Here is a 141,370-nt window from a genome sequence, read left to right on the forward strand (position 1 = left end):
AATGCATATTTTGCAGCCTAATGGAAGGATAAGAATCAGCTCCTCCTCTTCCCCACAACACACAATTTTTAGGCTCTGTCTTTAAGAATTCATTGAAAAAAGCTGACCTTATATTTTAAAATATTCTTTTCAGCATCCCCACATTCATGTCTCAAAAGCAGAAATAAGACAAACATTCTCTTTTCCACTAAAAGAAATTTCTGATCAACTAAAATCAGAAGAAATCAAAGAAATACAACATACCTTAATATTCCCATTTTATTTTCTATAAAAACTAAACTGTTTCATATATATTAACATTAATTTGCTGACATCACCAAAATAAGTCATGAAAGATCTCTAAATTCCTATCCAAAGAGTATTATCATCCTTAACTTATAATAAATTCATTGATCCCTTTCTTTCCTAATATACAAGGGCCAGCCTAAGTAACCACACATTGTGGAGAAACCATTTGAGTTAGAACTTGAAACCGGTCCTGGAGTACTTGGTCACAGAAATGAAAGATTGGCTGACCCAAAGTAATTTCAACTCCAACTCCCTGGATAAATGATTTGAGCAAGCCACTTTCCTTCTAGAATCTCATCTTACTCACCAATAAATGAGAAAACATTAAACTTCCAACTTCGCAGGGCTGTTGTGAGGCCTGACTGAGATAATACAAAGAAAGCAACTTTGCCGCTACTGCCCACAGCTGCAAATCTCCTGCTCTCACACACGTGGTGCCAGGCTGCTAACTCAGCTTGTTTGTGGGAAGCTGCAACTGTACCTACAACTACTCCACCTCCTCTCCTCCAGTATCTCTGTCTCCTGAGCCAGGTGTGTATGTTTAGATCCTTGACAAAAGTCCTGGGCTCCCACAAAATGCCCACATCATCAAAGACAGAGACAACAAGAACCAACACAGGTTTCGACACTGTCCTGTGGGCTCTAACTCGTACTTATGGGGTCCAGCAGTCTTTGCTCTCTGCAACTTTCCACCTCTCTTTCGTTTCTGACTGCCCCATGAACTTCAAGCTCCGGCATCAAACAGACACTGGGATCATAGCCTTATAGGGATGATCATTTAACCTGTTCCCATGCTGCATAAGGCCAAATCCCTTTGTATACATCTGGAATGGTTCTGCTTCTCTGGCTGGACGTTGACTGACACACCCTACACTCATTCTAAACTCACACATGCTCCCCACCTTCCTCAAGAACTCCTTAGATCTTTGAGTTTTTCCTCTTTGACAGCAACTTCATCAAAGGCCATAAACCTCAGATTTTTCATGGGTTTGAAAGAAGCCCCTCCACGTAGATTGGAATCATTTCAGGAGGTAATTTGCCAGTGTATATTAAAACTCTTCCAAAATGAGTATATCTGCTGCCTCAGCCTACTCTACTCTTAAGATTTGAAATAAAAGACCTTGGATGTATGCAAAAGATTATGTCAGTTTATAATGGCAAAATATTGAAAAATGTTAATCAAAGGGCTTATTAAATTATATTTTAGGGGATCCCTGGGTGGCTCAGCGGTTTGGCGCCTGCCTTTGGCCCCGGGCGCGATCCTGGAATCCCGGGATCGAGTCCCACGTCGGGCTCCCTGAATGGAGCCCGCTTCTCCCTCCTCCTGTGTCTATCATGAATAAATAAATAAATAAATCTTTTAAAAAATAAAATAAATTATATTTTAGCCATATGGTAATAATTATGCATCCATTAGAAGAGGTAAGGGAACAAACTGGGGCATTTGGGTGGCTCAGTTGGTTAGCATTTGACTCTTGGTTTTGGCTCAGGTCATGATCTCCAGGTTGTATGATCGAGCCCTGAGTAAGGCTCTGCACTCAGCAGAGTCTGCTTCAGATTTTCTCTCCCTCTCTGCTCCTCCCCGACTCTCACTCGCACTGTCTCTTACACACACTTGAATGCACATTCTCTCTCAAATAAAATCTTTTAAAAAGAGAGATAGATGGATAAAGGAACAAATAAATTGCAAGGAGCAGGTATTTTACAGAACAAACATATATAGCCTTAAAAATATGAAAAATGCTAACCTCACTAAGATTTAAAGAAATACAAAGAAGGATTACAAGATACTATTTTATACCCATTGGTTTGGCAAAATTTAGAAGCTTGGCAAAATCACCTGTTAGAGATAATATGACTCAATAGCTCGTAGAGTATAAACTGGTACAACCACTTTGGAAAATTGTTTGCCATTTTTCTTTCTGGCAAAGTTGAACATTCACATACCTCCCAACTCAGTAATCTCATTACTGACTGTATATCCCAAAGAAATGTCTGCACTTGATGCTTGTGTATGGGAGATATATGTAAGATCACTGGCAATGTCTGCAATAGCAAAAAACTAACAATAACTCTGGTGGCCACCAACAGGTAAATAGGTGAGTGAACCGTGCTATATCCGCACAATGCAACATGTGACTGCAGACAAAATTAACTGCTGCTAGACATAACAGGAGTAAATATTAGAAACATAATGTCGAGGGAAAAACAAGTGAGCGACTACATAACATTTGTACAGTACACTAAAAAAGTAAAGACAATCAACACAGTACTTAAGCAGACATAGATTAGAGCTAAAATCCTATTTTCACTTGAAAAGGTGGGCCTCAGGGTGACAAGTAACTAAGTGATGTTACATGTAATATTTTGTATATATCTTTTTTTAATTACCAAAGACATTTAATTACAAAAGTCAAGTGAAGTCAATTTTGAGGATAATAGAGGAAGACTGGTTGGAGTATTGCACACTGAAGAGTTAACTCTGTTGGCAACATAAAATACTGAAAGAAGGACAATTTAGGACTACTTTTTGTTTCTACAAAAAGAGATTTTAATCTCTTCTAACCCTATTTCTACATACTTCAAAAGCTCTGTTTCTCAAAAAAAAAGTCCTTACAAGGCAATTGATGCCATGTAAGTTACTTCCTGCCAAGTCTCTGAGTAATGTTTCTGAGCAGCTGAATAGCATCATAGTATAGTGGTAATGAGCTCATATTCCAGAGTTCAACTGCCTGCCTCCAAAGCTGCCATACCAATTGCTAGCTGTGTGACCTCAGGCAAGTGACTTGGTCTCACTTTTGTAATCTTTACAATGAAGATGATAATGAGAGCCCTGCCATATTTCACTGATGTGAGAATTAAATTATTTAATTTGCAGTAGAATGCTTGACACTGGATATTCAGTAGCAAAATTTTCTGGCAATATAGTACACTAAGGACATTCAACAACACTTCTGAAAAAAAAAACACTAAAAAATACACCACATAAAATATTTTAAATTAAAAAATGCATCCTAAATTTGCAAGAAAATAAAGATTGCTTATATCCTGATTTTGGTTTCTAGTACCCTTCCCTACAAAAAGAAACCAGGGCTCCCTGGAGAAAGAGCTAATTCCAGAGGTAGGATAGGAAAAATACAAACAGGAGCCTGGGACCATTTTGGTAGTGCTTAAAAACAAGGAAACTTTCAAAGACAAATGGATTAATAACAAAAGGACCCAGGACTCAGTCAAAGGAGATCTAAGTGGCCTAATGGTGATAATACAAGCTTCAGAAAGAATAATGATTATAATTGAATGACATACATTGAATATATTAAAAAATTCATTATATTGGAAAAAATATATAGCTGAAGGAGTTTTGTCCCCATCAAAAAGAAGCTATTAAGCCAAATTCTTATTTTGAAAATTAGTAAAGGGAAAGAAGTATTTATCTTGTCTTTCTAGTGTAAAATATATTTCAAGAGAGCCAAATGGCTGTATTATACAGATTACTAACAAATATAGAAGGAATAATAGGATTAATTTAAACCCTTCATTTCACAGCTCTTAATGAAATTATTGATCTGTTTGGTTTTTTTAACAAATGAATGGATTGTTGATTGGTGAAGGCTAAAAGAATTAGGTGAATGGTTGATGAGAACTGGACATTCATCTGGTACTAAAGGAGCACATGGATTCTTCTTGGTCACAAGCTGAGGAATTTTCACTGTTCATCCAAGAGATCAGGATGCCATCCCCCAGTGTTTCCTGATGATATGTAGACAAAGTGCACAACACCTCTCACACAGGGAAGCCACAAAATGTCCACTTCACATCTTTAATTTGAAATAAATTCCAGACCTAAACCTAAAATTAGAAAACTTCCATAAAACATTGGAGAACACTTTTGGAGGAAGACAAAAGCCACAAACTACTTTTAAAAATATTAAACTGGACCTCATAAAAATTTAAAATGTATGCTCTTCAGAGGACATCATTAAAAGAAAAGAAGTCACATGGAGAAAATATTCACAATACACTTATATGACAAACGACTTGTATCCAGAATATCTAAAGAATTCTTAAAAGTCAGTAACAAAAAAATACCGAATTTTTTAAATAGGCAAAAGATTTGAACTGAGCCTTCATAAGAAGAAGATACACAAATGATCAATAAGCACCAATGAAAAAATGCTCAATGTCACTGCAAATTAAAACCACAATTAGAGGGATCCCTGGGTGGCTCAGCAGTTAATGCCTGCCTTTGACCCAGGGTGTGATCCTGGAGTCCTGGGATTGAGTCCCTTGTCGGGCTCTCTGCATGGAACCTGCTGCTCCCTCTGCCCATGTCTCTGCCTGCGTGTGTGTGTGTGTGTGTGTGTGTGTGTGTCTCATGAATAAATAAATAAAATCTTTTAAAAACCAGGCACACAATTAGATACTATTGCATACCCACTAATGGCTAAACTAAAGACTGGCAATATTAAGTGTTAGGGAGGATGTGGAGCAACTGGACCTCTTAAACACTGCAGGTGAGAATGTAAGACATGACTAATTTGGAACATTAGTCCAAACATTAGCCATTCATTTTGGCAGTTTTTTTAGAAAGTTAGACACATACTCACCCTATTTTCCAGTAACCCTATTCCTAGGTATTTACCCAAAATAAATGATTTGTTCACATAAATATAGGTACATAAATATTCATAGAAGCTTTATTTTTACTAGCTAAAGGCTAAAACAAACCAAGTATCTGTCAAAAGATAAATGGTATAGGAGAGGAAGCGTACTATTGCTCTATCATCTTAGATTCAGGGACTGGGGCCTGCAAATTAAACTGAAAAAAAAAGGCAGATTAACAGGAGGGGAAAAACAATTTATTCACATGTGTTATGTATATACACACAGGAAAACTCGGTGATAAGTCAAAGAGGTAGTCAGAATTTGAGGCTTATATACCACTTTAACAAAGGTCATAAATTGCAGAGAAGTGGCAAGACAAAGAAAATAGGGATTAGGCTTCTAGGGTTGATAAATTGTGAGAAGGTAAACATGTGGGGAAATAATAGAAGATGAAGATTATTTTAGTAAGATTTGTTATGCAGACCCATGTTGGTATTTCCCGTCTTCAGTGATAAGGGTTGTTTTCCCCTCTTGGTACAGGAGAGGGCAGGGGAACACCTTTACTAAGGGTAATTTTGCCCTGCTTTTAGGCAGATGCAGGGGAGGCAAAAGTTCTTTCTGCACCTGCTATTTCCCAGTTTCTGTTTCTCAATTGTATCAAAATAATTTTCATGCCAAAATGCCATATTTTGAGGTAGCATGTTCTGAACCCCTTCAATGTATAAACAAATTGTAGTGAATCTTTACAGTGGCATACTACTCATCGGTAAAAAGAAACAAACTCCTGAAACATACAACATGGCTGGATCTCAGACGAGTATGTTCTATTTGACTTCACTTATATGAAGTCTAGAAAGGAAAATATCATTTATAATGACAGAAGACAGACCATTGGATTCTCAGATCCAGGGATGGAGAACACTGACTGGAAGGAAAACCTTTTGGGAGGTAATGGAAATGTTTTATATCTTAATTGTGGTGTTGGTTACACAGATGTATGCATTAGTCAAAAGTCCCCAAACTATATGCTGTAAAATGACTGTATTTTATGTAAACTATTCCTCATAAAGTGGATATAAATTTTTAAAATATTAGCAGGGATGCCTGGGTGGCTCAGCGGTTGAACATCTGCCTTTGGCTCAGGGCATGATCCTGGCATCTGGGATCGAGTCCCCCATCCCTTGCAGGAAGCCTGCTTCTCCCTCTGCCTGTGTCTCTGCCTTTCTCTCTCTCTTTCTCTCTCTCTCTCCCTCCCTCCCCCAATGCCTCTCATGAATAAATAATAAAATCTTTAAAAAATAAAAATAAAATTAAAATATTAGCAAAGAGAATCCAGCACTACAAAAAAATGAAACAAACTCATCCCCCACCAAAAAAGAAAAAAGAAAAACCTCTCATGACCAAATTAGTTTTATTCTGTAAATAAAAATTAGTTTAGTATTAGATGAACAATTATAGAAAGATCACAAAATAAAATTTATCAAGGATTCATTACTTTGGAAATCTATGACCAAAAGGATAAAATGGATAAGGTTTGAAAAAGTGGATCCATAAAAAACCTGCAGGAAGTTTAGGTGCTGCCATTTAATTGCTAATGTAATTTGCTCTACAATTCAAAAAGCATTGCTGAACCTAGTAAACTCCAGATCTGACCTGCAAAGAGACATAATTTATAAATCCTGACCTCAAGGACACAAAAAAGTCTGTTGCTGGAGTTTTAAACATAGGCATTTAAGAAACAAAGTATGATTTAAACATTCATTTTAAATGCAAACCAACATGTGATTAAAAATAAATGGGTGATGTCTTTAATTCACTGACAAATATTTATTGAGCGCAAGTCATCATGACTGGACATGAGATACAATAATGAGCCAGACTTGGGAGACTCTTTTTTTTTTTTAATGAAATCATGTCCTGTTCTAGAGATTTATTTTGTCATACAGGAGAGGTAAAATTGTCTCCTCACTTATGCTTTATTCTCTATACTTTGTGTTTGTCATTCAAGAATTATATTATTGAATAGGTTTCCCAATGCACGGGTCTTATGAAAAATTCAACAGCTTATTAAGGACTGGGAATTTTCACAGCAAAACTAAGAAATATCATATTTCTGGTTTAGGGTATAAAATTAATTATTAATAAAAACTCAAAAAAATAAAAAAATAAAATAAAAAATAAAAACTCATAAAATTGTTTTTTCAAGAGAACCATGGCAAGGGGAAAAGAAAGATTGATTTTGCAACAAAAAGAGGGGCGGGGCAGGGGCAGGGAAGGCTGGCTAAATACAAGTCAGCATCTCATACCAGGGCATGACTTAAATTGAAGAAAGTTGCTAGCTCTGGTGTCATGAATAACCACATTATTAATCTGCTCCAGTGTTTGTCCTAACCTCAGAATCAGTGCCTTCATCTCCCTCACCACCACCATGTCCAAAGGGTCCAGTTTGGCTAAGTCTCCTCCTGAGCATCAGCTACCTCTGGGCGCTCCTCATCTCCAACTACTCTGGTTAAGCCTTCATCCTCTCTTGCCTAGACTGTGGCTGCTGGTCCACCTGCCTCCAGTCTCTTGTCTTCACTCCATTCTGCCTCCAGGATGATATTTTAAAACACAATCTGCTTATGTTACTTCCCTGCCTGTTTGAATGGCTCAATGTTTCTTTTTTTTTTTTTTTTTTTTTTTTAATTTTTATTTATTTATGATAGGCACACAGTGAGAGAGAGAGAGGCAGAGACTCAGGCAGAGGGAGAAGCAGGCTCCATGCACCGGGAGCCCGACGTGGGACTCGACCCCAGGTCTCCAGGATCGCGCCCCGGGCCAAAGGCAGGCGCCAAACCGCTGCGCCACCCAGGGATCCCGCTCAATGTTTCTCTAGTGTCAACAGGCTAAGGTGCTAATTACTTAGGATAAGATGTAAGCCTTTAAAAACCTGGATTCTACCTATTTTTTCAGCTTTATTTAATACTTTTCTCCATACTGCACCCCTACGCAAAATACATAGGCACACCTGTTCTCCCACACTCACATTATGCTCAGTCATACTGAAGTGGTACTTCTCGATTCCTTTCTCTTTCTTTTTTTTTTTTTTTAAGATTTTATTTATTTACTCATGAGAGCCAGAGAAATAGGCAGAGGGAGAACCAGGCTTCCTGTGGGGAGCTCAATGTGGGACTCCATCCCAGGACCCCGGGATCATGACCTGAACCAAAGGCAGATGCTCAACCACTGAGCCACCCAGGTGCCCAACACCTTTCTTTTTCACGCTTCCTTGCCTTTACACACATGAGTCCTCTGCTTGGGGTGCCCTTCTCTCACATCCAGGATTGCCAGATTTAGCAAATAAAAACATAGGTTGCCCACTTGGATTTGAATTATCCTATATGGTCTGAATTATATTTCATATACTATGTTAACATTTTTACCTTTCAGTCACCAGTAAAATTCAGGGGTTGGCATTCAAATCTAAAAACATTCTTCCCTCACCAGAGCATGGCCAGAATGCAGCCTCTTGCTTTAAATGTCACAGAAATGCATCTATCTCAGCTGTGGATGTTGTTTTACTAGCTACTGTTAATCAGTGCTAAGACTAGGCTAAGGGATTCATATACATTATACCTTGTTTATCATCTCCTATAAGACGGGTAACATTACTAATTTTAATTTTATAAATGAGAAAACCAAAGCATGGAGAAGATAGAGAAATAGGTGAAAATTATTAAGTGGGGAAGCACGAGAATTTAAACCCAAATAACCTTATGCAGAGCCCACATGATTCGTCTTTGCGTTTTGATAACTAAAGTTTGCATAGTACTTCGCAATTTATGAAGCCGTTTTTTTCCTTTTCATCATGTGATAATCTTAGGAAAATGTATAAGAATCCTAGACCAAGACTTATGTACCACCATCCACAAGACATACAACACAAATAAAGCCAAAACCCCAGTAACATTCCCTTCCCAGTAAACACCATTTTCAATTGGTGTTTATCTTTCTAATTCCTGTATGTGTAGTATACTATGTGTAATATTTTATATATTTAATATACTATTACCATACTGTATGTATTTGTCAGCAACCTGTATTTTTCTCTCCTACTGTATTTTTTTAGACTTAATCAATGTTGGTACATGTCATCCTGGTCGTTCATTTTCACAGCTGTATAATTCTTCATTTAATGATCGTATTGCAATTTGTCCATTCATTCTCTTGTTAATGAATATTGTTGCCATTTCTGGATTTTTGTTCCTTGCTTTAACTTTCATTTTACTTTGTTGTTTTGCTTGGCCAGTTTTGTTTTTTATTGGCTAGAAATAAAGGCTACTATAAAATTTTTGTATATAGCTCCTCGTGCACATGTGTAAGAATTTCTCTTTAGTAAGTATACAAGAGAGGGATTTCTCTTGAGTATGTACATTATTATATTGGAGGTCCTAGACAACAGAGTAAGACAAAAAAATAAGTAGTCACAAGAATTAGAAAGAAACTAAACTTCCACTACTTAGTTTTATTGACTATATTAAAAATCCAGGGGCAGCCCCTGTGGCCCGGCGGTTTAGCGCCACCCTCAGCCCAGGGCATGATCCTGGAGACCCAGGATCGAGACCCACATCATGCTCCTTGCATGGAGCCTGCTTCTCCCTATCCCTGTCTCTGCCTCTCTCTCTCTCTCTGTGTCTCTCATGAATAAATAAATAAAATCTTTAAAAAATATAAAAATCCAAAATTTAATAAGCCAAAATTTTTATGAGAGCTCAACAAAAGTGGCTATACACTTAATGCTAAAAAATCTGTTGCATTCTTATGGCATAACAACAAAATAGTTAGAAAATATAAAGTTTAAGAATAGGAATAAATTTTACGATAGATATATAGGATCTTTATGAAGAAAATCATTAAAAATTATAAGATTCATTATAGACCTAAGTAAATAGACATTCTGTACTCATGAATAGAAAGACTCAATATCATAAGAATGTCAGTTTCCCTCAAAGTAGCCTGTAAATTCATTGCAATTCCAATCATAATCCCTAAAAGATCACCACAGACTGGGAGAAGATATTTGTAATGCGTATACCCAACAAAGAATGTGTATCTTAGCTATAAAAAGAATCATACAAGCTAAGAGAAATAAGTCAGAGAAAGACAAATACCATATGATTTCACTCATATGTGGAATTTAGGAAACAAAATAAAAAGCAAAGGGGAAAAAAGAGAAGCAAACTAAGAAACAGACTCTAAACTATAGAGAACATTCTGATGGCTACCAGAGGGGAAGGGGGAGAGGGATGTGTTAAATAGGTGTTGGGGATTACAGAGTACACTTGTGATGAACACTAGGTGATGTGATGTATGGAACTGCTGAATTACTATACTGTATACCTGCAACTAATATAACACTGTATGTTAATTAACGTGAATAATAATAAAAACTTGAAAAATACAAAACAAAATAAAAGCAAACAAAATAATATAGGAATATAGGCAGTATAAATGTAGTGGTTTAAAATACATCATAAAATCTGTCCATAGTCCTTTCAAAAGGTAGAGTTAATTCCCCTCTCCTTAAGAGAGAGATGGGTTGGTTAACTCACGTCCAACAAATAGAATAAGATGAAAATGATAGTATGTATGTGGTTTTAAGACTAAGTCATAAAATGCATTATGACTTCATCTTTGCTCAATCTTGGATTACTTGCTCTGGAAAAACACTAAGTGCCATGTCATGAGGACACTCAAGCAGTCCTGTGGAATGGTCCAAATAGCAAGGAACTGAGGTCTCATGGTAAGGAATTGAGGACTCGACTAAATAACCATATGAGTGACCTCTATTGGGAGCAGTTCTCCAGCCCTGGTCAAATCTTCAGATGACCACAGTCCCAGCTGACATCTTGAATGTTATGAAAGATCCTGATACAGAATAATACAGCTAAGCCACTCTCAGATTTTCTAATGCTCAGAAATTATGAGATAATAAATTTTTGCTCTTTTAAGCTGCTAGTAAAAGAGTAATGTGTTATATAATTAATAAAAGATAATAAATACAGGCAGTTATACCTTAACAGCATAGTGACTAAGAGCACAAATGCTGAGCCAAACTGTCCAGATTCAAATTCTGGCTTCACTGCTCACTAATCATGTGACTTCAAGCGACGAACCATGCGAATATCTTAGTTTACTCATATAGGACCACTATGGGGAGTAAATAAGAGTTGATACAAATAAAGCACCAAGGAGAATATCTGGTCCACAAGAAGCATTCAAGAAGTGTTAGCCACTGTTATTAAATCACAAAAGAGGGCAACCTGGGGTGGCTCAGGGCAACCTGGGTGGCTCTGGGCAACCTGGGTGGCTCATGAGCAACCTGGGTGGCTCAGCGGTTTAGCACCGCCCTCAGCCCAGGACGTGATCCTGGAGACCCAGGATCGAGTCCCACTCAGGCTCCCTGCATGGAGCCTGCTTCTCCCTCTGCCTGTGTCTCTGCCTGTGTGTGTGTGTGTGTGTGTGTGTGTGTGTCTCTCATGAATAAATAAATAAAATTTAAAAAAATAAAAAACAAATCACAAAAGAGTAAATGTGAATGGAAATTTAGATGCTCAACCTCATTAGAAATTAGGGAAACAAAACCACAATGAGACACCATTCGGTCTCCCTAAAACTGGCAAAAAGTATAGTTTGTTTGAGTGATGATTAATGTAGGTATGCTCACTGTGTGATTATTCACCATGATGTATGTGTGTGACAGGAGTACTTTTTTTGTGTGTAGGTTATACTCCAATTTGAAAGTAATTTCAAAAAAATAAATAACACAATATACACAGAAACCCAATCCTCTCCCTCACTCTACCCTTCCCCAGAAAACACTCTGTCAATATCAAATATGGAAAAGATGTGGAACAGAAGAACTCATATCTTGCTGGTAGGAGTATAAATTGATACAGCTATTGTGGAGAGCAATTTGGAAATATTAGCAAAGTTGAAAATGCACAAGTAATATTTTACCTGCCCAATAATACATGAACTTGCACTACCTATTTTTCTGTATCTTCTTTAAACTTTCATTCCTGTTAAGATGTTGAGGTAAGAAAGAGGCAAAGCATTCAATGACTGCTTTAAAATTCTGTGACCCTTGACACATTTATACTCTTAAAAAGTCTACCATAACAAGAGAGAAATGATCATTCTGCTTACTGACTCAGAAACAGCATGTAAAACATGCCTGGCATGCTGAGCACTCTGGATGTGCCTCTGAAAGGAAGAATTCCTAGATAAAACAGCAGTCAGGACTTTAAAAAAGCAGAACGACTAAAATCCTAAAAAGGATTTAAGAATGAGTTATACTTAGGGGCAGCAAAGAGAGTGGGAGAGGGGACTGTCTTACAATTAATGTAATACTTTCTTTTGTACTCTTTAATTATAGTAACATATATATAACATAAAATTTAGCCATTTTAGCCATTTTCAAGTGTACAGCTCAGTGGCATTATGTTCACAATATTGTGCAACCATTACCACTATCTATTCCCAAACTTTTTCATCACCCCAAATAGAAACTCTTAAACAATAGCCATTAAACAATAACTCTTCCCTGCCCACCTGCCCTAGTCTTTGGAAGGTAACCTCTGTTCTACCTTCTGGCTCTATGAATTTGACCACTCTAGGTACCTCAAATAAGTGCATTCATACAATATTTGTCCCTTTGTTGCCTGGCTTATTTCACTTAGCATAATATTGTCAAGGTTCATTCATGTTGTAGCATGTATTAGAATTTCATTCCTGTTTATGGTTGAATAATATTTCATTATATGTATATGCCATATTTTGTTTCTCCACTCATCAGCTGATGAACACTTGGGTTGCTTCTATCTTTGGATTATCATCAATAATGCTGCAATACTTGATATTTAAGTATAACTGTGAGTCCCTGTTTTCAATTCTCTAAGGTATACACATCAGAGTGAAATCGCTGGGTCATATAGTAACTTATATTCAGCTTTGTGAGGAACAACCAAATTGTTTTCCACAGTGACTACACCATTTTTTCCCTACCAATAATATACTAGGGTTCTCTTTATTAATCCTTGCTGACACTTGTTATTTTCCTTTTCTTAAAATAGCCATTCTAGCAGGTGTTAAGTGGTATCTTATTTTGGTTTTTGATTTGCATTTTTCTAATAATTAGTGACACTGAATATCTTCTCAAGTACCTATTGGCAATTTGTAGATCTTCTTTGGGGAAATGTCTGTGTATTCAGGTCTTTGGCCTACTCTTTAATTGGGTTGTCTTTTGTTGTTTACTTTTAAGAGGTCTTTATATACTCTTGATATTAAAGCCTTATCATATACATGAGTTGTGAATATTTTCTCACACTCTGTAAGTTGTCATTTCTCTTTCTTGATAATATTTTTTGATGTATAGAAGTTTTTTTTCATTTTGATGGGGTCAAATTAATCTATTTTTAAAAAATATTTTATTTGTTTATTCATGAGAGACACAGAGAGAGAGAGGTAGAGACGTAGCAGAGGGAGAAGCAGGTTCCTCACAGGGAGCCTGATGTGGTACTCAATCCCCGGACCAGGATCATGCCCTGAGCCAAAGGCAGATGCTCAATTGCTGAGCCACCCGGGAGTCCCTAATCTATTTTTTTATTTTGTTGTTTATGCTTTGGTGTTTAAGATTCTATTGTCAAATCCAAGGTCATAAGACTTACCCCTAAATTTTCTTCCAAGAGTTTTATCATTTTAACTCATATATTTAGGCCATCGATCCATCCAGTACTTTCGGTGGATAAAAATAAAATCTCCCTTGTAAAGTCACAGGGACGTCATATAAACTATCTAAAATCATTTGAAAGAAAATTTAAGATAGAGTGGAATAGTTGTGAATCTTCTAGTCTCAATAGTCTTCTCTCCTGACTGAATAATTGCAGCAGTGACCACATGCAATCTAATGAGAGTCACACCCTAAGGGAAGAATCAATGGGAAAAGTCACTTATAAAAACTATAAAAGGTCTTGGGCACTGCTGGCTGATAACTGGTCCATATGGCAGCCAAAATCTTTTGGCTTTCATACCATTTGAAAGAGCACTTAATTTAAATAAGATCCATTTGGAATAGGTAATTACTTTTACTTCAAAAACCAATGACCCAACCAGAGTCTTACTATAATTTCTAAAAAGTAGTGAATAAATGTGTTTATTTTTTTTAAGATTTATTTATTTACTTATTCATGAGAGACACAGAGAGGCAGAGACACAGGCAGAGGGAGAAGCAGGCTCCACACAGGAGGCCTGACGTGGGACTCCATCCCGGGTCTCCAGGATCATGCCCTGGGCTGAAGGCAGACGCTAAACTGCTGAGTCACCCAGGGATCCCTGAATAAATGTGTTTGCCAACCACAAGAGTTAAGACAAATGTGAGGGTGGCACTAGATATCAGAAGATGCCACTTTTGGGGCATTAGGGGGTTCTTAAAACTTCATAAGCCTCAGTTTCCTCATTTGTTAGAAACTGTTGAGAAGATACATAAAAATATTGCTCTGTCTTTACTTGTGCTCACATCTTATTTTCAGGAACTAAGATATTGTTAGTGTTTAGATGATATCATCTTTTAGACACTCTTAGTCTGTTCATGCTGCTATAACAAAATACCATTGACTTGGAAGATTATAAACAACTGAATTTTATTCCTCATAGTTCTGGAGATTGGGAAGTCTAAGATCAAGAATCAAGGAGGGATTTGGACGTATTCATTTAGTTGGTCAGTCTTACAACAAAATCTATTGAGCATCTCATTGCAAGAAACACCCTAGATGTGTCCCCTCCCTCTCAATGAGCTTATTGTCTAGTTGTTTAACAAGCAAAGATGGTTTAAGAGTGAATTGTTGTGATATAATAACCCAAATTGAGCTTCAGAGTTCCCATAGATAGTGAAGTTTAAGCCAAGACATGAAAACTGAGAAAGGACAAAGACAGCCAAGGGAAGTAGAGAGTGTTTTTGGACAATAAGAATAAGAATATCGTATGAACTAGATTTTAAAGAGAGAATGGTTCTTCAGAAGAACATTCGAAAGGTCACCATGGGAGAAATCTCAGAGGAAGATGGCAGAGTAGGAGGATCCTGAGCCCACTTCCTTTCATGGACATGCTGAGACAACTACATGTATCTTACTCTGAAAATGATCTGAGACTGTCAGGGAAGATCTTCCACAGTTGGTCCTAGAAGGAAGCACACATCAAAAAGGATAGAAGAGGCAGAGATGAGATCAGGAATCAAACCCCCAGCATAACTAACCACAAATGGAAAGGACATCACAAGCACAAAAGAGAGAGGAGATCAGATGCCCCACCAGGCACCACTCCCCCACCCCCACCTGGCCCTGGGAAGGCAAGTCCACATGATGTCTAGCTTTGAAAAGTCCACTGCGGTTTAGGAAACTGAGTCTCTGTCCTTAAAGAACCAGCACACTAAATTGGCCAGAGACACAGCACAAAACAGTCTGAAAAGCATCTATGGTATACTTGAAAAGGATTTATTACTAATTTTGCATGTATACCAGATAAGCAGGGATCTGCACATCTCTCTGGGAACAAAAGGGCTGGCTGGTCCTGCCAATTCTAACATTCTTCATCTATCTCAGTAGTACCCCAGCCCCACCCTGACATTCCCCTACAGACCAATCCTAGCCAAACCATCACCCACCACTATCATCTCTACCTTCACCACCATACCCATGCCTCTACAAAGCAGATCCCACATCACCATACTCAGTGGGCAGCAGCAGCCAGGATCAGAACACCTCCAAAGTGACTCTTGCCCTGTTGAAGAAGGAAACAAACCCTGCTCACCAGTTACAACCATAGCAATCACAGAGACTAATTGCAGATAAATTAGCTAAGTGCTTACCCTATCCACTAATGATCCCAAGGCAGGTATAGGCAGACCTCTAAGTCAGCAGCAAGAAAAGCAAACACTGCCCACCAGCATGCCCACACTAGCTGCAACTGGTCTTCACAGCCAGCCACACAGGAAGCTACTCTTGCACACCACTGTACCCACAGTAATCACAGCTCACTCACAATGGGCACAAATATGCAACACACACAGGGAACACCCTTGAAGCATCTGGTTCTGATGACCAGGAGGATTGTACTACCAGAGGCACTACAGGACTTCTACATAATGCCACTAATTTCAAGATCAGGAAACAGATAACCTACCTAATACTTAGAAACAAACACAAGGTGTAATATGAAATGAAGATACAGACGAATATGTCCTAAATGAAAGTATAAGACAAAATCACAGAAAAAGAGCTAAACAAAATAGAGATAAGCAGTATTCTTAATCAAGAGTTCAAGGTAATGATAAAAATACTCACCAAACTTGAGAAACAAGTGGATGAACTCAGTGAGAACTTCAACAAAGAAATAGAAAATATAAAAAATAACCAATCATATTGCTGAATATAATAACTGCTATGAAAAATACAGTAGAGGACAGCCTGGGTGGCTCAGCACTTTAGCACTGCCTTCAGCCCTGGGTGTGATCCTGGAGTCCCGGAATCAAGTCCCATGTCAGGCTGCCTGCATGGAGCCTGCTTCTCCCTCTGCCTGTCTCTCTCTCTCTCTCACTCACTCTCTCTCTAATGAATACATAAATAAAATCTTTTTTTAAAAAAAGAAAAATACAGTAGAGGTAACTAACAGCATATTAGAGGATACAGAAGAACAGATCAGCAATCTGGAGGACAGGGTAATGGAAAATTACCAAGCAAAATAGCAAAAAGCAAAGAATAATAAAAAAAATGAGGATAGGTTAAGGGGCCTCTTAAACAAGGTAACATTTACATTAAAGAGGTCCCAGAAGGAGGAAAGAGAGATAAGGGGGCAGAAAACTTACTTGAAAGAATAACACCTAAAAATTTCCCTAACTAATGAAGGAAACAGATATTCAGGTCCAGAAATCACAGAGAGCCCCAAAAAAGATGAACCCAAGAAGGTCCACACCAAGATACATAACAGTTTAAATGGCAAAAATTAAAGAGAATCTTAAAAGTAGCAAGAAAAGAATAAATAGTTACATACAAGGGAAACCAATAAGGCTATCAGCTGATTTTTCACCATAAACTTTATAGGCCAGAAGAAACTGGCATGATACATTCAAAGGGCTGAAAGGAAAAAACCTACAAACAACAATAATCTACCCAATAAGATTATCATTCAAAATTGAAGGACAGATAAAAAGTTACCCAAACAAAAGTTAAACAGTTCATCACCACTAAGCCAGACTTAAAAGAAATGCTAAAGGGAATTCTTTAAGTAGAAAGAAAAGGCTGTAACTAGAAGTAAGAAAATTATGAAAAGTAAAAACTTTACTGGAAAAACTAAACACAGAGTAAAGGTAATAGATGAATAACTTACATAACTAGTAAGGAGACTAAAACTAAAAAATAGTTAACTCAATTATATATGCAAAAATTAGTGAAGAAATACACAAAATTTAAAAGTGTAAAACATGATATCATATGCATAGAAGCTGAGGAAGTAAAACTTTAGTGCTTTTATAATGTATTCCAAATTAAGCAACCATCAACTCAATATAGACTGCTATGCTCATAGGATGTTATATATGAACCCCATAATAACCACAAACCAAAAAGTTACAATTGATACATAAAAAATAAAGAGAAAGAAATCCAAGCATAACACTAAAGAAAGTCATTAAACCACAAGGGAACAGAGCAAAAAGAAAAAGAAAGGAAGAAAAGAACTTCAAAGACAACCAGAAAACAAGTAACAATATGGCATAAGTATATACTTATCAGTAATTACTTTAAATGCAAATGGACTAAATAATCCAATAAAAAGACAGAGTAAAAGACTGGATAAAAAAATAAGACCATCTATTTCTAGAGATCTTATTGTACAACAAAGCATCTACAGTTAACAATATGATACTGTGGACTTTATGTCAGAGGATAGATAACATGTAAATTGTTCTTACAAGGAAAATACAAACAAAAACAAAAGAACACAAGGAAATTATTTTAGGTCATTGGTATGTTTATTGTCTTGGCCATAGTGATGGTGTATCATGGATATGTATGATGTATGAACTCTTCTAGATGTACATCATTAATATACACAATTTTTTATAATAAATTTATTTTTTATTGGTGTTCAATTTACCAACATACAGAATAACACCCAGTGCTCATCCCGTCAAGTGCCCCCCTCAGTGCCCATCACCCATTCACCCCCACCCCCCGCCCTCCTCCCCTCCACCACCCCTGGTTCATTTCCCAGAGTTAGGAGTCTTTATGTTCTGTCTCCCTTTCTGATATTTCCCACACATTTCCTCTCCCTTCCCTTATATTCCCTTTCACTATTATTTATATTCCCCAAGTGAATGAGAACATATAATGTTTGTCCTTCTCCGATTTTAAAATATCAATTATACCTCAATAAATCTAAAATAAGGGGGAAAAGAAAACCTGTCCACCATCAAAAGTTGATATTAGAGAAGGTTGTCTGTTCATGCAAGGTAGTTGGTAATATGAAAATAAAATACAATAAATGAAAAAAAAAAGACCTATCTATATGCTGCCTATAAGAGAACCCTTCAGATGTAGACACTTACAGTCTGAAAGTGAAAGGATGAGAAAATACATTCCATGCAAATAAAGTGTAAAAAAACTAAACTAAAATAAAAAGAAACAAAAAATCCACTGGGTTAGCAATACTCAGATTAAATAAAGTTTAGAACAAATATTGTAACAAGAGATAAGAAACGTCATCACATAATGATACAGGATATAATAAATATCCATGTACCCAACACAGATGCACCTGAATACATAAAGTAAATATTAACAGACATAAAGAGAGAAATTGACAGTAACACAATAATAGTAACAGACTTTAAGGCCCCACTAACATCAATGGATAGATCATCCAGATAGAAAATTTAAGGAAAAAAAGGGGGCGGTGGCTTTAAATAACACATTAGACCAGTGGACTTAATAGAACACTCCACCCCACAATGGCAAAATACACATTCTTTGCAAGTACACATGGAACATTCTCCAGGATAGATCATGTTAGGCCACAAAACAAGTCTCAATAAATTTAAGAATATTGAAATCAAGTATCTTTTTGACTACAATAATATAAAACTAGAAATCAATTATAAGAAAAAAAATGAGAAGTACAAGCAAGTAGACACTAAATAACGTGTTTCTTTTTTTTTTTACATGTTTCCAAACAACCCATGAGTCAATGAAGAAATCAAAGAGGAAATCAAAAAATATCTGAAAACAAATGAAAATAGAAACACTGCAATTCAAAATCTTTAGGACACAGCAAAAGCAGTTCTGAGAGGGAAGTTTATAGCAATACATGCCTACCTCAAGAAACAAGAAAAATCTCAAATAATCTAACACCTAATGAACTAGAAAAATAAGAACAAAAAAAGCCCAAAGTTAGGAGAAAGGTAGAAATAATAAAGATTAGAGTAGAAATAAATGAAATGGAGATGAAAAAAACAATAGAAACGATGAATAAGACTAAGATCCAGTTCTTTAAAAAAAAATAAACAAAATTGATAAACCTTTAGCCAGACTCACCTAGAAAAAGAAAGTACTCAAAATCAGAAATGAAAAGAAGTTACAACTGAAACATAGAAATATAAAGGATTATGAGACTACCATGAAAAACATGCCAAAAAATTTAAAAACCTAGAAGAAATGGATAAACTCCTAGAAACATTTAATCTTCCAAGACTGAATAAAAAACATAGAAAATCTGAACAGACCAAATAATTAGTAATAAAATTGTATCAGTAACCAGTAAAACTCCAAACAAACAAAAGTACAGGACCAGAGGGATTCACAGGTGAATCCTACTAAATATTTGAAGAATAGTTAATACCTGCCCTCAAACTATCCCAAAAAAGTAGAAGAGGAAGGAATGTTTCCAAGTTCATTCTATGAATCCAGCATAGATTCCCAAACCTATAGGAAGAAAAAGGAAAATTATAGACCAGTATCCCTGATGAATGTAGATGCAAAAAAATCTCAACAAAATATTAGCAAACCAAATCAAAAATACATTAAGGGATCCCTGGATGGCCCAGTGGTTTAGCGCCCATCTGCCCAGGGCATGATTCTGAAGATCCGGGATCGAATCCCACATCGGGCTCCCTGCATGGAGCCTGCTTCTCCCTCTGCCTCTCTCTGTGTGTCTTTCATGATTAATAAATAAAATCTTTAAAAAACAAAACAAAACAAAAACAAAAACAAAAATACATTAAAAGGATACTTCACCATTATCAAGTAAAATTTATCCTAGGGATGTGAGGATGGTTTGAAATACACAAATAAATCAATGTGATACATCACATTAACAACATGAAAGATAAAAATAGTATGATTGTCTCAAACATGCAGGAAAAGTATTTGACAAAATTCAACATCAATTCATGATAAAACCTCTCAACAAAGTGGATGTAGAAGAAACATACTTCAACACAATAAAGGCCATATATGACAAACACACAGATAATATCATATTCAATGATGAGAAACTAAAAGTATTTTTCCTAAGATCAGGAACAAGACAAGGATACTTAGTCTCACCACTTTTATTCAACATAGTACTAGTAGTCTTTGCCATGGCAAATAGACAAGAAAAAGAAATAAGAGGCATCCAAATTGGTAAGGAAGAAGTAAAATGGTCACTTTTTTGCAGATAACATGCTACTATATATAGAAAACCCTAAATATTCCATTAAAAATATTAGAACAAATAAATTAATGTAGTAAAGTTGCAGTATACAAAAATCAACTTACAGAAATCTGTTGTATTTCTATACAGTACTACTGAAATAGCAGAAAGGCAAATTAAGAAAACAATCTCACCAAAAAAAAAAAAAATCTCATTTAAAATTGCATCAAAAAGAATAAAATACTTAGGAATAAATTTAACCAAAGGTTTAAAAATGTGATGAAAGAGGTAAAAGACTTATACTCTATAAAGCATAAAAGATTAATGAAAGAAATTAAATACAACACAAACATGGAAAAATATACCATGCTATGGATTGGAAGGTTAATATTATTAAAATAGCTAAACTATTCAAAGCAATCTATAGATGCAATGCAATCCTTATCAAAAGAACAATAATATTTTTCAAAGAACTAGCACAAAAAATTCTGAAATTTTTGTGGAACTACCAAAGACCCTGAATAGCCAAAGCAATCTTGATTTAAAGAACAAAGCAGGACGTATCACAATTCCACATTTCAAACTATCCTACAAAGCTATAGTAATCAAAATAGTATGGCTGGCACAAAAATAGACACATAAATCAATGGAAGATAATTATTACAAGCCCAGAAGTAAACTCACACTTATATGGTCAATTAATCAGTGACACATGTGACAAAATATGCAATGGTGAAAAGACAATCTCTTCAATAAATGGTGCTGGGAAAACTGGATGTCTCCATGCAAAACAATGAAACTGGACCACTGTCTTACACCATACACAAAAATAAACTCAAAATGAATTAAAGACCTAAATGTTAGACCTGAAACCATAACAGTCCCAAAAGAAAACATGGGCAGTAATTTCTTGGACATCAACCTTAACAATATTTTTCTGGATATATCTTTTCAGGCAAGAGAAACAAATCAAAAATAAACAATTAAGACTACATTAAACTGGAATGCCTGGGTGGCTCAGCGGTTAAGTATTTGCCTTTGGCTCAGGGTGTGATCCCAGGGTCTGGGATCAAGTCCCGCATTGGGCTCCCTGTGAGGAGCCTGCTTCTCCCTCTGCCTATGTTTCTGCCTCTCTCTGTGTCTCTCATAAATAAATAAATTAAATGCTTTTTTTAAAAAAAAGACTACATTAAACTAAAAAGCTTTTGCACAATGAAGGAAACCATCAACAAAATGAAAACACAACCTATAAATGGGAGAAGATACCTGCAAATGGCATATCCAATAAGGGGTTAATATCCAAAATATATAAAGAACTCATGCAAGCATGTTTCAACACCAAAAAGACAAATAGTCTGATTTTGAAACAGGCAGAAGATCTGGATATATATTTTTCCAAAGAAGACATCCAGATGGTCAGACACATGAAAAGATGCTTGACATCACTAATCATCAGAAAAAGGCAAATCAAAACCACGATGGGATATCACTTCACACCAATTAGAATATCTAGGATTAAAAAGACAAGAAATAACACATGTTGACAAGAATGTAGAGAAAAGAAAACCTTTGTGCACTATTGGGAACGTAAATTGGTGTAGCCACTTTGAAAAATAGTATGGCTGTTCCTCAAAAACTAAAGATACAATCCAATCCAATAATTCCACTTCTGGGTATTAACACACTTTGAAAAGATGTGCACTCCTCTGTTTATTGCAGCATTATTTACAATAGCAAGATATGGAAGTAAACTCTGCCCATTGAGAGATCACACACACCCACAGACACACACACACACGCGCGCGCGCGCAGGAATATTACTCAGCCATAAAAAAGAAATCTTGCCATTTGTGACAACATGGATGGATCTAGAGGGTATTATACTAAGTGAAATAAGTCAGACTGAGAAAGAAAAATACCATATGATTTCACTTATATGTGGAATCTAAAAAAGCCAAGGAAGAAACAAAAAACAACAACAAAAAGAGAAACAGACTCATAAATACAGAGAACAAATATTTTGCCAGAAGAAAAATAGATGGGAGGATAGGCAAAATAGGTGAAAGGAATTAAGGGGTACAAAGTTCTAGTTATATAGAGAGAACAAATTGAGGGTTATCACAGGGGAGATGGGTAGGGGGATGGGTAAAATAGGCGATGGGGATTAATTAAGGTACTTGTAATTAGCTGTGTGTATTGTATGGAACTGTCGAAACACTAAATTGTACACCTGAACCTAATATTACACTGTATGTTAACTAACTGGAATTTAAATAAAAACTTTTAAAATTTTCCAGTTATAAAATAATAAGTCATGAGGATGAAAAGTACTATAGGGAATATAGTCAATAATATTATAATAACTTCGGTGGTGACAGATGGCACACTCATTGTAGTGAGCATTTTATAACATATATAATTGCTAAATCACTACACTGTATACTTGAAACTAATATGTCAGCCATCCTTCAATTAAAAATAAAAAGAGAAAAAAACACCAATACCAACAAATAAAGAAAAGTTACATTAAAAAAATTTTTTAAATAAGAAGAAAAAAGCTTACCATGACTAGAACACTGAGTATGAAGAATAGCAACAGAAAAGATTTCAGGGGCACCTGGGTGGAACCCACCTCAGTGGTTGAGCATCTACCTTTGGCTCAGATCGTGATCCTGGGTTCCTAGGATTGAGTCCCGCATCGGGCTCCCCAAGGAGCCTGATTCTCCCTCTGCCTATGTCTCTGCCTCTCTCTGTCATGTGACTCTCATGAATAAATAAATAAATAAAATCTTTAAAAAAAAAAGTTTTGGGATCCCTGGGTGGCGCAGCGGTTTGGCGCCTGCCTTTGGCCCAGGGCGCGATCCTGGAGACCCGGGATCGAATCCCACGTCGGGCTCCTGGTGCATGGAACCTGCTTCTCCCTCTCCCTGTGTCTCTGCCTCTCTCTCTCTCATTCTATGTGACTATCATAAATAAATAAAGCAAAAAATATTAAAAAATAAATAAATAAATAAATAAATAAATAAATAAATAAATAAATAAATAAATAAATAAATAAAAAGTTTTCAGTAACACAGATGTCAGACTAAAATGTTTGGCTTAGCAAATGGGAAAACATTAAAAGGCTTTAAGGTAGGAAAATGAGAACCTGATTTATAATGTAGAAAGGACTCTGGCTTCTAAGATGAAGAAGACGTAGCCACACATTTGGTTTGGCAAGCAGTCATGGTGATCTCATTCCCCTTTGCCAGGACTGGTCTGGCAATGGATGTGTGACTAAGTTCTGGCCAAGGAGACATAAGGCAATCTCATGGGGAGCTTCTGAGGAAAATTTCCTTTCCTCAGGAGAATGAGGGGGGGAGTACACATTCCTACCAAAATTCATTACCTGAATCCAATCATGAAGAACATCAGGAAAGCCCAAACTGAGGGACAGGAAACAACTGACCTATACCCAGGAATCATCTGGAACAGGCATGAAGATGAAAGCTGACATGCTGAGGAAGGCAGAACATAAAGATGGAGATCACCTGGGTCCCTGACAATTATATTTTACCACTGAATTAATCAGTCGTAGATCTAACTTCCACCAGAATTTACACGGTTTATTGTTTAAGCCAAGTGAACCTTTTCATTTTATACCACATATTTAAAAAATGATATTTATATGACACACTGGGTAAGCAGTTGAGGATGTTCAGGGGTAGCTCCCAGGGGCTCCAGACCACACCAGGCTCTTATTTGGTTGCCCCAGGGTCTGAGGAGACCAATATCGCAGAGCACTTGCAACCAACCTACTGCACACTATTTTGTGCCTAGGCACACTGGCTGGGAAATGCTGACTAAAGCCACACTTAGTTGGGCCTTTTGTTCTTTGTAGCTGAAAGCATCCAACTATCTGGCTGATAACTAAGTTAACACACTGCCCACTCGGCCCCGCAGCCTAAAAACCCAGGAGCCGTCCTGCACTCACTCTCATCATTCACTCCCTTAGGCCTATCCTTGTGCCTCTTTGAAATCTCCACATTGTGTCCCTCACTTCACCCCTACTGCCAAGGCCTTCACCTAGATGACCAAAAGTAGCCTCAGATTGCCCTGCCTCTTCAACTCACTGATCTTTTTTTAAGGTTTTTATTATTTATTTATTATTTATGAGAGAGAGAGAAGCAGAAGAAGGACAAGCAGACACAAGGCTCAATCCCACAACCCTGAGATCATGACCGGAGCTGAAACCAAGAGTCAGATACTTAACTGACTGAGCCACCCAGGTGCTCCTCCAATTAATTTACTGATGTTTAATCTGCACTAACACAGCCAGAAACTGCTCTAAAATGCAGGTCTTCTCAGACTATCACTCTCCTCTAAATCACTGCTGGAGGGCAGCCCTGGTGGCGCAGCAGTTTAGCACTGCCTTCAGCCCAGGGTGTGATCCTGGAGACCGGGGATAGTGTCCCACATCGGGCTCCCTTCATGGTGCCTGCTTCTCTCTCTCTCTCTCTCTCTCTCTCTCTCTGTGTGTGTGTGTGTGTCTGTGTGTGTCTCTATGAATAAATAAATTTTTAAAAATTAAAAATAAATAAATAAATCACTGCTGGAGGCCACCAATCCCAATCTTGTGTCATTAATCACTTGAGATGAGCATCATAGATGTTACTATTTAACATAAATTAGAATATATCGAAATTTGTCCCAATAATGCTATCTGGGACATTTACATTCTGGGATTCTTTTTTTTGAGTGTTAGGATTTACTAGAAGAACACTGAAAATTTCTGCAGCCACTGTTTACCCTCCCATCTTCCATACTATATAAGAGATTAGATGAAGGGAATTATTTTAGCTTTGAAAAAAGAAACCCTTCCTGCAAGATAGGAATGAAAGAGAAAAGGATGGACAAAAATATCCAAAGAGTTGAAGAAAGAATTTGAAATATACAAATTTAATAAGTCTTAATCTTTTTAAATAATGGGTATCTTTGTATCAAGAGAAGGTATCCTGGATATCTTATTGGACCCCCAAACTTTATCCATCTCTGAGCCTGAGAAGCTGAACTGATGAACCAATAAGACCCTTGCCCAGGAGGAGATTCACCATTGGGAGACCTTGATAGATCAGGGCATGGAGAAGATTGAGGTTGGGTGTTTTTCCCATAGTCCCTATTAAAAACCACAGCTTGGCTATGTGCTGATTAATACCCGAGATCACAGATGCTTCCAGGTCAGGTCTTCATGTTACTACCCTCCCGGTGTTCTGCTAAGCATCCCTTCCTGAGTGTCTTCAGGATGAAGGTGGTAATAGCTCCCCATGTTGTCACTACCTCTAGGATACACCATCCTCCACTGGCTTCCTTAAATCTTGCACATCTCTTTGTAAATAATCCTCTTATTAAACTCTCCTCAAATTAGTCAGTTTCAGAGTACTGTCTGTTTCCTGCTGGGGCCTCCAGTGATTTTGAGTCCTCAGTATGGTATTTGGGTCAGGCTGGAGGAGAATGGAAAGCTTTGACATGGTCAAAATGAAGAATGTTCTAGGTGTTTACTAGGCAAGCCCATGACATACATGTACTCCTTCACATCTTTTGGGACAGAAAATATTTAAGAAACTGATGATTTACTGGACTGAAACTACTAATCAACAATAAATTTAATTTTTATAGTTATTAATCAATAATTACATTTTTATTAATATATATTATCACATCTTTTTAAAGTAGGCTCCACAACCAGCCTAGGGTCCAATTCAGGGCTTGAACTCACATCCCTGAGATCAAGACCTGAGCTGAGATCAAGAGTCAGATGCCTAGTTGACCAAGCCATCCAGGCACCCCTATATTATCACATAACTGACCAAATGATCAATATTTTTCACTATGCACCTACTGAAGTTAGCTAGGTTTATACACCTAACTTGTTTCCGTATCTGTAACTAGGTAATCTCTAAGTTCCTTTATGACTTCATAATTCTGTGGTGATACGAATATTAAACCCAGAAATAAAAACCAGGAAGAGAGAGAAGTAGAAACGAGAAGGAGGAGCCAAGAACACATTCCTCCTGTCTATACCTCTGTACTCTCTCCATAAATCTTTTCAACACCACCAGCGCTGAATAGTTCTCTTCTCTATATACTGATAGCACAGGTGATTGGTATCACAAAATCCAGCATTCTGCTATAGGTTTTATGCCACTCTCTTATCTATAAACATAGCCCAGATGTCAGTTTACCCTTGCTTTTATGCCTTGCCATTAGCCACAAGCTCATCAAGAGTAAGGACTCCATGGGACACATGGGCTTCCCGCTCAGCCGATAGTCTGCTTGAGATTCTCTTTCTCCCTCTACTCCTGCCCTGCCCATGCAGGTACACAATCTCTGTCTCAAAGCAATAAATCTTCAAAGAAACTTTTTTTTAAAGAGTAGGATCTACACAATGTATTTCTCTATCCAGTGTGCCAACACATTTTTGTCAGATATTCAATATATGTTTAAAGAATTGAAATGATGAACACATACTGATTTCCATGTATTTCTGCCAAGAACATTTCCCACACACGTTCATTTATGTTTTCATGGGAAGAAAAAAGTAGATGGCATTTTGAGGCATGCATTATTTTTCTCCCAATTTGTAACTATTTATATTTACAGAACTGCTATGTTAGTTATGGTAAGTTAGGATGTGGTTACAAACAGATGCCAAATTTCCATTGCTTAATATAAAGAACATTTTGCTCTAGTACCACAAATGTATCCCCTCTCAGTTCTGGAAGTCAGAGAAGTCTGGTGAGCTCAACTGTTCCCTTACTCTGGTCTCGCAAGGTTAAAATCAAGTTGCCAACCAGCCTGTGCTCTTATCTCTAAATTCTGGGGGCAAATCTGCTTCCAAGCTTATTCTTATTTCCTTTCTGGCTGTCAGCCAATGTTACCTTTTACCTTCTAGGGGCCTCTCTCTAGTTCTTGTACATGGTCATATGGCCCCTTACCTCTCAGGATCAACAATGCACTACCATTAGTCCTCATGCTTGGGAATGCTCTGACTTCTCATTCTTCTGCATCTCTTCTGCCTCCAGCCAGAGAAAGTCTTTTGCTTTTAAGAGTTCATATAATTAGTTTGGACCCATATGGACAATCCAGGGTAATTTCCCCTATTTTATGGTCTGACATCTTAATTATATCTGCAAAGCCCCTTCTGCCATGTAATATAACTTATTCATGTGCTCCAGGGATTAGGGTGTGAACATCTTTGGGAGGATCATCTGCCTACCATGTATGGTGTGTTTTATACTCATGCAACACACTGTCCTGGGTGCTTTACATCAACTGATATAATTTTCACAAAAATCTGATTTGGTACTTCAAATATCATAACTTTTTTTGCAGGCGGGAACCAAAACAAAAAAGGTGAAATAAGCTTTCCAAAATTTCACAGCTTGTAACCCAGGGGCTCTGGCTCCCACATCTGTGCTCTTTACTGGTACACCATAGTCCCTCTATAGGACTGTTTCTGCAGCCAAGAATATGTGTTGTCACAAAATGTCAGAGGAACACGTGGATGGTTCAGATTGTCAAAATTATCCCAGGCTCAGCCAATATAAATGTTTGGCTGTTTTTTCTTTTTATATTCAACAAAACTACATTTTCCATAAAATTCTTCTGAATACTTAACTAAACCTGTATCAATCTTACATTTGAGAATAACCAACTTGCCCAGGAGGGCATTTATTAAAAATTAAAGTCAACTATTTACCTAAATAAAAAAGCAATTTGCTAAGCAATATATTTCAATGTGTTGATTGTAAAGAGATTATAAAATTTGGCTTTTAAAAAAATTATATATATTGTATGTAATATGACTCCCCAAAAGTTAAAGAATCTGTTTCTAGTGTCCAAGATTTATATATAGTCAAAAGAGATTACTCGATGTCTTTTTAGTGGAATATTAGTCTAGTTGCTTTAGTTATCTATTTCTGAGTAACAAATAACCCTAAAATTTAGCAGCTTTAAAATATATACATTTATTTTTTCTATGGGTCATGAATCCAGGAGAGGCTTAACTTGGTGGTTCTGGCTCAGTTTTTCATGAGGTTGGTGTTGAGGGACAGTCTGGGTTTCAATTATCTGAAGGCTTGACCAGAGGTGAAGGAACATTTCCCAAGATGGCTCATTCACAAGGCAGTTCTAGGAGGCCTCTGCTCCTCACCATATAGGCCTCTCCACAGAGCTGCTTGCGTGTCCTTAGAACAAAGTAACTCTCTTCTCTGTGATTGAAATTGGTCTAAAATTTATAAGCATTGTAAACTGAGAGAAACATTGAAAGGGGACATAAAACCATTACTACCATTAATTTTTAGAAGCTGCCGCTATTTATCAAAAAGAACCTAACTAGGGGAACCCTGGGTGGCTCAGTGGTTTAGCACCTGCCTTCCGCCCAGGGCGTGATCCTGGAGTCCCGGGATCGAACCCCACGTCGGGATGCCTGCGTGGGGCCTGCTTCTCCCTCTGTCTCTCTCTCTCCCTCTCTCTCTCTCATGAATAAATAAATAAAATCTTAAAAAAAAAAAGACCTAACTGACATAGGTGAATTCACATCTCACAAGTGGCAAAAACAAATCAAAATCTTATCCATCTGACATCAAAGACTATGTTCACTCCTCAACCTCACACTGCCTCACAGAATTATTGTTTTTAACTGTTTTCATTGTTGCAAATAACTTTTACTAGTGATTTTTAGTGAATATTTGTGGATCATGTGATTTGCATTTTATATAAGCTCAATATATGAAAATCTGGGTTTTTTCAAAAAATAAATGGTATAAGATTTTGAGATTCTTCATTTTGCAAAAGGTCTAACACGACTTGATTCCTTTCAAAAGAAAACTCTTTTGGTTCATTTAAAATGTGATTTCACTTATGAAAAATTAATATACAGAGAACATGAGCAAAGACAAAGTGAAAAGGATAGGGTGTTCATGGAAGAATGAGTAATCCAATTTGGCTGGAATATAATGTATATGTCAGGAAGTGCTAGAGATAAACCTGGAAAGGTAATTTTATTATAATTATGTATAAAATGCACATATGACTCTGCCTTATTAGGCTACATCTGCTTAGTCTCAGGAGTATCTAATCAAAAGCACCAACACAAATTTAATTAAGAAGGTATTGATATGTAATAGAGAATTTCTTTAAATGACTTTATTGTTATAACATATATCATGAAGGGCACATATCTTAATGGTATAGCTCAAAAGATTTTATATGTTAACTCCCTTATAAACACTACCCAGATCAAAATACAGAACAATTTCAATATCCCAAAAGTTTTCATATACCCTAGTTAATCCTTTCCCTCCTCAAAAAAAGAAACCCAGTATTCTGACTTATATCACCACAGATTATATTTATTTATTCTTGAAGTTCATATAATTTGTGTCTTCTTTCACTTATGTTTACAAGTGAGATTGTGAGATTCACCGATGAGATTCACCTATGTAGTTAGTTACAAGTAGTTTTTTATTGTTGTGAGGTATTATTCCATTGTATGAGTATGTATTTATAATATGAATGTCATAACTAATTCTTCCATTCAGCTGTTGATGAGTATTTGGATTATTTCCAGTTTGGAACTATTATAAATTAGCAATGAACATTCTTTCACATGCCTTTTGATGTACACTAAATGTTTATTCTTGTTGGGCATATACCTAGGAGTAGAGTTGGGTTATAAATGATGCATAGTAACTTTTAAATGTGTTCTACCAATTTACACTCCCACCAGGAGAATCCCAGCAGGAGAATTCCAACTGCAATTGTTCCGCATGGTTCCCAAACACTTGTTATTGTCAGTCTTTTCATGTTAACCATTCTGGTAGAGATATTGTAATGCCTTGTTCTGGTTTTAATTTCCATTTTTCATGATGATGTAGAGCATTTTTTTGTTTCACTTTGCCATTAAGTTATGCCCTTTTGTAAAGTGCCTGTTCATGGAATGAAGACTTCACCCAAGGTTTTTTAAGAAATAAAGGTAGGGCATCTGAGTGGCTCAGTTGGTGAAGCATTCAGCTCTTGACTTTGACTTAAGTCATGATCTCAGGGCTGTGAGATCAAACCCCATGTGGGGCTGCACTCGAAGTGCAGAGTCCACTTCAGATTCTCTCTCTCCTTGTCTGCCCCTGCCCCTGTTCACACAGTCTCCCTCTAAAATAAAATCTTTAGGGCAGCCCAGGTGGCTTAGTGGTTTAGCGCCGCCTTTAGCCTGGGGTGATCCTGGAGACCCAGGATCAAGTCCCAGGTCAGGCTCCCTGCATGGAGCCTGCTTCTCCCTCTGCCTCTGTGTGTGTGTGTGTGTGTGTCTCATGAATAAATAAATAAAATCTTAAAATAAAATAAAATGAAATATTTAAAAATAAATAAATAAAAAAGAAAGAAAGATGTAAGCTCTTATGTAACATAAAGTGAACCCTCCCCCCCAAAGGAATCCTTCTTAAATATCTTTTTTCTTTCTTCTCATGACAGTTGCTTCATTTTTTTCTTCTCCTATGTCTTCACATAAAGATAAAACTAAATATAAAATTTTTTTCTACTCCTCCCCCACACTTTCACTAAAAAAATCCCTTCATTCCTGCTCTACAAGATAATAGCTAATCAAAACTTACTCAGCAAAATGAACACTTGGTTCACACCTACTGAGTCATAAACTTGCTGCCTAGGGAACCTCAATACACCTCACTCATAACGGGTCCTAAATCTACTAGTCTATAAACTCCTTCCTTCGAATTCAAGTTATCTTGCTTATAAGTTAATTTTACTAGCTTAATTTCTACCTGTTCTCAGTAGAACCAAGTTCTTTGTTGTATTCAACATTGAATCTCAAGTGCCTAGAATGAATGCCTGACACATAGAGGTGCTTAATAAACACTTGTAAAATAAGGGAAGATTAAAAAGAAATATCAATTACATGAAAAGATGCTCAGCATCACTCATCATCAGGGAAATGCAAATCAAAACCATAATGAGATACCACCTCACACCTCTTAGAATGGCTGCCATCAAAATGACTAAAAATAACAAGTGCTTGTGAAGATGTGAAAAAAAGGGAAATTTGTGCATTGTGGGTGGGAATATCAATTGGCACGGCTACTATGGAAGATAGTGTGGAGTTTCCTCCAAAAATTAAAAATAGAACTACCATATGATCCAGCAATTCTGCTTCCAGGTATCCACCTAAAGAAAATGAAAACAGAGGTGTTTGGGTGGCTCAGTCAGTTAACCATCTGCCTTTAGCTCAGGTCATGATCCCAGGGTCCTGGAATAGATCTCCCTCTGCCCTTCCCCTTCACCTTACTTGTGTTCTCTCTCTCAAATACATAAATGAAATCTTGTAAAAAATAAAAGAAAATGAAAACACTAATTTGAAAAGATAGGCACACACCCATGCTCAATGCAGCATTATTTACAATAGCCAAGATATAAAAACAATCTAAGGGTACATCAACAGGTAAAGGAGATGTAGTATATATATATGTTTTATATTTTTTCAGCCATAAAAAAGAAGGAAATCTCACCACTTGTAGTAATATGGATGAACTTGAGGGTATTATGCTAAGTGAAATCAACCAGAGAAAAACAAATAGCATATTATCTCACTTCAATGTGGAACCTAGAAAAAGAAAAGTCTAAGCTCATAGATACAGAGAATAAGGTGATAGTTATCAGACATGGGTGGGGTAGGGGTGGACAAAATAGATCAAAGGAGTCAAAAGGTATAAACTTCCAATTATAAAATAAGTCCTGAGGGTTTAATGTACAGAATGATGACTATAGTCAATACATCATGCTATCGGCTGATGAAAGGATAAAGGAGATGTGATATATATACACAATGGAATATTATTCAGCTATCAGAAAGAATGAAATCTTGCCATTGCAATGATGTGGAATTAGAATTTATTATGCTAAGTAAAATAAGTCAGTCAGAAAAAGACAAATATGATATGATTTCACTCATATGTGGAATTTAAGAAACAAAACAGGTGAAAATAGAGAAAGAGAAGGGAGAAAAAATAAAAAAACAAAGAGGAAGGCAAACCATAAGAAACTCTTAACTATAGAGAATAGCCTGAGGGTTGCTGAAGAAGATATGGGTGGGGGGATGGGCTAAATGGTTGATGGGCATTAAGGAGGGCACCTGTTGGGATGAGCACTGGGTATTATATGTGCTAAATCACTAAATTCTACTCCTGCAACTAATACTACACTATGCTAACTAACTTGAATTTAAATTTATTAAAATAAAGTATGTTGGATAGTGCCTGGAATATAGCACATGTTCAACAAATGTCAACTTTTATTATTCAGGGAAAAAAATAGTACTACATTACATATTTGGAAATTGCCAAGAGTAAGTCTTTAAAGTTCTCATCACAAGAAAAGAATTATAACTATGATGATAGATGTTAACCAGACTTACTGTGGTCATTTTGCAATATATACAAATATGAATCATTATATTGTACACCTAAAATAATGTAATGTCGATTATACCTCAATAAAAAAATAATTCTAATACTTTGTCTTAAAAACAGTACTAAGAATATTATAATTTCCTTCCTCACATCTAATCCCCTGTATCTGAAACCATCCCAATTTCAGATTCAGTATCCACATGTACCCAGTGAAGCCTATGAACTACTGAAGAATCCAATTCCACCCTTCTCAAGGTAAGGCACTCTGTCAAGGTGAAGCACCCCTCTGAAGGTGAGGTCAGGCTGCCTAATCTCAACCATATGATCCTATCTTCCGGCCATAGCTATTTTAACCCAGTGTCAGCTAGTGAGATTGAGGGAAACACTAACTGAATCCTTCAGAGGTTTTCTTGCTCTTTCGTGAACTCTTTTGGAAACCATCTGTTTCTCTCCCCACTGTACAACCCACCTTCACCTCAGATGTGGACAAGGAAGCAGATAACCCAGGGGTTGTCAGCAGCTCTCTTGTAATGTCAGCCTTGGAATGGAGATGACACAATAGAACATGGCAAAGGAGAAATACGGGTTTTTTGTGACATCGCTGAGCCGCTGAATCAGACCAACCCTGAAGCCTGCCCTACGACTTACACAAGTCAATAAATCTTTATCTTTTAAGCCAGTTTGAGTTGGGTTTTGTGTTTCTTAGAACGGAATACACCCTGGTACAAAAAGGCAAGGGCATTCACTATAGGTAAGAGGATTAGTAAGAGCAAAGGTAGAGAGGAGTAGAACAGCCTAACACTTAGGGGAACTACAGGCATTGCAGTATCTGAGCATAGAAAAGGAGGAAGGCATAGACAGAATGAGGCTGAAGATGTGGACAGGGTTCAGAACAGGAGACTAAATGTGTGCCATCCCAAAACACATTGATTTTATCCTACAGGTAGTGGGCTAAAATTAAACTTGAGGGGGCAAGGCAGTTGCTTCAGTTTTTATTTTAGACAGGTCACCAGTAGATTCAAAATGGCTTAGCCAGGAAAGAAATTGTAAGAACCTAAGCAAAGACAGATGAAAGACACAAATTGGGATAACTAATCTAAGAATTCAGAAGGCTGAACCCACATAGTTAGGTCACCTAATTGATGTGAGGAGTAAAGGAAAGGGAGGAATCAGGGCTTATGCTCACCTTTCTAGCTTGAGTTTCCTGGCAGTTGGTGGCATCATTCACTGAAATGAGGAATACAAACTAATGAGTTCCATTTTTGACAGACTGAGTTTCAGGGGCTATGAGATATGCAAGTGTCGTTTAACAGGTAGAATAATGTCCTGCATGGCACTTTTAGGTTTTTAAAATCAATAGCCAACATTTTGTGATTACATTTTTTTACATAAAAATCCAAATTTATGCCTTCTCTTGAAAAATCAGAAGATCTAACCATACTGGACCAGTTTTCCCACACAGTAGATTTAAATCATGCGTGTGCCCTTCCACTCACTATAATAGTACACTTCCCCATTGTCTTACACCCAGCCTCCTCTATCTGGCTCCCATAGGGATCTGAATTTGCAATCCCTGATACTGATGCCATTGATGTCATGGGAATGAGTATAATCCCCTAAATCAAGTTCCCATCACTCTCATGTACCCCACATTGTGGGTACATTTCTAGTAGCATCTGAAGCCCTTCTAGCAACAAACTCTCTGGTTATTATACTCCATCACCTTCTTCTATAGTTGGGTTTGCTGCTACAACTCTGTCCCAAAGAGTGTCTGGTTCCAGGTCCCATGGCCCCTAAGCTCTAAGCTCCCATCTAGCATTTTCCCCTGCCTTTGTCCTTTTAGCTCTTCTTCCTTTCAATAACAGAGGAGTAAACCTCTGTCAGAATAGAGAAGGAAGAGTCAGAAATGGATCAGCCTGGTCAGGACAAACTGAGCTAAACTGGAGGAAGCTAAAGGTTACAGCCTTCCAGGTTCACATGCTAATGTACCCAGGCTGCCACTTTAACTGAAATGGCAATGGAGGCAGTTATGTCACACTTCTACTTTTTCTTAGCTCCTAGTATCTACACCCCCATACACACTCACATGAATATGCTCACATGGTACCCTCTTGTGGCCAAAATTACCCATTCACCAAAATCTCCTCCCTTTCCCCAAAATAACCCCTTCCCTCCTCAACCATATTACCAAGTACTTCTTTTTCCTTTCTTTTCACTTTTTTGCACACTTAGCATATCTAAACATCTATATGAGTAAACTTGACTCAGACAATAGTTGGACTTGAAAGCTCAGTAATTTGAATTGAGAAGTGAGTAAAACTGAATGCTGCTAAAGATTCTGGCATTAGGAAAGAGAAATCCTAACCTACATGATTCACAGGAAGTTGTATACATCGGAGCATCTACAGTTAAGAGGTTATGAAGCTATTCTCAGTTACGCGCAACTCATGCCAAGAGGAAAACAGCTGTGTTCCCTGTTGCTGATATTCTGCTGATCCTGGGTTTACCTATGCATGGAAGCCTGGCATGTGTTCTTTGTCTGAAAGCATGCTGTTCTCATCAGCAGTCATGTCCATATCGGGCCTGCTCATGAAAACTAAGGAAACAGAAGCTCTTGACTTCCTTTGCCTTGAATTATTGCTTCCTCTCTTGGCTTTCAGAATTATAAATTGAATCCTATACAGGAAAATGTGTGTTCTGCACACTGGCCAATAGCACCCTCTATTTTCCTCATTTACCAGTTATATCTCATAGATCTTATGTATTTTTAAAAGGGCATCGCAAACAGAATTATTGGTGGTGGTTATGTTTTAGTGATGGTGCAGGTGCTGTGATTTAGTTTAATTAGCAACAATTTTAAATGTTAAAATAGTAATAACGTCTAAATGCCACCATCCTCACATATTTCTGTTTTTTCATACAGCTTCATTCAGTGTGTCCATGTTAAGTATATTATTTTATGCTTTTTGTATTCTTGTCATTTAATATACAATATGCAAGGTTTAATATACAATATGCAAGGTGGTGGTTGTATATTGGGTGCTTGTGGGTAGGATGGTCATCATTCTCACCAAGTCTCAATTACACTCAATCATTTATCAGTACAACATAAATATTTATTGTCTGCTAAACCTTATGGACGTTTACTTAAACGGCAATTTTTAAAAATACCTCAGATGTGTTTTTCCACACTAATTCAATTTTCCAAGGACACTGATTGGTGTCCCACAAATCTGACTCAATTCTGGCACTATCTACATAGAGATAGTACCAGTTCCACAGGTTACTATCTCAGTCCCACAAGGCTGCTACACCTTCAGAAATCCAAGTTATCTCCTATTCTTCTGACCCACTGTCTTTAAATCGGAAGTTCCGGGATCCCTGGGTGGCGCAGCGGTTTGGCGCCTGCCTTTGGCCCAGGGCGCGATCCTGGAGTCCCGGGATCGAGGCCCACGTCGGGCTCCCGGTGCATGGAGCCTGCTTCTCCCTCTGCCTGTGTCTCTGCCTCTCTCTCTCTCTCTCTCTCTCTGTGACTATCATAAATAAATAAAAAAAAATTAAAAAAATAATAAATCGGAAGTTCCACAACTCCCTCTTCAAGTTCAATTAATTTGCTAAAATAGCTCACAGAACTCAGGAAAATCCTTTATTTACCAGATTACTGGTTTACTACAAAGGATACAAATGAACAGCCAGATGAAGAAATATGTAGCAAGAGGTCCCAAATGCAGGAGTTTCTGTCCCTGTGGAGTTTGAGACCTGACATGTAGACGTATTTTGGTTTACCAACCTGGAAGCTCTTGGAACCCTGGCCTTTTGGAGTTTTATGGAGGCTTCAATTACACAGGTGTGATTGGTTAAATTATTAGCCATTGGCAATTGATTTGACCTCAAAACCCTCTCCCTTCCCCAGAGGTCAGGGGGTGGTACTGAACCAATCACAAGTTTGGTTCCCCTGGCAACCAGCCCCATCTTTAAGTGCTTTCCAAAGTCATTCATTATCATAATCTTGGTGTGAAAGATACTTATTAGGAAATCAAGAAACTTTACTGTTCTTATCATTTAGGAAATTCCAAGACTTTTAGGAGTTCTGTACCAGAAATAGGGACAGAGACCAAATATATATTTCTCATTACAAATCACAATATCATACCGTCCCTGTAGATCTAAAGAGAGCATATAACCTTTAACTCTTTACTTCCCAAACCTTATGGAAAGCTCAAATCTGAGAAATAGTGTTCACATAAAATTGCATGAATGCCCTAATTCCAGCATTATTTTATATTCTTCTCCTCCATCAAGCAAGTCCCTAAGCATGCTGCTTAACTTGGACTGACTGAAATCTATTATGTTATGTTCTTAGGGATGTTGATAGAATTGGTCATACCAAACACATCTCAAAACAAGAAGTATAAACAGAAATATGTGAAAATTTGTGTAATCTCAAAAGTCATCAAATAAATTTAAATAATGAGATGATTTTTTTTAACGGATAAGAAACACATTACTAGGTAACCACAAGTGGTTTGGTTTAGGTGGAGTGTCAAGCATGAGACAGGATAATAGGAGGTAGTCGGAGACCCAATCTAATCATTCATACTTTCAACAAATATTCATGCATACATACTATGTACCAGGCACTGGCATAGATGATGAAGACATATTGGTGAGTAAAAACAGATATGCTACCTGTGCTTGTAGAGATTACAGTCTAGTGGGGAAAACATCCATCAAATAATCATACTAATTAATGTATCCTTGCAATCTGGGTTGGATTTACTGCTACAGAGACCACTAGGTGTCTCCATATCCATTCACTCCATCTATAGAAATGATCAGATTCAAAGCTAGGCATATGGCACCCAAAATAATGACTACTTTACCTAGCTTCCCTGGCAGTAAGATGTGGCCATGTGACCAAGTTCTGATCAGTGAGGGGTGAGTAAAAGTAGTCAGTGCAATTCCTGAATCATGCCCTTAGAAGGAATGGTTATGCCTTCCCTTTCCTCCCTCCCGTTGCTCTAGTTGGGATTAGGATTAGGGTTGGTATTTGGATAATATTGTAGAAGTCCAGAGAAATTATAGTGTCAGTCTACTGTTGTGGGCCTTGTGCACATAGGGTACACATACAAGATTGTTCCCTTTCTACTGACTGAAATAGGAATATGGTGGTGAATTTGGTGAGGGTATACTGGTGAGGGTAATATCTTAGAGATGTCCACACAATAAGGCAGAAGGATTCAGGGATCCCAACATCAGAGAGATTCCAGACAAGTCCTGGGCTGCTTAGGCCAACATTGTGTTGTAAGCAAAAGATAAATTTCTATCTTACTAAAGTCACAAGGGTCTCTGTTTCAGCAGCAGATCTCTGTTCTAAAAAGAAGAGCATTCTTTAGGAAGATATACTGAAGAGTCATGACACATATCTGCGAGAAGGTGGGCTTATCTGAGTAGTTGAAGCTAGAGTTTGGATTGATGGATGGGTGGATTTAACCAGGCTGGAGGTTGAGGTGGATGGATAGGAGTCCTGCAGGGAAGTTGTTTAAAGAACTGAAAAGAAGGCCTCTGTGGTTATTCAGCCTAGAGAAAGAATATGTAAGAATAATTGTGGGATCTGATGGCTGGATTCGAAGAGCTCAAAGGCTTTATGAGAGATGTGGATCTTCATTCTGAGAACAGCAGGAAACTATTCAAATGTTTTACCCAGAGAAATAAGATGACCAGGTTTGTGTTTTAAATACATTGCTCTACTTTTGATTAAGGCTAGGGTTGGTATTTGGATAATATTGTAGAAGTCCAGAGAAATTTACAATGCCTCAGTCTACTGTTGCAGGCCTTGTGCACACAGGGTATACATAAAAGATTGTTCGCGGCAACACTGTTTATAGTAGACAATATGAACAATTGCGTGTGACTGCAAAATGAATGAGTCTCACAAACATTGTGTTGACCAGAAAAAAGACAGAGGTAAAAGAACACCTCTATAGAAGGTGCTCCTCTTCTGCACTATAGATGCAGTATAATTCTATTCATATGGTTCAGAAACAATCAAAACTAGCCTGCATCAAATCTAAGGTGCCATTGATCGCAAAACACATCATTATATTTCTGTATTTATATTTTTTTAATAAAGAAAAAATGCTGCAAATTAAACCATAGCAAGCCATCATCATAAGCATATCTCAACTTTAGATATGCTAAAATATAGCCTAGGTGGCTCAGCGGTTTAGCGCTGCCTTCAGCCCAGGGCATGATCCTGGAGACCAGAGATCAAGTCCCACGTTGGGCTCCCTGCAAGGAGCCTGCTTCTCCCTCTGCCTGTGTCTCTGCCTCCCTCTCTCTCTGTGTCTCTCATGAATAAATAAATAAAATCTTTAAAAAAAAGAAAAGATATGCTAAAATATGAAAAAGAGTATTTCTTGGATTTGGTAAAATGAGGCATATGGCTTAGAGATTCATACATAGCAGGTAAAATTTTAAAGCAAAAACACTGTTACAAAAATCAGGTAAGAGGTTACTTCTTGGAGAGAGGATGGTTGTGTAATCAAGAAAGGGCACACAGGAGTGGGGAGGTTTCTGGAGAACAGCAGGGCTTAATTTCTTAATTTAGAGAGTAAGTAGTTTATGATTATTTCCTAAACTGTGCTTGCAGGTTGTGTACACTTTTCTGCATGCCATACTGAGGATTGTGAGGAACTGGCTGATTCAGATGTGCTAAGGGAGGGTGTGAGGACAAAAGACCTGAGGCTGCAGAATGAAGGACAGATAAGGGAGAACAAGGCTGCAAGCATAAAGACCAGTCAAGAGGTATGTAAGCCTGACCAAGGTAGCAGCATGAGTATTGAAGAAAGGGAGCAAAAGGGAGAAAGGTGCTTGGAATTTAAAATAACATGGTCTTGGAACTGACTAGATATATTCGTTGATTGGATGATGGTTACATTGACATAATCTTGATTATCCTTACCATCTTCATACCATCATCTGGGGAGAGATTACTACTACATTTCAGGCACTGGCATTTTGCACATGCTGTGATCTTAATCTTCACAACCATCTGAAGTGTTAAATATTATTGTCAACAGTATTTGAGAGATGAAAACTGAGCTTAAGTCACACGGTTAGTGGCTGAGCCAGGATACAAAGCCAGACCTGACCAGCACTCCCACCATTTATTTACCAGTCCCCTATCACTGGACTCAAGTAGCAGAGTAGCTTTTCACTTGTGTCATGTGCACAAAGATTGTGTTACTGGGCACTATGTTTTACCCAACTTTCAAAGTGAAGCAAGCAACTTAATGCTCTGAGATCTTCTATCCTTCAGTCACTCTACCCTGAAGTCAAATGGTGTTTGAACTTTCTGATTCTGTGCTATTGATCCAGGAGGCTCATTAAGAAGGAAATGATGTGAGGAACTGGTTCTTCTATGAAATGAGAACCAGATATTTCCTGTAGAAAATCCATATAGAATGAGTGCGTCAGGAAATATGCTCATCTCCCCCAAAAAGACCTTAAGAGATAAATTCTAATAAAGGATAAACAAACAAAAACAGGCATATAAGAAGTAGAAGGGGAGGCACCTAAGCAGCTCAGTGGTTGAGCTTCTGTCTTTGGCTCAGGTCATGATCCCGGGGTCCTGGGATCAAGTCCTGAATCAGGCTCCTCACAGGAAGCCTGTTCCTCTCTCTGCCTCTCTTTCTGTGTCTCTCATGAATAAATAAAATCTTTAAAAAAAATAGTAGGGGGATTGCTGGAAGAAAAGGTGAAGGATTATGAAGACATATTCATAATTTTCCCTTCACAGTTTTGCAGAACCTTCTTTAAGAAGAGCCTGATTTTCCTGGTAAAGCTTTGTCTTTATTATTGATCATATACTCCCCAAAAATACATTAGGCCAGCTTTCTGTCTATTGTTAGTAAAGAAGTATTCTTTCTCATATGTAGAAGCTCCTTTTTCTTCAGATTACACTGCCTTACCTACTTGGAAAATGTTTCCCTCACAAATTGCTAACATTTTTGTAGACGTGCTACCAAGTTTAGTCATCCATAGTGTAACCACTAAGTGACCAGTTGTAGGATGCTTGTCAAACATTGGCTGGGAAGGTGACACCAATGTCATTGTGAACACTGACTTTCAGGTTCCTGGTTATATAGTTTTTCTGGACATCTTCCATTCACCCCTGTCTTCTCTACCCTCCTCTGTGCCCTGGGAGGTTGAACGGTAGAAACTAGGACAGCTAACTCCTCACCTTCAGGTTTCACTGGGTTCAGCCTGCAAGGAGCCCAGCAGGAGATCTGAGAGAGGTAGCAGAGGGCAAGCTGTGAGGTTACTTCCAGCTGGTCTAGTTGCATAAAGGAGGTTGGGGGTCTCAGTGTCTCTCAGATAGACCCTCTCTGTGTCCAGGTCCTGTATGTGGTCCCTTACCCTTAATCTGGAGCAATAATGGAGCCCACTGACACTAGCCCTGGGTATTGCACTATTTTGTATGGTTTCCCTACATTTGGTCCTCTGCAAACAGTTCTCTATTAAACTCACCTTAAATTATCCTACTTTCAATGTGTCATCTGTTTTCTGCTGAGACCCTGACTGACACAGTAATAATACCTTACAGCTAAAGGCTTTTACAGTTTCTCATTAATTTATTTGTACTTGGATAGCACTTTTTCAAGTTTTTTTTAAACAACAGACCTAGAAATGCAAGTGTCCATGTTTGATTCTTAGTCACTCTGCTGTAAGTAGAACTGAACGATCTCTTTGTTCTTGTCACAGGCATTTATAGCCTTTGTGTTTTTATTTCCATCTGTTGTTCCCTGAGAAGTCTTTATACTTATATAATGCCAAGACATGAAACTGCTCCCTCTCATTTGATCTTTGCTTGATTCGCTTTTTATCCTCTCACCTCTGGACTCAGAAGCCTGTGAAGGCCTCAAAGGGAAGTGTTTTTCTATTTGTATCCTCTGCATCATTCACAGAGCCTGGCATAGAATGGAACTCAGGACAGACATTTTGAATGAATGAAGAATGATGTCTATTCTGGATCTCAGTTACTAGGGAACATAAATCATCAGACAGCAGCCTCCTGAGAAAGCAAACATGAGAAAAGTAAACAACACTTGGTAATCAAGTCAGAGAGGTGTGTCTGCAGTGAGGGCAAAGCATATGGAAATCTCAGGAGCATGCAATCAGCAGCTGAGGTAGTTCACCCACTTGCACTGTCTTATAATTCTCTTCTTCAGAAAATCAGAGATGACCAATTCCTTTTCTCTGAGCAAATTATCCCATTTAAACATTCATGAATTAGCCACACCAACTTACTTCTAACAAAAAGAGTAATGGTTTCTGTCTCATACATTTCAGCTATCTTGTACTCAGGGAGTTGTCAAGTTGAAAGATTTCTTTTTACATTCCTAATAATCCACTCTTCTCTAGGAACAAAAATTTACTTCAAGATGGAAAGTGAGGATTTGAATTCATCCCTAATTTTTAACTCACATTATACAACCTACCTCTAACTAGGTTGTTAGGGCATATAACACTCAAGGCCAAATTAGAAAATACTAGAATTCCGTGACAGAATAAATTATGTGTAGGTTTTCCTGTTTCGTCAAGCCATGGCCATTAGAGATGATCCAGTCCAAACCCTTCCCTTGGCAGATAAGGACAGTAAAGCCTGAGGTCAGATTGGTGATAGATCTAGGTCTGGGACCAATGTTCCCTGGCTTTCCACCAGAAAAACAACTACAAAAGGAGGGTTCTTGGCACCTAGACTAGTCCAGTGATAGAGTGATAGAGTCCAGTGCCCAGGTGAGCACTATCCAGTCATCTTCTAAAGTCCACCCAACTGGCTGACAGAGACTGGACAAACTCTGGAGAATGACAAGTAAAGCTGCCACAAAAGAAGCAGTTGTGATTAGTTAGTGACAGCCAAAGGCCACCAAGATAAAGAAGAGGCATGGAGGGCCAGGCCCTCATATTTATTCAAAAGCATTGGAAATCTCCATCTTTGAACAGTTTAGCATGAAAAGAAAATATAGAAAAGCAAGGTCAGGGGAGATAAATGTCATTTATTGCAAACCTGCCACATTCTGAGTTCTCTCATCTCACCTTTGCACCACTTTTGTGAGGTAAATAGCTCTACACCTAATTTACTTTGTATGCTGTGAATTTTTTTTTTACTTTGTGAAAATATTATATTTAACTATTTTAAATAATGGGGTGCCAGGGTGGCTCAGTTGGTCACTAAGTTATTAAATTTTGGTTTGTGAAATAAGCAGCTATATGCATTTTTCTTAAATTTCTCCTCTCTTACAAAGGTAGCACACTGCATATATACTTTTGCAAACTCCTTTTATCACTTACTATGTTCTAGAAATCACTCCTACCAGTTCATAGAGATCATTCTACCTAGAACCTCATACTATGTATGTGATAAAATTTATTCAACCAGTCTTCTATGTTTGGCCATTAAGGTACTTTCCAATATTTTGCAATTATAAGTAATGCTGCAATGAATCACCTTGGGCTTTTATTTTTGTATTGTTAGAGGCGTATGTTCCTGGTGAATTTCTAGAAGTAGAGTGCTGGGGTTGATATTGCCAAATTCCCCTTTGTAGTCATGGTATCACTTGCTTTCCCAGCAGCAATGTTTCCTCACAGCCTTGCCAACAGGATATATCATCAAGCTTTCAAATCTTTGCCAATTTGAAAGAGGAGAAATGAAACTTCATTGTAGTTTTAATTTGAATTTTTTTTATGAGTGAGGCCGAACATCTTTTTATATGTTTAGAGGCTATTTTAAATTTATGAATTGATTCTCTTCATAAAAACTTGAAGCACTATGTATAAGTCCCTTTTAACCATCACTCACCATCTGCTTCCCTTTTCCCATACCCAAGAATAACTACTGTAATCAATTTGATGTATATCCTTCCAGTTCTTTTTTTTTTTTAAGATTTTATTTATTTATTCATGAGAGACACAGAGAGAGAGAGAGGCAGAGACTCAGGCAGAGGGAGAAGCAGGCTCCATGCAGGGAGCCTGATGTAGGACTCCATCCCAGGTCTCCAGGATCATGCCCTGGGCGGAAAGCAGACGCTCAACCCCTGAGCCACCTGGGCATCCCTATCCTTCTAGTTCTTAACTAATGTCTTGATATATGAATACATGTCCCTGTAGAACACATAGTATATGCTTTGGTATGTTTTGATTTTTTACTTTTATTTTTTTCCAGTATATCATATTATGTATATCTATGGCTTAACATTTATTTTATTTTTTGTCTTTTTTTTTTACAAAGAAGTAAAACACTTTAATGCCTCAATGTTTCCAGTAGTTTTTTATTGTTTTTTTTTTAAGATTTTATTTATTTATGAGAGACAGAGACAGGCAGAGACATAGACAGAGGGAGAAGCAGGTTCCATGCAGGAAGCCTGACGTAGGAGTCAATCCCTGGATCCCAGGATCACGCCCTGAGCCAAAGGCAGATGCTGAACCACCGAGCCACCCAGGCGTCCTTGTTTCTAGCTTTTTAAATTACAGTATACTAAATAAATATTAGGGGTTTTTTAATTTTTAAAATTTTTATTCATGAGAGACATAGAGAGAGAGAGAGAGGCAGAGACACAGGCAGAGGGAGAAGCAGGCTCCATGCAGGAAGCCCTATGTGGGACTGGATCCCAGGACTCCAGGATCAGGCCCTAGGCCCAAGTTGGAGCCAAACCACTGAGCCACCAGGGCTGCCCTAAATATTAGTTTTAAAGCTTTTCCATTTCCCTATATACTTACAATCAACAGAGTTTTTAATGTTTTGATTAAAAAATTGTTATTGTGGCAAAACTCACAAAACATAAAATGTATCATTTTAACCATTTTTAAGAGTACAGTTAAGGGGCTTAGTGAGTTAAGCATCTGCTTTTGGCTGAGGTCATGATCCCAGGGTCCTAGGATCCAGCCCCACATGGGGCGTCCTGATCAGCAGGGAGCCTGCTTCTCCCTCTCCCTCTGCCACTCCTCCTGCTTGTGCTCTCTCTCTTTCTCTCTCTCTCTCTCTCTAATAAATAAAATATTTTTTAAAAAAGAGTACAGTTAAGTATATTCACACTGTTGTGAAATAGATCTCCGGAACTTTCATTTTATAAATCTGAAACTCTATGCATTAAGCAATTCCCCTTTCCTCCCACCAAGCTCCTAGTAACCACTGTTCTACTTTCTGTTTCTTGTTTCTTTAGATACCTTCTACAGCAGAATCATATAATATTTGTCCTTTTGTGTACCTTATTTCACGTAGCTTGTCCTCAAGTTTCATCAGTGTAGTATTTGGCAGAATTTCTTTCATTTTTGAGTCTGAATAATCACCACTGTATGTATACATCACATTTTGTTTATCCATTTGTCTGTTGATGGACATTTCGTTGCTTCCACCTCTTGACTATTCTGAATAATGCTGCTATAAATATGGTATGCAAATGTCTCTTTGAAGCCTTGCTTTCAATTCTTTTGGATAGATACCCAGTAGTAGGATTACTGGATTATATGGTAGTTTTATTTTTTAATTTTTTAAAGGAAGTTCCTGTTTTCCATAGCAGCTGTATCATTTTACAATCCCACCAATAGTGCACAAGGATTCCAGTTTCTCCTCATCCACAAATAACACTTATTATTTTTTTGATAGTAGGCATCCTAATGAGTATGAGATGATATTTCATGATGGTTTTTATTTGCATTTCCCTAATGATTAGTGATGTTGAGAATCTTTTCAAGTGCTTATTGGCTATTCATATATCATCATAGGAGAAATGTCTATTCAAATCCTTTGCTCATTTTTTAATTGGATTATTGGTTGTTTTTGTCATTGAGATGTAGTAGTTCTTTATATATTCTGGATATTAACCTATTATCTGATGAGTGATTTACAAATAGTTCTTACCATTCCTTAGGTTGCTTTTTCTCTCTGTGCATTATATCCTTTGATGGAAAAAAGTTTTTAAGTTTCATATAGTTTCATTTGTCTATTTTTGCTTTTGTTGCCTGGGTTTTTGGCATCATTCCAAATAAATCATTGCCAAGTCCAATGTCATGAAGCTTTTCCTATATGTTTTCTTCTAGGAGCTTTATAGTTTAGGTCTTACATTTAAGTCTTTAATATATTTTTGAATTAATTTTTGTATATGGTGTAAAGTAAGTGTCTTATTTAATTCTTTTGCATGTGGATATCCAGTTTTCCCAGCACCATTTGTTGAAAATACTGTCCTTTGCCCATTGTGTGATCTCATCACCCTTGTTGCAGATTATTTGACCATATACACAAAGATTTATTCCTTAGGCTGTCTATTTCATTCCACTGGTTTATTTGTTTGTCTTTTTCCCAATACCACGCTGCTTTGATTACTGTAGCTTTGTAATATGTTTTGAAACCAGAAACTGTGAGTTCTCTAACTTTGTTCTTTCTCAAAATTGTTTTGGCAATTCAAGGTCCCTTGAGATGCCATTTAATATTAGGATGAATTTTGTAGTGTAACTTTTTAACTCAGTAATATTGCTTTATTTATCCATATTAGTACAAATACCTCATTCTTTTAAACTGCTGAATAATGTGTATTAACAGTACTACAATTTCCTTTGAACATTATCCAAAATGATTATCTCTTACGTTGTTCCCAATTTTCACTGATCTTGATTGGGATTGCTTAAATGTTCCTCTAAATGATTAATAATGAAAGCAGTCTTTTTATTTTATTTTATTTTATTTTATAAGATTTTATAAGATTTTATTTATTTATTCATGAGAGACACACACAGAGAGAGAGGCAGAGACACACAGGCAGAGGACGAAGCAGGCTCCATGCAGGGATCCAGATGTGGGACTCCATCCCAGATGTCTAGGATCACTCCCTGGGCTGAAGGTGGCGCTAAACCACTGAGCCACCCAGGCTGCCCCAAAAACGTTTTGGTTTTTTTGTGTGGTTTCTTTGGGGATTTTTTTGAGAGGGGTCTTTTTAATGTCATTTTAGTTGAATATAAAAATCAATACACACTAATTGTAAAAAAGTCAATGCAGAAAAATACAAGGACTAAATCTAAAATCTCTTTGATCCTGCCAAAATGATAGGCAACATATACAGATTAGGGGGATATATATATTACAGAAATTAACTCCTGGGTCCTCCACTAAATGTGTGACCCTAGGCAAGTTACTTCATTTCACTAACTTTAGTTTTCTCACCTAAAAAATAAAGACAATAATATCTACTTCTTGGAGGTTTTGTGAGAATCAAATGAAATAATACTTAGGATAGTGTGTAGCACTATATTCTATACCTATGCTACAGATTCTCCAGGGAAATGGGTAACTAAATTATAGTGTCATCAAACAATAAAAATTTATTTATTTTTTTAAAATTTTTATTTATTTATGATAGTCACACACACACAGAGAGAGAGAGAGAGAGAGAGAGAGAGAGAGAGAGAGAGAGGCAGAGACACACACAGGCAGAGGGAGAAGCAGGCTCCATGCACCGGGAGCCCGACGTGGGATTTGATCCCGGGTCTCCAGGATCGCGCCCTGGGTCAAAGGCAGGCGCCAAACCGCTGCGCCACCCAGGGATCCCAAACAATAAAAATTTATATAGCCATTAAAAATAATGAGGTAGATCTATATGTACTCACTTGGAAATATTTGTCAGATTTAAATTAAAAAGCAATACAAGTACTTTCACATTTAAAAAATGTTCATGTACATTTGCATATACATGTGCATAAAAATAGCATGTATAGCATGACATACCTATGAAACAAAAGTCTGAACAGTCACATACCAAACTGTTAAAATGGTTTTGAGAAGCAGGGTAGAAAAAAAATGAAAAGAATTTCATTTGCTTTTTGCATATAATCACTGTTTGAAATCTTTAAAATGAAATGCATCATTTTGTAATTAAGAGGCTAGCAAAGATTTTTTTTAATCTAAAAAGAAATTTGAATTTTTTAAAGGAAAAAATAACTTGAAATTACAGAACTACTTTACAGAACCTTCCACCTGTTGTTTTTTTTTTTTTTTTAAACCTAACACCTTGTGAGGAGTAATTTCAAATTAAAAATAGCAAAAGCAAATAGGTCACCTAAAACCTTCCAACTATGTTCATCTTGAAAACATATCAGGAAAGGTTTACATTAGTGCAGTTCTGCAGGAGGACTTGTGAGATCAATCTGAACCTTCTGGCCTCAAAGGATCACTCTCATCTAAAATAAGCATATTTTAGGTCTCCCCTGGCTTTCATTAATCTAGGCCTCCTAGCTCATTTGAAAATTGGCCACACCAGCTTTCTTTACACAGAATAGCAATCCATATAAATCTTTTAGCCTCAGCTGCCCAGGGCCATACAAGTAAACCATTACAACCATGGTCTTTTCTTAATTCCCAAAGGAAATCAACAGTGAGGGAAAAGCCTATTTCCACAAACTGTGGGGTTTTCCATTATATACTCATGATGATGTCATAAACTAATCAAAATATAAGATTTGCTATTTTCAGGATATCCTTGAATCATGTTTGTAAATCAAGAAGAACTTTTTATTTTTTTTTTTTAAGATTTCACTTATTTATTTATAAGAGACATAGAGAGGCAAAAACATAGGTAGAGGGAGCCTGCTAGGCTCCCTGTGAAGTCTGATGAGAGACTTGATCCCAGAATCCCGGGATCATGACCTGAGCGGAAGATAGACGCTCAGCCACTGAGCCACCCAGGTGCCGCAAGAACTTTTTAAAAACACATTTACAAAAAAATTAAAAAATAAAAACACATTTACTATAATAATTTCTGTAAACATATTTAAAAGAGATGAGAACCAGGAAGAACAAAAGGTGTAATTTTAAAATAGCTTCAGAAAGCTAGCATAATGTGATAGCCACAAACTACTTTATACTTCCACAAATTAAATTTTCCATGTCAATGCAGATGTCTCTAGGAACAATTCTCATAAAGTTCAGTTGAGGAATTCACTGAAGGGTGAAATCAGTTATTTGAGGGTTGGGGGTGGGGCAGGGAAACAGACTGATGGGAGAGATATAAGATCATAAAATAGATCAGGCCAAAGGAAATGTCCAGCTCCATAAACTTTTTCTCCTTAATAATGAGACACTATGAGATGAATTGATATCTAGGATAAACTAAACCAGTTAGGATATTGTAATACACTGTGAAGAAATTCAATGTGTGATTATACTGAAAAATCCTAAAAGTAACTCCAAGAGAAAGATACAAGATCAACATCTAAGCAATATTTTTATAGGTTAACTCTTTTTGAACAAGCAAAGACCAGTAATAAACAAGAATGAATAAGCGTGGTGTCTGATAATTTTGTAAAATTGTCTATTAAGTGATATTGTTAATGGAAAAGTGCTATCTGGGTCATGGATTTTTTCTCCCAATTATTTATTTGTTTGTTTGTTGTTTGTTTGTTTATGAAGCTCAGGAACTGGTGAGGGAGGGGAAGAGAGGCTTGGCAGTGGCACCTCTCTCTTTACCCCACCTAGTGCCTTCTTAACGTAAAGCCAGGTCAGGAAGGCGGAGTCTGGATCCCACGGCACACGTCAGCTGGAACAGCAAACTCTATCTGCTGAGGCTTTGGCAAATTCAGTTGTCCATGACCTTGACAAACTCTTCACAGCTGAGAGTGAGCCATGGGTTCAAAGTCCACTCCTTCTCCACAGTGGACACTTGAGCCCAAGGTAATCATGAGCAGGGTAGATCAGACATTCTTCTGGAAGTGTGAAGATCTTTTCATGGACTGAGTGGTACAAAGTCTTAGCACAGCCTTGCTGGAAGTCTACCCACCCACAACTTGGATGAGTGGGGCATCTCCAGTGAAGCATAGGACCATTTTGGACCCGTCCGAGCAAGCCCAGGTAAAAGGTTCCTGGATCTTCAAGGTACCATATCCGTCCCAGATGAGAGAGAAATAAGCTTCTATTTTATTTGTCACCGCTATATAGGGTCTTTGCCTTAGTTGCCAAATTTGGTGTCCTAACAAATATTGAAGTTTGATTGAAATGAAAAAAAAATTGAGGTTTTTGTTCATTTTTTTGGGTTTGTTTGGTTTGGCTTTTTTATCTACTAAATGAAAGCTCATACCCCTAGAATGTGGTAATCCCATCAAGACACTACAATCCAGTCAAGTGGTATCCTTCTGCTTGGATGTTTTTCTTTCTGAAGTCATCTCCCACACTGCAAGAAATGCTTGTAGGTGTGCTGTCAAATGAAATTAGGATGGATCCCAGCATTCAAAAATCAAACTAAAATATAGCTAATGAGAAATAGCATTTATATGTATAATAGTCCCACTTATCTGTGGGGGATACCTTCTAAAATTCCCAGTGGACACATGAAACTGTAGATAGTACCAAACCCTATATATACTATGTATTTTCCTACACATACATACTTATAATAAAGTTTAATTTACAAATTAGGCACAATAAGATATTGACCAGAACTAATAATAAAATATAATAATTATAACAATATACTGTAATAAAAGTTGTGTGAATGTGATCTCTCTCTCTCTCCTCGTCTCTCAAAATATTGTATTGTATTATACTCACCCTTCTTATGACAATGTGAGGTGATAAAATGCCTAAGTGATGACATGAAGTGAGGGGAATGACTTAAACATCATGACGTCATGACATAGTGGTGGACTACTGTTGATCTTCTGACCATATATTAGGAAGATCATCTGCTTCTGGACCATGGTTGACTGTGGGTAACTGAAACCATAGAAAGTAAAACTACAGATAAGAGGGACTGCTATACATCATAAAATCCCTTACTATTCCTTCAAAGTTAGCTCCTCCTTCAGAATGTCTCCTTTGTGTTTGTGGTACCATTACCCTTCCTTTATACAGTCTTGAAATTTGAGTTATCTTTGAATTCTTCTCCTTACCTGGTATAATAAGCAGTGGCTGCATTTGTTGGGACTGTGTTTGGCTGTATGTAAGAGGAACCCAACTGTAAGGCAGCTTAACTAAATAAAAGTATATTTTCCCTCAAAACCAGAAGACAGTAGTAGGCAATTTAGAGCTGGAATGGCATCCAATTCAAAACAATATCAGAGAGGCCCCTAGTTCTCACTTCTACCAATCTTAGCACGTGATTTTCATAGAGCTTGAAAGATGGTGCCTCCTCTCTGACACCTTTTGTGTTTGCCTTAGCCTAGGAAACAGTCTGAAGCAAGTTAGAAGTACTAATGCTTTATTCAGTGGTATAATCCCAGGGCATAGAACAATAAACAAAGTAAAGTCCCTGCTCTCAGGGAATACATTTTAATGAGGGGATTAGAAAATAAACAAATAAATAGGTATATAAACTAGAGAAAGTGACAGAAAGTAAAAAGAATTCTACTTTATGTAGACTAACAGGGAAGGATTTTCTGAAGAGGTTATATCTGAGCAGAAACTTGAATGAAAAAGAAACAAATTATGTAAAATATCTGGAAGATGCACCTTCCATGCTCAAGGGAAGACTACTGCAAGAGTCTTTAGTACATAAGAATATACTAAACATACTGACGGAGGAGAAGAGAGATCATGTGTTTGGAACCAAATGACAGATGTCAAGAGAAATAGACATAAAGTTGAAAAGTTGTCTTTTGGGACTAGATGGTGTCAGGTCTGATGGACCAGACTGAGAGATTTCATTCTAAGATGATTACTTAGGCCAATGGAGGGTTTGGGGAATGAGAGGTAAAAGTAGAAGAGTAGATGTCACTAAGAGAGCAACTGCAGTAGTCCAGGAAGAGAGGGTATGGTGAATATGGTACGATGAATGTGAAGGTCAAGAACCAAGGCTCACACTCAGAGGCTGGATTTCAGGAGTAAGAGTACCCAGCAATGCAGCACTGTTCCCTGCCTCACTTCCAAAAACTCTCTCACCTCTGCCTTCCACCTGTACCTGAAAAGAACATGAAATATCTAAGCCTGGAACCTGACTGTCAAGATCTAACCCTAGTTCTGCCACTTGCTTGTGTATATGAACTTAAATAAGTTAATTTTCTGTGTTTCATCTTCTCTATCTTCATTATCTATAAAATGGGAATAATAATAAAATAATAATAAATAATAGTATTTATCACTTAGATTTTTGACATGCAAAGTGCCTAGAATAGTATCCACCACCTGACATAAGTATCAATAAATGATACCTAATAATATTACCAGATGTTTCAACATCCTTTTTTTTCTTTTTTAAAGCTTTTATTTGGAAATAGTTTCAAACTTACAAAAAGGTTTGCAAAGTAAATAAGAGTTGTAAGGAGTAATCTTCGATCTTTTATCCAGATTCGCTTATATTTAACATTTACACCATTTGCTTTATGATTTGTGCTCCTTGATCTCTCTCTCTCTGTATTTTTTCCTGAATTATTTAAGGGTAAGTTACAAACATTATGGCCCTTTGCACCTAAATGCTTTAGTGGTTTTCCTATGAATGCCTACCATACAGTCATTTACTTCTTTAATTGATACAAGGCTTTCCTTTCAACTGCTATCCATGTTCCAATTTTATCAGTAATCTAGTGATGTCCACTTTTCTTGTTGTTAAAATCTATTTTATTTTTTCCTTTTTAAAATTTAAATTCAATTAATTAACATATAATGTATTATTGGTTTCAGAGGTAGAGGTCAGTGATTCATCAGTCTTATATAACACCCAGTGCTCATTACATCCCATACCCTCCTTAATGTCCATCACCCAGTTACCCCATCCCTCACCCACCTCCCCTCCAGCAACCCTGTTTGTTTCTTATGATTGAGAGTCTCTTGGGATGTCTGGGTGACTCAGCGGTTGGGCATCTGCCTCCGGCTCAGGGCGTGATCCCAGACTCCCATGATTAAGTCCCATATCAGGCTCCTTGTATGGAGCCTGCTTCTCCTGTCCCTGCCTCTCTCTCTGTCTCTCATGCAAAAATAAATAAAATCTTTAAAAAATAATAATAAAATAAAATCTTTTTTAAAAGTCTCTTATGGTTTGTCTCCCTCACTGATTTCATCTTGTTTTATTTTTCCCTCCCTTCCCCTATGATCCTATTTTGTTTCTTAAATTCCACATATGAGTGAGATCATATACTTGTCTTTCTCTGATTGACTTATTCCACTTAGCATTGTATTCTCTAGTTCCATTCACATCATTGCAAATGTTTTCAACATCTTAAAATGCTGTATCTCTCTCTCTCTCATCTCTAAATTTGGCACCTGTTCTTACTATACCTGGAATGCATGTTGTTTAATTAATTCCAAACTCACCCTCCAACTCCCGACCTTAATGTTACTGCCTCTAGGGGGCCTTTTCTGATCCCATAAATGAGATTCAATTCTCTTCTTGTCTCTTGACCCACCACTCCATACTTACCTCCAGTAGTTACCCCCATCATAATTTCCAATAATCACTTGTTTTGTTTGATTTTCCTACTAGATCAAAACCTGAAGAAAAGAACAGTTGTTTGTTTTGTTCACCCCTGTATCTTCAAGGCCTACCATTGTACCTGGAAAACAGGTAGACATTAAATAGATATTGAAGAAATCAGTTCACCTAGCAAATTTGTAATATTAGCAAAAATAAGAAAATGTAGTAACCGAGCTCCCAGGGCCACATTATGACTTTCATGGGCCCTATCCTGCATAAATATAGACATTTATAAATATAAGCACTGTGTCCACTGTGCATAATAAGTAAGTCAGCCCACAAGCATCAGCAACAGAAGAGTTAAAAGCAACAGACAAAGTCAGAAGGGAGTAGAGGGAGGGCCAGAATCGGAAATTAGCTTGACTTCTGAGATGCAGTAGACAATGTAACTGTGATTCAGCTATAAGGCTTTTATCTACAAGTAATGGATTCCTGAGTCCAATTCCGTAAACCATAAACAGGAAAGCACAGAGATATGGCAAGGGCTGGGCTTAGTTGATTCAATAACTCAACAGTGTCTGCAAAATTTCAGGTTCTTTCTAATTCTCTATTCTTTTTTTTTTTAAGATTTTATTTATTTATTCATGAGAGACACAGAGAGAAAGAGGCAGAGACACAGGTAGAGTGAGAAGCAGGGTCCATGCAGGGAGCCGGACGTGGGACTCAATCCTGGGTCCCCAGGATCACGCCCTGGGCTGAAGGTGGCGCTAAACCGCTGAGCCACCCAGGCTGCCCTAATTCTCTATTCTTCTGTCCACAGCATCAGATTCATCCCAAATCCAGTTCCCCTTCCTGTCATCAGATGACTGTCAGCAGAAATGGAGGCAACATCCCTCTTTGATTACATCCAGTGAGACAACCAGAAAATTTCAGTCCTGCACGGTAGTCTGAGTAAACCGGCATTAGTCATGCATCCAATCTGGATCAATAACAATCTCCTGGGGAATACCTCACACTGGCTATTCTAACAAGTCAGGATCCTTTCCTAGAGTGAGGGATGCGGCATACACCAGAACAAAATCAGGAAATAGGAAGAACCCCTGCAAGAATTCAAGAGATGTGGAATGGGTTATCAGACATTGAGTACATAAATGGTATTTACATTAGACATATAATGTGTTTACAACAAGTAGTAAAAATTATCTGCATCAAGTAAATTAAAAGGTCAAGAGACCATTTAATCCAAAGGAATATCTTAAGGGAAAAGATTTATAGAGGGTGCTTTAGGAGAAAGCTGTGTTGTGAGCTGCCTCCCCAAACCCCTCCCCTTAAAGGGTAAAATGGAGCTGCTAAGGACTTGCCCTCCTACTTCAAACCTTAGTGAGGAGGGATTCCACAGGGCTACTCAAGGTGCTTAATATATCACCTCTACATTTGGGTGGCCCACAAAACTTGGAAGCTTACAAAATGTAGAAGTCTCTTTATTGGTAACATCAAATCATAAATGACCTCTGCTCATCAAACATCAATACTCAATCTTGGGATCCCTGGGTGGCGCAGCGGTTTAGCGCCTGCCTTTAGCCCAGGGTGCGATCCTGGAGACCCAGGATTGAATCCCACATCGGGCTCCCGGTGCATGGGGCCTGCTTCTCCCTCTGCCTATGCCTCTGTCTCTCTCTCTCTCTCTCTCTGTGTGTGTGTGTGTGTGTGTGTGTGTGACTATCATAAATAAATAAAAATTTTTAAAAAAATACTCAATCTTCACCTTACTTAGCATATCAGCGGTTGAAACAGTTTCTTCACCTGCCTTCTCATAGACCAACATTCCAGGTTTTCCCCCAACCCTCATAATCACTCCTCTATTCCTGGCTCCTCCTGACCCACCAGCCCCTTGATGACAGAGTACTCCAGGGCTCTGAAACCTCCAGTATTCCTTGAACCTCTTTTTTTTTTTTTTACCTACACTTATCTTCTCTATATGTTAACAGCTTCCAAATGTTCACCTCCAGCCCAGAACTCTCTTCAGACTAATATATCCACTACCTTTTCAAAGCCTCCACTTAGATATCTAATAGATATCTCAACATGTACAAATACAAGTTCCTGATTTTTCCATATAAACCTGTTCCTCCTTGACTGTCTCATCTCAAGTAATGGCAACTCCATCCTTCCATCTGCTCAAGCAGTTGGAATCATCATCTCCTTTCTCTATCTCATATTCTACTTGCAACCCATCAGCAAAGGTACTTTTGCCATTGTCTCTGCTTTCAAAATATATTCAGCATAGATCACTTCTCATCATCTCCATAATCTTTTACCTGATTACTTTAAATGCCTCCCAACTTTCTCCTTCCTTTTCTACCTAGATTATCACAAGAAGTTCCCTGGTTTTTTTCCATGCATGACCAGTTGGCTACCAGAATAATCCTTTTTTAAATATGAGCTGGTGTCATTCTCCTACATAGAACGCTCCATCCCATTCAGAGCAAAAGCCAAAGTCCTAATAATGGCCTATCATATTCATCAACACACACCTACCTAACCCCCAATGCACACACATACTTAACCCCCCCCCAATGCATATACATACCTCCCTGACCATATCTCCCCTCACTTACTTCATTTGAACAGCTCCCTGTTCTTCCTTAAACACACCAGACACAATCTGACCCCAGGGCCTTGAGACGAGCTATTCCTTCAACCTCTAATGCCTTTATTCCCAACAAGCTGCATGGCTTGCTCCCTCAATTCTTTCAAATATCATCTTCTCAGTGAAGCTATTCCTGACCACCCCATTTGTTTATTCATGAGAGACACACAGAGAGAGGCAGAGACGTAGGCAGAGGGAGAAGCAGGCTCCATACAGGGAACCCGAAGTGGGACTTGATTCCAGAACCCCAGGATCATGCCCTGAGCCAAAAGCAGACACCCAACCACTGAGCCACCCAGGTGTCCCCTGACCACCCCATTTAAAACAGCAACTCTCACCGCTTTCAGCAGGCCCTGCCCCCCTTCCCTGTTTTATTGTTCTTCATAGCACACACATGGCATGTTTGTTTCTATAGTAGCCTATCATTTACTTATTTGCCAGTTTCATCCCACAAAAATACAAGCTCCATGAGGGCAAGGATTTTTTTTTTTTTTTGGTCTGGGTTAAATGCTATATCCCCAGCATCTAGAACAGAGCCTGATGTATGACAGGTACTCAATAAATATCAGCCAAATGATTGTGTTAGTATTTGCTTTCTATAGTTATGCATTGTTTGAATGTTTTACAAGAATAACATGTTCACTTATTCATTCAACAAATATAGATTCAGAAAAAACCCAAGCCCAGGCACTATGCTAGATGCTGGGTCAAGAGTAATGAGCATACCTAGGCTGACTACACTACCTGGGCTCATGGAGGTTAATCTAGTGATAGATTTTTGAAATAATAACAAATGAGTGTTAAGTACTGGAAAGAAGGGCCACAAGTCTACAAAAGCATATCAGGAAGAAAGTTAGCCCTGTCTAGACCTGATAAAAGTGAGTGGAGCGAAAGGAACTGGGGGGAGAGAGAAAACCACAGGAGACTGGTAGCTAGGCTCTCTGTTACATGATTTCTCTGTGATTTCGCTCAGGAGTGCCTCTGTTTAGCATCAAAAGTGCAAGAGTTGCACTCCATACTACTCATTGATGATTCCCTGAGGAAGTAGCACCTGAGCCAAGAAAGAGCCACACCCGTTACAGAGGTGAAGGGGTAAGGACAGGGCAGAGTGGAGGAGTAGTGTAGAGGCAGAGAAAACTATGGCTAAAGATGCTAGAGGGGAAGGACTATGGCACATTCTGGAACACAAAAAGCAAAGGGGGGGTGCAGGGAGAAGGGCCTGGAAGGGGAAAGAGTGGCCAAGGTCTGGCAGGTTCTCAAAAAGACTCCAACTTTATCCTAAAAGAAATCAAAAGAGACAGGACCTTGTTTGGCTTCACTTCATTTTGTTTCATTTGCATTGTGGTGACATTACTGGACCTGTATTTTGAAAGTATTTTTGAAACTGCCTTTGTGGAGAATACTTTACCAGAGGCACCTGACCAGGTGCAGAAAGATGAGACAGGAGGCAGGGGAGTAGTCCAGGAGATTTTAGTATATGTGCTGCCGAAGCAAGCACTGTCCAGGAGAGCAATGCTGGTAACTTGCCCCAGGGTAGAGAGGCAGGAAATGGGGAGGAGTCAACCAGTTCAAAGAGATTTCATTACCTGTGTGTTATGGGTTGAAATTTGCTCCTCCAGAATTCATATACTTAAACCCTAACCCCCAGCGCCTCAGAATGTAACTGGATTTGTAGTTAGTGCCTTTAAAAAGATAGTTAAGGTAAAATGACGTCATTAGAGTGGTTCCCTAAACCAATGTGATGGTATCCTTATAAGAAGAGACTAGGACACACACATAGAGGGAAGACCATGTGAAGACACATCCATCTACAAGGCAGCCATCTACAAGCTGAAGGGAGTCACAAGGAACCAAACCCACCCACACTTCTATCTCTGATTTTTAGCCTCCAAAACTGTGAGAAAACAAATTTCTAATTGTTCAGGCCACCCAGTCTGTGCTATTTGTTACGGCAGCCCTAGCACACTAATACACTCTGAAAAAAAAATTAAGTTAACAATAAAAGCTCTGAAAAATAAAAATATACTCTATTTATTCTAATTGAAATCAGGGTGGTGTATGACGGTAAAATTCAAACAAAAGAGCATTTCTTCAGTATCTCCAGAGATGGCTTCTGCAACACATTTGTATCGTCCCTAAATGAGAAATAAGAAATAGAAGTAAATAAAATGTTAGATGCTTCTATTTTGTAAGACTTTTTTGAAAAAGGTTTTATTTATTTATTTATTTACTTACTTATTTGAGAGAGAGAGAGCGGGCACACATGTGAGCGGGAGGGAGGGACAGAGGTAGAGGGAGAAGCAGACTGCCTTCTGGGAGTTGGAATCTCTCAAATCTCAGGGCTCAATCCCAGAATTCTGAGATCATGATCTGAGCGGAAGGCAGACCCTTAAGGCTTAGCTAACCGAGTCACTCAGGTGCCCCCATTTTGTAAGACTTTTATAAGAATTTTGTCTTAGTAGGAAGAAGCTCTTTAAATTAAATTGGTTATCATTATCTCGGTAATCTAATAGGATGAAATTTTGAATGCCTTTGAATTCAGTAAGCATAAACCTATTTATTTCCCAATTATAAGAGGATGTTTTTTGCAATTAGCCTGTGAGATTTTCAAATAATCAATATCCTTTAGAACAAAATAGGTAAGGAATATGCATTGTTGAAGTTTATTTTAAAATAGTCATCCAGGGGGATCCCTGAGTGGCTCAGTGGTTTAGCGCCTGCCTTCAGCCCAGGGCGTGATCCTGGAGACCTGGGATCCAGTCCCACATTGGGCTCCCTTCATGGAGCCTGCTTCTCCCTCTGCCTGTGTCTCTGCCCCTCTCTCTCTCTCTCTCTCTCTCTGTCTGTCTCTCATGAATGAATAAATAAAATCTTAGAAAATCTTTATTTTCATCCAAAGTGAAACATGTACAAAATTTCATTGCCAGATAACTAAATACAAATATCTAAAATTACATCATTACTATTCATGGAGGCAGTTACTGAGTTATACACAGCAGTCGTACAGTGCTTTCACCCAAAGATCATTCAACATATTAAAAATGAGCATTCATATTACTTTTAACCATTTAGGTTTAGAGGAAAAACATGAAGTGAAAAAGATTTCGTGTTACTTTTCCATATTTCCATATTCTATGGAAAGAATAGCAAAATACCTTCAAAACTAAATAAAAGTGAAAAACACAAGCTTAAACACCTTAATGTTCAATAACTATTCCTGAAGTTGTGAATGGCTTGTTTCAAATTTTTAACATATTCGTTACTGCAAAAGATTCTTAAGACAGTACAAATAACTCTTGAACAATACCTTAGAAAATCGTATTCCCCTAAAGGAGAAGGGTATTCTTGTATTCACAGTCTCTACAAGCAAAATACAAAATACAAAAAGTTACATTGGTCATCATTAGGTGATTTTCTTTTTTAAATGTAGTATGGAGTGCACCTTTTACATTGCTACTGGCAGAGATAATCCCAAGCAAACCGTAGAAGTAATGAATTTTACATCCTATGATTCTCCTGTGGCTTCCTCTGCCACCCCACGCATCTCTCAGTATCAGCCCAAATTTTATCCCTCAAGAGATGCAAAATTTTAAGGCCTACTAGTCTCAATAGTGAATGAATGAACAAGCTAGTGTTCATATATTTCATTCCAAATTATATATGTACATATTTAATACTGCTGCTCCTTCAGCAAAGTAATAATAGGTCTTCCTAAAGGTGAAGGAGAGAGTTGAGAAGCAGCCAGGATACCAAATCTCCTTCCAATTCCACCACTGAGAAGCGTGAGTAGTCACTGTTGAAATGCAAGGCCATGGGCCTGGCCCCACAGATGCTGTGGAACACAGAGTCAGGAGTGTAGGACACACCACATTCCACTGACCTAATAAGGAACTCCAAAGGAGTGAATTTACAGGATGAGGATAGAAAAGTAGAAATGTTTTGAATCTCTAACAAAAGCAATAGTGGCCAAAAATCTCTTTTGAAGTAATATAGTCAAACGCAAACTATAATTCTCCTAACTAGCTAAAGACAATCCTTAATGGCAAATGAATAGACTTTTTCTGCATATATGTACTTCTATTTTCATAAAAAAAATCTATTTGCTTCAGAGTATATCCTTATTCAGGGTATTAATACACTGAGATATTAGTTCTTGAGCTTAGCACAGTGATCATATCTTCATGATGCCATGATTTTTTATTCAAGGCCACTCCATTTCAAATTTAATAGTTCAACAAGTATTTATTGAAAACAACTATGTACCAGGGACTGAGGAGACAATAGGCTAGTACACACTGTTCCTTCTCTCAAATAGTTGAAGTCTATTGGGGACATAGGTGTGTAAAGATACAAAGATACAGATACAATGGCATAAAAAGATGTAGCAAGAATAAAGGCAGTGTAGCATTTTTGGTGAGAGTGATGGTTCTGGATCTGAATCCCAGCTAGCTCCTCTACTTGGAGTGTGGCTTTGGGCAAGTCATTTAACTATACTCTGTGCTTTAGTAAGATGGCAATGGATAATAACACCTACTTCACAGGGATAACATGAGGCTCTATGACTTACCACTTGTAAGTGCTCAGAACAATGCCTGGAATGTAGCACTCCTTATATTTTATTAGCATGAAAATATTATTTATTAGAACATTAAATGTTATTCCTTCTCCTTTCTAGACCTTCTTCCCGGGGCATCTTGTGAATAATAATGATGTCATTAATATTACCACTGATATTATAATTACTGTTATTCACAAGATGGCGTGGGAAGAGATTCTAGAAAAAAGAAGGAAGTGAGTTGAATTGTCATAAAGGATGGGGAGGAAGGAACAGAAGGACATTCCAAAGGGATGAAAAAGAGGAGCAAAGGCAGGAAAGTGAAAATCAGTGTGACTAACACATACACCATGCCAGTGGCTCAGCATTATTAAAGCAACAAAGACATAGGCGTGCTTAGAAGTAAATCTGAAGAAGTAAACATAAATGGGCTCAGGTTCCATTTGAGAGAATGGAGGCAATGAAAGAACATCCAAGGGTGTGAAATGGTCAGATTGTGATTAGAAACATGGGTCACCATGTTGTGGATATGGGTTTAAGGGGGCACTAAGACTCAGGGAGACCAGTGAAAGGCCAGGAGGTAGTGACAGAGGTGAAGAGAAGAAGTAAATGCCTCCATGCCCACCAATTCAGGTGCCTTCCTGTGTGGATAAATCTGGACTATTTCATCAGCCTGCTGCTTTCCTTAAGAGTACTTATCATAAACCGAATCTTATTTCATTTTTATGTAATTTCATGACTAAGTTATGAGCTTACTTACTAGTTTACAAGTTCCATGAGGACAGGGGCTTTGCTTTGATCACTTCTGAATCTCCAGCTCCCTAGTATCTGGTCCCTGAGTCTCTGGCTCAGCTACATAATTTGCAAGGTCAAGTGTAAAATGGAAATGGGGGCCCCTTATTCAAAAAGCAGGAGAGACATCCTATTCAAGGTAAGGAAATATAAAGCTTTTTCCTTTCTTCCACAGTCCTTCTCTAGACTTGCCATGATATATTTGCTATGTAATATCATTTGAAGTCAAACAGAATTTTAAATTACCATTCATCTTTATATTGCACAATGACAGCTTAAAACACAAATATCAGAGCTTCAGGTAGAATCACTGAATTTACACAATTTGTATTTGGTAGCTCATCCCCGAAGGTATGTCAAGCTGACCAGAGAAAATTCACATAAGCTTGACTCAGGAAATTTGAAAAAAGGAAGAGAAGATCTCCCCAGGCATGGAATGATCCAAGGGAATATTCTCTTGGCACTGAGTGAAAGGGGAGTATAGAAGCTCAAAGATACCCAGGGGGCTGCTTCATGATGGGGGCACCTGTGCAAAGTGTGGGCCTGACAGCTGCCTAAGGTCCCCCTCCCCTATGCTGCCATTTGCCTCATGATTCACATGGGAGCAGAGAAGACAAATCAGACTTCTTTCCTTCCCACTGGCGTGCTGTCCCACGAGTGACCCTCAAGGGTTTTGCAACCTCCATGTAATACCTGCATGAGCTACCCATTGGTGGGGAGGCAGTCTTGCCCCCAACTAGTCACCCATTGAACAGTGCCAGCCCAGGTGGAGTGGCCACATCCCACTGCAGACACTGTAGGGCCCCTTCACCTGATCCTGACCCTCCCTGCATCCAAGGCCCCCACCAGGTGGCAGGGGTCACTGGTTGTAACTGGGAAGGGGTTATCAAGCAGGGCCCAGGGTGCCAGCAGAGCAGTGGGTAGCAGGGAGCCAAGAACCCATCTGGGGGAGTTGCATGCATGCCTCATTGTCCTATCAGACTACACTTACAAAACACACACTCAAAGATAAAATTATTAAGAATCTCAAGACTATTATCACAAAATATTAAACTCTAAATGTGAAGCCCTCTGAATATGAGGCCCTCGTTGTGAAGCCAATCCTGAAAACTTTGTATGAGAGAGAAAGGAAAGGAGATGGACAAGACTTGAGGATTTGAGAAAGAAATCAAGGGTAACTCTGAGATTTCTATCTGGGGAGACTGTCCAAATGTTCACCAGGTCAGGTAGGAAGAAGGGGCACTAACCTTCTCTGAAGGGGGTAGTCTTTTTCCATTGTTTTGTCTCTCTTAGAAAGCTCATATGTTGCTCACATAGCCCATTCTACTCTTAGGGGAGGTTAGCCTGAAGCTTCTCCCCACATTCAAGAAGCCAGAGGAGAATTGAGGCAGAGCCAGAGGAAAGGAAGATAGAACCCCTGCTTAGGCTCCTCTCTATTCTCCCCATGCAGCTCACTTGTGGTCCAGCACGCTTTTTTGTGACAATCATGCAAAATACAGGACCTAAGCCTTAGATGGTGTTATGGGTTGAATTGTGTCCCTCAAAAAGATGTTGAAGTCCTAACCCCCAGTACCTGTGAGCATGGCATTATTTGGAAACAGCACCTTTGCAGGATGGTCAAGATGAGGTCATTAAGGTGGGCCTTAATCTCATAGAACTGTCTTTATAAAGAGGGGAAATTTAGACACACAGACAGAAATGCATAGAGAGAAGACTATGAAGGGACACAGGAAGAAGATGGCCATTTACAAGGCAAGAAACACCTGGGCCTTCAGAATCTTGGGAGAGGAGCCTGGAGCAGATCTGTCCTTCACCCCATCAGAGGGAGCACAGCCCCACCAATACTTTGATTTTGGATTTCTGGCTTCCAGACTGTCAGACATTAAATATCTGTTGTTCTTAGCGAGCCAGTTTGTGGTACTCTGTTATAGCAACCTTTCTGGAAGATTCTGGAAACAGGGCTAACATAATTAAATTTAAGATGCCTTTGAAGTATCCATTTATTTATTTTCAAATGTGTTTTTTTAATATTTTATTTTATCTGTTTATTTGAGAGAGAGAAGCTAGGTCTGTAGAGCATATGACTCTAAATCTCAGGGTTATGAGTTCAAGTCCCACATTGAGAGTGTAGCTTACTGAAAAGATGAAATACAATTGTCTTTATTTGAGAGAGAGAGCATGAGCATGAGCAGGGGTGGTGGGGAGAGGGATAAAGAGAAGCAGACCCCTCACTGAGCAGGGAGCCCGATGTGGGGTTCAGTCCCAGGACCTGGAGATCATGACCTGAGCCAAAAGCAGACACTTAACTGACTGAGCCACCCAGGTTCCCCTCAAACATGTTTTTAAAAGAAACAAAGTGTGTGTGTGTGTGTGTGTGTGTGTGTGCGCGCGCGTGCTTATAAGAAGTCGTAAAATTGTGGGTAATTTTTATTTTATTTTTGCTTGCCTACATTTTCTAAATACCATATCCTAAAAATATATGACTTTTGTAACAAATACAAAAAGGAAAATTATTTTAAAAGTAGATACGTATGGTACTTACTAATTTGATTCCCAATTTTCAAGGGTCTCTTGATAGCATCAGTGCTTCTTAAATCAGAATGCCCTGAGCTCTGAGCCCATATACTCAGCTACCAGATGGACATGTTTATTTGAGTGTTCCAAAATTACCTTGAGCTCAATATGCCCAAACCAGAACCCATTGCTTTCTCTTTAAAAATCTGCCCCTTTTCCTGTACACATCATTTCAGATAATACCACTTCCATTAATCCCCGTCACTGGCCCTCTACTAGTCCTTGAATTTACCTAATTTCTGGCTGCCACATCAAATCAATCGGCGATTGTCCTGCTGATCCTACCTCCAAATATGCCCTCTTTCTTCTCCTCCCCTCTGCTCCAAGGCCACCATCTTTGTTCAGCCGTCCTAGTCTCTCACACAGCCTCCTGGCTGCTCCTCCTTCCATCCCATTTTCCTGTCTCAGCCAACCCCCGCCTCCTTCCATATGGACACTAGTTAGCTGCAAAACTGAAAATCTCAGTGGGTCATCTCTACCCACTGATGACAAGAGGCAGGCCAATATTTTGTGCATAACTTACATGTGTGCTTCTGCCCCCTTTCCTAGGCTCATCTCCAGCAATTGCCCACAGCACATTCTGCTCCAACTACAAAACTACTCTCCAAACAAACCATATTCTTTCATGGCTAGATGCGTTTGCATATGCTGTCTCCTCTCCAAGGAATGTCCTTCCTCCTCCTTTCTGATGTTCTCAGATTCAAGACTTTAATAAAATACTCTCTGAAACTGTATCTGAGTTCTATCACAGAAAATTGATAACCATATAGTTAAAACCAGGAGCATATAAATCTATCAACGTTTATGACATTTCATTATAATTTTTGTTCCCGGGACTGTCTTTCCCAGTACAAAGGGACCTTCTGAGGAGAGAGACCCTATCATTCAACTTCGGATCACCAGAGCCTAAATCATGACTTGCTCAAATTAGGTTCAACAGATGTTTGTGAAAGGAAATGAGGGAGGGAGGGAGAGCCAACAGACTGGGATGAGTCTGACACATCTTAAATCTCAAGAAAGTGAAACTTTAAAAATTCAGATAAATGTCAACATAATCTCACAGAGATTAGGAGGGATTGTGGAACAGTTGTTTAAAAAAAAAAAAACAGTAATCTTTCAAGAGTTTTTTTTCTTTCAAAGAGAAAGCATGGTACAGTGGAAGAGTGAGCCTTAAGAGTCATGAGGCTACTCTGTTACTAGCTCCAAATGGCCAAGGACACATTTTGAATCACTCCAGGCATTGGCCTCCTTACTTGTAAAAATGACAAGACTATGAAATCAGGAATAAAAGGCTTCCTATTACCTACATGAATATTTATTATTCAAGAACCATACATCTTGAATTCTTATTCTGAACACAGTACTAACCCTTTCTTTATGCATTCTCTAATTATATCCTTAAAATCACGAGTCCAATAGCTTTCACTGTCCCCATTTTACAGATGAGGAAAATGAGGCTGACAGAGGTTAAATAACACATCCAAGGCCACATTGCTGGTAGGTGGAAAAGCTGGGACAGAGACTCCGGTCTTTCCAACTCTGAGCCCAGACTTAGAAGCAATGCCTGCTCCATTATTTGCATATGTTTTGGGGGTAGCAGACAAGTCAGGACTGTGGAGAGATGGTTGGCTAGGGGATACATCTCAAAGCTTCACTAACACAGCAAAAAATTGATGTACTTAGAAACAATTTTCTTAATGACGCTAGAAAATGTATAATCAAATTGATGTAAATGTCAAAGCTAGTATAAGCCTGTTATGAATTTTTATAGTACCCTCATTCCATTAATTCCCAATCTTTATAATATTTTGTCCCATCTGTATCTAATTGATGCTATGTTGCTAAATTTGATGTATGCATGTAAACTACCTAGAATCCTTTTTTTTTTTTTTTGAAAGAGAGAGAGAAAGAGAGAGAGCTCGGGATAGGGAGAGTAGAGAGAGGGAGAGAGAGAATCCCAAGCAGACTCCCCCCTGGGCAGGGAGCCTAAGACAGGGCTTGATCTCACAACCCTGAGATCATGACCTGAGCCAAAATCAAGAGTCAGACGCTTAACTGACTGAGCCACCTAGGTGCCCCTACCTAAAATCTTTTTTTTAAACAAGAGATGGCACAGGTTATAATGGTAACTAATTGTATAGGAAAATATTCAACTGCAATAGTAATTTTTAAATGTCAATAAAACAATTGTTTTTTTTAACCTAATAGGTTTTTTTTTAAACTTCTTCTTTTTTAGATGATGACGTCCAAGACAGACAGAGATTAACAAAACAGAGATTAAACTACTGTACATACACAATGCTGGTGATGTAAGGTATATGTTGATACATTCCTTTAGAAAAGTGATTTGGCCTACGTAGACAAAACCACTAATGTAGTTAACCCAGTTATGCTCAGATACTTCCCTAGGAGTTATATATAACTTCTTGCAAACACATTCAAATATAAAATGTAAGGAAGACTATATACAGAAATATATTTATTGCAATATTATTTATAATAGTAAAAAATATCAGAAGGAAACTAATATCCAACAGGATCATGTTTTTTTTTTAAGATTTTATTTATTTATTCATAAGAGACACACAGAGAGAGAAAGAGACATAGGCAGAGGGAGAAGGAGGCTCCCTGAGGGGAGCCTGATGTGGGACTTAATCCTAGGATGCCGAGATCAGGACCTGAGCCAAAGGCAGATGCTCAACCACTGAGCCACCCAGGTGCCCCATGGATTATGGTTAAATAAACCACAGCATACCCACTAAGGGAGATGTTTCACATGTAATGTTTATACTTTGGTTTTTGAATCACATGGATTATCTAGTCAAAAAATGAAATACAATAATTTTTAAAAAGAAAATTACTGAGACACCAGGCAGGCTCAGTTGGTAGAGCATGTGACTCATAATCTTGGGGTTGTAAATTCAAGCCCCATGTTGGCTGTAGAGATTAAAAATAAAATCTTTAAAAAAAAATAAAGGAAAATTATTATAGTGTAGTATACTTAAAAGTACAGCAGCAATGTACATTCATTGAAAAATCAGAAGGAAATACTCCAAAATGTTTTTAGAAATATTATTCTGTGACATTCTTGTTTATACTTCCCAATTTTTGGTAATGTGATAGTATATTATTTATAAACATTTAAGCTATTTAAAATACTAGTTAAAAATTATTAAGGAAAAATTCATGAGTTTGCAATAAGTGACCTTTAAGGTTCTAAGCTCTGAAATTTTGTAATTCTGTGAATAACAACAGGATGGAAAGAAGTGGAGAAAGATATTGAAGAAAACATGGTAGAAAAATCTAGTGAGGTTTGTTTTTAATAACTTTTTTTTTTAATTCCTTTTTTTCTTTCCCTACTGATTCCACCAATCCTGTTCCCTTGACTGTGGTTCAGTGAGATTCTATAACAAATGTAGTGTTTAGAAAAAGGGATCCATAACCAAGGGCAAATGTACAATATTAAACTAAACAAGGTAAAAATTTTAATATGCCTTCAAACACACTTAAATAAGTACCATCTTCATAATAATTCAGTAACATAATTGTAAAATACTTAAGCTATTTAAAGTAAAAACTTTGGATGAAAAAATTATCAGAAAAGGAATGGCACATTTTCAGTGCATTTAATATTCAGAACATTCTCATAAACAATTATGTTATATTACGAAAATAATACGAATTAAATGCTTACCTCCCTTCAGAGCTCTGCAAAAAGAATAAACATCATCAGATCCTCGGCAAATAACTTCTTTGCGCGTTGGTAAATGCATGGAGTTAAAAGATATATAGAGATTGAAATATAGTTTTTTAATATCTCTTCCTTAAAAAGAAAAAAAAACATTAGTCCTTCAAATAATAGATTCTTTAATAAATAATAATTAATATGTACCTTACACTTACACTTGCCTGACACTTTATTTCATTTAATCATCACAACAACTTACCATGTGGGCATTGCTACATCACTTTGTTAAATCATCACAAAAACTTAGTGCTATTCCAGTGTAACACATGAGAAAACTGAAGTTCTAAGAGAATAATTAGTAGACTGTAACCAAACAGAATATTCTACAGGAAGAATTATGTATGCTATGCCTGAAAAGAGGAGCCTATGTTTTTGAGAAAACTATCAAACGGAGATGTAAAATTTCCAGTTCTAGTTACAGTTGTGCTAGGAAGTTCAAGAAAAAAGAAAGGGGATGGAAAAGAAATAAGGATAATCAACTCATGCCCACTTTTTTAGGAGTTTTGATGAAAGAATTCTTGAAGAATAAAACAATCTTTTTATTAAAAATTACACAAGTTATGATTTCCTCATGGTCTCCCTAATACCGTTTAATATGGAAAATTCCATTAAACACTGCATTTTGCTCAACTCTTCTAATTTTTTCAGTTGGCCCAACTGGATAATACATACAATCTTTTTTTATGATAAAAACAATTATTGTGGGGCTCATGGCTGGCTCAGTAGATAGAGCATGGAACTCTCAATTTCAGGGTCATGACCTTGAGTCCCATATTGGGTATAAAGATTAATTTTTAAAAAATTATTATAACCACTACCTCTCTGAAAATATTTTCCTAATAAAGTCCCCATAATTCATTATAGCCAAAATCAAAAGAACACTTTTCCATCTTTAACCTGAACTTGGTATGCTTAACAGAAATGCTCAAAACTCCTTCCTTTGGCTTTGGTGCTACCATTCTCTTCTAGTTATCCTCCAATCTCTCTGATTCCTTCTCCTCATTGGCTTCTCTTTCTTGGAGTTGCGTCCTGGGTTCTCAATTTTCACGTTGCACATACACTCTGGCTTTAAGTACCACATAGGGTATAAATTCCCAACTCATCATCTTTAGTCTCAACCTTTCTCCTGAGCACCTGTCCCACATATGTGTTCAGTATCTCTACTCAAATGTTGCTCATTGTCTCACTGAACAGATCCAAAATTGACTTCTTTGTCTTCATCACTACATAGGCATTAGAATTCCCGGTCCTAGTAAATCTTACTAGCCTTCTTTTTATCCTCATCATCACTCTCTTAATGCAAGCCCTCGTTACTCTGAGCCTAAAATATCACCAAACTACCTAATTTGTCTCTATATCTCTACTTTCATGGCAAAGTGTAGAAAAGAACATCATAGGGTCTGTTTTAAATAATAGTTCCATGGTTCACTCCATGAACAGCCTGCACACTCCAAAAGCAGGGATATGTGTAGAAGTTGATGGGCTGTTCTCACAGGGAATTCCTTGAGACATGAGTAGATGGTGGTACTGTTGTGGTACCAATGACAATTCAAGACAATAAAACTTCTTTCATTTCTGCACGGAACACAGCATGATTCAAGAAAGGATATGCTGCTTTGACATCTCAACAGTATACATCTTGAGAAGCTCCTTGCTCCTGGGCATCACTGTGGTCATTTTAGGCACACGAACAATAGACAAAGTGAGATACCATGTGTATGGATACCAATGTAGGTGTCAGAGTGAGAGATAAGAAACAGAGTAGCTTTACACGGTAACAAAGAAAACTGTTTCTGAGCTCAGCTAAGACAACTCCAAGAACTTTCAGATATAACTTTGAAGGAGGGTTAAAGTCCAGCTTTATCTATTTTTTTATTAATCAGTTAATAGTACACAAATAATTTGCTAGCAAAGCTATAGTCTCAAAATAATTTCCATCCCAAACTTATTTTTGCTTCAAGTTGTTTTAGCTCTTATTGAATTTAAGTAGCGATAGGCCCATAAAAATAAGGTTTGATTTCTATGAATATGGCCCCACATTTTATACAGACATTCCAATACATTCTAGGGAAGCTCAGGGAAAATATGACTAAATAATCAATGAAACCAGGAGCTGATTCTTTGAAAAGTTTGACAAAAGTGATAAACCTGGGATCCCTGGGTGGCGCAGCGGTTTAGCGCCTGCCTTTGGCCCAGGGCGCGATCCTGGAGACCCGGGATCGAATCCCACGTCAGGCTCCCGGTGCATGGAGCCTGCTTCTCCCTCTGCCTGTGTCTCTGCCTCTCTCTCTCTATCTGTGTGATTGTCATAAATAAATAAAAATAATTAAATAAAAAATATTAAAAAAAAAAAGTGATAAACCTTTAGTCAGACTCTTAGACTCATCAGAGAGAGAGAAAGAGAGAGAGAGAGAGAGAGAGAGAGAGAGAGAGAAGGGACTCAAATAAACTCAGAAGTGAAAGAGGAGAAATAACAACCAATACCACAGAAATCCAAATGATTATAAGAGAACATCATGAAAAATTACATGCCAACAAATTGGACAACCTAGAGGGATGGATACATTTTTAGAAACATGTAACCTTCCAAAACTGAATCAGAGAAATAGAAAATTTTTCTTTTTTTTTTTTTTTTTATTTATTTATGACAGTCACAGAGAGAGAGGCAGAGACATAGGCAGAGGGAGAAGCAGGCTCCATGCACCGGGAGCCCGACGTGGGACTCGATCCCGGGTCTCCAGGATCGCGCCCTGGGCCAAAGGCAGGCGCCAAACCGCTGCGCCACCCAGGGATCCCAAGAAATAGAAAATTTGAACAAATTACCAGCAATGAAATTTATTAAATAAATATGTTAGGATATAAATTATATTAGTGATGATTAAGACAATAATGATAATGATGATGGTTAGAACTGAAGTTTCTTAGGATCCTAGGACTTAGAGGCAACAGAGTTGATGAGAAAAAGAGGAAGAGCATTTTGTATGTTTCCACAGATACTCATCCATCTTAATGCTGTCACCAGCACTCAGTTTCATTTTTACTAAGCTGATGATGACACATAAAATCATAGAGAGGAAAAACAAGACACAGCACAAAACAAAACAAAAAATCATTGCCTTCTTTCATCCCATCATCATCATAGTTTTTCTTAGAAAGATCATCATTATTAAAAAAAAAAAAGTTGAGTCTTGCTTATTACAGATCTTTGATTAGTGGAAACCCGGCTTTACTTATTAATGAGCTGAATAGTTAATGGTTGACAAATGATATACCTATTAGATTATTAGGAGTCTCGAGTTATTTACATTTTACCCTCATGCCATATGTAATCCCCTCCCCCATGAGTGTGAGTTAGCCTCGTAGCTTGCTTCTAACAAATAGCATACAGCAAAGGTGATAGAGTGACACTTCCATGATTAGGCTACATAAGAATATTTTGACTTCTATCTTGTTAGCTGACTGTCCTTCCTGCTGGCTTTGATGAAGCAAAAAGCCATGTTGAAAAGGCCCATATGGCAAGGCACAGAATGCTGTCCAATAGCCAGACAGGAATTGAACACTGTCAACAACCACATGAGCTTAGAAGTGGTTGTTAGCTTCTTCCCTACTTGAACATTCAGAAAAGGCTCCAGTCCTGGCTGACACCTTAATTGAAACCTTGTGGGAGATCCTGAAGCAGACAAAACGTAGCCATGCCTAGACTACTGACACCCAAAGACTGCAAGATAATAGATGTGTTCTGTTTTAAGCCACTAAAATGTGGTAATTCATCACATAGAAATAGAAAACTAATACATGCACATTTGGAACACAATAATTTGTCATTAATAATTCTTGAACATTCTTCACTGAATTACAAAAAAAAAAGATTGAACTTACTTGGAATGTAGTAAAGATGCAAATATCCCTTGCTTCCCTTCATTGCTATACAGGGATTAACATCTATTGAAATAGGGGCTTTCATGTGATCTAAATGGAAGAATAAAGATAATGTCAATAAAATATTATAAATCATTTCTAGTAAGCAGAGTATTCTGACCATCATTCTCCAAAAGATGCCATTAAAATCATGAAATGAGAAAAAATTGAGGGTGGTTAAAAACATCTCACTCCCTAGAGGAGTGACATCAGCAAAATGGCAGAGTAAGAAGTCCAAGACCCTCCTTCCCCTCACAAACAGCAATTCAGCAACAACCCATGGACAAATTCCTTTTGCAAAAAATCAGAAATTAATTGAAAATTTCCTGTATTCCAGGAGAATGTTAAATCAGACTCACCAAGATCAGTAGAGGACATCCTTTTACCAGAACCCCTGCATCTGGAACAGCACAATCAGGAAAAGATCCCCTATAGTCCCTAGCTTCACTCAGGAAGCAAGAGGTTTGTTCATATATTCAGAGCCCCAAGTTTTCTAAGGAAAATACCCAAAGGAATAACAAATTAGAAAGTCGGAACAGACCCATAACTAATAAAGAGATTGAATAAGTAATCAAACATTTCCCAACAAAGCAAAGCCTAGGACCAGATGGCTTCATGGGTAAATTCTACCACCAAACATTTAAATAAAAATGAATACCAATCCGCAAGCTCTCAAAAAATTGAAAGAGACCATTTCCAAACTTATTTTATGAGCCCAGCATTACCCTGATACTAAAACCAGACAAAGACACTGCAGAAAAAGAAAACTATGAGCCAATAACTCTAGTGAATATAGATATAAAAAATCTCAACAAACTACTAGCAAACTAAATTCATCAACAAATTAAAAGGTTCATACACCATGACCAAATGGGATTTAATCCCTTAGATCCAAGTTTTCAACATAAGAAAATTAATTCATGCAATATACCACATTAATAGGATGAAGTATAAAAATCACATGATTATTTCAACAGATGCAGAAAATGCTTTTGACAAAATTTAACACCCTTTTGGTTTTTTTTTTTGTTTTTTGTTTTTTTAAATTAATTTTATTTTTTTATTTTATTTATTTTTTTTAGTTTATTTATGATAGTCACACACAGAGAGAGCGAGAGAGGCAGAGACACAGGCAGAGGGAGAAGCAGGCTCCATGCACCGGGAGCCCGACGTGGGATTCGATCCGGGGTCTCCAGGATCGCGCCCTGGGCCAAAGGCAGGTGCCAAACCGCTGCGCCACCCAGGGATCCCTTTAACACCCTTTTGTGACAAAAACTCTCAACAAACTAGGGAAATGGCCTTAAGATAATAAAGACCATTTATGAAAATCCCATAGCTAACATTACACTCAATGACAAAAAAAACTGAGTTTTCCTCTAAGATTAGAAAGAAAGCAAGAAAGCAAGGATAGCCCCTCCTTACATAGCACCAGAGGACCTGGTCAGATCACTTAGGCAAGAAAAATAAGTAAAAAGCATCAAGATTGAAAAGAAAGAAGTAAAAGTTTCCTTGTATGCAGACATGATTTCTTTTTTTAAAAGATTTTATTTCTGAGGCACCTGGGTGGCTCAGTCAGTTAAGCATCTGCCTTTGGCTCAAGCCATGTCCCCTGGGTCCTAGAATCAAGTCTTGCATCTGGCTCCCTGCTCAGTGGGAGGTCTACTTCTCCCTTACCACTCCTCACTACCTGTGTTTTCTCTCTCTCTCTCTCTCTAATAAACAAATAAAATCTTAAAAAAAAATCTTATCTTTAAGTAATCTCTACACCCAATGTGGGGCTTACACCCACAATCCCAAGGTCAAGAGTCATATGCTCCACTGATAAAGCTAGCCAGGCTCCCCAAGACACAATTTCATACACAGAAAATCCTAAAGACTCCATTAAAAAAAACTATTATAACTAATCGACAAAATCAGGAAAATTGCAGGATTCAAGTCAACATACAAAATCTCTATATACTAACAATGAACTACCTGAAAGGAAATTAAGAAAACAATCTAAAAGAATAAATACCTGAAAGTATAAATACCTAGGATTAAACTTGATAAAAGAGGGGAAAGATTTATATACTGAAAGCAACAAAACCTGATGAAAGAGATTCAACAAGACACAAACAATGGAAAGACATCCTGTGTTCATTCACTGGAAGACAGTATTCTTTCTTTTTTTTAAGATTTTATTTTTAAGTATTCTCTACATCCAATGTGTGGTTTGAATTGACAAACCCGAGATTAAATCATATGCTATACCGACTGAACCAGCCAGATGCCCTAAAAGAATTAAAATTCTTAAAACGTCCATATTACCCAAAGCAATCACAAATTCAATGTGTTCCCTACCAAAACCTCAGTGGCATTTTTTAAAATACTTATTTATTTATTTTAGAGAGAGAGAGCACGCAGGTGGGGGCTGGGGGTGCAGAGGGAGAGGGAGAGAGAATCTCCAGCAGACTCTACACTGAATGTGGAGCCCAAAGCAGGGCTCAATCTCACAACCCCAATATCACAACCTAAGCTGAAATCAAGAGTCAGAGGCTCAACCAACTGAGCCACCCAGACACCCCTCAGCGGCATTTTTTTTTACAGAAATAGAAAAGACAACTCTAAAATTCATATGGAACTACAAAATAGCCAAATTAAACTTGAGAAAGAGGAACAAATCTGAAGGCATCACACTTCCTAATTTCAAAATATATTACAAAACTACAGTAATAAAAAATAGTGTGATGCTGACATAAAGACAGACATAGAGACCAGTGGACCTGAACAGAGTATCCAGAAATAAATTCATGCATATATTGTCAAATTATCTTTGACAGGATGCCAAAAATGCATAATAGGGAAAGGATGGTCCTTTGAACAAATAGTGTTGGGAAAACTAGATTTCTACATGCAAAAGAATCCAATTGGACCCTTATCATATGCCATACACAAAAATCAGCACGAAATGGATTAAAGACTTAAACATAAGATTCAAAACTGTAAAAGCCCTAGAAGAAGACAGAGGAAAAGTTTCAAGACATCAGTCTTGACCATGATTTCTAAATATGACACCAAAACACAGGCAGAAAAAAACAGAGATAAGTGGAACTACATCAAACTAAAAAACTTCTGCACAGCAAACAATCAACAGAGTGAAAAGGCAACATATGGAATGAGAGGATATATTTGCAAACTGATAGATAATAAGGGGTTAATCTCCAAAATGTATAAGGAATTCTAACAATTCAATTATTTTAAAAAAAAACCAATAACCTGATTTAAAAATGAGCTGAAGACATTTTTTCCAAAGAAGACAATCAAATGGCCAATGGGTATATGAAAAAATGTTCAACATCACTAAGTATCAGGGTAATGCAAACCAAAATCACAATGAGATATCACCTAACACCTGTCAGATAGCTATTAACAAAAAAGCAAAAGGCAAGTGCTGGCAAGGATATAGGGAAATTGGAACACTTATACACCATTGGAGGGAATGGTGTAAAATGAATGCAAAATTTAAAATAGAACTACCACATGATCCAGCAATCCCATTTCTGGGTATTTATCCAGAAGAACTTCAATCAGGATCTCAAAGAGATAATTACATTCCATGTTCACTGCAGCACTATTCACAATACCCAAGATAAGAAAGCAACCTAAATGTCTATAGATAGATGAATAGATAAAGAAAATGTGGTCTATACATACAGTGGAATACTATTCAGCCTTAAGAAAAAAAGGAAATTTGGGGGACACCTGAGTGACTCAGTGGTTGAACATCTGCCTCTGGCACAGGTCGTGATCCCGAGGTCCTGGGATCGAGTCTTGCATCAAGCTCCCTGGAGGGAGCCTTCTTCTCCCTCTATGTCTCTGCCTGTCTCTGTATGTTTCTCATGAATAGATGAATAAAATATTTTTTAAAAAAAGGAAAATTTGCAATATGCCATAACATGGATGAATCCTATGAACATTTTGCTAAGGGAAATAAGCTGGTCATAAGGACAAATACTGCAAGATTCCACTTACAGAAGTATCTAAAATAGTCAAATTCATAGAATCAAAGAGTAGAATAGTGGTTGCTAGGGCCTGGGGGTAGGAGGAGATGGGGAATTACTAACCAACAGGCATAAAGATTCAGTCAAGCAAGATGAATAAGTTCTAGACCTCTGCTGTATGACAGTGTGCCTATAGTCAACAATATTGTGTTGTATACTTAAATACTAAAGAGGTGAGATCTCGTGTAAAGTGTTCCTACTACCGTAAAATGGATTTTAAAATACTGTACAAATACAGAAAAGAAACTTTCCCATAACGTAAATATTGTTTTAATTCTCTAATATTGTTAAAGTGGAAGCTGAAGATACTGAATTACTTTAAACTGGGTGGAGGAAAAAAACAAAAAAAAAATTCATAAAAATTACTTGTTCTATCTTGGAATGTTTTAACCTTTTCCTGTCAACATGGCTCTCCACTGTCTTCACTTTATGCATATTCCATTGGTTCAAAATAGAAAATACACAGCAAGTACTTAGGGATCTGGTAAATGTTAAATGGGTAAATAAATGAATGAATAAACTAATGAATAGTCTTCCTGAAGAAAGAGTTTCAAAAAAAGTATAGAAGAGAAGTTCATAAAAAGCACTGAGAAGTAGGGGAGAGAGACGATAGTAGGGTTTGCAGATTTACCCCTGAATGCAACTCTTAAAATTAATGTTGGGGGCACCTGGTTGACTCAGTCTGTTAGTATCAGATTCTAACAGTTTTGGTTCAGGTCGTGATCTCAGGGCCATAGGATTTAGCCCCACCATGTGCTTCCGGCTCAGTGTGGAATCTGCTTGAGATTGTCTCTCCCTCTCCCTCTGCCCCTATCCCCTGCTCATACTCTATAAATAAAGTAATTAATTAATTAATAACCTTTAAAAATTAATGTTAACACCTCTCATTCAATTAATTGAGTTTACCTGCAACAAAATTCTTATAGAATGAATTATATTAACAGTCATTTCACTTAATCGCGGATGTTCACAAATATTTGACCAAAAGATGTTCATCACTAAATAGTTTATGACCAAGGAAAAAAGCCCAATTTACAACATGGATGCCCTTGAGGGGCAGAGAAAGACAAATACTGTATAATCTCTGTAACATGCAGAATCTACAAAATAAAACACTAAATTTATAGATATAGAGAAGAGATTGGTGATTGCCAGAGGTAGAAGATGGGCATGGACAAAAATAAATGAAGGTAGTCCAAAGATGCACTCGTGGAAAGGGCAGAGGGAGAGAATCTTCAAGCAGACTCCCCGCTGAATGCAGAACCCAGATGTGGGGTTTGATCCCATGATCCATGATAACATGACCTGAGCCAAAATCAAGAGTCAGATGCTCTACTGACTGAGCCACCCTAGTGCCCCAGCATGTGACTCTTGACCTTGAGGTTGTAAGTTCAAGCCCCATGTTGGGTGTAGAAATTACTTAAAAGTAAAATCTTTTTTTTTTTTTTAAAGGTGACATAATCGATGTGTGATACCTAGAAGCCAAAGGAGAGGAGAAACTTGGCAGTAGAGTGGACTAGGGGGGCTTTCCGGAGGCAGAGAGGTAAACTGACTTTGTAGGATGGAAAAATTTCAGAGATAGGGACCCTGGGTGGCTCAAGCAGCTGAGCATCTGCCTTTGACTCAGGGCATGATCCCAGAGTCTGGGGATCGAGTCCCACATTGGGCTCCCAGCATGGAGCCTGCTTCTCCCTCTGCCTGTGTCTCTGCCTCTCTTTCTCTGTGTGTCTCTCATGAATAAATAAATAAAGTCTTAAAAAAAAAAAAGAAAAAGAAAAATTTCAGAGATAAGTTGCAAGGGAATTTAGTACAATCCACACATAGGAAAAAAAGCCACAATAAAAGATTGGTCACACAGTTAAATCTTGTCCTCACACCTGGCAATTACTCTAATTCTCTGTAAGTAGCTTTGTATTGGTATTTGCCAGACTGTGTTTCTCAAGACAATCAACACATGCTCAAAAAATAAAATAAAATAAAATTGAAAATCTGGATTAAATAGGTTTCAGAATTTTTCAGAACTCAAAGTACATTTGTAAGTCTCCCTCAAATGATTAGACCACCAATCCTTTTTCCCAACAGAATTTCAAAGAACCAGCATTTGCAGAAGCATCAAACCTTCCTGATATGACTAATGTGTAGAAAAGACCAGTCAACCCATGATGAGCAAACCAGTGGAAAATACCAAACCAAAACTGCAGTCTAGCTCTGATGCTGTGCTTTCAGACTGGCAGATATTTGTAGAGAAATAGGGAGGAAAAACAAAAAACCATGATGCAGCTAGTTAACATTAGGGTATGGCTGATTTTTTAAGTAATCAATACTTGTTTGTATGTGGCTATGTGCTGAAAACTCAACAATCCTCGTAAAACAGCTTTAAAATCACTTTCGGTGGGCAGCCCAGGTGGCTCAGGGGTTTAGCACCACCTTCAGCCCAGGGTGTGATCCTGGAGACCTGGGATCGAATCCCACGTCGGGCTCCCTGCATGGAGCCTGCTTCTCCCTCTGCCTGTGCCTCTGCCTCTCTCTCTCTCTCTCTCCCTCTCTCTCTGCGTGTCTCATGAATAAATAAATAAAATCTTTTAAAATAATAATAATTGTATTTAAAAAATCACTTTTGGTGGCACCTGGGTGCTCAGTCAGTTAAGCATCCAACTCTTGATTTCAGCTCAGGTCATGACCTCAGGGTCATGAGATCAAGGCCCACCTTGGCTCCACACTGGGCATGGAGCCTGCATGAGATCCCCTCTCTTCTCTCCCTCTGCCCCGCCCCCCACAATCTCTCTTTAAATAAATAATAAATAAATAAATAAATAAATAAATAAATAAATAAATAAATAAAACTTATAAAATCACTTTCATTTTACAGTCAAAAAAGCTGGGACACAGAGAGGCTAAGTATTTTTTACTCGAGGTCACACAGCTGGTAACTGACAGAACCAGGCTAACATCCAAATTAGGAGGTGACTCCAAGACTCCTCAAAAGTCACAGCCTCGAACAAGTACTTATAAAGCACCTGTTATGTTCCTACTGCTGTGCTGAAGAAGAAAAAAAATCACATACCAGAGCAATAATCAATTCCAAAAGGCTACCTTCTAAAGGCTGAGGCAAAAAGCTCAGAAGCAAAGAGTTCTGCCAAAACTGGGGAGAATTTGAAACTGGGCTCAAGGTGGAGAGAGTTGACTACAGGGAACAACAGAAGCAGCCGGAGGTTAAGTACAACACAGTTTAGAGACTGGTAAGGTCTGTGAAGGATTGAGAAAATCCACACAGGGCAGCCATCACCTTTGCTGCAAACAGCAGCTGGAATACACTGTCATTTCCTGTGTCCCTGAGACAGCAGCAGGGAGTTCTTATGAAAACTTAACCCCTGTACCACTTGTTGCTGTTTTACTTACCACAATAGGTATACCAAACACTGGCATCAGAGGAGTTGCAGATCCAATATTGCTCCCCAGGTTCAGTGAATATGGAAGAAAACAGAGTAGAAAAAAGCATAAACGGAAACATGATTTGGTATCCTCAAAACTTTAAAAATACAAGGAGACTCTGTAACTATTCATCTGACTCTTCCCTTTCAGTAAGCAGAAAAATTTAACTTAGTCATTGGTCACATGATTTCTGAGTTTCTCTCCTGAGTTTCCTCTTTCGTGTATATTTAGTATTTGAGCACTTCCGGCCAGTGGAGAGCAAAATGATTTAGAATATACTCTTCTAGAACACTTAATGCAAATGAGAGCACAGAACTTTAAAAGCAAAACAAGGTACTTCCTGGTCAATAGTAACAAAACCAGTCTGTAGGTCTCCTTTAGAATCCCAACAGACTGCCAGCCTTTCTGTATCTGCATTGTTATTCTCTCCCACAGGTTTTTTATGTAGTAAGTCTCATGGCCCAGGGAGCTGGACCTATAGGTCTGAACTGAATGGTCTGATGCAAACTATTTCTGCTCTGCAAAAAGTGCAGCCACAGGGCAGAGCCAGACGAGATGAGACCACAGACATGGGATATTAGCTGTAGTTCTGCCTTGTGGGCGGGGGCATACCAGTATTGTACTTAAGCAAAGTACAGCTCCAGGGAATATTTTGAGCCTTGATAAGGAAATGATCAATATTTTGCATGTGGCATGTATTTCAAAACTTGCACTCTGGTCTAGAAAAATAGCTCATCTTTTAGATACTTGCTACTTAAAATCCTTTGTAGGACATAGTTTAGGATTAGTAGCCAAAAATAAAAATAGCATGGAGTCAGGGCTTAAAAATCTACAAGTTTAGAGGAAAATAATCATATGTTGGTGAAAGCTTCCACTAAAGAACTGTGCTACTTTCCCATTTTTAAAAAGGCAAAAGTCTGTGGGAGGATAGGGAAGTGAAAGTTGTTAATGGGTATTGAGTTTTAGGTCTGCAAGATGAAAAGTTCTCAAGATCTGTTGCACAGCAACATAAATATAGTTAACACTACTGAACTTGTGCTTGAAGCTCGTTAAGATGGGAAATTTTATATATTTTTTACATTTAAAAAGTGAAAAAGAAGAAGGAAAGCCTATGAATGCCCCTAGTGGTCTCAAAAATACTATTTCCCACTAAAAGGAAGAAAGACTGGAGAAATAGCTGGTTCCAGGTCTGGGGCAGAAAAATGTGCATGATGGAGCCTGGAACATCTTAGCATATTAGATAACCAATAAGAAGACATTCCCCACTGACCAAAGATGGCTTTCCTATGGCTGCTGTAATGACTAACCACTAATTCAGTGGGGAGTCAGGGAGGCCTTCTTGGAGGAAATTACATCCAATAATTAAGAGGATTATATTGTATTATGTTGCAGTGTACTCACTGTATTTTATTGCATGACATCACATCATCAATGGCAGAGCCAGCTCCTTCTGCAGACTCTGGGGGAAGAAACTGTTTCCTTTTTCATCTTAGAGAGCTGCAACACTTGTATTCCTCCATCTTCAGAGTTCAGCACTCCCATCTCTGCTTCCGTCAGCACATCACCTTCTCTTCTGACCTGCTTGCTGCCTCCTTCTTATAAGAACTCTGTGATTACACTAAAACCATTGGGCTAATCCAAGATAATCTCCTCAATATCTATCTATAAAATACCTTTTGCCATTTAATGTGACAGTTTCCAGGCATGAACATCTTGAGGAATCATTATTCAGCCTACCTATAGACTATATAAACATCCAGATAGTAACTACAATGAACTGAAATACACCAATATATTCAAAAGTATGAGGTCATAATCTTTTAAAAGATTTTATTTATTTGAGAGAGAGAGGGATGCCTGGATGGCTCAGCAGTTAAGCGTCTGCCTTTGGCTCAGGGCATAATCCTGGAGTCCCAGGATCGAGTCCCACATTGGGCTCCCTGCATGGATCCTCCTGTCTCTGCCTCTCTCTGTGTGTATGTGTCTCTCATGAATAAATAAAGTCTTTATTTAAAAGAGAGGGAGAGAGAGAGAGAGAGAGAGAGAGTTAGAGAGAATGAACACAAGCCAGGGAAGGGGGAGATGGAGAAGAGGGAGGATCTCCAGCAGACTCTTCACTGAGTGTGGAACCCAATGTGGGGTCAGTCTCACAACCCTGAGATCACAACCTGAGCTGAAACCAAGAGTCAGACATTCAACCAACTGAGCCACCCAGGTGTCCTGAGCTCAAAAGTTGTTTAAAGCCTAATTAATCATTAGATGATGCTAGGAAGTCAACTCTTTTGAAAACTGGTAAATAAAGGGAAAGAATCAAGCATTTATCCTGACTTTTCTATAGAAACTGAGCTACTGGTAATCAGAGAGTAGATGGGACAAGTTTCCCTTGCCTCCTTATACTCTTTTTTCTCTACTTTTAGAAGTATTCAACTAGTATATGAAAAAGGAAAAATAGAATATAACCATTTTGCAAAACCTAATGAATCACTGAACTTAGGCACCAAGTATCAATGGTTTCTCACTTTACAAAGAGAGGAACAACCTTTGTGAACTTCTTTATGGATGAACACTATGGTAGCTAGCCTCCAAGATGGTTCCCAATGATCCTTATTTCCTAATATTCAAATCCTTGTGTAAACTCCTCCACCAATGAATAGGGCTGGCTCTGTAACAAATAAAATACTGCATAAAAGACAGTGTGCAACTTCCAAGCTAGATCATATACATCATTGTGGCTTCCATGTTGCTCTTCTGGCTCAGTTGCTCTAGGGAAAGGAAGTAACCCTGAAGAGAGAACCATGTGGTGAGAAACTAAGGCTGTCAAAAAGCCAGCAAAATGTCAGTCATGTGAGTAAGCCACCTTGGAAATCATGCCTCCTGCTCCAGTTCAGCCTTCAGATGACAGTAGTACCAGCTGATAGCTTGACTATAACCTCATGAGAGAACCTGGGCCAGAAGCATTCAGTTTAAGCTACTCCCAGATACTGGACCAACAGGCACCGTGCGGTATTTTGTTTTAAACCTCTAACTTTTGGGACACCTGGGTGGCTCAGATGGTTAAGTGTCCAACTCTTGATTTCAGCTCAGGTCAGGGTCCTAGAATGGACCCCCACATGGCTCCCCACTCAGTGGGAAGTCTGCTTCTCTGCTTTTCCCTCTGCCTCTTCCCTTGCTCAATCGCACTCTCTCAAATAATTCAGTCTAAAAAAAAAAAAAAACCCTCAAACTTTTAGGGGCAATTTGTTAATGCAACAACAGATAATATAAGCAACATCATCTATGAATTAGTCTTGTCCAAAATAATCAAATCTCAGTCTGATGAAGCTTCAAGTCCCACTACCAATTTATAGATCAGAAGACAGAGAAACATATTAAACTACACCTCAGTGATAACAATCAGAAAATCAAGACCACAAAAAGATGTAAATGACAAAGAACTCCAATTCTTCAAAAGATAATCTGCAAGGGAGAAAAAAACAAAGTGAAGGAAATGGAGGGGCCCATAGCTTAGAAGAGTCTTGAAAGACATTTCATAAATTGGTGTGAATAAGGCATGAACTTTACTTAGATCTTAATCCAAACAAAGTGTGGAGAGGAAATTGGAATTTGAACAGACTGGTATTTGATAACTTTGGGAAGAGAGGAGTGGCTTGGGTATTATAATAGTATTATATTTTTTTAAGTCCTCATCTGGTAGAGTTGCAAAATATTTAAGAAAGAAATGTTATGATGTCTGGGATTGGCTTCCAAATAAAAGTTGAAGGGAAGTGGTTGGGATATAAACCAAATAATATTGACAACAAATTGGTAATTGTTGAATCCGAATGATAGTCCTGTTGATTCATTATACTCTTCTACTTTTGAACGACTTAAATTCTCAACAAAAAGGAATCCCACAACAACAGTATTAAGTGTTCTGAAAAAAATCAGAATACAATTTTAAAAATTGTGTTCAAACTAAGGCTATCATTCAGACCTAATGGCCATTTTGTTACTTCTGCTTCCAAAAGCAGAAGTCTTTCAGGATAATGAAATTGACATTGAGAAAAGAGATTGCAAAACATATTATCAATCAGTATATTACATGATGTAACTCAGATGTTAAGCCAAGATCACCCTGCCTTTCGAGACTCAAAGCTGACTCAATGCCCTTCCTTTAGATAGTGGGAGACTTCTCACTTCCCCAACCTTTCCAAGATTACTCCACCTGTGGTGAAAGTAGTAAAGTGACAGAGATGTGTAAATTTCTCCTCCTCACCTTGGCCTGAATGGTTTCTGCTGACTTATTGCAGTGATGAATCATATTCTACACATGATGTTCCTTTTCTACTTCTTGGTATCACTCCAGATGATGTACTTAAGAAGTCATCTTATACTCTAAGCTTTTTAATTTTCCTTAAACAACTAAGTTGTCTTCTGAATTATTCTGATACAAATAAAAATAGGTTTTTTCACTCCACCACACAGGTGACAAAAATGGGTATATGGATACAGGACATTTAAAGAGATATGGTACACTCAAAACAAGTTATGAAGTGACCCTTGGAAAAAAAAAGTTAAAATATTAACAATGTTGTTTTTTCTTCTAGGAATGGAACTAAGTGATTTTTTTTCTTGCTCCTACTTTCTAATATTTGATGAACATTTGATTATGGAATAATTTTTTATAGGAAGATATAAATCACATTAACTTCAAGACAGCAACAGGTATATATCTAGGTAACACAGGACAAAGGAGCAGGCAGGCAGAGACCCAAACGGAAGACGCGGATGGCGCGAGCTTGTTCATCTTTCTGAGACTTAGAGGCCGTCTTCTGCTAGGATCACAAGCTAGCTGGTCCTAGCAGAGGGAAGGCTATAGATCTCAGAAAGGGGAGCACTTTCTTACCTTAACGCTATCTCCTATAAGCCTCTAGCAACTTCAGACCTGACCTTTGTGAATGAACTAGTGATGCTTCTGGTGCTTCCCCATTCCCCAGCTAACCCATAAAGATTAGATTTACCACCATGGCAGACAATAGGAGACATTAGGCAACTCCATACAGACTGGGGGTTTTGTTCTTAACTAGGACTCTGATAACAAGCACAGTACCTGGCACACGCTGGGCACTTAATAAGTTATCTACTAGTATAAATAGCATTACCTGAAGCCTTTTGCTACTTGCCAAAAAGCTTTCACAAGAACCAATTTTCGTTTTACAATTAGAGGTTAAAATCTTAAAATGCCAATACTTCATAAAACTAGCAGATTGTGATTTTATAAAAAGGTACTGTCCAACTATTTAGCACCTGATTTTCCAACTGATAGGATACACCAAGGGAGAAGAGTGCCACCAAAGACATCACTACTTAGGTCACCATCTCTCCTGTAACTACCACACTCAATGGGACATGGAGATCCTTATTATGGGAAACTATGCCTGAGAAGATAAACAAAAACTTGTGTTCTGAACCAAAGGGAGATTAACACTGCTTCCCATAATACTAGAATTTTTAAAAAAGCTTTTAATGTAGGCAACGTATCTATTCTTAGAAAAATCCAAACATAAAGGAAAAACAACTCTCATTTGTTTCTGACACCCGATCCCCAGCTTAGAGACAACCACACTTACTATATAAAATTATCCATGCATATGGCAGCATGAACGTGTATTTTCATACTTTTTTAAAAACACAAATGGCAGAATGTTACATGTTTTTTCAAACATAGCTTATTTTATTATATAGGAACATAATTCTCTGAAAATTAAAAGTTGTTTGATACAGTTTCAAATTACTTTCAGTTGCTAACAGAAAACAAAAGTAAAGGCAATTTTATCATACATTGGAACATAAATCACATTTAAGCACAAACCTAAAAAACAACAGATTCATTTCTCATCTTTAACCTGTTTCTTCTCACTGTCTGCTTCCGTATCAAAAGTGAATGGTTTGTCATAACCCATTAGATGGTCATAATCTTCAGGGTTTGGAAAGAGCACTGGATTAACTAACAGCGATTTTGTTTTAGCATAAAATGTGGTAAATATATGAGCGCTGTCTGGAATCCTCACGTCGTTCTGGTGAAACACTGTACTTTTTTCTAAAAGCACAACATTATAAGTAATGGCTTTGTAAGTGTCTGTTGTAGCTTCATGGTACAACCGAACAACATAGCCTTTCGTAACAAAGTGAAGCAGTGCTGGAGTAATCACTGTAAAGCTTCCTATGATGCCATAAAATAATATTTGCAAAGGTAGACTTCCAAATATAATATTGTTTTGTGCAAAAATATATGGTAGTAATGCAAGACTGATGACACTTGTAGAATAAGAGAAACATTTCACACCTAAGTAGGAAAAAAAAAACATGAGTATTAATATTTATAAATTTTATAAAAGAATCACATCTATCCAATTAATTCTTCCACCTTTCTTCTTATATCATCATCAAAACAACAAAACCAAAACACATATATAGTGATTATTATTTTCCAGGCTCTGTGTTAAGTTCTTTACATACTTTATGTATTTTATTCATAACATCTTCAAAAACACACTATGAAGCAGATGTATAATTATCACCATCACTCTCATAATTATCACCATCATATGAGAAAAATAAAGCACTTGCTCAATGTCACAAAACTACCAAGAGGCAGGCAGTATTGGGCTTCATACCCAAGCAATTTGATTCTAGTGTCCAGGCCATTGGCCAGTACAGTGCCCCTCCAGGCTGGAAAATTTGCTTTAGGGTTAGCTGGCCTCCACCTCAGTTCCCCAATAAAAGATTTAATATTACTCAAAGATCCTTATGAATACTATGAAAATTAATTCAGTCAGATTAAATAAAACTCTATTAACAAGCATTTCCACATACCTAACATTAAATGTTTACATATAAGACTAACATTATTAGATTAAGTGTCCAGGATTTTTTTTTTTAAGTGTCCAGGATTAAAACAGCAAATTACAAAAAAAAAAAAAAAACAAAAACAAAAAACAACACCAATGGTTAAGAAACATGTGAGAAATACATTCAACTTCTTTACCAAGAAAAGATATTCAAATGTTAAAACAGATATTTTTTTACCTGTCACATTAAAAAGATTAAAAATCAATGACTTCTGAAATGTGTATTTAAAAATGGTTAAAATGGTAAATTTTATTATTTTTTTTAAAGATTTTATTTATTTATGAGAGGGGGGGGGCAGAGACACAGGCAGAGAGAGAAGCAGGCTCCATGCAGGAAGCCTGACATGGGACTAGATCCCCGGTCTCTAGGATCACGCCCTGGGCTGAAGATGGCGCTAAAACATTGAGCCACTGGGGCTGCCCATAAATTGTATGTTATGTATATTTTACCACATTAAATAAGTGACTTAAAATGTAAATTTCTTAGTTTGATTGTATAATTTTACCATCTGTTTAGAAAATAGACAAGTTGAGATCCCAGACAAGTTGATTATAAAGCTAATTTAGAAAAACAAAAGAAAAAAAGAAAAAAAAAGGAAAAAAAAAAGAGAAAAAAAAAGAAAAACAAAAGAAGAAAAAAAAGGTTGGGGGAGGAGTTAGATACTCCTCCCTTCCTTCCTTCCTTCCTCCCACAGACAGTTGCTATGACACTGGCACACATACAACTAGATACAATGGGGACCAAGATGCCTCCTATATAAAAGCCTCCTTAGGGACACCTAGGTGGCTCAGCGGTTGAGCACCTGCCCCTGGCTCAGGGCGTGATCTGTGGTCTCAGGATCAAGTCCCACATCAGGCTCCCTGCCTGGAGCCTGCTTCTCCTTCTGCCTACGTCTCTGCCTTTCTCTGTGTCTTTCATGAATAAATAAATAAAATCTTAAAAAAAAAAAAAGGCCTCCTTAGTTCTTCCAACTACTTTTTCCCCATGATTTTGTCACTATGGTGGGTTGAAAAGTGTACCCCAAAATTCATGTCCACCCAAAAGCTCCAAATGTGACCTCATTTGGAAATAGTCTCTTTCTATATAATCAAAAATTGAGATGAGATCATCCTAGAATAGAGTAGGCCATAAATCCAATGAGAATATCCTTATAAGGACAGAACAAGACAGACACACAGAGAAGGCCACATGAGTAAGAAGCAAAAATTGGAGTTATGCAGTTATGCCCCCATAAGCCAGGAACACAACTGGTTACTGGGAGCCACTAGAAGCTGGAAAAGGCAAGGAATTCTTTCCTAGACCCTTCAGAGGCAGTATGGCCTTTATCAATACTCTGATTTCAAAACATGAGCTTTCTGAACAAATTCTGTTACTTTAAGTCATCAAGTTTCTGGAAATGTATTATAAGAGCCTGAGGAAACTAATACATATACTTTATTTTGCTTGGATTGAAGTAATTACTATTTTCTAAACATATTCTGGGCTTTCCCATCTTCATGTCTTTGCTCATACTACCCTATGCCCTTCTTTCACACCTCCTCATGTTCAAATTCTCCTCATCCGAAAATAAGACTATGACAAAGTAAGTCATTATTTGTTGATGAATTAACAAAAACTATCAACTAAAAGACCCTTCAAATGTCTTTAAACTGGTACCTATTTGGCAGTTTAAAGATCTCTAAAGGGATCTCTGGGTGGCGCAGCGGTTTAGCACATGCCTTTGGCCCAGGGCATGATCCTGGAGACCCGGGATCGAATCCCACGTCGGGCTCCCGGTACATGGAGCCTGCTTCTCCCTCAGCCTATGTCTCTGCCTCTCTCTCTCTCTCTCTGTGTGACTATCATAAATAAATAAAAATTTTTTTAAAAAATTTAAAGATCTCTAAAATGGGGGATGCCTGGGTGGCTCAGTGGTTGAGCATCTGCCTTTGGCTCAGGGCATGATCCTGGAGTACTGGGACTGAGTCCCACTTCGAGCTCGCTGCATGGAGCCTGCTTCTCTGCCTCTCTCTCTCTCTGTCTCTCATGAATAAATAAAATCTTTAAAAAAAGAATCTCTAAAATGGTACCTCTCTGTTATATATAGAAAAAAATGTTTCTCCCTCAGTTTCTACATAGAAAAAATAGTGATCCCTGAAAAGTACAGTTTCTAATTATCATAATATTGAAAGAACTCAAACATTAAATTCCTATACAAGTTCTAATTCTAAAACTTTGAATACCATGGATAACTACGCTCTCCTACAAACATAACATCCTATTTATATACACCTGTACCAAAATTCCTATTTATATTCTCTTCTTTACAGACTGGAGTCAAGCGGAAATAAGAAATAAATTAATGTCTCCCCTGCATTTGAAGGACCTGGGTCTGTTCAGAAAGGGTATCATGGGTGTCACTGTTAATACATCTCACTGGTATAAACCCAGGTATCCCAGGCCAGAGATATGGCACAGGTTCAATGGCCAACTCATGTACTGATTCCCGAAGACATTTCTAATCACCCAAAATTGATTTTTCCAGTAACTTCAAAACTCCTCTCAATAGTGATTATAATCAGTCCTTATTGCCAACGTTTTATTTTTTTTAAAGATTTTATTTATTTACTCATGAGAGAGAGAGAGAAAGAGAGAGAGAGAGAGAGAGAGAGAGAGAGAGAGAGAGAGAGAGAGGCAGAGACCAGGCAGAGGGAGAAGCAGGCTCCATGCAGGGAGCCCAATACGGAACTCGATCCCGGGTCTCCAGGATCACACCCTGGGCTGAAGGCAGCGCTAAACTGCTGAGCAACCCGGGCTCCCTTGCCAAAGTCTTATATAGCTAAAATTGTATCCTTAACACAGTTTATTTTGACACCACACACTTGAGAACATACAGATTTCCAGAGTAAATTTTAGATGATTCAGACACCAGCATAATCAAAAACAGGAATGCAAATGCAGGTGGTGAAATCTTGTGGCCGACTTGGTTATAAAGTAGTACTCCAGGTATGTCAGGTTATACTTTAAAATTACTGAAATGAAATACAACCTCAGGAACTTGAACAAAGCACATACCTAAGTTCTTCTGACCTCCCTAATAAATTATTCTAAATACTAAATCATACTAAATACCAAATTAAGAGCTAAGGAAAGAGGGCAGCCTGGGTGGCTCAGCGGTTTGGCACCTGCCTTCGGCCCAGGGTGTGATCCTGGAGACCCAGGATCGAGTCCCACGTCGGGCTCCCCGCGTGGAGCCTGCCTCTCCCTCTGCCTGTGTCTCTGCCTCTCTCTGTGTCTCTCATGAATAAATAAAGAAAATCTTTTAAAAACAAAAAAAGAGCTAAGGAAAGAGCTTCAAACTTAGAGCTATTTAATAATACTCTTTGTTTTCTCAAGTACTACCACCTAGAAGACCCACTAAACATGTTTCTTGAAAATATTAAAGTGACCTCAAAAAACATAAAAGTACACTATTTAATTATAAAAGTATTATATGCTTAATGCAATGGCCAAATTTAAAAATATATAAAGTAAATGTGTACTTCCCCCAAATAACCACTCTTAAGGGGTATAATTCCGTATTTTTTTCTCTCTCTCCATATTCAAACATTACACAAATATACACTATTTTGTGTTCTATTTTGTTGTTAAACATCTTGGGAAGTGACCAAGGGAGGGAAGCTTTAGCACCTAGCCATAAGATCCCAAAGTCAGGGGCACCTGGGTGGCTCAGTCAGTCAAGTGTCTGCCTTCAGCTCAGGTCATTATCTCAGGGTCCTAAGTCTGATCCTCCTATGGGGCTCCCTGCTCAGTGGGGAGCCTATTTCTCCCTCTCCCTCTGCCTACAGATACCCCTGCTTGTGCTCTGTGTCATATAAATAAATACAATCTTTAAAAAAAAAATCACAAAGCCATAACAGTCTTCAAAAATCTTTTTAAAACCTCCTAAAAATGCAAAGGTTTCAACCTCTAATCTTGATTTACAAGGCACAAGAAAAAAAATTATAACCTAACTTTTCCTCATATCTTACAATTAAGAGATGATATAATAAGAAGTAATGTATCTTGGGTACACTTTTACAACTAAAAGGGGGTTAAAAGGAAATTACCCTCACTTCTGATTACCCACCAAATACTGTTCGGGCCAGATTCCCAGTATAAATCAGCCTTCCATCTTCTGATTTTTCAAGCTCTGTATGTAAGCATTGAACACATCTTTTCCAACAAAGAGGTATCTATTGAAACAGAGACCGTTATAAGGTGAGTACATAATAAAGTGCATTTAGGATCTTTTAATTTTTTTTAAGCTTTATAAATTATAATGAAGAGTAAGAGAACTTGTCATATGAGGTGGTTTAATTCTCCCACATAATCTACCAAGCTCAAGAAATCCAACTAACAAAATCACTGTCCTTAATTCATTAGTTACCTACTGAGTTGGAGTTTGAAAACCCAGGTTTGCATCCCAGCTGAAGGCTTCTCCCGCTTCCCCGCCCCCCCCCCCATAAAGTGGGGCCTGGAACAAGTAAAACATTTTAGTGGCATAATTTTTTCATTCTGTGGTGAACGAAGACATTACTCCTGTTCTCCTGTCAAAATTTTAAATGCATTAGCTTTTCAAAAAAATGTTAATATAATGTATGTAAAAAAAAAAAAACTGGAAACGCAAATTGTTTCAAGTCCAGATCGTTTTTAATATTTCTAAAACGCTTATATTATAGCTAGTATTTCTTTTTAAAAAGTTAACTCTTTCCCTACTCATCTCCTTGCATCTGTTGTTCCTCTTAATAGTTCACTTGACATCTTCATCACATTTCACAGGAACAAGAGTTCCCATAAGGTGTAAAAATGAATTTCACAGCACACACCCTTCAAGATGCAAAAGGTATGCCTAATCCCTTTATGCTGAAATTTAATGACATTCCAATTCCCATGTTAGGCATTTCTTCCACGTTTTCAACCATACTTTCTAATTCTGACATTTTAAAGGGCAGGATTAGGAGACAATTTATTCAGATTAAAGTGACAGGATCCGGCAGCCTGGGTGGCTCAGCAGTTTAGTGCCACCTTCGGCCCAGGGCGCGATCCTGGAGACCCGGGATCGAGTCCCACGTCGGGCTCCCGGTGCATGGAGCCTGCTTCTCCCTCTGCCTGTGTCTCTGCCTCTGTGTGTGTGTCTGTCATGAATAAATAAATAAAATCTTAAAAAAAATAAAGTGAGAGGATTAATATCTCCAACTCCTTTCTCCAGGGAGCAAAGGAATTCCTTAAAATAGCCTCATCTAAAAAAAAAAGGGGGGGGGGATCCCTGGGCGGCGCAGCGGTTTGGCGCTTGCCTTTGGCCCAGGGCGCGATCCTGCAGACCCACGTCGGGCTCCTGGTGCATGGAGCCTGCTTCTCCCTCTGCCTATGTCTCTGCCTCTCTCTCTCTCTCTCTGTGTGTGTGACTATCATAAATAAATAAGAAATTAAAAAAAAAAAGAAGAAACAAACTTCAAGTCAGGTTGAGTTCTTTCAGTGCATCTCCTTTCGTTGCAAATTAACCCTTCCGAGGCTTCCTCTCAGGAGCAGAATATAGCGCGAGTCCTCACAAGCCCGCTGGGTCTGCAACCACCTGTGAGCCACTTTCTGGAGCCGCCCGGGAAAACGACCAAACGGCCAGTCTCGAAGGGATGGGGATGGATCCCCCTGGAGCCGCGGGCGCCCCGGGCCTCCCGCCGAGGCCGAGGCCGAGGCGGAGCCGCGCGGAGGGCCGCGTCCCACCCAAGCCCCCGGCCGACGCTCCCTGCCCCCCGCCGCCCCTCACAATGCCGACCTGCGTTCGCACCCGCCGGCCCACGAGCGGCGAGGCTCCCCGCAAGCCCACGCCTCCGCCGCCAAGCGGCCTCGAGGAGCCGCGCCAGGGCGCCGCCCGCCAGGAGGCCGCCCTCAGGCCTCGCAGCGCGGCGGCCGCCCGCGGTACCGTGCTCTGCCCGCCGAGCCCAAGTCCGGCCGCCCACCGGCTGCGCAACGCCAGGAGCAGCATCCCGCGCGCGAGGACCGCGGCAGCGGAGAAGCCCGAGGCCCGAGGCCCGAGGCCCGAGGCCCGCCGCCGCCGCCGCCGCAACGCGCCGCGCACGCCCCGCCCCCGGAGGCCCGCCGGCCCGGAGCAGCCGCCCGCGCGTGCGCAGAACCCTCCCCGGCCTCGCGCGTTCCCGGCGCCCCCCCCCCCCCCCCCCCCAGCCCCGCGGGGCCGGGACCCGCCGGCGCCCAGCCCGCCTGCGGCTTCGCTTCCGCGGACCTTCGCGCTCCTGCTGAGCGTGTTGCAAGGTCGGGGCGGACGCACCGAGCCTGGAAGCCCGAGTTCAGCCTTTGATTCTCCCGAGCGTCATTTTTCTAGGCCTCCAAATCCGTTTTCTCTTCGGAAAATGATTCTAACCTATGAGCACAGAGATTGGTAGAAAATAATTGGAACTTGTTCATGCGATGCTGATACTTGACATTGGTCCTCTGGAATCCTTCACACGTTTGTTCATTACTTGCTAAGTACCGAGTGCCTAAGACTAAGGAGCGGAGGACAGAAAGATAACGCACAAAATTGGAAACCTGTACTAACGGTGGAGGAAACACCTAAAAATACGCTAAAATATGATGCTATTTTAATATAATTAAAATATACCAATCTACAAAAGGCTTGAGAAGCCAAAAAAAAAAAAGAGCATGATTATTTTGGCCTCAGAATGTCTAAAAGCTTCACGTTATCTGAGTCTTGAAGGATGAGCATCCAACTGGTTGACACACCTATTTACTATTTCAGAAGAATGCTTTTGAATCAAAACGCTTTTGGCATAGGAAAGGGTCAAACTAAAAAGTCTAAAATAGTATCACCTTGAAAATTCAAAACCCTGTCTTTTTGTTTTCTTTTTCTTTTTTTTTTTTTTTTTTTCTGGGAATCCAAAGGGATAAAATTATACTGCTTTGGGGATCCCTGGGTGGCTCAGTGGTTTAGCACCTGCCTTGGGCCCAGGGCATGGTCCTAGGGCCCCGGGATCAAGTCCCACATCAGGCTCCCTGCATGAAGCCTACTTCTCTGCCTGTATCTCTGCCTCTCTCCCTCTCTCTGTGTCTCTCATGAATAAATAAATAAAATCTAAAAAAAAAAAATTATACTGCTTCTTTATGAGTGACTTCATTTTCTTAAAGTGATCTTCCACTTACATTTTAAAAACTCTTCTGTTTAGTGTAATTGATACCACAAACATCAATTATCCATTTAATTGGTATGTTTAAAATTTTCTGTTAGTACAGTGTTTTCATACTGTTACAAAGATAAATTGAGACATTTTTATTTTTTTTTAAATTTTTATTTATGATAGTCACACACACACACAGAGAGAGAGAGAGGCAGAGACACAGACAGAGGGAGAAGCAGGCTCCATGCACCGGGAGCCCGACGTGGGATTCGATCCCGGGTCTCCAGGATCGCGCCCTGAGCCAAAGGCAGGCGCTAAACCACTGCTCCACCCAGGGATCCCGAGACATTTTTAAATGTTTTGGTTTATTTGAGCAAAAATCTATTCAAATTGGGCTGCACCAAACTGAAAGTGGTTAAGAGTCCTCCACTGAGAGTAGCTAATAGACATTTGTTGAAAATAAACTACTTGAATGGGTTTTGGGAATGACACTAAGACTTTTAAAAAAATAAGCTTTGATACCCCATTCACATCATCTAAGAATTTCCCTTCAAAGATGAAGGTTGATGGGAAATTACAAACCGGTTATCACTTACAGAATGTATGACTGCCATTACTGTATATCCTGTTTGTTTTTTAGCTATCTTTCCTCCCCATCCACCAGCTCTCTTTCTTTCGTTAAGGTGAGTTTAAGGGCAGAATGGCATGATGAAAAAAGAAAAGAAAAATTTCGGTAAAGCTAGTATATTGATAAGAACCCTAAATGTTTTTTTATATATTACTGGCTTAAAGCATGTATTAGGAGAATCTTTCCCAAGAAGAATTTGTCAACAGATTATCAAAATCTTTTAAAATGTTCATATTCTGAAGAAATAATCAGAAACATGGTCAAAGAGTATTGCAGAGATACTAAACACAGAATTACTTTAAATGATTTAAAAATGGAAATGAAGTAGGGGCACCTGGATGCTCAGTCTAAGTATCCAATTCTTGATTTCTGCCCAGGTCATGATCTCAGAGTGTTGAGAGCAAGCCCCACGTGCAGCTTTGCATGCTGGGTGTGGAGCCTGCTTAAGAGTCTTTTTCACTCCCTTCCCATCCCCCTGCCCTCTATCTCTCTTTTAAAAAATTAAAAATGCAAACCAGGTGTATGTCTAACATTAGAGAAATATTTAAGTGAATCATGATCTATTTATACAATGTAATTCTATACAGACATTAGAAATGATGCCTATTGAGATTTTGGTTATAGAGACCTTAAATTGGAAAGTTAACCAGAACCATATACACACAGTATGATCATGTAAAAGTGCATAGAAAAAACAGACATCTGCAATCTATTTTTTATTATGAGCATATATTATATTGACTACATAAATAAAAATTTAAAATACAGTAAAATTTTGTACAAAAGAAACTAATAGGGGATCCCTGGGTGGCTCAGCGGTTTAGCGCCTGCCTTCGGCCCAGGGCGTGATCCTGGAGTCCCGGGATGGAGTCCCACGTCAGGCTCCCTGCATGGAGCCTGCTTCTCCCTCTGCCTGCGTCTCTGCCTCTCTTTATCTCTCTCTCTCTCTCTCTGTGTCTCTCATGAATAAATAAATAAAATCTTGAAGAAGAAGAAGAAGAAGAAGAAGAAGAAGAAGAAGAAGAAGAAGAAGAAGAAGAAGAAGAAGAAGAAGAAGAAGAAGAAGAAAAGAAACTAATAGTCCTAGATTAGATTTTAGCCCTAAGTTTGGCATCAGCTAGCCTCGGTATCCTCACCTGGGAAATGTCATTCTCTAGGCAACTAATAGGGTGATCCTTTCGAGAGTGATAATGCAATGAGGAAACGGGGAAGAGAGAAGGGAAGGAAACACTTCTTAAGTAACGGAGGAAAAGGATGATTGAAAATGGGCCCACAGGGATGCCTGGGCGGCTCAGCGGTTGAGCGGCTGCCTTTGGTTCAGGTCATGAACAGGGGATTCCGGGATCTAGTCCCACACGAGGCTCTCCGCAGGTAGCCTGCTTCTCCCTGTGCCTATGTCTCGGCCTCTGTATCTCTCGTGAATAAATAAAAAGCTTTTTAAAAGAAAGAAAAAGAATATGCGCCCACAGCCTCCTCTCCTCACCCCATCGTCTCTCCTCCCTACCAAACTCTATTTTGAGCTACCGTTAAAACCAAACTTAAAAAAAAAATCTTTTTTTCTTGCAAGAGCTTTGAAAAGTTAACTCAGAACAATCCGTTATAAGGCAATGATTTATCTTCCAGATCAACAAAACATGTCTTTCAAGCAAAAGTCATAAATTAGGTCAACCAATTTTGCTTCGTCTTCACTTTCCTATGGGGGCCTTGTTAACACAACAGCGCCTAGTTGAGCAACATGCCATGGAGAGTGTCTTGGCCCTCCATTGCCTTCTTGCCCCGGTCTCCTAAACAGAGTGCAAACTTTATTTAGCTGTTTCAGCTTTTCTGGAAGGATGCCTGAATCAAACCACAGCAAAGCAAGTAAGAAGGGTGGACGGATCGACAGAGCGAGAGAGGAAGGGCGCTGGGGCAGAGAGGGCGTGGAGGGTCAAAGACGGCCTCAGGATTCAGTTATCCGCGGCGAACTCCTGGGATTTTCACCGAGCGATCTCAGAATTAAGTAGGGCTGAGCAACTCCCGGCAGGGAGGGGTTTATAGGGACGGAGAAAGGCTCCCAACCCTGGGGGGTGGAGGCGTGGTTAGTGATCGGTGTCGAGTGGAGAGGAAACGAGGCCAGCCGATTGTGCTAGCAGTCAAGATGCTCCTGCCCCTTTCCACCAAAAGACAGTTTTTTAAAGAGCACGATCTTGTTAGCATCGAAACCGCACTCCCCCCTGTTCAATCTTTTCTCTGCAGATAATCTCCGACCCCGGACAACCTCTAAAATCACCCAAGAGCGTAACATTCAGCGTGAGAAACTACAAGTCCCAGGGTGTAGTGCGGCAGGGGAGACTGTAGCCTCCAGAGAAACTACGAATCCCAGGATGCAGTGCTGCCTTGGACACCGCCCCGCCCCCCCCCACCGCCACCCGAGCCGCTTCTGGGAATGACGTCCCTGAGGAAATCGGATCAGGATCGGCGCTGCATGCTGGGAGTCAGAAGATCCAGAATCGGATTGGTGGGGATTTGCAAAGGGCCGCGGTCCCGCGAGGTTGGCCAGCGGCACTGCGGGAGGAGGGGCGGGGGGTGGGGCGCTGCGCACTTCCTGTTGGCGGAAGTAGTAGGTACTCAGCAGGTACTAATCTCCCGCGCGGCGCAGAGCGCGTCGGTGACCCGGCGGAAGTGATTTCTCTAAGTGCCCCGGAACCCAGGGCGCAGGCAGCTGGGGGTGGGGGGGCGGCCCTGGAGCAGGGGCTGTGGCGGTGCGCGGGGAGCCGGCGCGGTGGCTGCGGTGGCTGCAGGGCTGACGAGTGAGTGTCGGGCTGGGGTGGGAACGGAGCTCCGGATCCGCGTGGAGGCCACGGCAGGCTCGCGCTGGGCGCGCTCGCGACCCTACTTCCCACCCCTTCCCATTTGGGCGGGGAAGGGACGGAAGCTCTTAACCTCCCCGGGCCTCTTCGGCTCCTGGTTTGGGGGAGGGGAGAGGAGGGCGGCGGGACCTTCCCAGGCGCCGCTCGGTGGGCTCCGAGGAGGGTGGAAGGAGGGGCGGCGGCCCGCGGGCCTGGGCCTTCCCGGGGCTGAGCGCGGGGAGGGCGGAGTCAGGAGCCCGGCAGCCCCGTCGCTTTTCCTTCTTGCTTTCCCCGTGTGCGCTCTCAGATAACGTCCTTTTCTTGGAGTCGGTCCCCCAGTCCCAGGAGTGGCTCTCACAGCCCCAGCCCTCATCTTTTTCCAGCTGCAGGACCCCGAGAAGTTTACCTTCTGGGGGGAACTTGTCGGACCATCTCTGCCCGACTTGATAGTTTGGGATTCCGGTCGTGCGTCTGCCTCCCAGTTCTGGCTGAAAGGTATCCCGTCCAGCGATGGCGGGGTTTCCCTCTCCCACTGAAAACTCTTTGGTGACAGAGCCGTAAAGTTCACGTCAGTAGTGCGAGCGTTTCTACTTTGCGTCACCTTCGGTGTGGAGAACAGCCGACGTCCTTTAGTTCGAGCTTTAAAATCCTTTTTTCTTTTTCTTATTTTTTTCCAAACCGCCAGATTTGCTTTTTTGATCCCCAAATAGTCGTTTCCTTTTCTGTTTAGTAGGCTAAGATGATAAATCTGTGCTCTCGCTTACTTTATATTTGTAATCCATGATGTTGAGACCTCACAGTTCACACGTGGATTCATTCATTCATCCTGGAAATACAGTGGTAAGGAAGCAACTGTGGTCTCTGCCATCGGGGATATTGATTTACTGCCCGTGGTGATGCGGGGTGCCTTTTTAGTTTTTAAAATGACTTACTATTTTTTTTTTTCCTTAACTGAATTTAACTAGTAACTACCGTTTATATATATGTTTATTTCAGCTCACAGATTCCAGTTTCATTACCTTTATGGTAATTCAGTGAAGTAATTAGGCGATAGTAGTCAGAAGTTATAGTCAGCTCTAAATACAAAGTTCTAAAGTAATGTTTGAGTGTGTCTTACACAGCGCTTCTCTGGTGAGTTTTTTTAAATACAGATTTTTTCATTGCTATAAAATAATCTGGAAACTCTTTGCGTTTACACTGATACGTGTACATGCATTTTAGCTAACTTGTGTTTACTGTTCCGTTATTAAATAAGATCCAGAAAAGCCCATCAAGTGATGCCTGAACTTTCAAGCCTTGGTAATTAAGAAAACAATAATACCATTCACTAAGAAATATTTATTGAACATCTATGTGCTAGGTACTATACTAGGCTTACCCTAATGGAGCTTGGGGAAAGAGAGGAAATACAATAAGTATAAGGTATAAGCAGATATAGTTTCAAGTGGTGATAAATGAAGAAATTGTATCAAGATTAGAGTTAGATTAAACTAGGTGACTAGGATAGGGGTGTCTAATTGTGATAGGGTGGTGAGCAAGGAGTTGATGTTTCTCGCATGGAGACCTAAATGATAAGGAAGATCTAAAGGAAGAGCTTTTAAGATAGCAGTAACTGCAAATATAAAGACCTTAAGAGAAGAATGGACTGGAACTATTACAATACTAAGAAGGCCAGCATACAGTATAGCTGGGGCATAGTGAAGGAAGAATGACGGGAAATGAAATCAGAGTAGTTAGCAGAGACTAAATAAGATACAACATTATAGTTCTTTTTCTCGTTTGTAACGAGAGTCCATTAGAGGATTTTGTGCAGGGGAATGACGTCTAATTTCTACTTTTGATGGCTAGTTGCTGTGTGGCAAACAGACCAGTTGGAGGAAAGCGAGGAAGCTAGCTCCTCAGGAGGTTTATAGTAGTCCAATTGAGAAATAGTAGCTTTAACCAGAGATGTAGGGTGGAAGTTTGTGAGGAATGGTCTGATTTGAAATATGATTTGAAGATGGAGCCAGGTAGGTCTTGCCTTCACCCCTAAGACAGAAAAAAAATTTGAGGAATCAACTGCTTTGCCCAAGCATCTGGGTGAACAGTGGTACCATTTACTGAAATAAGGAAGACAGGAGCCTACGCTGGTTTCTGAGGAATAAGGAGTTTTGCATAGGAAATCAGGAGTTTGATAATTATTATACAGCTCAGAATGTGTGCAAGTAGGCAAGTTGAATATCCATAACTATTGCTTAGGGGCAAAGTCAGGCTAGGAGGATTATCTGGGGGTCATATTTTATAGATAATATGTAAACCTGTGGACTGAAGGACATCCAGTAGAGAGTGTTAATGGAGAAGAGGGCAGAAGACTGGGAGCGTTGTGGTCAAAAGATGAGCAAACCGTGATGAAAGCAGAAAAGCCAGGAGGGTGTGGCATCTACAATACTAAGGGAGGAACCTTTTGGGAAGGAGGGAGTAGTCAACTGTAAAATCCTGCTAAGAGTTAGATAAGGATTAAAAATTCTCCATGTAAACAAAGTAATTGAAATATGATGAGCCCTTTGAATGGACTAGCAGGCCAGAAGTCTGATCAGAATGGGTTAAGAAGTGAATAGTAGTAATGATGTTATAGCATTTTGATGTGCTAATGGGAATGAAAGCAGGACTGAGTCGTTGGAGAGGTGTGCTTAAGTGGAAAGATTGGCCTTGAATAGGAAGGTTGATTTTTATTCAATTTTTGAAACAGGAGGGTAGACAGATTATATGATATATAGAGGCAAGTAGGATGAAGATAGAAAGACGAGGCGATTGAAGTGATATCTTTCTGTTTTCCTGATAAAGTAAGTAAAGTCTGGGCAAGGAGAAGGTGTTGGAGGTTTAGGAGAAGCTAGGATTTTTTTCAGAGTAGAAAATGCTGGGTGCCTATTTAAAGTGTACGGTCACAAATTTAAAGTTGAGATCAGTCAAAGCGGTTGTGTCTTTTCTCCAGCCATATACATGTCTTTGGTTGAGGCGTGAGCTAAGCAGAGAATTAGGTTTACCCAGGATTGGGATGAGTGTGTAGATCAATTAGAGGAGAGGGCAGGGAATTCGGGACTGTGAGATGTACATGGTGCTAATCCTGATGAACTCTTAACAGTGGGATGAAGCAAGGTCGGAACTTGTTTTATATTTGTTCTTTTAAAATATATTTTTAAGATTATATTTATTTATTTAACAGAAGAGAGGGAAACGTGGAGCTTGATCCCAGGACCCTGGGATCACGACCTGAGCCGAAAGCAGGCACTTAACCGACTAAGCCACCTAGGCACCCCCTATATTTGTTTTTTATTTTAGCCCATCATTCTAAGGATTTTTTAAAATTATTTTATAATATGTTTAATCTATAATTAGATACTATATAGTGGAAGTATTTGTTCAGACTTTTTTTAAACCAAAACAAAGGAGTTTGGGGATCATTGTCTAAGAGAGAGGTTAGGTGGTTTACAGGGGTGAAGCATACATACTCCATGGAAACACATAGCACTCTGGAGCCCTTAAGTTCTGTGCTATATGAGAGCAACATGGGAAAGTGGGAATTACAGGCATTTGTAGAGGGAGGAAGAATTTCAGATGGTTACAATCATGAAATGGTGCTGGAAGGAACTTTTAGACACAATTTAGTTCATTGTGTTTAACAGAGAAAGAAACAGGACTCTTATCACTTTAACCTATCAGCGTCTCAAGATAGAAATTTGGAGAGTAGAAATTCAGTTGTGGACTTTGCAGTGACACTGTTGCTTTGTGTATATGCCTTCTCCATCCCTCTCCTGATCTGGCTCATGCTGTTTATTTTCCCTCTTCTTCCAGTTCTGCTTGGTAAAAACACCTCCATCCACTGAGACCCAGATCAAAAGCTAGTTTCCTCTTGTGGCTGTTCACTGAACAGATTCATAGTTCCAGATTTACTTCTTTAGGACTCCCAAAGTCCTGCTCCCCCCTCCATTAGCATTTGCAAAACTAGAGAATTTGGATTTATTTAATGAGACAGAAAACCATTTTCGATTGATGATATTTCTGCAATGAAAGATATCAAAATTTAAGAAATATCAATAAATTAAGTTTAAAAATCTTACTTTAACCTAATTTTTTGATTGAGTTGTAATTAACATTTGGGAAATGCTCAGCGTGCCATTTAATTTTCTAGAAAGTTGCCTCATGCTTCTTCCTAATCATTCCTCCAGAAGCAGCCACTAATCTATCACTCTGAGTTCATTTTGCCTGTTCTAAAATTTCATACAAATGGATTAATGCAGTATGTACTTTTTTGTTTGTTTCTCCTTTCAGTATGTTTTTGGTATTCACCTATGTCTTGTGTATCAGTAGATCATTCCTTTTTGTTGTGAGTAGTATTTCTCTGTACAAATGTATTACAGCTTCTGTGTTATCAGGATAGTCTCTCATTTGTTTTGAATAAAGCTTCTGTGAACATTTCTGTAAAGATTTTTTTTGTGAGCAGATTATTTCTTGGATAAATACTTAGGAATCCAGTGTAAGAATTTAGGAAAGCCTTGTTTATCATTTTGCCACTTGTAAATTGGCATGAACAGCTATAATTTACCAAACATAAGTAGCCAAGAACCATTATTCACAGTGATCTGGAGATCACTTAACATCACTGTAATGATTGTTGTGGTCTGCACAACCCTGTGTAATATTTCTGATTGGTCATTTGAGCCCAATCTAAAACAGAGCTCTTAAATATCAGAGAAATCTCTTCTAATCCAGATTCCTAAAGCCCCACAATTCACGATAGGCAGAACATAGAACTGGGGATCCCTGGGTGGCTCAGCGGTTTAGCGCCTGCCTTTGGCCCAGGGCATGATCCTGGACTCCCAGGATCGAGTCCCATATCAGGCTTTCTGCATGGAGCCTGCTTCTTGTATCTCTCTCTCTCTCTCTCTCTCCTCTCTCTCTCTCTCTTTCTCTCTCATAAATAAATAAAATCTTAAAAACAAACAAACAAACCTAGAACTGGCTTTTATGAGGGCTTGTTTTGAGAAAACAAGCCCTGCTGATGAAATATTATAACATAGTTGATTACTGAGTATTGTTAGATGAGTCATTATTTTAGTAAAAACTTGATCATTTAGTACAGTTAGGCCATGATTAATTGTTAACCGTGAGAAATAGATTGGAAATTGAGGTCAATGCTTTTACTTTATTTTTTTTATTATTTTATTCATTTATTCATGAGAGACACAGACAAGGGCGGGAGCAGAGACACAGGCAGAGAGAGAAGCAGGCTCCATCTCGGGTCTCCAGGTTCACTCCCTGGGCCAAAGGCAGGCCCTAAAGCACTGAGCCGCCCAGGGATCCCAATTCTTTTACTTTAAATGACCTAATAGACTCCTCAGTAAAAGCAAAAAACTGTCCTCTTTGACCTACTGGAGACTGCCACTGAGAACAAAACTTGTTCTTAGAGTCAGGGATGTTTGAGAAGAGTTTTAACCCTAGGAGATTTGAGGACATTATCAAACCAAGTTTCAGATTGCATTAGTTCTAAGAAACATAAAATTCCAGAAGTCATGTATAGGAATATATGCTAAATACACTTGAATTTATAATTAGCAGTTTATGGTTATCCGTGCAAAACTGTGAGACTGATGTTTTAATTATCATAATTTCATAAAACGTTGTTATGTCGTTGAAGTCTTTAAAGTAATTGTTTTGGGGCACCTGGGCGGTTCAGTCAGTTGAGCATCTGCCTTCAGCTCAGATCAAGCCCCATGTCACACTCCCTGCTCAGCGGGGAGTCTGCTTCTCCCTCTCCATCTGTGTGTTCTCTCTCTCTCTCAAATGAATCTTTAAAAATAAATAAATAAAAATTGTTTTTAGAATTAGAATTCAGGGGATCCCTGGGTGGCGCAGCGGTTTAGCACCTGCCTTTGGCCCAGGGCGCGATCCTGGAGACCCGGGATCGAATCCCACGTTGGGCTCCCGGTGCATGGAGCCTGCTTCACCCTCTGCCTGTGTCTCTGCCTCTCTCTCTCACTGTGTGCCTATCATAAATAAATAAAAAATTTAAAAAATTATTAAAAAAAAGAATTAGAATTCATATTGACTGAATGTTATTGTGAAAGATGGAATTCCATCTCCTTCCTTAGTTATTCCCTCCCTTCAGTATAGCCCAGAATATTTCCATAAACTTAAATAGAAGTTTCCTAGAAGGAACAGTTTTCACTGTGGTTGTCTAAAAGTTCTAAGTTTATTCAATGCCAACATCCTGGAAGATCATGAAAATAATCAATCCTGGTCAAAAACATGTCGTATCATTAAATAACTATTCTGTTAGAAAGCTCAGAATAGGAACACCTGGGTGGCTCAGTGGTTGGGTGCCTGCCTTCGGCCCAGGGCGTTGATCCTGGATCCCAGGATTGGAGTCCCACAGTGGGCTCTCTGCATGGAGCCTGCTTATCTCCCTACCTGTGTATCTGCCTCTCTCTGTGTCTCTCATGAATAAATAAATTAAAAATCTTAAATTAAAAAAAAGCTCAGAATGCTACTATCTGTGTTTGTGGCAGATACATTATTGTATGAAGCTTCACATCGTTAACATTACCATATAATTACCCTTGTGTTGAATCCCTGGGTCACAAAGAAATAGAACCTGCTTGCTTTGTGGAAACTTACAGCTAGTAAGCAAGACAAAATATATCTAAAAGGACACACTTAAAAGCATTTACATCTAATAGTGAAGAAAACTATAAATTTCACAGTGAAGGAGAAATGGAGGAGGGTTACCACTTGCTAAAAGTAATAAGACTGCCTACACAAGAATTAAATATAGGAACATTGTTATAAGTTAAATAGGCCAGAATGAGAATTTTAACTTGTCTTGAAAGACATGAATCCAGTGACACTGTAAGCACATTCTGAGCAGAATGTTTTGATGTGTTATTTTACAAATTGGAATAACCTAATTTCTATCACCTTGTATTTGTTTTCCAAACTAATCCTATTTTTACATAATATTTTTAATCATCAAGCTGACCATTGTTCCCTTATGAGCTGCTTGGTTCCACGCTCTTGTTTCATTTATCTTCTCTTCTCTTTTTTCTCTTTTCTTAAGATTTTATTTATTTGAGAGAGAAGGAGCAGGGGGAAAGGAGCAGAGGGAGAAGCAGGCTCCCAGCTGAGGAGGGAGCCTGGTACAGCTTGATCCCAGGACCATAGGATCATGACCTGAGCTGAAGGCAGACCTTTAACCCACTGAGGTGCTCCAGTTTTTTGTTTCTTTTTTTTTTTTTAAGATTTTATTTATTATTTAGAGAGAGTACACAAGTACAAGTAGGGGAAGGGAGAGAGAGAATCCCAAGCAGACTCTGCACCAAGCACAGAGCCCTACACAGGATTCTGCCCTGAGATCATGCCTAACCCACTGAGCCACCCAGGTGCCCCTCTTTTTTTTTTTTAATTTATTTACATAAGTAATCTCTACACCCAATGTGGGGCTCAAACTCACAACCAAGAGATCAAGAGTTCACATGCTTTTCCAACTGAGCCAGCCAGGAGCCTCTTTTCAAAAATCAAAAAGCTTCTTTTTAAAAATCAAAGTTATGGGTGCCTGTATGGCTCAGTCAGTTAAGCATCTGTCTTTGGCCTAACCGATGAGCCCCCCAGGGGTCCCTAAATCATAGCTTTCTTTAAGAAAACCATAATTTTCTAGTTATTTACACTTTTGTGGGGGGGAGGGGTGAGATTTTTTTTTTTTTTTTAAGATTTTATTTATTTATTCATGAGACACAGAGAGAGGTAGAGACACAGGCAGAGGGAGAAGCAGGCTCCATGAAGAAAGCCTGGGACCCCAGGATCAGGCCTAGAGCCAAATGCCTTTGAGCCACTCAACCGCTGAGCCACCCAGGAGTATCTATTTACACTTTTGAACATGTATTTTTGTGCATTTCATTTATTCTGCAGAAAACATGATTAAGAGGCAAGAAACCACTTATTTTACATAAATGGCACCAGGGACACCTTTTTCATTTGTACTATTAGAATCAATATCCTATTTGCCTTTGCACACAAGACTAGTGTTTCTTTAAAGTAGATATCAAGAATTGCTCATCTTCTGATGATTCTGCTGCTGCTTTCCAAAAACTGTTGTGCTATTTACTTAGTTTTCCCTTTTCCTCCAGCACTTGATTCTTAGCACATTCATTTTATAATGTTTTAACTTGCATGTTCTATGATTACTGTTGGTATCAGGCATTCTTATACAGGTCTATGAGATTATTTGCATTTTTTTCTTCTGTTTTTCCAGAACTTGGTAGATGTTTTATATTTGGTTCTTTAATCTGTAGCATATTTTTGTGAGTGATGTCAGACATCTAACCTTCCTACCTTTTTGAAGTAAATAGCCAATGTAAGAAGACAGAAGATACAGAGAATAGATTTGCAGCTGTTGCTATCATCTACTTAATAATCCAAGCAAATCAATTGAAAAACTATTAGTACTGATAAGAGAATTCTGCAAAGATAATGGGATACAAAATCAACTTTTAATAGATTTAAAAGCTTTTCTTTAAAACACCAGCAATAATCTTACAGAAAGTATAATAGGAAAACAAGATGGCATTCATAATAAAAACTATAAAGTACCTAAAAGTCTACCTAACAGGAAAAGTGCAGTGGTAAAATGGGACTTGCCTGACCATTTAGCAAAACCTGTTTATCACACTTTATGATGAAAATAATGGATATATTGGTCAGGTATAAACAGATTAGCGAAAAAAAAGATTAGTGAGACAATATAGTCTAGAAATCTGTATAATATAATAAATGATAATGGTAACATTTCAAATCCAAAGGATGGGCTATTCAAAGATCTTTTCAGTGTTCAGTCATACTAGATTCAGTACTGATTTCAGTGTAGGTACTAGGCTCACCTCGAATTTCTATTGGTTACTAAAAATTTTTTAAAACTATAAAAGTAATATTTATATATATATAATACTGTAAAAGCACAACGACATCCGAGAACTTTTTGTTCATGCTGCTGTATCTTCTGCCTAGAACTATTTTCAACCTACTTCTCTACCACTGTATTTACCTACCTAATTCATATTTCCAGAACTCAGCTCAGTTATGGAGTAGGTATTCAAGTGTTTACACTGAGATTTTTCTAACTCCAAACTTAGACTATGTAAGTAATTTGTGGGTTACATCCAAATTTAATCATATTTCAAATATTTTTAACTTCTACATAAGAATTAGGATTTACTTTTAACTGTTAATGTTAATTTACTGTTCTCTTATTAATGATGGGGAGTCCCTTCCCCCACTCACCCACCTTCAGCATTGTTGTATAAATGGTGAGATTGATTTGCTATATTAAGTCTATAGAGAAGCTGTTGCTACCCAAAGGGCTTCTAAGATGTGACTTTGCATGGTTGCTTAGCTACTGCTAGTTAAATAAACACTCTAGATGTTTTGCTCTGGAGATTTTCCAGATAGAAAGTTGGCACTCAAATTTCTTCCAGCTTTTCTAGCATTTTTTTCCTTTTTTGTTTATTCAGAATGATTGCAAAGCAATATGAATAGAATAAAATAAAAATGACCAATGAATTTTGGTCTAGTATCATTAAGTGACACAGTACTGTTTTAAAATTTTAGAGAAGTATCTAAGGACTTATATCAGCAGCTCTTACCAGTAGTAAAAAGGAAGTTTTAATGGGAGCCAAAATTGTTTACCATGGCAGTATAGAATAATGGTAAGGTGCATGGGCTCTAAAGCAAACCTACCTAACTTTAAATCCTCATGCTACCAGTTATGTTAGAGAAGCTTTAAGCAAGTAGTAGCCTCTTAGTGTTTCTTCATCTCTGACATGCAAATAATTATTCCCCTGTGAAAGTGTTGTTTTAAAATAATGTATGTAGTCATATAGTGCAATATCTACCACTTATTAGCCCGTCATATTGTTGGTAATGATGTGACATTGCCCTTGTTGTCCTTAGCTCATATTAGATACGGTATTTTAAATATTTCCCTCCATACTTAGTATTCTAGACTAATTGATTTGATTCCTACTCCCATTCTGTCATTACCTGGAACAAATCAATTCAACCCCTCTACATCGGTCATACTACCATTTCTTAAGATGAGGGATTAAGTGGGTTATCTCCAAGTTCCTTTCCTGTTCTAAAATGTTATGGTTCATTTTGTGGCCCTTCCCTTAAGGCTAGAATAAAACACTGATCAGGAATTTCTAAGACGATAGGATATTTTCCTGTTAATAACATAAAAATATTGGTATAAATAGAATCCTCCTTGAAGAAATGATATGAAATTAAAATTACTCGAAACATGAGCCCTTTTTCTTTAGCATTCATCTCATTTTGTAAAATTTAAATTTCTTGAGGCACTTGGGTGCCTCAGTTGGTTAAGTGTCTGCCTTTGGCTCAGGTCACAATCCCAGGGTTCTGGGATTGAGCCCCACATTGGGCTCCCTCCTGTGCTGTCCCTCTGTCTCAAATAAATAAATTATTTTTTTAAAAAATTTAAGATTTCTCAAAATATTAAAGATTTTCTACCACTTCACTGTTAAATTTTGCAGCAAGGATAGCACAGTAAGATGCACCATAAATGTCACACTTACATAAGTTGAGGGCAAGCCCTTTTCATTTTTATGAAAGCTACTTCATGTCCTTGGATTTATCATGTCATTCATTCAGCAAATAAGTGCTGTAGTGTCCACTAGTATCTAGTAGATACAAGTATGCAAAGAAATGATTAAGACCAGCAATCTCTGGGCAGCCCCAGTGGCTCAGTGGTTTAGGGCCGCCTTCAGCCCAGGGTGTGATCCTGGAGACCCAGGATCGAGTCCCACGTCGGGCTCCCGGCATGGAGCCTGCTTGTCCCTCTGCCTGTGTCTCTGCCTCTCTCTCTCTCTCTCTCTCTCTCTCTCATGAATAAATAAATAAACTTAAAAAAAATAAAAAAGACCAGCAATCTCCTTCAAGTTCAATTCAACTCCTAAGGAACAACATCTGTATTTTTAAACTCTTGTCAAAATAGTTATGTTAAAGAGGGGGATAAAACCAAATCTGTATTTAGACTATTCTGAAGGTGATCATCTTTTCTCAGATGTTCAGAAACTTGATCCTGTTCCATATTATGATGGCTGGGAAACTTTTGCATAGCAGAGAGAGAGTCCTTAACTTGTAATACCAAACACATTAAATAGTAATGGGTGAAAACATTATTCCAGCATTAATCTTAAAATAGCATTGTTATATTTTCAGGAAACTACTAAAGTTCCTGTCGAAGTAAAGTAGAATTTCGTAAGAACATAATGGGTAAGTTGTATAAAAGTAATTTTATATTTCAACTAGGAGAAGCTGGTTTTTTTTCTCTAGGATAGGCTTTTCCCATTGGTGAATTCAAGTAAAAAAATGATCAGAGAAGACTAAAATTAGTTGTTTAAATATACAGCATCTGTTTACTGCAGGCATATCTCAGAGGTACTGTGGGTTTGGTTCCAGACCACAGCAATAAAGCAAATCAAATGAATTTTTTGGTTTCCTCATGTTTATAAAAGTTCTATTTACATTGTACAGTAATCTATTAAGTATATGATAGCATTATGTCCATGTATATAATACCTTAATTTAAAAATACCTTATTAAAAAAAATAAAAATACCTTATTGCTAAAAAATGCTAATCATCATCTGAGCTTTTGGTGAGTCATCATTGTAACAAAAACAATAATAATAAAAAAGTTTGAAATATTGTGAGAATTACCAAAATGTGACACAGACACAGAGACAGCAAATGCTGTTGGAAAATGGCACCAACTTGCTCGATGCAGGGTTACCACATTCCTTCAATTTGTCAAAACTGCAAAGCACAGTAAAACAAGGTATGCCTGGACATATTTTTGAAAGGCAGATAAGTAGTGTTTCTGTGCCAAGTATAATTTGTGAGTGCTAGTAAATAATAACACCTCAAGAAATTAGAAACTTTCCCAACAAACATATAAAATGCTTTAACTTGCAAAAAAAATTTTTTGTAAATTTAATTGATAATTGTTTTCCTTTTCTAAGAAATTGGTAAAACCTGCTAAATATTTGTATGCTTGAGTAGTCTATAATTTAGAAGTTACTTTAATCTATATGAGTCCAGCAGCTTTTATTATGAAAAATTGCAAGAGTGATAGACTACATAGCCTTCAGTGATTGTTAATATTTTGCCACATTTGCTTTCCCTTTGTGTATGTTGTTTCTATCAATATACACATACACACATTTTCTACCATTTATTTACTTGTACGGTATCACTTCATACCTCAATACATGAGTAGGCATCTCCTATTTCAGTCCATATTCAGAATTTCCCAGTCATTTCAATAGTGTTCTTTACAGCAGGTATATTATAGACATACCTCATTTTAGTGTGCTTCACTTTATTGCACTTCACAGATACTGCGTTTTTTTAACAAATTGAGGGCTTGTGGCCACCCTGCATGGAACAAGCCTATTGGTGCCATTTTTCTAATAGCAGTTCCTTATTTCACGTCTCTGTCACATTTTGGTAATTCTCACAGTATTTCACTTTTTCATTATTATTACTATATTTGTTATGGTGATCAGTTATCTTTGATGTTACTATTGTCATTGATTTAAGATGCCATGAACCATGCCCACATAAGATAGGGAACTTAATATATGTTGTGTGTGTTCTGACTCCCACACCGACCAGCTCTTCCCTCATCTCTCTCTCTCTCTCCTCAGACTTCCTTATTCCCTAAGACACAAAAATTGAAATTAGGCCAATTAATAACCCTACAGTGATCTCTAAATATTCAAGTGAAAGGAAGCATTACACATCTCTGACTTTCAAGAAATGATTAAGCTTAGTGAGGAAAGCATGTCAAAAGCTGAGACAAGCTGAAGGCTATGCCTCTTGTGCCAAACAGCCAAGTTATGAATGCAAAAGAAAAGTTTTTGAAGGAAATTAAAAGTGCTACTCCAGTGAACACACAAAAAATAAAAAAGCAAAACAGTCTTATCATTGATAGAGAAAGTCTGAGTGGTCTGGATAGAAGATCAAACCAGCCATAACATTCTCTTAAAACAAAGCCTAATCCAGAACAAGGTCCTGACTCTTCAATTCTGTGAAGGCTAAGAGAGGTGTGGGAGCTATAAAAGAAAAGTGTGAATCTAGCAGAAGCTGACTCATGAGGTTCAAGGAAAGAAGCTGTCTCTATAACAAAACTGTAAGGTGAAGCAGCAAGTTATCCAGATCCAGCTAAAGTAATTAGTGAGGGTGGCTACACTTTACAACAGATCTCCAATGGAGATGGAACACCTTGTATTGGAAAAAGATGCCATTTAGGACTTTGATAGCTAGAGAGGAAAAATCAGTGCCTGGCTTTAAATCTTCAAAGGACAGGCTGACTCTCCTGTCAGGGGTAATGCAGCTAGTGATTTTCAGTCACAGCCAGTGCTCAGTGACCATTCCAAATAACTTGGAGCTCTTCAGAATTATGCTAAATCTACTCTGTGTGTGCTCTGTAAATGGAACAACAAAGCCTGGATGACAACACGTCTGTTTCCAGCATGGTTTGTTGAGTATTTTAAGCCTACTCTTGTTACTTAAATACGTTTCATAAGGTATAGCTGCCACAGAGAGTGATTCTTCTGATGCATCTGGGCAAAGTAAACTGAAAACCTGGGAAAGATTCACCATTCTAGAATACATGTGATTAATGGGAAGACATCAAAACATCAACATTAACAGGAATGTGGAAGAAATTGATTGCAACTCTTGGATGACTCTCGGATTCAAGACTTCCTTGGAGGAAGTCACTGCAGATGTGGTAGAAACAGCAAAAACTAGAAGTGGAGCCTGAAGGTGTGACTGAATTGCTATAATTTCGTGATAAAACTTGAACAGATGAGGAGCTGTATCTTATGGGTGAGCAAAGAAATTGGTTTCTTGAGGTGGAATCTACTCCTAGTGAAGATGCTGTGATGATCATTGAAATGACAACAATGGAATTAGAATATTACATAAACTTAATTGATAAAGCAGTGGAAGGGTTTGAGAGGATTGACTCCGATTTTGAAAAAAATTCTCCTGTGGGTCAGATGCTGTCAAACAGCATCACATGCTACAGAGAAATCATTCCTGAAAGAAAGAGTTAATTGATGCAGCATACTTCACTACCGTCTTACTTTAAGAAATTGCCACAGCCGCCCCAACCTGTAGCAGTCACAACCCTCAGTCAATGACTATCAACATCAAAGGAAGAACTACTACCTGGCGAAAAGATTACTATGCACAGGAAACTGTGACAGTGGTTAGCATTTTTTAACAATGAAGTTAAAGTATGTACATTTTTCTTTTAGACGGTGCCATAGGGCACTTAATAGACTACAGTATGCTGTAAACATAACTTTTATATTCACCAGGAAACCAGAAACTTGACTCACTTTCCCATTATTTGCTTTAATGTGGTGGTCTGCAACTGAACCTACAGTATCTTTGAGGTATTCCCATGTTTTATATACAGGATTCAATCAAGAATCACTGCGTTAATTTGTCTCTTTAGTCTCCTTTAAATAGTTGCCTACTTTGGGGGCATTAAGAGTGAAGTCTTTCATGACAATTTAAAATTTAGATTTATGTTTACTCCTGATTATATTTAGATTAGACATTTTGGGCAGCTGTAGTACATAAATGATTTTTATATTAATCTTAATTTGAGAGATTTTTAAATTAACTATTAACAAATGAATAAATAAATGGATATTTGTAGCTTGAATACTTCAGCTTTATCCTCTGTACTTTTTCTAGGGCTTCCTAAGTTTATAATAAGCCTTAAAATACTTTTCTTTTAGATACTGAATTTTAATAGAAATAGAAATTAAAATTTCTATTAAAATTCAGTATCACATTGTGAAAGTTACTGATGTCAGAAAGCTCTTAAAGGGATATACAAAAAATATATACTCCCAAAAAAGTTCTATTGAGCTAGCTACTGTGGCTGAAGCCAGCAAGGTGGCAATGAGGGTAGCTGGCAGTACAGTAATATCTACATACTCTTATCTCCTCACTTCTGTTTTGAATTTCAAAGACTGGTATTTGTCTATATTCATTACTTCAGTCATGTGCTAATTTAAACTCAGCAATAAAATTTTTTGATCATTATTTTTATGGATTGAGAGTAAGATGCTGAGTAAAAGGAAGCTCTAACTTTCAGAATTAGGAGTTTATGAGAGAAGTTGAACTCCTATGACATATAAAGATTCTTCTCATAAATACACAAAGCATCTTATTTTAGAAATGAGTATTTCAGGTGATTTAGTTTTATTGTTTTGTTTTGATCTTTCAAATTTGAATGTGCTGCTGTTTTCACAAAAAAATACTTAATACTGCCTTAAATAGTTAATACTTCCTTAAAAAAATACTGGTAAATTTTCATCTAAAGTAACATCTTTGAATGTAGTTTATTCTGACATTGGAAGATGTTTAGAGAATAATTAAGAGTTAAAAACCCTTAAAATAAAAAAATATAAAATAAAAAAACCTTAAAATCTTGGTATGTGATCATCCAGAAATGTTTCTAAGTTCCTCAAATATTAACCTTAGTAAACCTGTTTGCTTTTAATTTTGTAATTCAAAAATCATTTTACTACTTACTTTACTTTAGATGGAGAAGAGAAAACCTATGGTGGCTGTGAAGGCCCTGATGCCATGTATGTCAAATTGATATCTTCGGATGGTCATGAGTTTATTGTAAAAAGAGAACATGCACTAACATCCGGAACAATAAAAGCCATGTTGAGTGGCCCAGGTAGGTACATTTCTTTATTTTTGGTTAATAAATCTTCACTTTTAATGTTTTTAACCTGGGATCCCTGGGTGGCTCAGGTTGTGATCCTGAAGTCACAGGATCGAGTCCCACATCATGCTCTGCATGGAGCCTGCTTCTCCCTCTGCCTGTCTCTCTCTCTCTCTGTGTGTGTCTCTCATGAATACATAAAATCTTTTATAAAAAATAATAATAATACTAAATATATAAATAAATTCTGGATACTAGCCCTGTTATCAGATATATCATTTGCATTTTTTTTTTTTTAAGATTTTATTTATGTATTCATGAGAGGCAGAGACACAGGCAGAGAGAAGCAGGCTCCATGCAGGAAGCCTGGTGCAGGACTCAATCCTGGGGCCCCAGGATCACAACCTGAGCCAAAGGTAGATGCTCAACTACTGAGCCACCCAGGCCTCCCTGCAAATACTTTCTTAAACAGTTCTATGATTTTAGCTTTTACTTTAGGTCTTTGATTTTTAAGTTAATTTTTTGTATGTGGTGTGAGGTAATGATTCAACTTCATTCTTTCTTATGTAGGCATCTCAATACCATTTGTTAAAAAGACTATTCTTTCCCCCATTTAATGATCTTGGCACCCTTGTTTAAAGTAAGTTGACCATAGCTGTATGGGTTTATTTATGAGCTTTCAACTCTCTTCTAAGAATTGATTTACTCTTTTTTTTTTTTCTAAGTAATATCTACTTCCAGTGTGGGGCTTGAACTCAGAACCCTGACATCAAGAGTTGCAGGCTCTGGGATCCCTGGGTGGAGCAGCGGTTTGGCGCCTGCCTTTGGCCCAGAGCGCGATTCTGGAGACCCCGGATCAAATCCCACGTCGGGCTCCCAGTGCATGGAGCCTGCTTCTCCCTCTGCCTATGTCTCTGCCTCTTTCTCTCTCTCTCTCTCTGTGTGACTATCATAAAAAATAAATAAAAATTAAAAAAAAATTAAAACACCTTTAAAAAAAAAAAAGAGTTGCAGGCTCTATTCACTGAGCCAGCCTGGTATCCCATTCCACTGATAAATTTTTATGCTAATACCACAGTATTTTGATTACTATAGCTTTGTAGTAAGCTGTGAAATGGGGAAGTGTGAGGCCTCTAACTTTGTTTTACTTTTTCAAGATAGTTTTGGCTATTTGAGATTCCTTGTTTGTTTTGGCTTTTTTAAGTTTTGGTTTAAATTCCAGTTAGTTGGGCAGCCCTGGTGGCTTGGCGGTTTAGCGCTGCCTGCAGCCCAGGGTGTGATCCTGGAGACCCGGGATCAAGCCCCACATCAGGCTCCCTGCATGGAGCCTGCTTCTCCCTCTGCCCGTGTCTCTGCTTTTCTCTCCCCTCTCTGTGTATTCTCATGAATAAATAAATAAAGTCTTTAAATTCCAGTTAGTTAGTATACAGTGTAATATTAATTTCAGGTATACAATATAGTGATTCAACCCTTCCCTACAACACCCAGTACTCATCACAAGTTCATTCCTTAATCCTCATCATCTATTTAACCCATCCCTCCCACCTCCCTCCTAGTAACCATCAGCTTGTTCTCTGTAGTGAAGAGTTTGTTTCTTGCTTTGCCTCTCCACTTTTTTCCCCCTTTTGCTTGTTTGTTTTGTTTCTTAAATTCCATGAGTGAAATTGTATGGTATTTGTCTCTCTGACTTATTTTGCTTAGCATAATACTCTAGCTATATCCACATCATTGCAAATGGTAAGACTTCAGTCTTTTTTATGGCTGATAGTCTAGTTTGTGTGTGTGTGTGTGTGTGTGTGTGTGTGTGTACACCTATACATACCACATCTTCTTTATCCATTCATCAGTTGATGGACCGTTTCCATAATTTGGCTATGGTAGATGATGCTGCTATATATAACATTATCTGGGTGTGTATCCCATTGAATTAGTATTTTTGTATTCTTTGGGTAAAAAACAGTAGTGCAATTGCTGGATCATAGTAGTTCTGTTTTTTATTTTTATTTATTTATTTTTTAGGTTTTTTTTTTAGTTCTGTTTTTTAAATTTTTGAGGAACTTCCATACTGTTTAGAATGGCTGCACCAGTTTGCATTCCCACCAACAGTGTAAGAGGGTTCTTCTTTCTTGACATCCTCACCAGCACCTGTTTCTTGTGTTGTTGAGTAGCCATTCTGGATAGGTATAGGTGATAGTTTATTGTAGTTTTGATTTGTATTTCCCTGATGATGAGTGATGTTGAGCATCTTTTCATGTGTCTATTGGCCATCTGTATGTCTTCTTTGGGAAAATGTCTATTCATGTCTTCTGCCCGTTTTTAATTAGATTATTCATTTGGGGGGGGTGTTGAATTTTATAAGTTCTTTATATATTTTGGATACTCACCCTTTATCAAGTATGTCATTCACAAATGTCCTATTCCAGGACATACAGGTTGCCTTATAGTCTTGTTGATTGTTTCTATTTGAGGTCACTTGTAATACTTTTTCTATATTTTTTACTATGGAAAATTTAAAACACACAGAAATAGAGAAGAGAGTACAATACACTTCCATGTACCCACCAACCAACTTCAGTTTTATCAGTGTTTTCCCAGTCTTCTTTTAAGAGTATTTCAAGCAAATAAATCCCTGCTAATATCATTTCACTTGCAAAATCTACAATAGCTCCTCTGTATTTTTTTTTTTCAGACCATGAATTTTATGAAGAAACAGGTTATTTGTAAAATGTCCACATCTGGATCAGACTTAATGTTTCATCTTGTAAGCTTATAATTAGAACTCTAGCAACTTGATTAGAATACAATTCATTTTTCTAGGCAAGAATACTTTGAGTGGTACTACGGTGTCTCTATTTTAGTCTCAATCTTTTAGCAATGTCAAGATTGATTAGGGGGTTCCAGTGTTAGCAAGCTGATTCATCTATGAACAACAATTCTGCAGTCAGATTTTTATAATGCTTTTAGCATTCATTATGATATTACTGAGATTTACTTCATTTGGAATTACAAAACAGTGATTTTCTAATTCTTATAATTTCTTCTGCATTTATTAGTTAGAATTCTCCTATAATGGGACGCCTGGGTGGCTAAGTGGTTGAGCGTCTGCCTTCGGCTCAGGGCGTGATCCTGGAGTTCCAGGATCTAGTCCTGCTTCGGGCTCCCCGCAGGGGGCCTGCTTCTCCCTCTGCCTGTGTCTCTGCCTCTCTCTCTCTTTCTGTGTCTCTCAGAAATAAATAAATAAAATCTTAAAAAAAAAGAATAAATAAAATCTTAAAAATTTTCTAAGTACATAAATTTAAAAAAAAACTTTTTGGTTATCCTGAAATATACTCTGTATAGCAAAAACTAGATAAATGCTTGACATTTTTTCCTTTTACATATAATTTTTCAGAATAATGAAATGATTCCTCAGATCTTCCAGTAGTGAAGAGTGTTTTGTTTTTTTTTGGGGGGGGGGTGTATCATTTTTAACTTGTGACTTTATATTATTTGATGTTTTTTAATCTAGTGCAGTCCTTCTCAATGATGCTAAAATTGCCCCATTTGCTCCATTTTTTATGCCAGAAGGAGCCATATCAGGTTGACTCCTGTGTCCTTTTGACATGGCTCTGGTAGTCTTAGTTATACTGCTTTCTATAATAACGAGATTTCTCAAGTTCATTTGGTACATTATTCTCCAGTTCTGAAAATATTTTTCCAAAGAGCTGTTTCCTTGTAGTGGAAAATGGTACGTAGGAACCCTAGTCCGGTTGCTAGCCTTACTCATTGCTCATGGGGTGAAGTACTTTTGGGCTTTTCTACTGGATAGAGCTAGGATGTACTTTAGAAAACCAAAGTCAAAAAAAAGAAAAAAGAAAGAAAACCAGTCATGAATGTCAAGAAATTGAATTAAAAATAAAATTAGAAGATGCTTGTTTTTGTGAACCTGATCTCCTTTAATTTATCTGCAGCCCAAAACTAATGTTTGCATAAAAAGGAATGAAGTACTAATACATGTAACCTTCAAAATACGATGCTAAATGAAAGGAGCCAAACATCAAAAGGTTGCATGTTGTATGATTCTATTTGTATAAAATATCCAGAATAAATAAATCCATAGAGACAGAAAAGATTGGTGTTTGCAAGAGGCTGGGAGGTGGGAAAAGGGGAGTGACTGCTTAAAGGGTATGGGGTTTTATTTATGCCTTATTTTGTTGAGAATGTTTTGGAACTAGGTAGCAGTGGTGGTTGCATAACATCGTGAATGTACACTGAATTGTGTACTCTAAAATGGTTAATTTTATGTTACATGAATTTCACCTCAAAAAAAAAACACCCTAATGTTTATCTAATATTAAAAGCTTACTAAATGTCTGTTGCTAATAGTTCATACATATATTCAAGAGAGAGTTTTAGTCATTGACAAACCAAAATTTACCTCATTGCTATGAATTCTTCATTCAGTCCTGTTCTCCTTTCTTCCAAGCCCATCCCCAACTAATAGACATTAGAAAACTGTTTAAAAACTATATTTATCTACCTTTTATATTCATTACACAGTGCTAGTACTAGACTCCTAAGAAGCTATTTTATCCCTGTACTAAATGCTAAAATCTCTCTGTAGCTAAAGAAATTTCGAGAGATAAAGTTTATAAAATGTTACTAAAACAAAGGGAAGTAGCTTAAGGAGCCCTTATTACCTTATTAATATAATAATAATTTTTAAAACTAAAAGGGAAATGGGTCTGCTTTCTTGAAAATTATTTTTAAAAGCATTATATTTATTATTTTTACGTAGCAGCTCAGTATAGCACAGGACTCCTAATGATCCATGAATACTTGATTCCTTAAACTCAGTCTTCTAAAAGATTTGTCTTTTTTTTTTTGTATCCTGTTCACCCTTACTTAATTGTGCCACCATGATTCTTAGGAAAAGCTAAAGTCCTAGAAGAAAATTAGAATTTTAAAATTCAATTTTGAATGATCTCAAATGGTATCTTAATAAAGATTTTTTTATATTTATACTGAGTTAGGTATTTCATTTGATGGTAGTTGGGTTAATTCTTTTAACATTGTATTGTTTTGCTAGGGCTGCTGTAACAAAGTACTTTAGACTGAGTGATTTAAACAACAGAAAATTTATTTTCTCATAATTCTGAAGGGTAGGAGTTCAAAATCAAGGTATTGGTAGGGATTCTTCTGAAGCCTCTCTCCTTGCCTTGTAGCTGGGTGTCTCCTCTCTGTTCTTCACATTGTTTTTCGTCTGTGTGGCTATGACCTAAACTCCTGTTCTTATAAGGATACCAGTCATATTAGATTGGAGATCACTCTAATAACCCTGTTTTGCCTTAATTACCTCTCCAGAGACCCCATCCATGGATCATTAACAGCACCTATACTAAAACTGGAATTTTACAGAGAAGATTAACATGGCCCCTATGCAAGGATGATATGCAAATTTGTGAAGCAGTCCATGTTTTTAAAATGCTTCCTGAACAGAAAAAAAAAGAGGGGGGAAAAGACCCTATTTCCAAATAGTCACTTTTGAAAGTACCGAGAGTTAGGACTTCACAACATATGAATTCATTCAGCCCGTAACAAACATACTTCTTTTCTTTTACAGGTCAGTTTGCTGAGAACGAAACTAATGAAGTCAATTTTAGAGAGATCCCTTCACATGTGCTATCAAAAGTATGCATGTATTTTACCTACAAGGTTCGCTACACTAACAGCTCCACAGAGATTCCTGAATTCCCAATTGCACCTGAAATTGCACTGGAACTGCTGATGGCTGCGAACTTCCTAGATTGTTAAATAAAATAAATTATAATAAACTGTTAACTTTTTTCAGTATTTAATACCTGTAGTTCAGTTAGTAATTTTTTCATATATAGCATGTTGCCTGTGTGCAGTTGAACTTTAAAGTTCATTGCAAAGCAGATTATCTTGTTTTTTTTGCATAGCAATCAGAGTTGAAATTTGTTCGCTACATCAACAAATTAAGGACATTTTCACAAATTGAGAAATAAACAAATATGCCAATTCGTAGGTGGTTTTGCCTTATCCTTTGGATGTGATTTTTTTAGATTAGTGGTGATACAGTAAATACTGAAATTTAAGCAGAAATGAACATATTCTACAGGTAAATAATGGGGCTACATATTTTTGTGGTTTTAGTTTTTTTTAAAACCTATTCTGATCTTATAGCCGTTAGCATTACTAGAGTTATGCAAATAATTGCATTATAAACATGTTTATAACTTAGCCAAAACATTGATTTTTATAACTGTCAAAGACATAAGAGTTGAAATTTCTTATGTGTTTTTTGATAAACTGCAGTATTGTTTAAGTGTATCTTGTCTTTTTGTTTATTGCTACAATTTAAGAACTTTATTTAAAAGAAATTTTGGAAGATTACTAGGCACAGCTTTTGGAGCAATCACTTTTTGAACTGTGGCCACACAGTCAACAAGTAAGCTACATGACTGATTTCATGTACATTGTGCATTTTGGCCAATCCAAAGTACTGTATTTCATTGACTATAAAGCTTTCTTTGCAATATTCATCCTTCTTACATAGTCCCTTGTTGTGACTGCACTTCTGATTATTTAAATATGTTCTGAAAGACTCATTATGGACTTTATTTAGCTCTTAAAAGCTAGACTTTTCTGAACTATTCCAGTCTTCCTCCAACCAACTGAAATGTTATAAAAAATTTAAAATGTGGAGAGATGCAGTGCAAATCTTATAATGCACTTTGATAGTATATGAATTATCTTCTATTAATTAAAATATGTCCCAATAAGTATGATACCCATAATCTGTGGGTCTTCTACTGAAATCAGATTTATAAAGAGGTCATTCAGCTTTTATACTAAACAGACAAAACTTTGAAAACCTGACAGAGCACCCCTGCTTAGGCATGGGAAAAGAAGCACTGGAGTAAGGTTTATTATTATCTCTCTCTTAGTAGTAAAACAAAGCTGTCATTATAGGAGATATATATTTAAGCCTTCAGCTTAGTTCTTTAAGACTAGTTTTAATATGGACCAGTTTTTCTGGAACCTGTAAAAAACATAAACCAAGATCTATAAAAGTAATTTTTCCTCATAGAAGACCTAACATACTTTCAGCTTACTGAAAGCAATTAAATATGTTAATTGCATATATTTTAGTAACTTCTCAAGACATACTGGTACATATTTTAGTATAGAAGATTATCAAGTACAAGAATTATATTCTGCTACTTGCTGACAAATAATGTCAAAAACCTAAATGATGATCTTAAAGGTCAAAGTGACAACTAGAATAAAGTTCAACTTTGACCAATTTTAGTAGGTTACTTTATGCTAGATCTAGAAGTAACCTTAAGTTTAAAATATTGAAATAGAACTGAAAGATTAGGAAAAACTGTATATCTTGCGGCAAATGATACTTGCATGTTAATAAAGGCTCTTGACTGAAAGGTTTGATGAACACTTGGTGTTTGATCTTTTTAACTTTAATTTTTCTCTTTCTCCTGAGAATCCATGAAACTACTTACTTCAGGACATTTTGCTATATGACTGAATAGCAGGAATGTTTATTTGGTTAAATCAAAGAGATAATTTTATATAGCACTGAAAATAGCTTTCTGACACTTGGTAATTAGTTTACTTTTCAAATTATGGGCAAATCTGCCCAACCTTTCTTTTTATGCACACAAACTATTACCACAAAATCCTGTTTTATTTAGTTAATATTTCTGTACTAAAATTATTTAATGCTTTTTAGATTGCTTATTCTTCATGCAATTATTGACAAATGACATCTCCTTACTTTTGAAGTCTTGTTGGTACTAAGAAAAACAGTTTACCATAAGCAGTAAATTAAGTTCATGTTAAAAGAAATATATTTAGAGACATCTTGCTGTGCATGGAATGGTCATCTTAGTGTGAGCCATATTGCTAAATTTATCAATTCTTTCAAAATAGTGCAAGTACTCTGAGAAATAATATAAAACTGCTGTTAAAGGTTGAACAGTATTTAATCATAGTAATTCTGTCTATATAATTTTCTATAAAGAAATTATATTCAATTTAACAAAGCTTGGATGTATCCAGACTTAGCAGTGGTAAGTAGAGGTTTTGATTGGTTACCTCTAAGTTTGATAAAACACTTACCAATCTGGAAATCAGTAAATGCCATTGATTTTTATATGTACAAACATACATATGTGTATATATATATAAATCTCTTATAATTCCAGGCCAGTCATATTTATGTCAAGATTATACATTTCTATTAGGTTAAGCTCTTAAATATTGTACCCAATAATTTATTTTCTGACTTGATCCTGGACCCTGGGATCAAGCCCTGAGCCAAAGGCAGATGCTCAACCACTGAGTCACCCAGGTGTTCCCCCCCAATGACTTCTTTAAGCAAATATTTATTAACCTATCATTATTTTTGGTATTTTAGAGCACAAAACTGGGCGTTAAAGTCTGAAATCTTTTGTTAACTAGTCATGATGTGATCTTGAATAAGTTACTGGGCCTTAATTTCATATTTAAAAAATTAGGAGATTGCACATTAATAGGGTAATAATGTTTACCACATTAATTTTTTTAATGAACAAACAAGATTGTGTTTGTGGATATTGCTTCAATCCAAAATTGCAAACATAGATGATAAGGTTAGAAGGATTATAAAAGAAAAATGGCTTTCTTGCTGCGTCGCTTAGATAATAAGACTCTAAATTTCCAGTTTGCTGCTTTTGATTAAGCATTAAATACCACATATCAGTACTAAATATATTAATGTTTAGTTTAGAATTAATTTAGAATCGTTTTCTATTGCCTGCTATATAAAGAAAATCCAATTTTAGTTTTGATTATCCATAATTATTAATATAAAGGGAATATTGGCTATTTTCATACCACTATCATATAATGCAAGACCAACCCAAAATTCATTTTTCATTCATACCCTAAGGTAGTAACTTAAACTGAAACAGATACATATGTAATTTACTTACTTCATGTATTTCTAACTGAAAACAAGCCTTTTTTTTTTTTTTCAATGCCCTGTTGGAATATTGTTTCCTTCCTCTACATTCCCTTAGTTGGTCCCTCCATTCCCCCAAGTCTTTTAAAACATTGGGAAATGTTCCTGTATCTCTGCCTTCTCTCTGTGTGTCTCATGAATAAATAAAATCTTTTTTAAAAAAGAAAAAACAGTTTGGGACTTAAAAAATTAAACAGAGAGGTTCCAGTTCAAGGTGGCAATGTAGAAGACTGAACTCCCTTTCCTCCATAAACATACCAAATTACATGTATTAACAGAACAATTGCTCCTGAGGAAGAACTGAGGACTGACTTAACAGCTACTGAACAACAAAGAACATCAAGAGAAATGGAAACATGTCACAGTTCAAAAGAATAACTAGCATAGTCAGCTAGCCAGCAGAAGTCACTAAGCACACATAATCTGCATAAGGGAACACCATACACAAGATCACTACTTCGTCTTTAGATGTAGCCATTTCATCTAAGTCCTAGAAACAAAGTCAAGCAAAACGGGGCGCTAGAACTATGTTCCAAAAGAAAGAACAAGAAACTAAGAAATAACTAAGTGAAACAAGCAAATGCCAATAAGGAATTTAAAGTAATGATCACAAAGATACTGAGTTGGAGAAAAGAATTGAAGACCTCAGTGAGACGTTCAATAAAGAGATAAGAAATATTAAAAAGAATCATTCATAGTTGAAGAATATAATAACTAGTTAAAGTAAAAAACACTAGAGGGAATCAACACTAGATTAAAGGATCCAGAAGAATATACCAGGATCTAAAAGGATAATAGAAGACAAACTAAACAGCAAAAAGAAAAAATGAGAATAGATTAAGAGATCTCTTGGACAGCATCCAGTGAACAAACATTTGCATTATAGAGGTCCCAGAAGAAGAAAGAGGTGTAGAAAATTTTGAAAAAATAACTGAAAATCTCCCTAACCTAGGATAGGAAATAGACATCTAAGTCCAAGAAGCACAGAAAGTTCTAAACAAGATAAACCTAAGGAGGTCCACACCATGGCACATAATTAAAATGTCAATGGTTAAAGAAAGATTGACAATCTAAGAGCAGAAAGAAATAAAAGGAATCTTAAAAGCAAGAAAGCTGGGACACCTGGGTGGCTCAGAGGTTGAGCGGCTGCCTTGGCTCAGGGCGTAATCCCAGTCTGGAGATTGAGTCCTACATCGGGCTCCCACAGGGAGCCTGCTTCTCCCTCTACCTATGTCTCTACCTCTTTCTGTGTCTTTCATGAATAAAAACATAAATAAAATCTTTTTTTAAAAAAAAGGCAGAAGCTCAAACAACTCAGCCACTCAGGCACACCATATTTTAATCTTTAATATTTTTCTTATGTCTAATTATGGCCACTTCTTTTCCACTTAAAGAAGTCCCTTTAACATTTCTTGTAAGGTGGGACACCTGGGTGGCTCAGTGGTTGAGCGCCTCCCTTTGGCCCAGGGTGTGATCCTGAGGTCCCGGGATCGAGTTCCGCATCGGGCTTCCTGCGTGGAGCCTGCTTCTCCCTCTGCCTGTGTCTCTGCCTCTCTCTGTGTGTCTCTCATGAATAAATAAATAAAATCTTAAAAAAAAAAAGCAAGCAAGACAAAAGTTACCTACAAGGGAAAATTTACAAGATTACCAGCTGATTTTTCAGCAGAAGCTGAAGCCTTAAGGGAGTGGCATGATATATTCAAAGTGCGGAAGGAAAGAACAACCAAGAATACTCAATAAGGCTGTCATTCAGATTTGAAGGAGAGATAAAGTTTCCCAGAAAAATGAAAGATAAAGGAGTTTATCACCATTAAACTAACCTTACAAGAAATGGGTTTGTTTTTTTTTAAAGAGATTTTATTTATTTGTTTATTTGAGACAGACTGAGAAGGAGAGGCAGAGACATAGGCAGAGGAAGAAGCAGGCTCCATGCAGGAAGCCCGATGTAGGACTTGATCCCGGCACTCTGGAATCACTCCCTGAGCCAAAGGCAGACGCTCAACTGCTGAGCCACCCAGGCGTCCCAAGAAATGGGGTTTTTTAAAGATTTTATTCATTTATTCATGAAAGACACAGAGAGAGGCAGATACAAAAGCAAATATTCATAAACATAAAGAGAGAAATTGATGCTAGTACAAAAATAGTAGGGGAGTTTACTACTCCACTAACATCAATGGATGGATAGATCATCCAGACAGAAAAATAAAAAAGGAAACAACATCTTTAAATCACACATTAGATCAGATGTACATAATAGATACATAGAGAACATTAGATCCAAAAACAACAGAATACACATTCTTTTCAAGTGCACATGGAACATTCCTCAGAATAGATCACATATTAGGCCATAAAACAAGATTAAATAAATTTAAGAAGATTGAATCATACCAGGCTTCTTTTCCAACCACAGCAGCATGAAACTAGAAATAATTCACAAGAAAAACTTTGGGAAAAAAACATGTGGAGACTAAAAATCATACTAAACAATCAATAATGGGTCAATGAGGCAATCAAAGAAGTACAAAAATACATGTACACAAATGACAATAAAAACAAAATGGTCCGGGCAGCCCATTCAGCAGTTCAGCACCGCCTTCAGCCCAGGGCCTGATCCTGGAGACCCGGGATCGAGTCCCACATCAGGCTCCCTGCATGGAGCCTGCTTCTCCCTCTGCCTGTGTCTCTGCGTCTCTCTCTGTCTCTCATGAATAAATAAATAAAATCTTTTTATAAATGGTCCAAAATCTCTGGGATACAGTGAAAGCAGTTCTAAGAAGGAAGCTACAACATAGATCTGCCTCAAGAAACAAGAAACCTAGCTGGCTCTGTCGGTGGAGCATGCAACTATTGACCTCAGGGTTGTGGGTGCGTGGGCCCGGTGCGGCCGCTGAGATTTTCATGCCAGATGAAGCAAGAGCCAGTGGGGAAGTGAAGAATGCCTGCCACCTCCAGAGACTATTGAAAGACTTCCTGTAGCTGGAAGACGGCAGCCCTCTGGCAGGAGCATTATTTCATTATTTCATTTCAGTTTACAGAGGATTTAGTTCTCAGAAGCTGGACAAGAGATGGGCAGCAGTGAACCCCTTCCCATTGCAGAGGGTGACAAGAAGAAAAAGCAGCGAAAGGCCCGGGCCACTGTCTCCTTACCAGGGAAGTTTGAAGACACACACAAGCTGACCTCTGAACTGCTTGGAGAGGGAGCCTGTGCCAGCGTCCAAGGGGCCGTGAGCCTGCAGAACGGCAGAGGGTGCTGTCAAAATCCTCGAAAACCGAGCAGGGCACAGTCGGAGCAGGGTATTTCGAGAAGTGGAGACGCTCTATCAGTGTCAAGGAAACAAGAACATTGTGGAGCTGATTGAGTTCTTTGAAGATGACACAAGGTTTTACTCGGTCTTTGAGAAATTGCGAGGAGGCTCCATCCTGGCCCACCTCCAGAAGCAGAAACGCTTCAACGAGCCGGAAGCCAGCCGAGTGGTGCGCGGTGTGGCCGCTGCCCTTGACTTCCTGCACACCAGAGGCGTCGCTCACCATCTGAAGCCAGAAAATATATTGTGTGAGTCTCCAGTGAAAATCTGTGACTTTGACTTGGGCAGTGGGGTGAAGCCCCCACTGTACCCCCGTAACCACACCAGAGCTGACCACTCCATGGGGCTCTGCAGAGCGCATGGCCCCAGAGGGGGTGGAGGTCTTCAGGGATGAGGCCCCCTTTTATGACAAGCGCTGTGACCCGCGGAGCCTGGGTGTGGTCCTCGACCTCATGCCGACCGGCTCCCCGCCCTCCACCCCAGGTCACTGCGGGACCGACTGTGGCTGGGACCAGGGAGGAGCCTGCAGGATGTGCCAGAACGAGCTCTTCGAGAGCATCCAGGAAGGCAAGCATGAGTTTCCTGACAAGGACGGGGCGAAGCCAAAGACCTCATCTCCAAGCTCCTGGCCCGAGATGCCAAGCGGAGACTGGGTGCTGCCCAAGTCCTGCAGCATCCGTGGGTGCAGGGCCAAGCTCCAGAGAGAGGACTGCCCCCGCCACAAGTCCTCCAGAGAAATAGCAGCACGACGCACCGACACTCCGCAGCTGAGGCCATGGCGCTTAACCGCCAGCTTTCTCAGCGTGAGCAAGACGAGCTGGCACAGTCCTCCGAGTCCCTCCCTGGTCGAGGGTCTCTGCTCTGGGAGGCTTTCCCCTCCCTGCAAGTCACGCCTGGCCCGCCCAAGGGCCCTGGCCCGGGCAGGCCGCAGCGACCACCCGGATCCGGGCCCAACTCCCGCCGCACCCCGACCCACTCCGGGCCAGCTTCGGGACCTCAGCCTGCCTAGGCCCCGCCAAAGGCCGCAGGGCAAGCAGACGCCGCTGCTCCGGGCCCCATCCCGGACAAGGCCCTGAGGTTCCCACCCAACCCCCCATTTCCCCAGAGCCCTCCAGGAGAAAGCTCTATCCAAACGGGCTGTCTTTGGGGATCCCTGGGTGGCACAGCGGTTTAGCGCCCACCTTTGGCCCAGGGTGTGATCCTGGAGTCCCTGGATCCAGTCCCATGTCAGGCTCCCTGTGTGGAGCCTGCTTCTCCCTCTGCCTCTCTCTCTCTCTGTCTTTCATGAGAAATAAATACAATTTTTGAAAAGAAAACGAAAGCACTCATTTGCCACTTTGCATAATCGCCAATCGCCAATCGGCAGGAACATCTCTGCTGCTGGGCTCCTGCCCACCTGAGGGCTGGGTGTGGGTTTCCAGGTGTGCAGCCCAGTATTGGGTAAAGAAAATACTTAAAATTAATATCTATTTATGAGAGACACAGAGAGAGAGGCAGAGACACAGGCAGAGGGAGAAGCAGGCTCCATGCAGGGAACCCGACGTGGGACTCGATCCCGGGTCTCCGGGATCACGCCCTGGGCTGAAGGCGGCGCCAAACCGCTGAGCCACCCGGGCTGCCCTCAAAATTAATATCTTTAAAACAAGAAAAAGAAAAAGATTCAGTCTAATCTTGTGCCTAAAGGAACCAGAAAAAGAATAAAAACTCAAGGTAAGTAGAAGAAAGGAAATAACAAAACTCAGAACATAAATAACATAGAAACTAAAAACAATAGAAAAATAAAGTAGAAAAAGATAAACAAATTGACTAGACCTTAGCCAGACACATCAAGAAAAAAGGGAAAGGATTTAAGTATATAAAATCAGAAATGAGAGTGAAGTAACAACTAACACCACAAAAATATAAAGGATTGTGAGAATACTATGAAAAATTTGAAGAAACGGATAAATTCCCCAATAAAAAAATATACAAGAAAAAAAAAGAAATGGATAAATTCCTAGAAACATACAATCTTCCAAAACTGAACCAGGAAGAAACAGAAAAACTTTACAACAAATTACAAGTAATGGAATTGAATTGGTAATCAAAAAACTTTGGTTTTTGGTTTTGTTCAAAAGGGATGCCTGTGTGGCTCAGTGGTTGAGCATCAGCCTTTGTGTCAGAGCATGATCCCATGGTCCCAGAATTAAGTCGCGCGTGGGGCTCCCCATGGGGAGGCTGCTTCTCCCTCTGCCTATGTCTCTGCCTCTCTCTGTGTGTGTCTTGAATGGAATGAATGGATGGATGAATGAATGAATGAATGAATGAATAAAATCTTTTTAAAAAAAGAAGTCCAGGACCACACAGTTTCACAAAAGAATTCTACCAGACATTTAAAGAAGAGTTAATACCTATTATCCTCAAACTATTCCAAAACAGAAGAGGAAAGACAGCTTCCAAACACATTCTATGAGACCAGTATTCTCATACATTCTATGAGACCTGATAACAAAACCAGACAAAGACACACAAAAAAGAAAACTATAGGCCAATATGTTTGATGAACATACATGCAAAATTCCTCAACAAAATATCAGCAAACTACATGTAATAATACATTAAAAGGATCATTCATCATGATCAGTGGGACTTATTCCTGGGATGCAAAGATGGTTGCAAATCCATCAATGTCATATACCGCATCAACAAAATGAGGGATAAAAATCTTATGATCATCTCAATAAATGCAAAAAAAACCCATTTAATAAGATTCAACATCCATTCATGATAAAAACTCAACAAAATGAAGTTAGAAGGAACATACCTCAACATAATAAAGGCCATATATGAAAACCCCACAGTGAACATTATACTCAATGGGGAAAAGTTGAGAGCTTTCCCTTTAAGGTCATGAAAAATAAAGGATGTCTATTTTCACCACTTTTATTCAACATAGTACTAGAAGTCCTAGTCATAGTAATCAGACAAGAAAAAGAAGTAAGAGACATCCATAATGGTAAAGAAGAAGTTAAACTGTCGCTGTTTGCAGATATGATACTAACCATAGAAAATCCTAAAGAGTCTACCAAAAAAAAAAAAAAAAAACAGTAGAAGTTATAAACATTCAATAAAGTGGCAGGATACAAAACTAATACCCAGAAATTGGTAGTGTTTCCATATGCTAACAATGCGTTTGCAGAAAGAGAAATTTAAAAAACAATACAATTTACATATTGCACAAAAAAATAAATAAAATACTTAAGAATAAACATAACCAAAGAGGTGAAAGACTTGTACTCTGAAAACTATAAAACACTAATGAAAGAAACTGATGATGATGATGCAAAAAATTGGAAATATATTCCAGGCTCATGGATTAGAAGAATAAATACTGTCAAAGTGTCCATGTTACCCTCCTAATGCAATCTACAGATTCAGTGCAATCCCTATCAAGATACCAACAGCATTTTCCACAAAACTAGAACAAACAATACTAAGATGTGTACTGAACCACAGAAATCCCCAAATAGCCAAAGCAATTCTGAGAAAAAAGAACAAAGCTGGAGGTATCACAATTCCAGATTTTAGGATATACTTTAAAGCTGCAGTATTCAAAACAATTTGGTATTGGCACAAAAATAGACACATAGATCAACAGAACAGAATAGAAACCCCAGAAATAAACCTATATTTATATGGTCAATCTGTGACAAAGGAGGCAAGAATAGACCATAAGGAAGAGAGAATCTTTTCAATAAACCATGCTGGAAAAACTGGACAGCTACATGTAAAAGAACAAAAATGGACTACTTTCTAACATCATACACAAAAATAAGCTCAAAATGGTTTAAAGATCTAAATGTGAGGGACACCTGGGTGATTCAGTGGTTGGGCGCCTGCCTTCTGCTCAGGTCGTCATCCTGGGATTCGGAATCGGATCCCACACTGGGCTCCCTGCATGGAGCCTGCTTCTCCCTCTGCCTCTGTCTCTGCCTCTGTCTCTCAGTCTGATTCTCTCATGAACAAATAAATAAATCTTTTAAAAAAATCTAAACGTGAGACCTCAAAACGTAAAAATCCTAGAAGAGAACACAGGCAGTAATTTCTCTGACATCACCCACAGCAACATTTTTCTAGATATGTCTCATAAGGCAAGTGAAAGGAAAGAAAAATAAACTATTGGGACAATATCAAAATACAAATCTGGTGAACAGCAAAGGAAATCAACAAAACTAAAAGCCAATGCACAGAATGGGAGAAGGTATTTGCAAATGACATTTCTGATAAGGGATTAATATCTAAAATATATATAATTTTGGGGATGCCTGGGTGGCTGTCAGTTAAGCGTACAATTCTTGATTATAACTTAGGTCATGGTCTCAGGGTCATGGGGTCAAGCCCTGCATTGGGCTCTATGCTCAGCATGGAATGTGCTGTCCCTCTCCCTCTGCTCCTCCCCCTGCTCACTCTCTCTGTTTCTCTCATAAATAGATAGATAGATAGATAGATAGATAGATAGATAGATAGATAAATAAATAAATAAATAAATAAATCTTTTTTTAAAAAGAATTTATACAATTATAAACAGGCCAAACAACAACAAAACAAGCAAACAATCCAACTAAAAACTAATCAGGGGACCCGAATAGACATTGTTCCAAATAAGACATACAGATGGCCAACAGACACATGAAAAGATGCTCAACACCACTAATCATCAGGGAAATGCAAATAAAAACCACAATAAGATACCACTTCACACCTGTTGTAATAACTAAAATCAAGAAGACAAGAAACAAGTATTGGCGAGGATATGGAGAAAAAAGAAACCTCATGCATTGTTGGTGGGAATATAAATTGGTACGGCCACTGTGGGAATCAGTATGGAGTTTCCTCAAAAATTAAAAAATAGAAATACCAGGGGCGCCTCCTTGGTACACTCGGTTGGGTGGACTGACTCTTGGTTTTGGCTCAAGTTGTAATCTCAGGGTTGTCAGATGGAGCCTCACATCAGTCTCTGTACTTAGTGTGGAATCTGCTTGGGATTTTCTATTCCTCTGCCTCTGCCCTTTCGCCCCCAAAATAAATAAGTAAATCTCTAAAAAAAATAAAATAGAAATACCACATGATCCAATAATTCCACTATTGGTTATTTACCCAGAGAAAACAAAAACACTAACTCAAAAAGATATAGGTACCCCTACGTTTATTGCAGCATTATTTACAATAGCCAAGGCATGAAAGCAATCTAAGTGTCCATCAATAGACAGATAAGGAAAATGTAGTACACACACACACACTCTCTCACTCATAATGGAGTGTTACTCAGTACTTAAAAAAAAGATTGAGATTGTGTCATTTGAAACAATATAGATGGACCTAAAGGGTATTATGCTAAGGGAAATAAGAAAGAGAAACACCATATGACTCCAGTCATAAATGAAATCTTAAAAAAAAAAAGAAAGGAGCAAACAAATAAGAATTGTAAATACAGAGATCTGATGGTTGCCAGAGGGGAGGCAGGTGGGAGGTTGGGCAAAATGAGTAAAGAGCAGAGGGAGATACAGGCCTCTACTTATGGAATGAATAAGTTATAGGAATAAAACATACAGCCTAAGGAATATAGTCAATGATATTGTAATAGTGATATAATGGGACAGATTGTAGCTATACTTGTGGTGAACACAGCATAATGTATAAACTTGTCAAGTCACTAAGTTGTAGACCTGAATCTAATGTAACATTTTGTGTCAACTATACTTAAATTTTAAAAATGTTAAAAAAAATGTTAATGACTCCGTATTTACACTCCTAGATATATACTCAAAAATTCCTAATGAAATTTTAAACATCAAAATAACTAGCTGGGGATCCCTGAGTGGCTCAGCGGGTTTAGTGCCTGCTTTTGGCCCAGGGCATGATCCTGGAGTCCTGGGATCAAGTCCCACATCAGGCTCCCTGCATGGAGCCTGCTTCTCCCTCTGCCTCTCTTGCTCTCTATCTGTGTCTCTGTGAATAAATAAAATCTTTAAAAAAATAAAAATAAAAATAAATAACTAGCTGAAGGAGAAAAAAAGTAATGATTACAAGATATTCTTTAAAGAAAGAGTACAATTTTTGGGGGTGCATCTATCCATCTTAAGCAAATTCATAGCCTTCATTGGATATGAAAGAATGGGAAAACAAATTAAAACATTTGAAAAAAATGCCAAGGAAAGTAGGATAAAAGAATTAACAAAACTAGAAACAGTTAGAAAATAGGAATTAGTAGATTATAAGGACATTTATAATATGAGATGATTCAGAATAGACAAATTTATGGGACATATCAGAGAAAAGTGGGAGAGCAAAAATGCACAGATAAAATGAAAAAACAATGCCCAACATTTGTTTGGAGAAAGGTTACACACAAAAATGGAGAAAAGTTTCAAAATTATATTAGATTATTATATACATGATTCTAATAAATTTTTGAATTGTGATTGACTTAGTAGGAAAATGTAAATTATGAAAATTAAACCAAGGTGAAACCTAAATAGACCAATGAACCATGGAAGAAAAGGAAGTAGTTGTCAAGGTATTTCTCCCAAAGAGTCATAAGACTAGGTTCTTTCTATAGTTAAGTGTTTTCATTTTTTAATATTCAAGAAACATGAATCCCTTAGAAAATTATTCTAGCATATAGAAAAAGATGGCAAATTTCCAAGCCACTCTTACAAAACTAGTATTACTTTGAAATCAAACTCTGACAACACCTCCTCCTCAAAAAAAAGAAAGAAAGAAAGAAAGAAAGAAAGAAAGAAAGAAAGAAAAGAAAGAAAGAAAAAGTGATCCACAAAGGCCCCTTCCACAGGCATCTAGAGGCAACAATTCTAAATTAAATACTAGCAAATCAAATCCAGACTATAGTCAAAAAATACCATAAATGAGGTTTAGTCTAAGAAAGCAAAGGTGGTTGAAGGCAAGAAAAAAAATTTACCAAAGGAAAAAAAGGTAGGATCATTTCAATAGATATTTAAAAATCATTTGGTAAAAAATTGTTTTCACTCCTGATTTTAAACTAAGACACTAGGAACAGAATATTTCATACATTATTTTAAAACAATACCAACCCAAAGTTACTACACCTAACAAAAAATATGCATCAGAGGCATTTGGATTAAAAATGAAGAGAAAATAACAAGTGCTAGTGAAGATTTGGTGAAAAAGGAAATCTTGTGCATTGTTGGTAGGAATGTAAATTGGTGTGGCCACTATGGAAAACAGTATGGCGTTTCCTCACCAAATTAAAAATAAAACTACCCTATGATCCAGCAACCACACCTCTGGGTATTTACCTGAAGAAAACAAAAGAACTAATGCAAAAAGATATATGCCACTCCTCACCTTGCCCATGTTCATTGCAGCATTATTTACAACAGCTAAGGTATGGAAACTAAGTATTCATCGGTGAATGAAAGAATGTCATATATATGTAATATATGTACACAGAGAAAGTGGCATACTATTCAGCCATACAAAAGAATGAAATCTTGCCATTTGCAACAACACAATGGACCTTGAAAACATCATGCTAAGTGTAATAAGTCAGAAAGAGGAAGATGAGTACCATATAATCTGACTTATACGTGGAAACTAAAAGCCAAAACAACACAAATTAAGCTCATAGATACAGAGAACAAGTGGATTGGTGATTGCCAAAGGTGGGGGTGGCATGGGTGTGTGTGTGTGAAATGGGTAAAAGGGATCAAAAGGTGAAATTTCCAGATTAAATAAGTCATGGGGATGTAATGTACAGCATGGTGATTATAGTTAATAAAACTGTGTTGCATATTTTAAAGTTGCTGAAAGTTGATTTTAAAAGCTATCATCATAAGAAAGACACTTTTTTTTTCTATCTAGGTATGGTGACAGATGTTAACTAGACTTATTGTGGTGATCATTTTGCAATATATACAAATATCAAGTCATGTTGTACACCTGAAACTACTATAGTGTTTTATGTCAATTACATCTCTAAAAGAAAAATGAGAACCAACATAATACTAACAATATACTAGTATTTCTTGGAAATTTCTTGGTAATTTTTTAATTTAATTGGATTTGCCAACATATAGTATAACACCCAGTACTCATCCCAGTACCTTTTTAAAATTAGGTATAAATATTGGGAAAAAAATATCTTTTTGCAGGCAATATGATGTTTAACAGAGAAATCCTCAAAATGTCAACTGAAAAATTATGAAATTTAGAAGAAAGAAATTGAAACTGCAGGGGACATTTTTGTGGGATGTCCTATTTGTTTATTTTTGTTTTAGCTGTATACCATAGAAGTTCCCATCCTGGATTTTGAAAAAACTCATTATCTAAATACAAATGAAGGAGGGGCCCCAACATCCTACTACAGAGCCAAAAAGAGACTTCTTTCCTGCTTCCTGAACTACCCATGCACTGGGACATGACCAAGGAACCTTCCACATCCTTCCAATAATTGCCTTTTGTTTCTACCCAGGCTTCAGTTGAAAACTGAGTCTTACAGAAATTGATGTTACAGGTAGGTTAAGGGCAACAAACTCTCAGGAAAATAGGGGAATCTGATATATATTTTTTCTTATTACCTTGGCCAGGTAGGGCCAAAAGTAGTGGCAATTCCATAGTATTCATGAATGGTAATCTGAAAGTCAATAGCTCAGGAGGGTTAAATAGCCACTCAAGTTATTTCTTGCCCATTGAGGACAGAGCTTTGGATTCTTGCAAAGCACCTATCAAAGAACAAGATGAAAGATATGAAGAATTAATAGTGTGAAAATATAGTCTGAGAAATGGAATGATCACTCTTAATAGTAATAAATAGCTTGAGAAGAAGAGGACAGCCTTGGACGCCTGGGTGGCTCAGCGGTTGAGCATCTGCCTTTGGCCCAGGGCGTGATCCTGGAGACCCAGGATCTAGTTCCACATCGGGCTCCCTGCATGGAGCCTGCTTCTCCCTCTGCCTGTGTCTCTGCCTCTCTCTCTCTCTCTGTCTCTCATGAATAAATAAATAAAATCTTAAAAAAATAAAAAGAGGACAAACTCAAATCTGTTTCATTTCAAGGCACAGTTAGAATTCTAGAATTCTAGTATTCTGTTTTCCAGCCACAGGCCTTTTGATCATTGTAAAAAACAAATTGGAAGATTGATTCAATAAATCACTGAATTAAAATGTCAGTTGAGGAGCACCTCGGTGGCTCAGTTGGTTAAGACTCCAACTCTCAGTCAGTTAAGACTGCATGCAACTCTTGATTTTGGCTCAGGTGATGATTTCAGGGTCGTGAGATCAAGTCCCTAAGTCCTCCCACCTCTCTCCCTCTGCCCTCCACCCTCTCCTTTCGCTCATGTGCTCTCTCCCTCTAAAAAAACTAATAAATAAATTAATTAATTAAGAATAAAATATTATTTGAGTTGGCCACTGGTGGTTACATGTCTACTATGTAAAATTTAAGATATTAAGAAAAGAGTAGGAACCCCAAACATTAAACAGAAGTCATTTTTAATCTCTCATAACCTTTCTTGATAGCTAAATCTGCCACCATGTTCTCAAAGTAAAGAAGCAGGGACTCTTTTATAACTAAGAAATATACTGTGGGGGAGAGCTAATTCTTGCCTCATGCATCATTGTTTCAACTTAGGAATATAAATTGATCCCTGGAGATTCCCTAGATCCAGCATCAATGTTAATGAAAGATTACTGCAACTCCATGGAAACAAGATCACCAGGAGCTTAGATCCTCCAAGAATAAAAGTTTAGGTCACCCCAGTGAGTAAAGAATTCCAGCCAGGAGGTTTACTGACTGGAGGCAAAGGAAACACAGTGGAAGAGAAAAATCATAAAAACCTGTTTTAGCCTTACAACCAGTTGTAAAAATGACAATTACAACCTCTATCTACATATTCTTTCCTGCTATGTCCTGGGTATATCTACATGTGTTAAGTACAATCTCTTTTTTCCACCACCTCCTTTTCTGCCCACTATTTCATTTAGCTCTTGTGGAGGTTTAACTTTATAGTTAGTCCTTAAGAGGATCACAAGAGAACTGGAGTAGAAACAGGGATCACTTAGAGACCTCAGATTTGTTTTTAAATTCAATAACTGAGAAGACATTGAGCTGCACCTCTCCAGGGAAAGGGTAGTGCATTTTTTTTTCAGTTTTATTGAGCTATAATTGACATACAGAACTATGTAAGTTCATTTATCCATTCTATTGTTGATGGACATTTGGGTTCCAGTTTTGAGCTCTTACAAATAATGCTGCTATGAACATTTCTTCTGCATTGCTTTTGGTGCTCATATATATGCATTTTATGTAAATATAAATATCCAGAAGTAAAATTGTAAGTGCACAGGAAATGCATATGTTTGGCTTTATAAATTCTGATTCTAGTTCAATTTACTTACCAAGTATGGTGTAAACCTGGACTTCCTGCTTGACTGGGGCCCAAACACCATGCCTAAATATTGCCAAATGTTCTTAATGAGACTAAAATGTTTCCATGGAAACTCAAACTACCAAGTAGGATCTGTTTCAAACACTTCTTGAAATGCACCTCCTTTGCTGGCTACACTTGTGAATTTTTGCCTAGAGATCCCAACCACGGTGTCCAGTCTCTCAAGCAAACTCCATGAGGGTCGCCTGAGTGGCTCAGTGGTTAAGCGTCTGCCTTTGGCCCAGGGCGTGATCCTCTGCTTCTCCCTCTGCCTGTGTCTCTGCCTCTCTCTCTGTCTCATGAATAAATAAATAAAATCTAAAATAATAATAATAATAATAATAATAATAAAGCAAGCTCTGCAAGCTCTACGGGTATTGATGCCAGTCTCAGGTCATGTGTTCTCCTGGAAGTTGTGTCAACTAATCACTACTAGGAGAGCCAGCCCCAGAGCCAGGCCTTTCCTACAGCCCCTGCCCCACATTTCCTCTTTCTCTTCCACCAGGAATCTCAAAGTGGTTATACCAATTTACGCTTTCCTCAGCAGTGTATGAAAGTTTTAGCTACTCTACACCCTTACCAACTAACACTTAGTAATGACATTTCATTTTAGCCATTCTAGAGGAAGTGGTATTGTGGTATTGTACTTACTTAGATATTTAGTTAAATATTCTCTTTTGTGAAGTGCCTCTCTTGCGCAGTTTCTTTTGAGTCGCCTGTCTGTTATTTACTTATGAGGCTTCTTTATATATTATAGATATGCATCTTGCTATATGTATTGCTACATGAATTGAAAATATCTTCAGGGACACCTGACCAGCTCAGTTGGTATGAACATGCTACTTTTGATTTCAGGGTCGTGACATCAAACCCCATGTGGGACATGGAGCCTACTTTAAAAAGTAACATAGAATAAAATAAAATCTAAAAAAAAGGTGGAAAAGAAAATATCTTTTATCAGTCTGTGGTTTGCCTTTCACTATCTTAATGTTGGGTTCCTATGAACAAAAGCTCTTAATTTTTGATATAATCGAAATTATTTTTTCCTTTATGGTTAGTGTTATGGTTATGGTTAGTACTGTGTTAAGAAATTTTTGCTTACCCCAAGGCCCTGAAGCTATTCTCTTCTTTTCTCTTTCACATTTAGAATTATAGTCCATCTAGAATTGATATTTATGGTATTAGGCAGAGGTCAAGATTTCTTTTTTCCCACATTAATGTCTAATTGATCCAGTGTCATTGACTAAAAAGGCACTGCACAGTTGCCTTTGTTGTAAATCAAGTGACAGTGTATTTGTGGGTCTGTTTCTGGACTCTTTTCTTCTATTATTATGGACTAATGAAAAATGAAGCCACTTTCTGTCATTTCTGGATGATTCTGAAAAATATTGTGATATTACTCCACATACATATGAAGTAAATAGTTTTTAAGGCCAACAACATTCTGAATCCAACCTATATTTTTAACATTGCATCCTACCAGCAGCTGGCCCAAGAATCCTTAGCTCTCTAGCTGAGTCATGCTGAGTCCTTGTCCAATTCTGGTTAAATAATGTATTTTAGAAACTTCATCTCCATTATTGCCTGGTTAATAGAATGAATTTTGCTGCTCTCAGATTAATAGCTAGTGAGTCTGGAATATATTTATGGAATTACAGCTTGTCTCTTAATCTCTGACTCCATACTTTATTGGTCTAACTTTACATCTGTCACAAGGTCCTGATTCTAATTCAATTCCTTTACCAAGTATGGTGTAAACCTGGACTTCCTGCTTGACTGGGGCCCAAAGACCATGCCTAAATATTGCCAAATGTTCTTAATGAGACTAAAATGTTTCCATGGAAACTCAAACCACCAAGTAGGATCTGTTTCAAACACTTCTTGATGGGATGCCTGGGTGGCTCAGCGGTTGAGCATCTGCCTTTGGCTTGGGGTATGATCCTGGGTCCAGGATTGAGTCCCACATTGAGCTCCCTGCAGGGAGCCTGCTTCTCCCTCTATCTGGGTCTCTGCCTCTCTCTCTCTGTCTCTCATGAATAAATTAATAAAACCTTACAAAAAAAAAACACTTCTTGAAACTGTAATGCATCTCCATTGCTGGCTAGAGATCCCAGCCACAGTGTCCACTGTGTAAAGCAAGCTCCGTGGGTATTGATCTCAGGCCTGGGTTCATGTGTCCATCTGTTGTGTCAACAGATCACTACTAGGAGAGCTAGCCCCAGAGCCAGGCCTTACTTATAGCCCCTGCCCCTTATTTTCCTCTTTCTTTCCCACCTGCAGTCCACTACTCACATTCTGTCCTGCTTCATAATCAAAATGGTATGTGTTACAACATCTAACCTATATCCCTACCCTCCTTCACCAACAGCCGTGCCATCCTAATCATCACTTACAAACATTCCAACTCTGGACTTCATGAAAAAGATTCTTATTCTTATATACCCCTGTGTTTATTGCAGTATTATTTACAACAGCCAAGATATGGAAGAAACTCAGGTGTCCATTAATAGAGGAATAAAGAAAATTATATATATATATATAATGCAATACATATATATAATGCAATATTACTCATCCAAAAAATGAAATCTTGCATTTGCCACGATGTGGAGGCATCTAGAGGGCACAATGCTAAATAAAATAAGTCAGTCAGAGAAAGACAAATACCATATGATTTCACTCATTTGTGGAATTTAAGAGACCAAACAAACAAGAAAAAAGAGACAAACAAAAAGACCAGACTCTTAATTATCTCTATATATGGTGACTGACAGGGTGGGGATGGAGGATGGGTGAAATAGGTGAAGGAAATTAAGAGTACACTCATGAGGAGCACTGAGTAATGTGTAGAATATTGAATCACTATATTGTACACCTGAAACTAATATAACCCTGTATATGAATTATTTGGAATTAGAAAAATAAATTAATTTTTAAAAAAGTGCTTCTGCTTTCTCTTCTTTTCCCACAGCTCTACCATTCCTTTAAGACCTATTTCAAATCATCCCCTTCCCAATCTCTGTTCTCTCATTTGCTTTTATTTATATGTCTACTTCAGCACATACCACAACTAGCCTTAGATCATAGTAATTATACATGTCTATATAATTCTATAATTACATTTGTCTGTTTCCCTTATAGATTATGGAACACTGGGGAACATTTTTAATACCCATAAATCTTGTATTGGGCCTTGTGCATAGCAGAGTTGTAAATATTTGCTGAGTTTAAGTTGAGCCCTGGAATCTGGAGATACCTGTGTGGTGTAGAGGAAAAGATAGGGTTGACTCGATCATTTTCTTTATTTTTAAAGATCTTACTTATTTATTCATGAGAAACACACAGAGAGAGAGAGAGGCAGAGACATAGGCAGAGGGAGAAGCAGGCTCCCTGCAGGGAGCCCGATGTGGGACTCAATCCCAGAACCCCAGAATCATGACCTGAGCCAAAGGCAGACACTCAATAGCAACAGTCAATGCTATTTCATATAATTTAGCATCTACCTGACAGGAAATTTGAAGAGACTATAAATAAATTGTTTCCACCAGGATATAATTGGATAGGCAAATATTTTCTGACCGATGAAACATCTTCCATACTGCTGTGGAAACTTGATATTCTACCAGAAACAAGAGGGGGAAGCGCTTCATAGCATTTACGTTATGATGCATATTCACATTGTCAGGACTCAATTCTATCTAGGCTGGCTGTACTGCCCATGTAGAGGATTCTTGCTCTTTGGCTCTTCATATGGCTTCCTCTTTTTCGGGCCTCATGTCTCAACTTGATTATCAATCACAGTTGCCTCCTCTGGCCTCCCTGTCTCAAAGAGGTACCACTCTATGGCTAACTATTATTATTACTTTTAATACCTGTCTCTTTGTTTCCTTCCTAGCAATTGGTAATGTGTAATTATTTACGGATTTGTTTAATCAGATTTTCTCCCTCTATACCCTATAAGTACCACAAAGGAAAGGACCATCTAGATTTATCCATCATTAACATTGGCCACATAAGCTTTATCTCTTCATATATATGTAAGAAGTTGGTTTTAAGAAATTGGCTCATGCAATATGGGGGCCGGCAAGTCGGAAATCCATAGGGCAGATTGGCAGGCTAGACACTCAAGCAGAAATTCATGCTGCAGCCTTGAGGCAAGATTTCTTCTTCAGGGAAGCCTTAGTTTTTGCTCTCAAAAGTTTTTGATTAGATGAGTCCTGCCCAGATTATCAAAGGTAATATCTTCTACATAAAGTCAACTGGATTGTAGATGTTCATCACATCTACAAAACACCATTACAGCAACACTTAGAGCTGGATTAAATAACTGGGTACTACAGGATGAGATGATACATGAAATTAGATATGAAAATCATCTATACATTTCCCTTTATAGCTATAGCTCTTTCATTATGTAGAATACATACACATACATGTGTGTATAAAATCTGTAATTTTGATTGACCATTTGAAAGTTGCAGAAATCCTGACACTTTCACCCATAAATACTATAACACGCTTGCCCTAAAGACTAGATATTCTCCTATATAACCACAATACAGTGAGTGCCGAAAAATAACTTTGATATAGTAACATTAAAATTTCCCTAATTGCCATAACTGTTTTTAAATCTAGCATTTACTGAAGGTTACTTATTGTCCTTAATTGTTTTGTCTTTTTACTCTTATTATTTAAGTAATTTTAAGTAAACTCTACATTTAATGCAAACCTCAAACTCACGACCCTAAGATCAAGAGTCACATGCTCTACTAACTGAGCCAGCCAGGCACCCTATCTTTTTGGTCTTCTTTAATTCTAGCACAATCCTCTTCTTTTTTCTCCTTTTTTCATGATGACTTTTTTTTTTTTTTAAAGCTGACATTTTTTAAGAGCCCCGGCCAGTTGTGTTACAGAATGTCTCACAGTCTGGATTTGACTGACTATTCCTTCATGATTAGATTCAGGCTAAAACTTTAGTCAAAGAATACTAAATGGGTAATGCCGTATACTACCATTAAATCCCAGTAGGAGGCCTTTAATATATCAGTTTGTCTCTTCACTCATGATACTAAGTTCAATTCATTTAGTATCAGTATCTCTGATTAACAAAGAATATGCATTACCCTTTGAAATTTATAAGTACTCTGGAGGTCGGTAGTTTGTGATTATCCTGTTCCTCAACATTTTATCTAATGGTTTTAGTGTCTTAATACCAAAGGAAGACCTTTGCCTTAATCAGTTATTACATGGGCAGTTACGAAATGGTGATTTTCTAACTCTATCATTACTTCCTCATTTATTAGCTGGCATTCTTTTGTAAGAGGTTTACTGATTCTCTTTGCTTTTGGAGTATTGCTATAATTCGTGAATTTTTTTTCTAAATCAGTATTTTATAATTCATTACCATAACTATTCTTTTTAATAACCAAAATATCCAATATAACCAGTGGGAATTCTTTCAAGATGGGTACTGAATCCTTTTCACATGTCCTCATCATTCTCTGAACACTTTCTTGCACAATGATATAGTTTTGGGCTAGCCTTGAGCTTTCCCTGCCCCAACCTGGAATCAGTCATTTGCTAGTAAGTCTTTCCTTTTAGTGAGGAATAGTTACTGGATTATCATTAATTCTATGACCTTTCATTGGGTAGAACTAGAAAATGTATGCATGTTTGTGTGTGCTTGTCTCCCCCCCCTTTTTTTTATACGCAAAAGATAGCGTGCTGCTTCTTTCATGCCTTGCTTTTTTTTCATTTAATCATTTCATATACATTCACAGAGCTCTTTCTCATTCTTTTTATAGTTGCAGAGTATTCCATTTTGTAACTGAACCATAGTTTATGAACTGGTGGTCTACTATCAATAGACTCTTACATTGTTCCAATAATTTTGTAGTACAAGTAATGCCACTTAAAATAACCTTGTAGAAATTTTGTATTGTATTTGCGGAGGGGTAAATCTTCAGTGTAAATTCTCTGAAGCAGAAATGCTGGGACAAAGGTAGATGCATGTTTACTTTTGGTAGACATTGCCAAATTTCTCTCCAGAGAGGTAGTACCATTTTGCATTCCCAACAATGATATACAAACATGCGTGTTTTCTCACAGGTTTACAC

At 38.1% G+C, this 141,370-nt stretch overlaps 3 protein-coding genes, 1 non-coding gene and 1 pseudogene across 6 annotated transcripts; 3 read left to right on the forward strand and 2 right to left on the reverse strand.

The window, feature by feature from the left end:
- Positions 1 to 58,126: 58,126 nt before the first annotated feature.
- On the reverse strand, positions 58,127 to 79,490 carry LY96 (lymphocyte antigen 96). 3 transcript variants are annotated; one of them, XM_055318430.1, is made up of 5 exons: positions 79,138 to 79,490; positions 71,660 to 71,749; positions 67,727 to 67,780; positions 59,419 to 59,471; positions 58,127 to 58,246 (listed from the first exon to the last, which is right to left on the reverse strand). In XM_055318430.1, the coding sequence occupies exons 1-5, from the start codon at positions 79,247 to 79,249 to the stop codon at positions 58,148 to 58,150; spliced, it is 408 nt and encodes a 135-aa protein (XP_055174405.1). In that variant the 5' UTR covers positions 79,250 to 79,490; the 3' UTR covers positions 58,127 to 58,147. The 3 variants fall into 3 exon arrangements, with proteins under 3 accessions (XP_055174405.1, XP_055174403.1, XP_055174402.1); XM_055318428.1 differs by having other exon boundaries at positions 67,727 to 67,783; XM_055318427.1 differs by having other exon boundaries at positions 67,727 to 67,855; positions 79,138 to 79,488.
- A 5,370-nt stretch (positions 79,491 to 84,860) lies between these two features.
- Positions 84,861 to 92,171, reverse strand: TMEM70 (transmembrane protein 70). The gene is made up of 3 exons (XM_055318469.1): positions 91,856 to 92,171; positions 90,170 to 90,275; positions 84,861 to 85,495 (listed from the first exon to the last, which is right to left on the reverse strand). Exons 1-3 carry the CDS (start codon positions 92,063 to 92,065, stop codon positions 85,038 to 85,040), a joined length of 774 nt encoding a protein of 257 aa, XP_055174444.1. The 5' UTR covers positions 92,066 to 92,171; the 3' UTR covers positions 84,861 to 85,037.
- Positions 92,172 to 96,492: 4,321 nt separating this feature from the next.
- Positions 96,493 to 119,934, forward strand: ELOC (elongin C). The gene is made up of 4 exons (XM_055318385.1): positions 96,493 to 96,629; positions 107,934 to 107,987; positions 112,347 to 112,490; positions 118,081 to 119,934. The coding sequence occupies exons 2-4, from the start codon at positions 107,984 to 107,986 to the stop codon at positions 118,269 to 118,271; spliced, it is 339 nt and encodes a 112-aa protein (XP_055174360.1). The 5' UTR covers positions 96,493 to 96,629; positions 107,934 to 107,983; the 3' UTR covers positions 118,272 to 119,934.
- LOC129505434 (U6 spliceosomal RNA) lies at positions 117,836 to 117,938 on the forward strand. The gene has a single exon (XR_008663529.1). It is a non-coding gene; the product is annotated as a U6 spliceosomal RNA (small nuclear RNA).
- A 4,637-nt stretch (positions 119,935 to 124,571) lies between the features above and the next one.
- LOC129505224 (MAP kinase-interacting serine/threonine-protein kinase 1-like) lies at positions 124,572 to 125,887 on the forward strand (annotated as a pseudogene).
- Positions 125,888 to 141,370: the final 15,483 nt, after the last annotated feature.

This window comes from Nyctereutes procyonoides, unplaced genomic scaffold (assembly GCF_905146905.1).
Source record: "Nyctereutes procyonoides isolate TBG_1078 unplaced genomic scaffold, NYPRO_anot_genome, whole genome shotgun sequence".
NCBI lineage: Eukaryota > Metazoa > Chordata > Mammalia > Carnivora > Canidae > Nyctereutes > Nyctereutes procyonoides.

Excerpts from the sequence above, each read along its gene's own strand:
- LY96 (XM_055318427.1), bottom strand. The coding sequence starts at position 79,249 with ATGTTTCCGTTTATGCTTTTTTCTACTCTGTTTTCTTCCATATTCACT. Across the intron at positions 67,856-71,659 it reads GCATCTTTACTACATTCCAA|GAAGAGATATTAAAAAACTA; the intron begins GTAAGTTCAATC and ends TTTCTTTTTAAG. Across the intron at positions 58,247-59,418 it reads GGGGAATACGATTTTCTAAG|GGACGATACAAATGTGTTGC; the intron begins GTATTGTTCAAG and ends TTTCTCATTTAG.
- TMEM70 (XM_055318469.1), bottom strand. The coding sequence starts at position 92,065 with ATGCTGCTCCTGGCGTTGCGCAGCCGGTGGGCGGCCGGACTTGGGCTC. Across the intron at positions 90,276-91,855 it reads GCCGGCGGGTGCGAACGCAG|ATACCTCTTTGTTGGAAAAG; the intron begins GTCGGCATTGTG and ends CTGTTTCAATAG. Across the intron at positions 85,496-90,169 it reads TCTGGCCCGAACAGTATTTG|GTGTGAAATGTTTCTCTTAT; the intron begins GTGGGTAATCAG and ends TTTCCTACTTAG.
- ELOC (XM_055318385.1), top strand. Across the intron at positions 112,491-118,080 it reads AGCCATGTTGAGTGGCCCAG|GTCAGTTTGCTGAGAACGAA; the intron begins GTAGGTACATTT and ends TTTCTTTTACAG.